This window comes from Phyllobates terribilis, unplaced genomic scaffold, assembly GCF_046119375.1.
Source record: "Phyllobates terribilis strain yellow unplaced genomic scaffold, ASM4611937v1 Scaffold_71__1_contigs__length_7168151, whole genome shotgun sequence".
NCBI classification, from domain to species: domain Eukaryota; kingdom Metazoa; phylum Chordata; class Amphibia; order Anura; family Dendrobatidae; genus Phyllobates; species Phyllobates terribilis.
The window spans coordinates 2,990,906-3,135,084 of NW_027362831.1; the positions used below are offsets into that span (position 1 = coordinate 2,990,906).

Genomic DNA, 144,179 nt, shown 5'->3' on the forward strand with positions numbered 1-144,179 from the left:
ATGTTCATTTTGCTTCTTGTAGGCTTTTTTTTATTAGATGGAAGTGATTACCGTTAGATGAAAGTTGTTGTTGTTATTAGATGGAAGAAGTTTCTGCCATTACATGGAAGTTGTTATTGTTGCCGTTAGTATGAAGTTGTTGTTGCCATTAGATGGAAGCTTCTGTTGTCGTTAGATGGAAACTGTTGTTGCTGTTAGATGGACATTGTTGATGTTCTTGCCGTGAGATGGAAGTTGTTGTTGCCGTTAGATGGACGTTGTTGATGTCGTCAGTTGGAAGTTGTTGCCGTTAGATGGACGTTGTTGTTGCCGTTAGATGGAAATTATTGTAGCCATTAGATGGAAGTTGTTCTTGCCGTTAGGTGGAAGTTGTTGCCGTTAGATGGACATTGTTGATGTTATTGCCGTGAGATGGAAGTTGCTGATGTCGTTAGTTGGAAGTTGTTGCCGATAGATGGATGTTGTTGTTGCCGTTAGATGGAAGTTGTTGTAGCCATTAGATGGAAGTTGTTCTTGCCGTTAGATGGAAGTTGTTCTTGCCGTTACATGGAAGTTGTTGTTGTTGCCGTTAGATGGAATTTGTTGTTGTTGCAGTTAGATGGAAGTTGTTGTTGCCTTTAGATGGAAATTTTTGTTGCCTTTAGATGGACATTGTTGATGTTATTGCCATTAGATAGAAGTTGTTGTTGTTGCAGTTAGATGGAAGTTGTTGTTGCAGTTAGATGGAAATTGTTGTTGCCACTAGATGGAAGTTGTCGATGTTGCCATTAGATAGAAATTGTAGCTATTGTTGCCCTTAGAAGGAAATTGCCATTGTTGTTCCCATTAGATGTAAGCTGTTGTTGTTGCCGTTGTTGCTGCCGTTAGACGGAAGCTGCCATTGTTGTTTCCATTACATGGAAATTGCTGTTGTTGTTGAAGTTAACCCCATAAGGTTCAATGACGGACACAGCATGTCATTAGCGTGTGTTAGTTCCTGCTCTTTGCCGTGCAGTATTGGTCATGCATTTAAACTGTCACTGCCTGTAAGCAGGCAGTGACAGTTTCGTGCCGACAGCTGTCACAGACAGCTGATCGGTACGGGGTGCGGTGCAGGGACCCATGCCGGCGGTCTGCGCACCCATAGCGCTGCGATCGGTCAGTCAATGTGACTGACCGATCACAGCACGATCGCTCAGGAGGTGCTGAAATATCAGCATCTCCTGCACGATCAGAGCAGCAGCTCGGCGCTGTCAGTGGCATAGCTGCTGCTGTGAGAGCCGGGGGCGGTGCTGCTGTGGATAAAGGGGAATTACCTGTACCTATTCAGGATTTTTGGAACGTTTTTTCTGAGGAGGAGTCGCAAATTTTGCCTCCCCATAGAGACTATGATTGTACCATGAATTTGTCCCTGGAGCGACTCTTCCTAAAAGTCGTTTATTTAATCTTACTATTCCTGAGAGAAAGGCTTTGGAGGAATACATACAGACGAGCTTGGCCGCCGGTCATATCAGACCCTCTAAGTCACCTGTGGCTGTTGGATTTTTCTTTTGTTAAAAAAAAGGACGGCGGTTTACGTCCTTGTCTGGACTTTCGCGAGATTAATAAAATTACTGTACGCAATCCCTACCCACTGCCATTGATTCCTGATTTGTTTAACCAGTTAGTGGGGGCCAAGTGGTTCTCTAAAATTGATCTCCGGGGGGCATACAATTTGTTGCGCATGAAGGAGGGTGATGAATGGAAGACTGCTTTTAAACACTCCTGTGGGTCATTTTGAGAATCTGGTTATGCCTTTTGGTCTTACCAATGCACCAGCATTTTTTCAGAATCTTATTAATGACATCCTTAGACCTTTGATCGGCAAAAATGTGGTTGTGTATTTGGATGACATTTTGATTTATTCGCCTGATTTGGAGTCTCATTGGCGGAGCGTATGTGAAGTATTACAGTTATTAATTGACAATTCGCTTTTTGCTAAGCTAGAGAAATGTGAGTTTGCTGTACAGAGAATTAGTTTTTTGGGCTACATTATCTCCAGCGAGGGCTTTGAGATGGACCCGGTGAAAGTTCAAGCTGTGCAGGAATGGCCTAGGCCTATTGGTTTGAAATCGATACAGAGGTTTTTGGGTTTCACCAATTATTACAGAAAATTCATTAAAAATTTTTATATTATTGTTAAACCACTGACCGATCTCACCAGGAAAGGTGCTAATATGGTTCAGTGGACTACTGAGGCCATTGAAGCTTTTGTGTTTCTAAAGGAGAGGTTCAGCTCTGCCCCCATCCTTATGCAGCCTGATGTGACTAAGTCGTTTTTGGTTGAGGTTGATGCTTCTTCTGTGGGGGTCGGTGCGGGGTCGGTGCGGTGTTGTCTCAGGAAAAACAAGGATGGAGTACATCCCTGTGCCTTTTTTTTCAAAAAAATTTTCTGAGACTGAACTTAATTACGATATTGGTAATCAGGAATTGCTGGCTATTAAACTCGCATTTGAACACTGGCGTCATCTCTTGGAAGGTGCTGAATTTCCCATTCAGGTTTTCACTGATCATAAAAATCTGATCTATCTTGATGCTGCCAAGCGCTTGAATGCCCGTCAGGCTAGGTGGGCACTTTTTTTTTCGCGGTTTAATTTTTCCGTTACTTACATCCCGGGTACCAAGAATGTTAAAGCTGATGCGTTGTCTCGCAGCTTTTCTCCCATGGTTGGTGCTGAGGAGGAGGAGAGCATTTTACAAGAAGGTGTTGTGATTGCTGCATTGGACTCCGTTTTGGAAGATGAGATTCTCAAAGCACAGGAGAATGCCCCATCTAACACTCCCCATGGGAGGTTGTTTGTGCCTAGGACCTTTAGGAGTGTCATGAGTCTTGGTTGGCAGGTCATCCAGGAATTTCTGAGACCAAGAGACTTGTGGGTCACAGTTTTTGGTGGCCTGGATGGCAGAAGGAAGTCATTAAGTCTTCACATACTCCTGCTGCGGGGTTGCTTTGCCCTCTGGAGGTTCCTAGTGCACCTTGGACACATCTGGCTATGGACTTTATTACTGACCTTCCCCCCTCTGAGGGTTTCACGGTCATCTGGGTGGTCGTGGACCGTTTTAGCAAGATGTGTCACTTGGTTCCCTTCATCAAACTGCCCTGCGCTAAGACACTCGATAAGGCCTTTGTCAAGGAAATTGTCAGACTCCATGGTGTTCCTACTGACATTGTTTCTGATAGGGGACCTCAGTTCGTGGCTCGTTTTTGGCGTGCCTTTTGTGACAGGTTGGGAGTTCATTTGTCGTTTTCATCTGGATATCATCCTGAGTCTAATGGCCAGACAGAAAGGAAGAATCAGGATGTTGAGCAGTTCTTGCGTTGTTTTGTGGCAGACAATCAAGAGGGGTGGTCTGAGTTTCTGCCGCTTGCTGAATTTGCTCTTAACAACCATACATCCTCTTCTGCTGGGTGTTCGCCTTTTTTTTTGTTGTTCTGGGAGACATCCGTCTTTTGGGTCATTCTCCAAATTGGTATCGGCTGTGCCTGAGGAGGAGAGTTTTTCCGGTGATTTGGAGAGAGTTTGGACGGATGTGCGTGGTAATCTTCAGGAGGCTAACAAAAAATCTAAAAGGTACTTTGACAGGAAACGTCAAGAGGTTTTGTTTACGGTTGGTGACATGGTTTGGTTGTCCTCTAAAAATCTGCGATTGAGGATTCCTTCTAAAAAATTGGGTCCCAAGTTTGTAGGGCCCTTTAAGGTGCTTCAGGTAGTTAACCAATCTGCTGTTAGGTTGGAGGTTCCTACCTCCTGGAAGATTAATCCGGTGTTTCATGTTTCTCTGTTGAAAAAAGCTGATGTATCAGATAGAGACGCCACTGCCACTGTTCCTCCGGTGGTGGAGGACGGGGAATATGAAATTTCCCGCATCCTTAATTCTAGACGGTATAGGGGGAGTTTGCAGTATCTCGTCGCGTGGAAGGGTTTCGGTCCCGAGGATAACTCATGGGTGAGGGCGGATGATGTTTCTGCTTCCAGACTTGTCAGAGCATTTCACAAGAGGTTTCCTGAGAAGCCTGGGCATAGGGGATCCGGAGGATCCTCATAGAAGAGGGGGTACTGTTAGAACTCTCCTGTTAGGTTTTTTCTATTTTGCTGGTCACTTGACCTTTTTTGCCTATTTAATCCTGCTCCGCCCTTCTGGCCATGCTGGACTTCATTGTAATTTCTACTCTTAAGATAACCAGGTGCTTTGTAACCTTTCTCAGTCAGTTTAGCTAGGTCTTTTGACCTCTATGTTCTATGTTGTTTGTTTGTCTTTTTACTGCTACAATTTCTGCTAGGAGGTGTCCATCTTTCTCCCAGTCCCTAGTTCTTGTAGGGATCCCTCCCTCACATCTATAGGTCTTCGTTCTGACTAGCTGAGGACTTTAGCGGGTCTGATCGCAGGATCAGGTTCCCCGTTACATCGTAGGGATCTAGCTTAGTTCTATTGTAGGGACAGATCTCCTGTCTTCCCTTAGTGCTTGTAGCAGATCACAACAAAGTGTTGTCACGTTTGCCTGTGGTATTTCAATTATAAATACAATACTGTGTGCATGCCTTTTTACCCAGGACTCTGCAGCACAATACTCCTATCAGGAGAAGGTCTGCTAGAGTCAAAGACATTGTCAAGAGGATGAGCTCGTTCTAGACCCACACTCCAACATCATCACTGACCTACACACATATATATATACTGAAATGGCTGCACACATGTATACGGCAGATGAGGCTTACGCCATGATCTGTTCGGATACAGACAGCGCCAGTGAGACAGACGAGCAATTTTTGTAGATGTCCTCGTAAACTAGTTCTAGCGATGACGAGACTCAGCAACAGCGCAGTTGTCGAGAACATGCTCGCTCTACTGCCGCTGTAAATGACTGGGTGCCCACCGAATCCTATACTCCGTGCGTGCCAGAATTCATTTCTGCCACGGGCATCCATGTGAACACTGCTGAATTTAGGGAGGTGGATTTTTTTTTAAATTTTCTTCAGTGAAGAATGAATAAATTGAATGATTGAGCAGACCAGTTCTTATGCTGCCGAGTTCCTTGACGGCCACCCCACATCCTATTACTCCAAAAGTAATAACTGGAGTCCTATTGATGTGGCGGATGTTTTCAAAATTTGTGCCCTTTTTCTCAATATGGGTCTGATAAAAAAAAAAAAAACATGATAAGATCATATTGGTCAACTGATGTCCTGTTTGACACCTCTATGTACAGAGAGGTAATGCCCCGGTGACAATTCCTAAGTATTCTGCGATTTCTACATTTCACAGAAAATGCAAATTGCCCCCCTCCCAGTGACCCCAGCTATGACCGACTCTACAAAGTCAAGCCCCTAATAAATTATTTTAATAATAAATTTTCCCAGACGTATACCCCCGAAAAAAACATCTGTGTGGACGAGTCTCTGGTCCTTTTCAAGGACAGGCTGCACTTCAAGGAGTACTTGCCGGATAAAAGGTCCCGATTCGGACTAAAAATATATAAGCTGTGTGAAAGCGACACTGGCTAAAAACACAAATTCCGGCTGTATGAGGGGAAAGATAGCCAGATTGTTCCTCCTGAATGCCCACCCTCCCTAAACATAGCTGGGAAAATTGTTTGGGACCTGGTCCATCCCCTTTTAGATAAGGGGTACAACTTGTACGTAGATAACTTCTATACGAGTGTACCCCTGTTGAGGTGCCTGTCTGCCAAAAAAAACGTGGCCTGTGGAACCATACACCGGAACCAAAGAGCGCTGCCCAAGACTCTTGTCACCCAAAAATTAAAGGCAGGTGAAATAAAGGCACTCTGTAATGCAGAAATGCAGCTTGTCAAATTTTGTGACAAAAAAGATGTCCTCATGCTGTCATCTATACATGCTGACAGAAGCATCCAGGTCTCTGTACGCAGGGCAAGTTCTACTGTCTGGAAGCAAGTCTGCATACAGGACTACAACGAGTTCATGGGTGGTGTGGACCTTGCGGACCAGATGCTGCAGCCTTACAGTGCCATTCACAAGTCTCACGTATGGTATAAAAAAACTTGCCGTACACCTTATCCTAGTGGCCCTATACAATTCCTTTGTTCTATACCAGAAAACTGGGGAACCAAGGAACATATCTTGAGTTCCAGGAAAAAGTCATAAAACACTTAATATTTGGAGACCAAGGGAGGGTGGGGGTTGAATCATCTAGCGCGGCCAGCAGTTTTGTCCCCGGGCAGCATTTTCCATCACAAGTGCCACCGACAGCCAAAAAAGGTCGACCCCAAAAGAGATGCAGGGTGTGTTATAAAGGTGGAGTTAGAAGGGAGACCATTTACCAGTGTGACACTTGTCCTGATAAGCCGGGCCTCTGCATTAGGGAATGTTTCCGTCCCTACCACACATCCCTAGAATAAGTGGATTTATTTTTTTCATTTTTACCCTTGCGACCTGCTACCATTTTCTGTTTATTCTTTTTATTTCTTCGTCCATTAATAAATTGGAGTCCAAAAAAACAACTAAATTTAAAAGTTAATGTTCACTATACCCCTAGATGAATACTGTAAGGGGAATTTACTGAAATAGCATACATTTTATTTTTTTTCGCCAGATTGACTATGCCGTGCCATCTAAAGAAGTCATTATAAACCTTTCTACTGTTTGGCGTTATAGAAATGGCGGATTTTCATGGAGGATACCTAGTACACGAGCTGTTTCTGGTCAATAAAGAATGGGCTTTCTTATTGTTTTATTTGGCTATTATAAAGCCCGTTATACCTGCAAAAACTGCCCTCATGTACTGTGGCATACTGTCTCTTTATGTATTCTGTAAAAGGATGGGTTGTTCTGCGCTCATGGCATTTCCTACCTTGCCGGGCAGGGACCTGCTATAGTGTGCCAGCGTCACTTGGCACATCCGTCCCTCATATAGGGATTGATTGCGCTATAGAGAAGTTGTACAACTAGTCCCTTTTTTCCCGAGAGTGGCAGTAGATCCGGATGTTCTTTTATCCTGTGAACATGCTCAGCTTTGCAACATTGTTACACTCCATTTTGAAACATGTTGCCTTTCATTTCAATGCAATTTTTTCCAGCACTAATGAAATAACTTGTGGTATGCTCTGTGAGCAAGGTATAGTCGTATTTACTGCCAAATGTGATGCTGGGGACATTGTACCCTATATATATGAATTTATGACCTAAAAAGACAGGGTGCTCCATCCATTTTGGGTCCGGTCATTCAGTCAAACTTTGCTAATGGCGTTACGTTTGCGCACAAGAGGAATCTGAATTTTGGAGTCCACTTCCTCACCTCTCACTATTATGTATTGAAAATTTGTCCTAAATATTACGCTTTGTGAAAAAAAAGAATTTTTTTTTTTTTCACACTCATTTTGAAGTAAATCCTCTAACAAAACGTGGATTCAAAAGACTCATTACACCCATAAATTAATTCATTAGGCGATGCAGTTTAGAAAATGGGGTCAATTGTGGCGTTTCTGCTGTTTTGGCATGTCACGAACTCTATTTCAGCCAAATCTGTGTTGTAAAATTCAAATAGTGCTTCTTCCGCTCCGAGCCTTGCCATTTGTCCAAACAGTGTTTTTTGACCACATGTGGAATATTGCTACACTCAGAAGAAAGTGGGTAACAAACTGAGTGGTCCATTTTTTCATGTTACCTCTTGCAAAAGGGAAAAAATTGGGGCTAACACAACAGTTTTGTGAAAAAATTGAAATGTTTCTATATGACGATCTAATGTTATCACATTGTGTAGTACCTGTGGGTTCAAAATCCTCACTATACCCCGGGATAAAATCTTCAATGGGTGTAGTTTTCAAAATGGTATCACTTGTGGGGAGTTTCCACTATTTAGGCACATCAGGGGCTCTCCAAACATGACATGGCGTCCATTGCAAAAGTCGAATGGGGCTCTTTTCCTTCCGAGCCCCCAAACAGTAGTTTTCCCCACATATGGGGTATCAGCGTATTCAGGAGAAATTGCACAATAAATGGTATGGTGCATTTTCTCTTTTTACTATTCTGAAAATGCTAAATTTGGGCATAAAACAGAAGTTTTGTGGTAAAAATAAGATTTTTTATTTTTTCGGCTCAACGTCATAAACTTCTGTGAAGCACCTGTGGGTTCAAGGTGCTCACCACATATGTTGATAAATTCCTTGAGGTGTCTAGTTTCCAAAATGGGGTCACTTGTAGGGGGTTTCCACTGTTTAGGCACATCAGGGGCTCTTGAAATGCAACATGGCGTCCGCTACCGACTCCAGCCAATTTTTTGTTGCAAAAGTCGAATGGTGATCCTTTCCTTCCGAGCTCTGTCGTGACCCCAAACACTAGTTTTCCACCACATATGGGATACCAGCGTATTCAGGAGTAATTGCACAACAAATTGCATGGTCTATTTTCTCATGTTAGATTTGTGAAAATGCAAAATTTTGGACAAAAGTAAAATTTTTGTGGGAAAAAATAAAATGTTCATTTTTTTCCATTCACATTCCTGTGAAGCACCTGAAGGGCTAATAAACTTCATGAATGTTGTTTTGAGCACCTTGAGGCGTTCAGGTTTTAGAATGGTGTCACTTTTGGTATTTTCTGTCATATAGACCCCTCAAAGTCGCTTCAAATGTGATGTGGTCCCTAAAAAAATGGTTTTGTAAATTTTGTTGGAAAAATGAAAAATAGCTGGTCAACTTTTAACCCTTATAGCTACCTAATAAAAAAAAATTTTGGTTCCAAAATTGTGCTGAAATAAAGTAGATATGTTTGACATGTGGAAAATGTTATTTATTAACTATTTTTTGTGAAATATCTCTCTGATTTAAAGGCATAGGAATTCAAAGTATGAAAATTGTGACATTTTAGAAATTTTCCATATTTTTTTTCACAAATAAACGCAAGTCATGTCAAAGAAATTTTGCCAATGTTGTGAAGTACAACATGTCACAAAAAAAAAACAGTCTCAGAATCAGGGGGATCCGTTTGAAGCATTCCAGAGTTATTACCTCATAAAGTGACAATGGTCAGAATTGAAAAAAAATGGCCTGGTCACTAACCTACAAAGTGGCTCGGTGCTTAAGGGGTTAAACGAAGTATAATTATTATTATTTATTATTATAGTGCCACTAATTCCTTGGTGCTTTACATGTGTAAAAGGGTATACATAGCAAACAATGAGTACATTAATTTCAACAAAAATTAGTCACCGACTGGTACAGGCGGAGAGAGAACCCTGCCGGCGAGGGCTCACAATCTACAAGGGATGGGTGAGTACAGTAGGTGAGTAAATATTTGACACGTTCCCTAAAAATTTCTGGATTAGTACCGCAGTAATATCTGATATGTATGACGACCACGGTTTTAGGTACTGACCTTGTAGTATGGTATTGGTCAGCGACCAAGTGTGAATAGTTTGGAACAACACACAACTGCCAGACTTTAAATGGAGTATAAAGAACGCCTTGTAAACACCACAACACACGGCTCCACTTCGTACACCTCGTACACGCACGGCTCCGCTCCGTACACCTTGTACACGTAAAGCTCTACTACGTACGCCTTGTACACGCACGGCTATGCACACCTCGTACAAGCACGGCTCTGTTTCGTACCCCTTGTACATGCTGTGATGGATCAGCTATTGAGTAGGCGCAGTTTCACACAGGAATGCAGCCTGCAGGTTCAAAAACAAAGTGATGGTTTATTAAATGTCCATAAACCAACCAGGAAAACAAAACATAACAGCATTTTTCTGGCACAAAAAGGTATAACAGAACAAAACTCAAAATAACCAGTCCATATGCAGCACGACTTCAGCCGTTTAAATGTGTTTTTCTCTGCCTCCAGCAGACTCTGAGCAGCACATGCAAGGTCTGCTCACCTTGCACAACCCACAGCACACTGAGACAGGCGCAGCTGTCTTAAATCAGGCCTTCCAAGACCTGAACTGGAGGTAAGTGAGCAGCTGATCCCCTCCCCCAGCTTTTTCAGCTGCTTGTAAAACCTGGCCCTTTAATCCGGGCCCATTAACTCCCTCTCAGCACTATGTGTGCTGGAGCCTGCTTCTTCGGGTCCTACATCACCGAAGCTTGGTACTTCGGGGACACATACCTCCCGTCCACGACCTGTCCGGTAGCAACCTTACAAACCCCCATTCTGCCCAAAGCGGGGGCCTTGGCACCTTCTGCCACCATACAACAGACCCTTGACAGGGCATCAGCATTCCCATGTTGTTTCTCAGGCCTATGCTCTACCTGGAAACTAAAATCTTGTAGGGCTAGGAACCATCTAGTTACTCGGGCATTGTTCCCCTTCTTTTCTCGCATTCACCGCAGTGGGGCATGGTCCGACACTAACCTGCACCTTCTACCTAACAGGCAATATCTCAGAGTGTCCAACGCCCACTTGATGGCTAAACATTCTTTTTCCACTATAGAGTAGTTCTTCTCGCATGTGGACAGTTTTCGACTGAGGTACATTAGAGGGTGTTCGTCTCTGTTAATCTCCTGGGACAAGACTGCTCCCAGCCCGACATCCGATGCATGCATCTGGACCACAAACTCTTTGGAGAAGTTGTGCGCCACCAAGACTGGCTGTTTACAGAGGGCCAGTTTCAATTCCTGGAAGGCCACTTCAGCTTCCGTGGACCACTTGGCCATAGCTGACTTCGTCCCTTTCAGCAGATCCATCTGCTATCAGGGCAAAGTTAGGGACAAATCTTCGATAGTAGCCCACGATGCCTAGAAATGCCCTGACCTGCTTCTTCGAGAGGGGCTGTGGCCAGTTCAGGATCGCCTCGACCTTATTTATTTGTGGTTTTATTTCCCCTCTACCATCCACGTAGCCCTGATACTTTGCTTCCTCAATCTCCATGGCACATTTCTTCGGGTTGATGGTAAAGCCCGCCTTCCTTAGGGCGTCAAGTATGGCTTGAACTTTCCAAGAATACGTTCCCAGTCCTGGCTGAATATGATGATGTCATCTATGTAGGCCGCTGCATACTTTTTGCGGGGTGCTAAGATCCGGTTCATGGCTCTCTGGAAGGTGGCCGGAGCTCCCTGCAACCCAAACGCCATCCTGATGTATTGATAACATCCGTCTGGCATCGAGAAGGCCATCTTCTCTCTGGCCTCTTTGGACAGGGAAATTTGCCAATATTCTTTGGTGAGGTCCAGGGTGGTGATGTACCGAGCGGGTCCTAGCCTTTCAATAAGCTCATCTAACCTAGGTATTGGGTAGGCGTCAAACTTCAAGACCTCGTTCAGCTTCCTATAGTCGTTGCAAAACCGTGATTCTCCATCTGGTTTCGGCACAAAGACTATAGGACTGGACCAGCCACTCTTGGACTCCTCAATGACTCCCAGGTTCAGGATCCGCTTCACCTCTTTCGAGATCACCTCTCTGCAGGCCTCTGGGTCCGATATGGTTTTAGGTTGACACGAACATGAGGCTCTGTGAGTACTTCATGCTCTATGGCCTGATTGAGTCCTGGCAACTCCGAAAACGGGTCTTTATTTCAATGTAGCAACTCTTTGCACTGTTGCTTTTGGGCACGTGACAGTGACTCTGCCACCTTGACCTCTTTCACATAAGCGTCAGGCTCAGCCAATAAACACGAAGCTTCCACGGGTTCCCTATCTCACTATGGCTTAATCAAGTTGACGTGGTACACCTGGTAGGGCTTCCTTCTCTCTGGCTGGTGGAGTTTATAGTTGACCTCACCAACCTTTTCAACTATTTCGTAGGGGCCCTGCCACTTCGCTAAGAATTTGCTCTCCGCTGTAGGTACCAGTACCCGATCCCTAGGATTGAAGTGTCTCACTTGTGCTGATCTATTGTTCACCCTAGATTGCGCCTCTTGTGCTTGGAGGAGGTGCTCTTTCACGATGGGCATCACCCTGGCAATTCTCTCTTGCATTTGAGCCACGTGTTCGATTACACTCCTGCAGGGTATAGACTCCGCCTCCCAGGTCTCCTTTGCCATATCCAGGAGTCCTTGGGGGTGTCAGCCATCCAACAGTTCAAAAGGGGAGAATCCAGTACAGGACTGTGGTACCTCTCTGATGGAGAAGAGAAGGTACGGAAGTAGGCAGTCCCAGTCTTGGACTTCCTCTCTACGACCTTCTTTAACATTGCCTTCAAGGTTTTTCCAAACCTTTACACCAAGCCATCCGTCTGTGGGTGGTAGACTGAGGTCCGTATTTGTGTGATTTGCAGAGTTTTGCACTACTCTCTCATCACCTTTGACATAAATGGGGTCCCTTGATCCGTTAGGATCTCCTTAGGTAACCCCGTTCTAGAAAAAAAATGAACCAACTCCCGAGCTATATACTTGGAGGAGGAGTTACGTAGCGGCACAGCCTTCGGATACCATGTCGCATAGTCGAGTACCACTAGGATACACTGATGTCATCTGGTGGACTTTACCAGGGGCCCCACCAGATCCAGTGCTATGCGATCAAAGGGCACCTCGATGATAGGTAACGGCACCGGAGGCGTGTCAACGGAGTGGTCAGCTGGCAGGTGGGACAGGACCTACAATAATTTGCAATTTCTCGGTGACAACCGGGTCAATAGAACCTCTGGAGGATTCGTTCCTGTGTTTTTTCTACCTCCAGGCAACCACCTAACACATGTGCATGGGCCATGTCTTAATACCTTACGACTGTATGTTCCCGGCACCAGCAACTGCTCGACAAGCTCCCCTTTCACCTTGGTGACTCAGTCCCCATTGACGGCAAAGTATGGGTATCTGGTGTCACCCCCGGCTCTTGAGCAACAACGTGAAGTATAGACACATTATCAAATGTCCCTTTAAGAGTTAAATCCCTGAGTTGGGCAGTTCCAAAGTTTCCCTTGGACACCTCCAGCTCAGGGATGTTGGCGTCAGGTGATGCTGCCCCATCCTCATCGCCCACAAACACACATGGGAAACTCTTCGGTTACGGCCTACGGCGAGGTTTCTTCAGGGGTGTTCTGGCTGTCATCTAAGCAACCAGATGTCACCACTTTCCCCCTCATGTCCCAGAATAATGCACAATCCCGTCCGATTATTATCAGGTGCAACAAGTCTTTAACGACCCCCACTTCCTGAGCTGTGGTGCCACAGTCCGTGTTTACATCCACCCGGGCAACAGGACATTTTTTAGCGTCCCCATGGATACACCGGACACCCACCACCTTCCCAAGAACCAGCCAATGAGGGAGTTTGGCGCTTATCAGGGTTACCAAACTTCCTGAGTCCAGCAGTCCAGACACTTGCATCCCGTTCACGGACACTGAGCACGCCAGAGGGCTCTCGCCGTGTTGATGAACCGCACTAGAGGCAGGGTAGGCAAAGTAGAAGCAATGCCGGCCTATGCTGCAGTCCATTGGCTCAGAGTTCCTGGGCCACCGAGCAGCTATATGGCTAGGGGCATGACAACTCCAACAGAGGATGGATTGGGACTGATTCCCCAGCTGCGATTCATCTGCCTCTTGGACTTTGGACGAACGCCCAGTGAAGATTTAGTCCCCTTCTTTTGGGAGCCCCAGAAAGGTGACCTAACCACTGCTAGACCACCCAGGGAGCCCTCTACCACCCGGTACCTCTCTACTAGGCCCACCAGGTTGTCTGCATTTTGGGGATCTCCCTGGGCAACACAGGACTGAAGCGGCTTCGGCAGAGAGTGGATAAACCGATCCACGATCCATGACCACTCTCTCTACCATCTGGCTGGGGAACAAGTCTCTGGCTGCAGCGACTTCTGTACCAGGTGCAGAAGATCAAACATTTGTGACCAAGGAGTTTTGTCCCTGTGGAAGTCCCAGAGGTGGACTCGTACTCTGACTGCCAGGGTTATGCCCAGCCGCCCCAGGATCTCAGCCTTAAACTTGCTATACTCCTTAGAGTCCTGCAGTGCCAGATCAAAATACGACTTCTGTGGTTCCCCGATCAGATATGGCGCCCACTGCTCTGGTAGTAGTCTCTCATGGTCCGCCACCCTCTCAAACACGGCCAGGAACGCCTTGACGTCAACCCCCCGGAGTCATCTTTTGCAACGCCCCTCTCACGGTTTTCCTCACCTGGGTCTCATAGCTGTGGCCTGGAGGTGGTGCGGCTTCTCCGATACGGAGGGCCTCCGCCAGGAGCGTCATCTGTTCCTGCTGCTGTCAAAGCTGCATCTATTGCTGTTGAAGCTGGAACTGTTGTACTAACAATTTGTTGGTCTGCTGAGCTTGCTGCTGAGGCATATTCGCCTGCACCAGTTGCTTTATCAGCTCCTCCATGTTGCCGGACGAACCTTGCTGGCTGGCGGCCTTCACCCAGGACATATACGTTTTCCTGTAGCAGTCACACTGCCCCTTGGGATTTGTGCCCGCATTCTCCACCAATCTGTGACAGATTAGCTCTCGGGCCGGCGCAGGTTCACACAGGAATGCAGTCCGCAGGTTCAAAAACAAACTGGTGGTTTATAAAATGTCCATAAACCAACCAGGAAAACAAAACATAACAGCCTTTTTCTGGCACAAAAGGTATAACAGAACAAAACTCAAAATAACCCGTCCATATGCAGCACGGCTTCAGCCGTTTAAATGTAGTGCTTCTCTCCGCCTCCAGCAGACTGAGCAGCACATGCAAGGTCTGCTCACCTTGCACAACACACAGCACACTGAGACAGGTGCACCTGTCTTAAATCAGGCCTTCCAAGACCTGGACTGGAGGTAAGTGAGCAGCTGACCCCCCCCCACCCCCAGCTCTTTCAGCTGCTCGTAAAACCCGGCCCTTTAACTCCCTCTCAGCACTATGTGTGCTGGAGCCTGCTTCTCCGGGTCCTACATCACCGAAGGTTGGTACTTCGGGGACACATACCTCCCATCCATGACCTGTCCGGAAGCCACCTTACAGCGCACAGATACGCACACTTCGTACACGCGCGGCTCTGCTCCGTACATCTCGTACACACGTGGCTCCACTCCGTACACCTCGTACACACGCGGCTCCGCTCCGTACACCTCGTACACGCGCGGCTCCGCTCCGTACACCTCGTACACGCGCGGCTCCGCTCTGTACACCTCGTACACGTGCAGCTCCGACCGTACACCTCGTACCAGCGCGGCTCCGCTCCGTACACCTCGTACATGCGCGGCTCCGCTCCGTACACCTCGTACATGCGCTGCTCCGCTCCGTACACCTCGTACATGCGCGGCTCCGCTCCGTACACCTCGTACACGCGCGGCTCCGCTCTGTACACCTCGTACACGTGCAGCTCCGACCGTACACCTCGTACACGCGCGGCTCCGCTCCGTACACCTCATACACACGCGGCTCCGCTCCGTACACCTCGTACACGCGCGGCTCCGCTCCGTACACCTCGTACACACGCGGCTCTGCTCCGTACACCTCGTACACACACGGCTCTGCTCCGTACACCTCGTACACACACGGCTCCGCTCCGTACACACGGCTCTGCTCCGTACACCTCGTACACACGCGGCTCCGCTCCGTACACCTCGTACACACACGGCTCTGCTCCGTACACCTCGTACACACACGGCTCTGCTACATCCACACTGTAAACCCCTCCTGACCCCACACATAAACTTCAGCTCATCCAGCACCATGACAACCAGCACAGCAGAGTCCTGCATCCACTGAGGCCCCTGATCATGTGACCCCTGACTCCTCCCCTCCTGTGACCTCATCACAGCTCCTGTGTGCACAGAGCAGCCATATATGTGGTGGCGGCTCTGCAGGTGGAGGTATGTGGAGACCCCATTACTGGGCGCAGGGGGCATTAACCCCTTCAGCACGGAGACTCTTTTGGGGTCTTGTGTTGCCCCTTTATAAGAATCGTAAGGTTTTTGTTCTGTTTCCTGTAATAGATACATACGACCCAACTATGGAGACAGGAAGTGAGGAAACGTATTGTTCTCATAGTACAGGACCCCTTTACTGGCCCCACAATGTAATGCCCCCATTATGCCCCTTATGCAGAATGTATGATGCCCCCACACAGTGTAATGCCCCATTATGCCCCTTATGCAGGATGTATGATGCCCCACACAGTGTAATGCCCCCATTATGCCCCTTATGCAGGATGTATGATGCCCCCATTATGCCCCTTATACAGTATGTATGATGCCCCACACAGTGTAATGCCCCCATTATGCCCCTATGCAGGATGTATGATGCTCCCACAGTATAATGCCCCCATTATGCCCCTTATGCAGGATGTATGATGCCCCCACACAGTGTAATGGCCCCATTATGCCCCTTATGCAGGATGTATGATGCCCCCACACAGTGTAATGCTCCCCATTATGCCCCTTATGCAGTATGTATGATGCCCCACACACAGTGTAATGCCCCCATTATGCCCCTTATACAGGATGTATGATGCCCCCACAGTATAATGCCCCCATTATGCCCCTTATGCAGTATGTATGATGCCCCACACAGTGTAATGCCCCCATTATGCCCCTTATACAGTATGTATGACGCCCCCCACACAGTGTAATGCCCCCATTATGCCCCTTATACAGGATGTATGATGCCCCCACAGTATAATGCCCCCATTATGCCCCTTATGCAGTATGTATGATGCCCCACACAGTGTAATGCCCCCATTATGCCCCTTATACAGTATGTATGACGCCCCCCACACAGTATAATGCCCCCATTATGCCCCTTATGCAGTATGTATGATGCCCCACACAGTGTAATGCCCCCATTATGCCCCTTATGTAGTATGTATGATGCCCCCCACACAGTGTAATGCCCCCATTATGCCCCTTATGCAGTATGTACAGTGGTGGCCAAAAGTATTGGCACCCCTGCAATTCTGTCAGATAATACTCAGTTTCTTCCTGAAAATGATTGCAATCACAAATTCTTTGGTATTATTATCTTCATTTAATTTGTCTTCAATGAAAAAACAAAAAGAGAATGAAGCAAAAATCAAATCATTGATCATTTCACACAAAACTCCAAAAATGGGCCAGACAAAAGTATTGGCACCCTCAGCCTAATACTTGGTTGCACAACCTTTAGCCAAAATAACTGCAAACAACCGCTTCCGGTAAGCATCAATGAGTTTCTTACAATGCTCTGCTGGAATTGTAGACCATTCTTCTTTGGCAAACTGCTCCAGGTCCCTGAAATTTTGAAGGGTGCCTTCTCCAAACTGCCATTTTGAGATCTCTCCACAGGTGTTCTATGGGATTCAGGTCTGGACTCATTGCTGGCCACCTTAGAAGTCTCCAGTGCTTTCTCTCAAACCATTTTATAGTGCTTTTGGAAGTGTGTTTTGGGTCATTGTCCTGCTGGAAGACCCATGACCTCTGAGGGAGACCCATGACCTCTGAGGGTGACCCAGCTTTCTCACACTGGGCCCTACATTATGCTGCAAAATTTGTTGGTAGTCTTCAGACTTTATAATGCCATGCACACGGTCAAGCAACCCCAAAACATCAGGGAACCTCCTCCATGTTTGACTGTAGGGACCGTGTTCTTTTCTTTGAATGCCTCTTTTTTTTCCCTGTACACTCTATGTTGATGCTTTTTCCCAAAAAGCTCTACTTTTGTCTCATCTGACCAGAGAACATTCTTCCAAAACGTTTTAGGCTTTCTCAGGTAAGTTTTGGCAAACTCCAGCCTGGCTTTTTTATGTCTCGGGGTAAGAAGTGGGGTCTTCCTGGGTATCCTACCATACAGTCCCTTTTCATTCAGACGCCGACGGATAGTACGGGTTGATATTGTTGTACCCTCGAACTGCAGGGCAGCTTGAACTTGTTTGGATGTTAGTCGAGGTTCTTTATCCACCATCCACACAATCTTGCGTTGAAATCTCTCGTCAATTTTTCTTTTCTGTCCACATCTAGGGAGGTTAGCTACAGTACCATGGGCTTTAAACTTCTTGAAGACACTGTTAACGGAAGACACAGGAACATTCAGGTCTTTGGAGATGGACTTGTAGCCTTGAGATTGCTCATGCTTCCTCACAATTTGGTTTCTCAAGTCCTCAGACAGTTCTTTGGTCTTCTTTCTTTTCTCCATGCTCAATGTGGTACACACAAGGACACAGGACAGAGGTTGAGTCAACTTTAATCCATGTTAACTGGCTGATTTAGTTATTGCCAACACCTGTTAGGTGCCACAGGTAAGTTACAGGTGCTGTTAATTACACGAATTAGAGAAGCATCACATGATTTTTCAAACAGTGCCAATATTTTGTCCACCCCCTTTTTTAGGTTTGGTGTGGAATTATATCCAATTTGGCTTTAGGACAATTCTTTTTAGTATTTTTTCATTGAAGACAAAATAAATGAAGATAATAATACCAAAGAATTTGTGATTGCAATCATTTTCAGAAAGAAACTGAGTATTATCTGACAGAATTGCAGGGGTGCCAATACTTTTGGCCACCACTGTATGATGCCCCACACAGTGTAATACCTCCATTATGCCCCTTATGCAGTATTTTTGATGCCCCACAAAGTATAATGCCCCCGTTATGCCCTTATGCAGTATGTATGATGCCCCCACACAGTGTAATGCCCCCATTATGCCCCTTATGCAGTATGTATGATGCCCCCACACGGTGTAATGCCCCCATTATGCCCCTTATGCAGTATGTATGATGCCCCCACACGGTGTAATGCCCCCATTATGCCCCTTATGCAGTATGTATGATGCCCCCACACGGTGTAATGCCCCCATTATGCCCCTTATGCAGTATGTATGATGCCCCCACACGGTGTAATGCCCCCATTATGCCCCTTATGCAGTATGTATGATGCCCCCACACAGTGTAATGCCCCCATTATGCCCCTTATGCAGTATGGATGATGCCCCCACACAGTATAATGTTCCCACAGTACCGCCTGAGGTCCTGCAGTTGGAATAAGTCCTGAGGTTTTACAGTTGGAATAATCCCTCTGGAGTTGGTTTTCCCTCTGCCTGCTCCCCTACATATACCCTCGAGCATGTATACATGCATGTAGGGGAGCAGGCCTTACTAGATATCGAGGCTTTGTACAGTAATATATCGCATGAGGATGGTATCAGTGGAGTAAGATGTTTATTGAAATCGATATCAATAGAGTGTAGTAGACATAATGACTTCATGGAGGATCTTCTGAAATTCATTCTTACTCATAACGTCTTACTTTTTGACAGGAAGTACTTAAACGAGCTCAGGGGTACTGCGATGGGGAGCCCCTGTACCCCCTCATCTGCTAATCTATTCCTGGGCTGGTGGGAGGAAACCAAAATACTCAGTGATGATTATAAGTGGTGGCAACCATATATTGGGGTATGATATAGATATATTGACAACATTTTTATCATCTGGTCAAGGACGAGTGAACAATTTCTTTAATTTGTCAGGGAACTCAATATCCATAGAGTGGCCCTTAGATTTATATCAGAGTTTAATTATTACCAGTTGCCTTTCCTTGATGTACCAATCAAGAAAGTACGGGATGGGAGCCAGGGCTGTGCAGTCGGTAAGCCAAACCTTTGACTCCTACTCCTAAATTTCCATGACACCGTCTCCGACTTCATGACTCCGACTCCCTCATACATGGCTCATGTTTAAGTGATTTACAGTAGGACACATTTTATTCGTTCTCCCATGACCGCACCACGAGAGAGAGGATCTGCCCATCAAGGACAGGAAACCTACAGGTTAAAAAGGGCGGCGCCTCTCTCTCGCCTCAGTTTAGGTTTCCTGTCCATGATGGGAGACCTCGCAGGCTTACCTGCAGAAGATGGTCTCTTTCCCCAGAGGGAGCCACAGGGTGCTGGATGGAGCTGTCTGTCCTGGGCCTCTGGAGACGTCACGGCAAGGCTCATTGGGGCACCTCCGTGTGCGTTGCGGCAGGCAGTACAAGGCAGGAGATCCGGGGCACGTGACAGGCGCGGCCCTGTGACGTATTTCCGGTGCGTCGGGGATGTCACCGGAAGTGGGCGGAGCTCTCGCGCGCAACCAGGAAGTGCGCGCGAGCATGAGGACGCCGAAGCCACGAGGAGAACAACGTCAGCTGGGCAGGCGGCGGTGAGCCCACCTGGGGAGGGGGGGGGGGAACCACGTGGGAACAATTAACTCCCTCCTGGGTTCGAAAAAAGAAAAAAACCCACACATGGTACCTGGTATGGCCAGTATAAAAGAGTCCTGGCAACATACAGAGGTGCTTCCCAGCCCATTGTTACCTTGGTAGACATGGGAGATTCATAGGAGCAGCTTTCACCTCAGCAAGAGCAACTGCTGCAGGAGCAGCCCTCTGGGGAGCCCTCACAACTGGTGGTGCAACGTCATTCCCGGTCTGGGTCTAGTCGTTCAGCTAGGAAGTTCACCACTAAGAGCAGAAAAAATAGTCCGGTTCAGCGTGATTCCCCGCCGGTTATGATGGATTCTTCTGCTTCTACGGTACCAGATATTCTGTGGGGTAAGTGGAATCTTCGTGGAAGTTCTACTAATAGTTTCCTTCTCCTTTTTTCTTTCTATAAACTCCTCTTTAAGAGCAAGAAATGTTGAGCTAAAATGAAACATAAAGAATGGGCCTTATGCAGCAATCCGCTCCCAGATGCATATAATAAGAAATTGTGCCAGCTGTGTATTAACAAAGTAATGGCGGAGGAAACCCCGGGGTTTTCCCTGGACCTAAAGACTTTAATTAGAGAGGAAATAGGCAAGGCTTTGCAAGGCTCAGAATCTACTCATATTTCTCGGGAACCTGAGCCGGGTTCAGACTCTGACATATCTGACATTTCCTCCTCCGCTCTCTCTTCTTCTGATAGTGAATCGGATAGACAGTGTTTTCCTCTGCAGGAGGTTGATTCCTTGGTAAAAGCTGTCCGGTCTACCATGGGCATTGTAGACATGAGGGCAGAAAAGTCTGTGGAGGACGTAATGTTTGGTGGATTAGGTCAGAAAAAGAGAAAACGTTTTCCCGTGAATACAAGAGTAAAAGACCTCAATGATAGAGAGTGGAAAAAACCCGACAGGAAGGGCAGTGTTCCTCCATCTTTCAAGAGGAGGTACCCATTTGAGGATGCCATATGTTCCTCTTGGTCAAAAGCACCAAAGCTGGACGTTGCTGTCGCTAAAGCGGCAAAAAAGACTTCCCTCCCGTTTGATGACATGGGAGCATTAAAAGACCCCCTGGACAGACGAGCCGATACCTTCTTAAAAGGTGCATGGGAGACAGCTGCAGGAGCACTGAGACCAGCAGTAGCAGCCACCTGCACATCTAGAGCCCTGATGGTTTGGCTGGAACAGTTAAACAGTCAGCTAAGGGATGGTGTCTCTAGGAAGGAGATTATTTCTTCCCTTCCACTGGTTCAGGGTGCAGCGGCCTTTCTTGCTGATGCGTCTGCGGACTTAGTCAGATTGGCAGCAAAGTCATCAGCTCTGTCAAATGCGGCTCGACGAGCGCTATGGATTAAATGCTGGCCTGGGGATGTACAGACAAAGTCCAGGCTGTGTACAATCCCTTGCGAAGGGGAATATCTCTTTGGCCAGACTATGGACGAATTATTGGAGAAGGCCGGAGATCCTAAGAAGTGTTTTCCATCAGTACCTCTACCCTCCTTTAAGAGATCGTTTCGGAAAAGAAAATTCATCCGAAGAAGATTCTTCAGGGAACCGGACAAGTCCGAAGAAAGAGGTCGAAAAGGTAGAGGCCTTCTCTTTGGTTCATCTCCAAAAAATGAGCAGAAGCCAGGGAATGCACAATCAGCCCAGGTGGGAGGGAGATTGTCATTATTTTTCCCAGCTTGGGAACAGATTTCTCATAGTAATTGGATTTTGAGCCTGATTAAATATGGTCTAAAATTTCAATTTCAAGCTTTTCCTCACAAGAGATTCATGATTGTTCCCTCTAGTTCCTCCCCAGAACGCCAGACTGCCCTCGTATCGGAAATTCAAGTCTTAATAAGGAAAAACGTTCTGATTGAGGTTCCGGATTCAGAAAAGGGTCTCGGATTCTACTCCCCGCTCTTCTTGGTCCCAAAACCGGATGGGAGTTTCAGGACAATTATAAATCTAAAATCCTTAAATAGCTTCCTTAAAGTAGACACTTTCAAAATGGAATCCTTGAAAACAGTAATAAAGTTGCTTTTTCCCCACTGTTATATGGTAGTTCTCGATCTCAAGGATGCGTATTACCATATTCCCATTCATAGTTACTATCAGAAATACCTGAGGCTGGCCATTGAAATTGAGGGGGTGGTTAAACACTTTCAGTACACTGCACTTCCCTTTGGGTTAGCAATAGCCGCGCGAATTTTCACCAAATTAATGGCAGAGGTTACGGCCCATATAAGAGAAAGAGACATTCTAATAATCCCTTACCTAGATGATCTCCTGATAGTGGGAAACTCTTTTGTTCAATGCGAGGCCCACCTTCGGGTGACCATGTCTGTCTTGGAGGGCTTGGGGTGGTTTCTAAATTTGGAAAAATCTAGATTAACTCCACTCAAAGCTCAGCAGTATCTGGAGGGTCATGTTAGATTCTAAAAAACAGTTATGTTATTTATCTGAAGAAAAAATCACAAGAATCCAGGGTTTGGTAAGACAGTGTATGGATAAACCCTCTATGTCACTCCGTAAAGCCATGTCGCTATTAGGGACCTTAACCTCGAGTTTTTCCGCAGTTCGTTGGTCACAATTTCATTCAAGGGCTCTTCAGTGGGATGTATTGTATAACAACTCAGTCCTAGAGGGACATTTAGACCGTGAGTTTACCCTGTGTCCTCGGGCCATACATTCCCTTCATTGGTGGTTATGACACGATAATCTTTCTAGGGGGGTCCCCTGGGAGTGTAAGCCGACGGCAGTCTTAACTACAGATGCGAGTGCTGCAGGTTGGGGAGCTCACTTCAATGGGAACTTAGTTCAGGGGACCTGGTCAAGGAGTGAGATACAGTTGTCATCAAATGTTAAGGAGCTTTTGGTGGTGGATTATGCGTTCAACAAGTTCCTTACAGGGCCAGCATGTCCGTATACTCTCGGACAATCAAGTCTCAGTAGCTTATATAAATCACCAAGGGGGAACCCGCTCAAGAGACTTAAAGAGGGTAGCGGACAGACTTCTTCAGAAGGCAGAAGATCATTGTCTCTCCCTTTCGGCTATTCATCTAAAAGGGAAAGAAAACGTCACAGCGGATTTCCTAAGCCGTATTTCCATAAAAGAGGGAGAATGGTCCTTGAATCCTCAAATCTTCTCCAGAATTGTGGCAATGTGGGGTCTTCCGACAGTGGACTTATTTGCGACAAAATCCAACCGGAAGGTGACAACATTCTGTTCCCTAGACCCCAGAGAAGAACCCCTGACAGTGGACGCCTTTATGGTTCCCTGGAAATTCCCTCTGGCATATGCATTTCCTCCCATGATCCTGCTTCCAGCAGTTATAAGGAAGATCAGGGCAGACAGGGCCAGAGTAATACTCATATGCCCCTTTTGGCCAAAAAGACCGTGGTTCCCTTGTCTCCGAAAAATGTCCATATCAGATCCCTGGATCCTTCCGGAGATTCCGGACCTTCTCACTCAGGGTCCGGTTTCCCATCCTCCAGCCTCGAGTCTCCATTTGACGGCGTGGAATTTGAGAGGGTGCTGTTAACCAACAAGGGATTCCCCGCAAATGTAGTAAATACTCTCTTGTCTAGCAGAAAACCCGTTACCACCCGCATTTATGCTAGGACCTGGAGGAAGTTTTTATCATTTACTGAATTTAAATCAGAGGAGGGGCCCCCTATTGGGAAAATACTAGAGTTTCTGCAGCGGGGCTTAGAATTGGGGCTTACCACTAGTACCTTAAAAGTACAGGTGTCGGCTTTGGGAGCTTTGTTTTCTTCCGATATTGCAGCTAATTATTGGATAGCACGATTTATAAAAGCTTCCTTTAGGTGTAGACCCATTATCAAAGCAAAATCCTCTCCCTGGGATTTGAATTTGGTCCTAGAGGCCTTAACTAATCCTCTCTTCGAGCCCCTAGATTTAGCCTCCCCAAAAATTATTCTCCTAAAAACAGCCCTGTTAGTGGCCCTGACTTCAGCCAGAAGAGTGAGTGACATACAGGCTCTTTACATATGTCCGCCATTTACTCAGATTCTGGATGATAGGATTGTATTAAAACCTGACCCAGCCTTTCTTCCAAAAGTAGTCACTCGGTTCCATAGAACTCAGGAGGTAGTTCTCCCAACCTTTTGCTTTCCCCCCAAAAATCAAAAAGAGGAGAGGCTACACACTTTAGACGTGAGGAGGTGCGTACTCAAATACCTACAGATTTCACGCAGTTTTAGGAAGGATAATTCCCTATTTATATGCCATCAGGGGGCTAGAAAGGGTTGTAAGGCCTCCTTTGTTTTGTGCACCTTTGGGAGAAGTTGGTGAAAGTAATGTACTTAATGTAATGATGTGTTTATTGTAACTAACCTTGGCGGTCCTCTCATGCGCTGTTAACTAAACTGAGGCGAGAGAGAGGTGCCGCCCTTTTTAACCTGTAGGTTTCCTGTCCTTGATGGGCGGATCCTCTCTCTCGTGGTGCTGTCATGGGCTCCGAAAAATCCCGTTACCGGTAAGTAACTAAGGCTTTTTCTCAGCTAAAAGTCTAGACTCTTAGATCAGGAATAGGCAAGACATTTATAGGACATTTCATAACTTTCTCAAATTCTTATGAAAAAATATTCCTCACAAACTGCATTGAACTACTGTACCCAATTTATTATATATTTTAGGCGTCGGAGTGGGTCCATTTTATACCGAATCCACCAAAATGGGCACCGACTCCGACTCCACAGCCCTGGTTTGAACCCTAGGGACACTCATCTACCATAAACTATTAAAGTGGGATAGCCACCACTGCATCCTACTAAAAAAAAAAATATATATCCAAGGGCCAATGTTTTACAGTTGAGAAGAAACTGCTCTAATGTCACAGATATTAATATACAGGCAATAGACATGAACACCAGATTCAGGGAAAAAGGTATCCACAGTACATTTTGGATTCCGCACGATTGTTTGCTGAAGAACAGGAGAGAGAGACACTTCTACATACCTAACCAAGACGCCAAGAAAAATATGGGATAACACAAGTAATAGGAACTTGTGACCATATCTTTAATATCCTCAGAAAACACTAGGATGTACTTGTGGCCGACCTGGACCTGAGGGTGCTTTGTGATCTGCTCCCACAATAACTTTCAGAAAGGGTTAGTCAATTAGGGACCGTTTAGTGCATAGTTTCTAAAAAAAACTGCACCCAATGGGACATGGCTGGATAGAAGAATCTGGTTTCTTTAGATGTGTAGAAAGTTGTACATGTAATTGGATGAGACCATGTAAGTCTTTCTCGAGTTCCTCTACAGGTGAAACCTTTTTCCAGAGGGATTATTCCAACTGTAAAACTTTAGGACTTGTATATGTGGCCACATGCACCTACCTCCTAGGTTATGTAAGCACGACCAAGAAGCAGTCTAAGAGGAGTGTCGGGGGGGGGGGGGGCATTTGGGCGAAATACGCCATGGTTGGGTGTCACGGGTGTGTCAGAGGTGACAGACAGTCGCCCTGCAGGGGTTTGCAGGAGATCTCCACGTTTGGCTATGCAGACAGCTGCCTAGATGAGAGGCTGTGTTTAGGACCCAGATTCTACCTCCATTTAGTCTGGGTGTATATATCCCTGGTGTGTCTATGTTGGCGTCGCCGGGTATACTCATTTCTACTTGGAACTTGGCTGAAGCAGTATCACGTCCTCTTTGGAGTCTTGAGGCCGTGTGCCCTGTTGGAGTTTCTTCTAAAGCGAAGTTTTAATTCCCCTGTGTTGTCTTTCCCTTTTGTCTTTAGAGTGCTAGCGGAGGTTGACTAGTGCTCATCTCCTTCCACCCCCAGCTATAGCCTTACGACAGGGATAGTTGGGCGAGGCATGTGATGGGCGACAGCTGCGGAGGCTGTATAGAGACGTTAGGGGGAGACAGGGTGATGCTAGTCCAGATTAGGAGGTCACCTCTTCCCCCTTTTCCATAGTGTCTGGGCTCCCTTTCCCTTTCTCCTCTGTGTTGCACTCACGCCTGGCGTGATTCTTTGTGTTACACTCACACCTGGCGTGACATTGGGACACCCCATTAGTGAGACACATGAACAGTGCACATTGAGGTGAAACAAGAGACATCTCCTTTTGCATCATTGAGGTGGTTAAACCCAATGTGAGAGGTGGTGATCTTAATAGATGTATCCTCAAAAAAGAAAGTGAATGTATTTCCAGACTGGATTCACTAGGCCCTAAGGGACTGAATGAGCAAATTTCCTATGCCTGTTTTGTATGAATACAGGCCCATTCTGGATTACATTTTAGGATTTTATACTCTACCCATTGCTACTCAGTTCCCTGTGAACGAGGTTCACATATTGTTTTACTTCATCAAGAGATCTGAGCTTCTATATCAGAATTATTTCTTATCAGTTATATCCCAATTATACTATTTAGTAACTAACAAGTGTGGTGTTCCTTGTATATCTCTAATTATGCAATAGGGGTCAAATATGACCATTTAGGAGTATACTGTGGGCCACCATCCCATATATTTTGTAGTGATAAAGTAGATCCACATGCCGATTGCATGATGGGAGGATGTGCAATACTTGTTTTTAGTCTCCCATGATACTGATCTCAGAGAGAGGATTTTTCTGTTTGTGGAATGCAATCCAATACCATATGCGCTCCGGTGTGGAACGCAGACATATGGGCATGCACATTTGTGGACAATGATCCTAGATGGAATGATGACTACGGGCATGCGCAGTCACAGGTACGAGTTTCACGGCAGCAATCAGTTTATCTGGTGTTTCAGCATAAAGCACGTCACTTCCGGACATGCACACTAGGTGATGGACATTATCGAACCTCTAGCTCATGAGAAGTAGCGTAGGTGCAGTATATTATTGTAGACAGACTCTATTCTGTATATCCTGTGACAATTCACCTCTAGGAATGGGAATGAGCCTCATAGTCTGGGAGGGGTTTTGGATGAAGTGGGATATTTAAACATGGACACCTGGCTATTAGGCACATGTTGAACATCATGAATTATCATCCCTCTATCAAGCCTCCTAATGAACCTGTTGGGAAAATGCATTGAGGCGGATTATTGAAACATTCTCTGAGTACCATACCCTTTCCTTTATACATATTGTAGGGGTTTTACTCACTGGGGCACTATAGGAGGAAAACAGGAGGCATGTTCTTAAATTTCATGTGGGTTTATTACTTCATAAACCCAGAAGCCAAACAGAAAAGCAAATAGCCTTTAGATCAGGCAAACAAAGCAAATGTCCTTAGCAGGTCTCTACTCAGCCAGGCCTGTGTGGCACACAAGCTGGAGTAGCGTCCAGTGTCTTGGCTTGGTCTGAAGACAAACATACACAGTAGGCCTTCTACCTCCAAACACACAGACTATGTGCCAAACAACTGCCTTCATTTTATAGGCTGTTAACCACACCCAGAGATGAGGTATGTGGGTAGCTGGACCCGCCCATTCTCTCCTAGCTACCTGTAACCCGGCTCCCAGGTGCACCAAACGATCCTCTTAGTGCTTATGTGCTCTAGAGAAACACTCCGGGTTACATCACACAGACCAGCCATCTCTGTGACACATACCTCCCATCGACTACGCGACCATTAGCCACCTTACATACCCCCCCCCCGCCTAAACCTGTGGGCTTGACACCTTTTACTACCAGACAGGGGATTCTCGAGAGAGCATCGGCATTACCATGTAGCTTCCCTGCTCTATGTTCTACAGGGAAGTAGGAGTCCTGTAGGGCTAAAAACCCGAGGGTGACTCTGGCATTTTTTCACTTGTTTCCCTCATCCATCTGAGTGGAGCATAGTCGGATAATAATCTAAATTTTCGACCTAACAGTACGGTAAGGTGTCCACCGCACACTTTATAGCCGAGCGTTCCTTCTCTATGACCAAATAATTTTTCTCGCAGGAGAACAGCTTTCTACTCAGGTAGAGGACAGGGTGCTCCTCCCCGTGTATCTCCTGGGAAAGGACTGCTGCTAACACGACATCTGGGGCATCTGTCTGGAGTATAAACTCTTTCTTGAAGTCCGGGGCAACCAGGACCGGTTGCCTACACAGAGCCAGTTTCATCTTTTGAAAGGACGTCTCCGCCTCTGCTGTCCACTTGGCCTTGGCTGATTTTGTCCCTTTAAGGAGGTCAGTCAGGGGTGCGGCCATCATGGCGAAGTTTGGGATGAATTTTCCTGTAGTATCCCACGATTCCCAGGAAGGCTCTGACTTGCTTTTTCGACACCGGTCTCAGCCAATTTTGGATTGCTTCTACTTTAATATTTTTGGGTTTTATCTTGACTCTACCCACTACATATCCGAAGTACTTGGCTTCTTATTTCCCCATGCCATATTTCTTCGCGTTTATTGAAAACCCCACCTTCCTCAGAGCATCAAACACAGCCTGAATCTTTTCCAGATGACTCTCCCAGTCTGGACTGAAGATAATAATATTGTTCAGGTATGTTGCAGCATATTTCTTATGGGATGCAAGGATGCAATCCATAGCTCTCTGGAATTTTGCAGGGGCCCCCTACAGTCCAAACGGCATCCGGGCATACTGGAAGCATCCGTCCAGCGTAGAAAACGCAGTCTTCTCTTTGGCTACCTGTGCCATGGGGATCTGCCAATATCCCTTCGTCAGATCCAAGGTGGTTATGTGCCTTGCTGGCCCAAGCCTCTTGATCAGCTCGACGACGCGTGGCATGGGATATGCATCAAATTGGAAACCTCATTCAACTTCCGATAGTCGTTGCAGAATCTCCACTCACCATTGGGATTTGGGACCAAGACAATCAGGCTCGACCAACTGCTCTTGGATTCTTCAATGACACTGAGCTTCAGCATACAAGCTACCTCTTTGGATATCAACTCTTGTCGGGCCTCAGGTATCTGATAGGGCTTCAAGTTCACCCACACATGTGGCTCCGTCAGAACCTTGTGTTCTATGACCCTTGTGCAGCCCGACAATTCCGAGAACAGATCCCTATTCTTCTGCATCAACTCCCAACACTGCTGTTTCTTGGCCTTCGTTAGCGTTTCCGCTATTGCGACTCCTCCAACGTCACCTTCTAGCTTGCCCAGCAAGCATGGAGCTTCCACAGCCTCTCTGTCTTGCCACGGCTTGATGAGGTTGATGTGGTATATCTGGTACGGCTTACGTCGTCCCGGTTGATGAACCTTGTAGTTCGCTTCACCCATTTTTTCCACCCTTGCCACATGGCCAAGAACTTACTTTCCACCATAGTAATTAGCATGAGGATTCCGGTCTCCCGGATTGAATTGCCTCACTCTGGCTGACTGGTTGTAGACTCTGGCATGAGCTTCTTGTGCCTGGAGGAGATGTTCTTTTACAATGGGCATCACCTTCACAATCCTCTCCTGCATCAGAGCAACCATGCTCGATGACGCTCCTATGGGGCGTGAATTCGGCTTCCCAGATTTCCTTTGTGACATCCAGAAGACCCCGCGAATGTCGGCCATACAGAAGTTCGAATGGCGAGAACCCTGTAGAGGCCTGTGAAACCTTTCGGTTGGAGAACAACAGATACGGTAGGAGACAGTCCCAGTCTCTTCTGTCCCTTTCTATGTCCTTCCTCAGTATACTCTTCAGAGTCTTGTTAAACCTTTCGACTAGGCTATCCGTCTGAGGATGGTATACTGAAGTCCTCAGTTGGGAGATTTGGAGGGCTTTGCATAACTCCCTCATCACCTTACTCATAGAGGGAATTCCCTGGTCAGTGAGTATCTCCCTTTGGTAAGCCTGTTGGGGGAAAAACATGGACCAACTCACGGGATATATTCTTTGCGGAGGAGTTTCTCAGTGGAATCACTTCAGGATAGCGTGTGGCATAGTCCAGGATAACCAATATAAATTGATGCCCACAAGCAGATTCAACAAGGGGACTGACCAATTCTCTCGAACGGCACTTCAATAATGGGCAATGGCACGAGGGGACTTCAAAAGTGAGAGGTGGGGTCGGTTAACTGGCACGTAGTGCAAGACCTGCAATACTTAAATATTTCCCGGTGACATCTGGGCCTATAGAACCTTTGTAAAAGATAATGCCTTACCAACAACAGATGCAGCAAGCCTCCATGATAAAGGCGGGGCTAGCACATGTGCAAAATACTGATGCAGACAGCCACTAACCTACCAATTCATGGAGGGGGGTGGCTGTCTAGTATTATATATGCACACCGATGGAGTCTGCATAGGGCGCCAGTCACACAGATAAGTGTGGTGCACAGTTTCTGGCTTGCAGCTTGTTGATGACGCCCATACTATTAGATCAGGCCGGCTGCCCAGCACTATATACGTGCACCCCCACAAGACAGACGCCCCAATTCACCCAGCCAACACTAAAGAGGCCTGGCCTCATCCTGCAAAAAAATGTGCAAAAAAGATGAAAAATAGCGTAGAAGATAAATACACCACATGAGGTGTTGGTCGATATTTTGGCCAAAATACACAAGCTCGCAACCCAAACGTCAAGGGTCCTCATACTTGCGAGTCCTAACACTAAACATTAAAAATGGTGAACATTGGACATAATTTCAAAAAACATCACAGTAAGGCTGTATGCCCACTATGCGTTTTTTAAGCGTTTCCGCAGCGGCAATTCTGCTGCAGAAACGCTTAAACGCTTGGTAGAAGGTCTGTCATGTTCCCCAATGATAATCCCATGTGCTGTGCACATGCTGCGGAAATTTCCGCTGCGGATTATCATTGCGGAAAAATCCACAGCACTACCAATTATTTTGCGGAAGCGCGGCATGTTCGCCGCCATTGACTTACATTGGAACGCATGGAATCCGCATCATTGCATCTGCAGATGCGGAATCCATGCGTTTCAATGTGCGGATGGTACCTGGGTTTGGAGAAGAGGAGACTCTCCTCCGGACCCGGGTACCATAGAACCTGTAAAAAAAAGAATAAAATAAAAAATATACATTATACTTACCTTCTGATGGCCCCCGGTGTCCTTAGCGATGCGTCTTGGCTTGCTGGCAGCTCACGATGGTCTGAAAAGGACCTGCCATGACGTCAAATAGTCATGTGACGGGTCACGCGACCGCTGACGTTGGCAGGTCCTTTAGTCTACCGCGAGCTGCCGGCAAGCCAGGACGCATCGGATAAAGACACCAGGGGCCATCAGAAGGTAAGTATATATTTATTTTTTACCATTCTTTCGGTCACACTATATAAATCCATGCCGGTTGCATGGATTTATATAGTGTGACCAAGTTATATAGTGTGACCAAGTTGTCAAGCACTTTCCAAGTGATGTTAAAATCGCTTGGAAAGCGCTTGACAACCCGCATGCGGAAATGCTTGTGAAGAACGCTTCACTTCCGTACAATCCGCATGCGTTTTTTCTGCCAAGGAGATGCAGAAACGCTGAGGAAAAAATCCAGAGCATTTCTGCATCGTGGGCACATAGCCTAAAAGATAATGCCTTACCAACACCAGGTCAGATTACCAATGCACTGCAGGATGCAGTAAGCCTCAATGATAAAGGCGGGGCCAGCACATGTGCCAAATACTGATGCAGACAGCCACTCACTAACCTACAATTTCATGGAGGGAGTGGCTGTGTAGTATTATACATGCACACCGATGGGAGTCTGCATAGGGCGCCAGTCACAGATATGTGTGATGCACATTGTCTGGCTTGCAGCCTATTGATGACGCCCATACTATTAGGCTGTGTGCCCACAATGCGTTTTTAATGCGTTTTTGCAGTTGCGGAAATGCATTAAAAATGCATGTAGAAGGGCAGCAATGTTCCCCAATGATAATCCGCAAATTTAATTTCCGGTGCGGATTATCATTGCGGAAAAAACGCAGCACTACCAATTATTTTGCGGAAGCGCTGCGTTTTCGCCGCAATTGACTTGCATTAGTACGCGCCAATTCCGAAAGACTGCATCTATACTTGCGTAATTGGCACGTTCTAATGTGCGGATGGTACCCAGGTGTGGAGGACAGGAGACTCTCCTCCACACCCAGGTACCATTAAAAAAGCTGTAAAAAAGAAGAATAAAATAAAAAATAAATATATACTTACCTTCTGGTGGCCCGCAGTGCACTCCTCCTTGCTTCACGGCACTTAGCGATGGAATGAAGGACCTGCTCTGACGTCAGAGTCATGTGACGGGTCACACGACACTGACGTTGGCAGGTCCTTCAGTCTACCACTGCCGGCAGCCGGGACCGAGCGAAGCAAGACAGCGCAGGCCATCGGAGGGTAAGTATAGATTTATTTTTTTACATTCTCTCAGGTCACACTATATAAATCCATGCTGGTTGCATGGATTTATATAGTGTGACCAAGTTGACAAGCACTTTCCAAGTGATACTAAAATCGCTTGGAAAGCGCTTGTCAACCCGCATGCGGAAACGCAAGTGAAGAACGCTTCACTTCCGCATGTCCCTGGCAGGAAAAAGACATGTACAATCCGCATTCATTTTTTTCTGCCAGGGAGATGCAGAAACGCTCAGGAAAAAATCCTGAGCATTTCTGCATCGTGGGCACATAGCCTTAGATCAGACGGGCTGCCAAGCACTATATACATGCAAGCACACAAGACATATACCCCAATTCACCCAGCCAACACTAAAGAGGCCTGGTGGGGTATTTATCATGTGGTGTATTTATCTTATACACTATTTTTAGTCTTTTTTGCACATTTTTTTGCACTATGCATCACACATATCTGCGTGACTGGCGCCCGCCCTATGCAGACTCCATCGGTGTGCATGTATAATACTACACAGTCACCCCCTCCATGAATTTGGTAGGTTAGTGAGTGGCCGTCTGCTTCAGTATTTTGCACATGTGCTGGCCCTGCCTTTATGATGCAGGCTTGCTGCATCCTGCAGTGCATTGGCAATCTGACCTGGTGTGGGTAAGGTATTATCTTTTACTGTGATGTTTTTTGAAATTTTGTCTAATGTTCACCAATAGAACCTTTGCACGATCCGTTCCTGCGTTTTAACCACTCCCAGATGTCCCCCCAAGACATGTGAATGGGCCATGTCCAACACCTTCCGTCTAAAGGGGCCCGGCACTATTAACTGCTCCACACTCTCCTCCCTCACTTTCTTGACCCACTACAACAACTCCTTACTCAGCATAAAATGGGGAAACCTTGTGTCAGTCCCTGACTACTGTGCAACCCCATTTATAATAGTGACATTATTAAAGGCTTCCTTCAGAGTTAGGTCCCTATGTTGGGCAGACCCAAAATTCTCGCTGGTCACCCCTAACTCTGGAATTGCAGACTCAGGGGGCACTACCTCCTCATCCCCCACAAGGACACAAAAAGGAAACCTGTCTGACTCTGGGTGTGGTGATACCTCATTAAGGTTAATTTTTTTCTTATCTGAGCCAGCGAACTCAGAACCCTTCCTCCACAGATCCCAAAACAAGCAAAAGTCCCAGCCTATAATAATAGGGTGCAGCAAGTCCTGAACGACGCCGACCTCGTGGGACTCTGTACCGTGGGCCATTTCAATGTCCACTCTGGCCCGTAGGGTAGTCTTTAGCATCACCATGAATGCGCTGAATGCCGACTTTTTTCCCCGGGATAATTTGGAGAGGGTCACCAGGCTCCCGGAGTCTAGCAGTGCCTTTACTTCCCATCTGTTCACCTTCATGTGACATGCTTGTGGCCTCTCGCTGGATGGACAGTTCACACTGCAGGCCGGATAAGCATAATATGAACAACGTTGTCCTATGCTGCAGTCCATCGGCTCAAGGGTCAGGGGACAACGGGCGGCTATATGGCCTGGGCCGTGGCACCGCCAGCAAACAACATCACCTGTATGGACCTTGGGCACCACCTCCCTCGTCCATTTGGACCTTGGAAGTCCCAACACCTTTTGGGCCTGCACCCCCTGTTGGGAACTCCAGCATGTAGTGGGCTGCCTTCCCAAGGAACCTTCAACCCCCTGGTATCTCTCGATCAGTCCGACCAGTTCATCCGCATACCGGGGATCACCCTGGGCAACCCAAGGCTGTATGGGCCTCGGCATGGAGTGCACAAACCGGTCCATCACCACCCACTCTACCATCTGCGCAGGCATTGAGGACTCTGGCTGCAGGCATTGAGGACTCTGGCTGCAGCCACTTCTGGACCAGGTGCAGCAGGTCAAACATTTGGGACGGAGGTGGTTTGTTCTGGTGATACGAACCCACTGTGCCCTGATAGTCATTGTCAACCCCAAGCGTGCGAGAATCTCACTTTTTAGCTTGCCATACTCTTTGGCATCCTGGAAAGCTAAATCATAGTACGCCTACTAGGCGTACTTCTGGGGCTCTCCAAGTCAAGTATGGCGACAGTACCTCTGCCCACTGCTCTTGTGGAAATTTCTTCCTCTCGGCCACCCTTTGAAACACCATCAGGAAGGTCTCAACGTCATCCCCCGGGGTCATTTTCTGCAAAGCCCATCATACCGCCTTCCGGACATGGGAGTCCTCAGTCGGACCTGGGGTTGGAGCGCTCATCCTGTCCTGGATGGCGGTTGCCAGAAGCTGCATCTGCTGACGTTGTTTCTGCTAGTGCTGCTGGATCTGCTGTAACTACAGCCTGTTGGTCTCCTGTTGATGCTGCTCCGACTGGACCAGGTGTTTCAGCAGGTCCTACATTTCGTCTGGCGATGCTTGCTGGCTTGCAACAGACTTCACCCAGGGCATGCAGTCCATCCTGTAGCAGTCACACGTCTCTGCTGGTAATACTACCCGCAAGTCTAACACTAATTGTGGAGGTTTTACTCACTTGGGTGTGACAGGAGGAAAACAGGAGGCATGTTCCTTTAAAAGTTCATGTGGGTTTATTGCTTCATAAACCCAGAAGCCAAACAGAAAAGCAAATAGCCTTTAGATCAGGCAAACAAAGTAAATGTCCTTAGCAGGTCTCTGGCCAGCCAGGCCTGTGTGGCACACAAGCTGGGGTAGCGTCCAGTGTCCTGGCTTGGTCTGAAGACAAACATACACAGGAGGCCTTCTCCCTCCAAACACACAGACATTTTATAGGCTGTTAACCACACCCAGAGGTGAGGTATGTGGGTAGCTGGACCCGCCCATTCCCTCCTAGCTACCCGTAACCCGGCTCCCAGGTGCACCAAACGATCCTCTTAGTGCTTATGTGCCCTAGAGAAACACTCCGGGTTACATCACACAGACCAGCCATCTCTGTGACACATGCCTCCCATTGACTACACAACCATTAACCACTTTAGAATACTTTGATACATATCTGGTTTTATGATTACCCCACGGCTGATTAAAGGGAATCTATCACCCCCTGGGACTTATCTGACCTCTAATATTGGCATACAGGTGATAGAAATGTGAATCTATACATACCTTTATGCCTCATATTAGAGGTCTGTTTGCTGAGAAATGGCTTTTTATTCAGTGAAGATTCTGATGCTTGCTGGCCGTGGGGAGTGGATTCCCTATAATAAATACTCACTTAGCCCCATTCTTCGTGCAGATACTAATAAATACAGGACCTATGAGATTTTTACCATATGATAGTTGGATAGTTAGGGGTGTATCATCCATAGCAGCAGCCCACAGGGCCACTATGGTGCCCGTGAAAAAACACAGAATTTGAGCTTGGTTTAAGTTGGTATCCATGCAGCACATAAATGCATGTTTACTATGGCCATAAATCAGAAAAAAAACCTTTAAGAAGAAAAATGATCATAAACCCTGCTGTAAATAAATAAATAAAAAGCAAAAGTGCATTTAAATAAAATAGGGTTCCTAGTAACACTGTTTTTGATCAAAAATAGCATGAAAGCTATCCCACCATGGTAAAATGAACCCATTCAGGATAGTCCTACTCTGCTTAATATTAAAAAACTTACCATGTATCAAAGCCTCAAACTTCTGTGTGTGAATCAGACATGAGAACTAACGTGATAGAAGATTACAGTCCGGGGAAGACGGGAAACATTCATATAGACGGCCGGTGGAGATGTAGTCAGTGAAGAACTCTGGCTAAATATGTTTGTAGAGCCGTAGTAGAAGATGAAGATGTCGTCGTCCTCCTCATGAAGTAGTTATTTCTCATGTCACGTGTAATGAATATCTCCTGCAGTATTGCTAATGCCGATTGCAGTGTCGGTAAATGAGACGAGAATTAGCTTTATGGAAGATGAGTCTTTGAGAAACGTATTCAGCTACAGACTCCAAGGAAGAAACTGCTTGTTGTCTGTGGCCTAAAATATATAGGTTTTATTACTAGATGTAAAGCAGAAAACGAAATACTGTAAAATAATATATCTCCTCATATGTTTCCCCTTATTATCTCCAGTAATTGTATTATTACACAATATCAGATCCTCTCAGTGAAGATCTTCTATTTAAGAGAATTTTCCTTATGGACCCATCAAAGATGGATATGGATAGAGACAAGATGGCAGAGAGGATATTACACCTCACCCTAGAGATCCTCTTCCGTCTTACTGGAGAGGTGAGAGATTCTGATGACATCACATTACATCATTCTTATCTATGGGAATAACAGATGAACAGAACTGGAGAGGTGAGGAGTCTGGAAATGTCTGTAGTGAGATTTATTTATATGTCTTTCCATAACCAGGATTACATATTAGTTAAGACCTCTAGTGAGCGCTGTCAGGACCCTGTGTCTGAGGGATGGGAAAGACCCCTGAGCCCAATCACAGGGCCTCCACCTCACCCCCTGATACATGAGGATATCAATGACCAGAAGATCGTAGAACTCACCTACGAGATGATTGAGCTGCTGACTGGAGAGGTGACACTACTTCGAATGCTGGGACTTTATACAGTAATGCTATGAAAGGATCGGGGGGATGACTGTATCATTGTATGTGTCAGGTTCCTATAAGATGTCAGGATGTCACTGTCTATTTCTCCATGGAGGAGTGGGAGTATTTAGAAGGACACAAAGATTTGTACAAAGACGTCATGATAGAGGTTCCTCAGCTCCTCACATCATCAGGTAATAGACAGGACTAAATACACACGGCCTATAATTATCTGTATGTAAAGAATAAATTCCGTCCCTGTATGTGTTTCTTCCAGAGCTATCCAGTAAGAGGACAACACCAGACAGATGTCCCCATCCTTTTCTTCCACAGGACTGTAAACAAGAAGATCCCAATGTTCCTCAGGATCATCAGGTAGATGGAGAGAAGGTGTCATGAGATCTCCCCTATGATGTGTAGACGGCTGTGAAGGTCTTGTGTTCAGTCTTGTTTTATCCACCAGTATTATGTGTTTTCTATTTGTGTAATGAGAACGGTGGAGATGGCAGGATTAGAGTTAATCATAGATGTGACTTCTCATCTGTTTGTGACTTATACAATATTTGTTTCAGGGTGAAGATCTCACCCATATTAATACTATAGAGGCATATGTGAGGGGTGATGAGTGGTGTAAAGAGGAGATTCCTACTTATGACTACCCAGGTGAGTAGTGACCACTAAATGCAGAGAAGTTACAGATTCTTCTCAGTCACCGGCTGTGGCTGCTTTATCGGTGGTGTAGTCCGGCCGTATCACAATCATATGATCACCATTTTGCCTCTAGACCACAACATTCTCTTCCACCCAAAACTTCAAATGATTTTGGGCATTGAAACCCTTTTCCATAGAACTTACAACCTGGAGGATCCACCTACTCACTGTGATTAGGAGACGTTACCTGCCCAGATCTGTAAACCACAAAGCCAGAAAATCACTTAAAAAAATATTATGATAGGCCTGTAAGAGAAAGTGGAGGGTAATGATGCTGTTGGCTTCCTAGAACCCTGATATCTTATTGGATGAATCTACCTTTCTCCCTTCTGTTTTGCTGAATCTGCTCATATGGTCCCTACAAGACCAGGTCCAGTCTTTCTGGCCAAACTTCACTTTTATGATCGACAACATTAAATGTGCAGTGAGGACCAAGTGTGAATTTCTGTACAATAACAACAAAGTTTCCCTTTATCCTGACTTTTCAATTTCTTTTAAAACCGACTAATTTCAAACCAAATTGTGATAAACTACACAAAAAAAACATTACACCTGTGACCCGGTGTATCTTTAAGCTAAATTTAAGACTCCTCATCTCTTCACTATTATAAAAAGTTCTCTTTAAATGTCAATATTTCTTGAAACTCATCTGACAGAAAATATTGTCCCTTACGATAGTTTAGATTGCCAAGAGCCACCGAGCCCTATACTCTAATTACCACAGAGAGGTTTCACCACTAGTTACTCACTACTTACTGATGAAGACTGTTGAGTTTGATCATTTCAGTAGATGTGTTATGGTCTATACTCACAGTTTTGACTATAGTAGTTAGTGCCCAAAATAGTCTGATTTCACCCCTTCCTGCAGCCAGTTTTGTGTTCCTATCTAGGCCCATTTTTCAAATCTGACGTGTGCCACTTTATATGGTGACTAGCTACTGAACTCGTTCTACGCCCGGGTGGTGAGCATTTTTATTGGTATATGGTCTCCCATGCTGGTATGTGTGGTATGTGCTGCCCCCCTCCTGGTATTTGTGCTGCCCCCATCCTGTCCCCACCATCTTATCCTGGTATGCATGGCACCCTCATCCCCAATCCAGGTATGCGTGGTACCCCATCCCTCATCCCCAATCGCGGTATGCGTGGCTCCCCATCCCCAATCACGGTATGCGTGGCTCCCCTCATCCCCAATCGCGGTATGCGTGGCTCCCCTCATCCCCAATCGCGGTATGCGTGGCTCCCCTCATCCCCAATCGCGGTATGCGTGGCTCCCCTCACCCCCAGTCGCGGTATGCTTGGCTCCCCTCACCCCCAATCCCGGTATGCATGGCTCCCCTCACCCCAATTCCCGGTATGCGTGGCTCCCCTCACCCCCATTCCCAATATGCGTGGCTCCCCTCACCCCCAATCCCGGTATACGTGGTACCCCTCACCCCACAATCCTGGTATATGCATGGTCCCCTCACCCCACAATCCTGATATGTGTGGCCCCCTCATCCCTTCCACACTGTACACACAAACAAAAAAAATAAACAGTTATACTCACCTTTCTTCTCTGCACTCCAGCGCTGCAGCGTCCTGTTCTGCCGTAGGCCGGGGGAGGAGAGTGGCGCCATTTTGCTGAAGACACACTGTAAATGTGTCTTCAGTAAAATGGCGAAGGATAGCGCTATGTGCACGCGCCGATCCGACGCCTCACTCCGCCCCCGGTCTCCGGCCAGAAGAGAGGCGCCGCGGCAACGCTCCTCCTGGTCAGGTAAGTATGCAAGTATGGCGCCGGAGATCGCGGTATGCGTTCAGTGTCTACACATACCGCGATCTCCGGCGCCATACACCTCCTCTTACCTGTAACAGCTGGATGCCTGCTTCTGTCTGGAGCCAGACTGCGCGTCACGCATGCGCAGTCTATCGAGGCTTCGGACAGAGGGACTCTTAGCCGATTATATTATAGATAACTTTTGAATTCTTCACAAAGGATTATAGGAAACAAATGGACCTTACAATTAATATTCTAACTTCTCTTGAATCTGACAATACCCTGTATGCAATTGTACACTACTGTCTGGGCACATGGCAGGTTAAAAAGGGAAGGAGCGCAATTTAGCTATTTGAATGCAGATTTTGCTGGGATAGTGTGCAGACACAATGTATTGGGGGCACTGTTCGTTGTCACCTGGCAGCTCAAAAGATGGCTACCACAAACAGGCTTGGCGCTATCTACTCCATTTTCCAGATCCCAGGGTTTGCCTTGCTCATCATCCTTTAACCCCTCTACATGTATTTGGACTTAGACAGAGACCCCATAAGCTTGGGCCACAGTGTTAACTAATGTTCTGTGGTGTGAGATGGCAAGAAGAATAGTCAGATAGCCGGGTCAGAACATGGAGGTCAGAGAAAAGCCGGGAGCTGAGCACAGAGGACTGAACCAGAGGAGAACAAGGCTGGATCTGGCCGCTAACGGCAATATGCTTCCAGCTTTAGTAGGGTGCGGTGCTTTCCAGTTGGCTAAAGCAGGGAGCAGATTACTCCAGCTGGACAGCACACACACCCACACTGCCAGACTGGATGGTACTACAGGTCCCAGCAACCCTAATCTTAGTGGCTGGACAGAGCCTGCGCCGCCCAGAGCTTCTGGTTCTATCGTCTCCTCCATCACCAATGCCGCCTGCAGGATGAATAAGGAGGTGAGAGAAGCAGCCGTCTCAGGAGCAGATCCCAGAGGAGATGGCACACACCATTTGCGGAAGCCCTAATGTGACCAAATTGCAGAAAACCAGAGCAGTAGAAATCCCCATAAAGTGACTCCATTTTGGAAATTATAACCCTCAGTGAATTAATCTATAGGAGTAGTGACTATTTTGACTCCACAGGCACTTTCTGGAAGTTAGCACGCAGTGGATGTTGGAGAGTGAAAATTACAAATATATAATTTCATTACCCAACACATAGTGCCCAGATTGTGCTCCAGGAGACACACACCATCAATTAAGTGGGTTCTTCTCACTATAGTAATGTCAAATACATGGATGCTGAGTGTGGTTTGGGCGCACTGCAAGGCTCAGAAGCGAGGGGGAGATTTGACTTTGGGAGAGTGGATATTGCTGGATTGGTTTATGGAAGCCATGTTGCTTTTCAAAAGCCTTTGAGCCACTAATGATGTGGAAACCTCTGTTTTTCCACTGACAGATGATGGACCTGAGTGGGGACTTGGTTTTTGTGAGAGGAGTAGAAGTTATTATTGATATTATTTTTGCCTACATAACATTGTTTGGTGGCTTTTTATTCCATATTTGGGAGGCAGAATTAACAAACAGTTGGACACTACGATCCACTGGTTCATCCTATGAGGTTTTCTATTAGACTGTGAACTGTTATTGTCTTGGTGAATAATGACGGCTAACATAGGGCACAATTAAAAAAAAATCACAGAAAAAGATACAGCCTTACCAACACCAAATCATATAACAAATGTACTAGCAGGATGCCGCTGACCCCCATGATAAAGGTGGGGGCAGCGCAGGTGCAAAATACTGATGAAGCAACCACTCACAAACCTACCAATTCATGGAGGGGGTGGTTGCCTAGTATTAAAGATGCACACAGATGAAGCTTGTATAGGACGCCAGTCACACAGGTAGGTGTGATGCACAGTGTCTGGCTTAGGATAGTGATGATGCCCATACTATTACATCAGGAAGGCTGCCCAGCACTATATAAGTGCACCCCACATGGACAGACACCCCAGTACACCCAACCAACACTAAAATGCTAATGCATTTGTTATCTGATTTGGTGTTGGTAAGGCTGATTTTTCTCTTTCCCCATGACGGCACCACGGAGAGAGGGGATCCGCCCTTCAAGGACAGGAAACCTACAGATAAAAAGGCCGGCACCTCTCTCCCGCATCAGTTGGTTTCCTGTCCTTGACAGGGACCTACGGATGAAATCCTGAAGAAAGAAGATTTTACTTACCAGGCCCGACTGTTAGAACCTTGCTCTTAGGTTTTTTCCTTTGCTGGTCACATGACCTTGTTGGCCTATTTAATCCTGCTCCGCCCTTCTGGCTTTGCTGGACTTCATTGTATAACTACTTTCTAGCTAGCCTGTGCTCTGTATCTAACTCTGTTAGTTTGCTTGGTCTACGGACCTCTATGTTCTATATATTTTGTTTGTTCGTCTGTCTGCTACTATTTCTGTTAGGAGGTGTCCCATTTTCCTCCCAGTCCTTAGTACTTGTAGGGATTCCTTCCCCACATCTATAGGTCTCCGTACAGACTAGCTTAGGACTTTAGCAGGTCTGATCGCAGGATCAGGTCCCCTGTTACATCGTAGGGATTCAGCTGAGTTCTATCGTAGGGACAGATCTCCTCTCTTTCCTTAGCTCTGGTAGCAGAACATAACAGTAAGTCCAGCCTGCAAATTCTCTAAGGAAAGATTTTTCTGTTCCATCATGGTGTCGGTTCTGGATTTGGCTAAACGCCTGCAGGGACTCTCTCTGGAGGTGGCCGAGCTCCGTCAGCACGTGAGTAACTGTCCTGGAGCACATTTCTTGGAGCCTAAGGTATGTTTGCCGGATTTATTTTTTGGTGAACACCAAGAATTTTTTTCATTTAAAAATGCTTGCTTATTGTATTTTCGTTTGAGACCCAAGTCCTCTGGGGATGAATCCCAGCGCATAGGGTTCATAATGTCACTTTTGCGCAAAGAGCCTCAGGAGTGGGCCTTTTCTTTGCAACCTAGTGATACATGCTTCAGATCAGTGGATAGTTTTTTTTCTGCTTTGGGACTATTATATGATGATCCTGACCGTGTCGCATCAGCTGAGACTGAGTTGAGACGTTTGAAACAGGGATCAGGTAATGTGGAAAAATATTGTACTCATTTCCGTCGTTGGTCTACTCAAACAGGGTGGAACGATTCTGCTCTGAAAAGTCTATTTCTTGCTGGGCTCAATGAAAGGGTTAAAGATCTGCTAATTGCTTATCCTACACCTGAAGATTTGCAACAGGCTATGCAATTAGCTATACGGGTGGATAGGAGACTGCGTGCAAGGGTTAATGAGAGAAAATCCTCTGCTATGTCAGTTTCTGGTTATGAGAATGTGTGTACTAACAGTGGTGAACCGATGGAGATTGGATCGGTGGCACCTCGCTCTCAAGAAAAAGACCGTAGATTTTCTGAAGGCTTGTGTTTCTATTGCGGAAAATCTGGTCATTTGATTAAAGGCTGTGAGCTTCGTATGAAGAAAGAAAAAAAAATGGTCAGTCATGCCCGTATTGCCTGTTTAAATTCCAAGGGTGTATTTTTAGCTGCTTCCACGATTGCTCAGGAAAAATTAATGGAATTTCGGGTGTTTGTTGATTGTGGGTCTACTCTGAATGTAATTGATGGGGGATTCTTGGAAAGACTCAATTTAAAACCCGAACCTTTATCATCCCCCATTGCTGTGGTTTCTGTGGATGGTTCCCCTTTGAAGAATATTACTCTCAAGGTCTGTGAATTTCCTCTCACTATTAATGGTGTTCACCATGAGAAATTGGATTTGGTAGTTTTGAATAACTTGCCTTCTCCAGTAATATTGGGATTGCCCTGGTTAAAATTTCACAATCCTGTACTGGATTGGTCTACCAGTGAAATTAAATCCTGGAGCCATAAATGTTATGACAAGTGTTGTAACGGGCGTATTGCAGCTTTGGATAGGGGAGAATTGCCTGTTCCTATTCAGGATTTTTGGAGAGTTTTTTCTGAGAAGGAATCGCAGGTTTTGCCTCCCCATAGAGACTATGATTGTTCTATTGAATTTGTCCCTGGAGCGACTCTTCCTAAAAGTCGTTTATTTAACCTTACTATTCCTGAGAGGAAGGCTTTGGAGGAATACATACAGACAAGTTTGGCCGCCGGTCACATTAGGCCCTCTAAGTCTCCTGTGGCGGTTGGATTTTTCTTTGTAAAAAAAAAGGACGGCGGTTTACGTCCTTGTCTGGATTTTCGTGAGATTAACAAAATTACTGTACGCAATCCTTACCCACTGCCATTGATTCCTGATCTGTTTAACCAGTTAATGGGGGCCAAGTGGTTCTCTAAAATTGACCTTAAGGGGGCATACAATCTGTTGCGCATGAAGGAGGGTGACGAATGGAAGACTGCTTTTAACACTCCTGTGGGTCATTTTGAGAATCTGGTTATGCCTTTTGGTCTTACTAATGCTCCTGCATTTTTCCAGAATCTTATTAATGACATCCTTAGACCTTTGATCGGCAAAAATGTGGTTGTGTATTTGGATGACATTTTGATTTATTCGCCGGATCTGGAGTCTCATTGGCGGAGCGTACGTGAGGTATTACAGTTATTAATGGACAATTCGCTTTTTGCTAAGCTGGAGAAATGTGAGTTCGCTGTACAGAGAATTAGTTTTTTGGGTTACATTATCTCCAGCGAAGGTTTTGAGATGGACCCGGTTAAAGTTCAAGCTGTACAGGAATGGCCTAGGCCTATTGGTTTGAAATCGATACAGAGGTTTTTAGGTTTCGCCAATTATTACAGAAAATTCATAAAAAATTTTTCTAGTATTGTCAAACCTCTGACCGATCTCACCAGGAAAGGTGCTGATGCGGTTCAGTTGTCTTCTGAGGCCATTGAAGCTTTTGTGTATCTCAAGGAGAGGTTCACCTCTGCTCCCATCCTTATGCAGCCTGATGTGACTAAGCCGTTTTTGGTTGAGGTTGATGCTTCCTCTGTGGGGGTTGGCGCAGTATTGTCTCAGGATAACGGGGATGGATTACATCCCTGTGCCTTTTTTTCAAAAAAATTTTCGGAGACTGAACTGAATTACGATATTGGTAATCGGGAATTATTGGCTATTAAACTCGCATTTGAACACTGGCGCCACTTCTTGGAAGGTGCGGAATTTCCCGTTCAGGTTCTTACGGATCATAAAAATCTGATATATCTTGATGCTGCCAAGCGCCTGAATGCCCGTCAGGCTAGGTGGGCACTGTTTTTCTCGCGGTTTAATTTCTCCGTTACTTACATCCCTGGTACTAAGAATGTTAAGGCGGATGCCTTGTCTCGCAGTTTTTCTCCCATAGTCGGTGCTGAGAAAGAGGAGAACATTTTACAAGAAGGTGTTGTGATAGCTGCTTTGGACTCCGTTTTGGAAGATGAGATTCTTAAAGCACAGGAGAATGCCCCATCTAACACTCCTCATGGGAGGTTGTTTGTGCCTGGGACCTTTAGGAGAGATTTGTTTGTTGAGTGTCACAAATCTCGGTTGGCAGGTCATCCCGGAATCTCTGAGACCAAGAGACTGGTGGGTCGCAGTTTTTGGTGGCCTGGATGGCAGAAGGAAGTCATTAAGTGGGTGCGTCAATGTACTATATGTGCTAGATCTAAGTCCTCACATACTCCTGCTGCGGGGTTGCTTTGTCCTTTGGAGGTTCCCAGTGCTCCTTGGACACATTTGGCTATGGACTTTATAACTGACCTTCCCTCCTCTGAGGGTTTTACTGTCATCTGGGTGGTCGTGGACCGTTTTAGCAAGATGTGTCACTTGGTTCCCTTCGTCAAACTGCCCTGCGCTAAAACTCTCGCTAAGGCCTTTGTCAAGGAAATTGTCAGACTTCATGGCGTTCCTACTGACATTGTTTCTGATAGGGGTCCTCAGTTCGTGGCTCGTTTTTTGGCGTGCCTATTGTGACAGGTTGGGAGTTCATTTGTCGTTCTCGTCCGGATATCATCCTGAATCTAATGGCCAGACAGAAAGGAAAAACCAGGATGTTGAGCAGTTCTTGCGTTGTTTTGTGGCAGACAATCAAGAGGGGTGGTCTGAGTTTCTGCCACTTGCTGAATTTGCTCTGAACAATCATACATCTTCTTCTGCTGGTTGTTCGCCTTTTTTTTGTTGTTCTGGGAGACATCCGTCGTTTGGGTCGTTCTCCAAGTTGGGATCTGCCGTGCCTGAGGAGGAGAATTTTTCCAGTGATTTGGAGAGAGTTTGGACGGATGTGCGTGGTAATCTTCAGGAGGCCAACAGAAAATCTAAAGACTACTTTGATAGGAAACGACAGGAGGTTTTGTTCGCTGTTGGTGACATGGTTTGGTTGTCCTCTAGGAATCTGCGGTTGAGGATTCCTTCTAAGAAATTGGGTCCCAAGTTTGTAAGGCCCTTTAAGGTGCTTCAGGTTGTCAACCAATCTGCTGTTAGGTTGGAGGTTCCTACCTCCTGGAGAATTAATCCGGTATTTCATGTCTCTCTGTTAAGAAAAGCTGTTGTGTCGGATGGTGACGCCTCTGCCTCTGTTCCTCCGGTGGTGGAGGATGGGGAATATGAAATTTCTCGCATCCTTAACTCTAGACGGTATAGAGGTAGTTTGCAGTATCTTGTGGCCTGGAAAGGTTTCGGACCCGAGGATAACTCTTGGGTGAGGTCAGATGATGTTTCCGCGTCCAGACTTATCAGAGCGTTTCACAGGAGATTTCCTGATAAGCCTGGTCCTAGGGGATCCGGAGGATCCTCTTAGAAGGGGGGGTACTGTTAGAACCTTGCTCTTAGGTTTTTTCCTTTGCTGGTCACATGACCTTGTTGGCCTATTTAATCCTGCTCCGCCCTTCTGGCTTTGCTGGACTTCATTGTATAACTACTTTCTAGCTAGCCTGTGCTCTGTATCTAACTCTGTTAGTTTGCTTGGTCTACGGACCTCTATGTTCTATATATTTTGTTTGTTCGTCTGTCTGCTACTATTTCTGTTAGGAGGTGTCCCATTTTCCTCCCAGTCCTTAGTACTTGTAGGGATTCCTTCCCCCACATCTATAGGTCTCCGTACAGACTAGCTTAGGACTTTAGCAGGTCTGATCGCAGGATCAGGTCCCCTGTTACATCGTAGGGATTCAGCTGAGTTCTATCGTAGGGACAGATCTCCTCTCTTTCCTTAGCTCTGGTATCAGAACATAACACCGACCAGTCCGGCTCAGGCAGCGGGGGTTCCCTGCCTCTGCTGGTGCGGTGTCCTGAAGCGCCACAGCTGGGGTCAGCGGGCCTCTAGGGTGGCTTGGGAGACGCGAAGCAAGCCGCGGTCTCCTGTGGCGTCGGGCCCAGGCGGTAAGTATAGAAGGCTCAGGGCTCGGGTTGGCCTGAGCCCTGGGTCAGGGTCTGGGCCTTGTGCAGCGCGCGCCCCGCATGCTTGCCGGATAGCGATTCGGCGTTTGGGCGGGTGCGTGCGCTCACCGACGCTCCCCCTCGTGCGCGCGCCGGAAGTGACGCGGGAGGCGCCCGGAAGTGACGCGGCCGCAGGAGCGGCGAATTCAAACGCGCGCGCGGGAAAGGCCTAACATGGAGGACACAGCGGTGTCCTGGCCAGAGGGGGGCGCACCCCACAGCGGTGTTGGAGGGGGAGGGGGCGGTCACCTGCATAGCTTAAATTGCCAGGGAAGCAAAAGGAAAATGCTTCCTGTCATACGTGAAAATCAGCAGTATGAGTGACCAGGAGCCCCAGGAGGTGCAGTCCCTGCGCCCCCACTCACCATCTCCATCACCATCGCCTCAGAGGAAACGCACGAAAGGACCCTCCAGCGGCCCTCCGCGTCAACATAATCAAGGTGACGGAGGAAGCGGTCGGTCCAGCAGGTCTTCTCAGCGTGGCAAAGATTCCGGCACAGCATCAGCCTCGGCGAAAGACCCAGCTACCAGAGCAGGTTCCTCTTCGAATGCGGTATTCCCTCTCTCTCTTTCGTATAGGCGGTAAGTGATCTTCGTGAAAGTTCACTTGTAATTTGGACCCTCCCCCCTCTCTTTTCTTCTTAGGGAAGGAAGAGCACGGGGAAGTTTAAAAACAGGGCCTGCGCACTTTGCGCAGCAGATCTACCCACCACATGGCAAAAGAGACTATGTAGCTCATGCATCGAGCAAACCATCTGTGAGGAGACCCCTAAGTTTGCTACCGAGCTCAGATCCCTGATAAAATCGCAAGTCGAAGATACCTTCAAATCCCTCCAAAAGGGGGGGAAGAAGCATAAAAAAACTAGGCACCTTTCCCCGGAGTCAGAGTCTAGTAAATCAGATGAGGAAGTTGCGGGGTCTGAATCATCCTGTTCATCATCTGCTTCCTCATCTTCAGAGGACGGTGGTCGTAACGGTTTCCCTATAGACGGAACAGGGCACAGGGACTACCAGAAATTCCTGAGGGTAGCCATACCAATAAGGGGCACAATCAGACACTTCCAGTATGGGGCCCTTCCCTTCGGATTAGCAATAGCCCCCAGAGTCTTCACGAAAGTGATGTCGGAAGTCATGGCTCATCTGAGGGAGAGGAACATCCTGATAGTCCCATACCTGGACGATCTACTGGTTATAGGCAACTCGTTCAGCCACTGCAAAGACCAGCTAGCAGTAGTTATGGATTCTTTGACAAGTTTGGGATGGCTTCTAAACCTAAAAAAATCCAGAGTGGAGCCAGTTCAGCTACAGGAATACTTAGGTATCCTGTTAGATTCAAGAAGTCAGGAATGCCATCTTCCGGAAGAGAAAGTCCAAAATATGATAGCCCGTGTGTCCTATGTGAGGAAGCATCCGGTTATGACACTAAGGGGAGCAATGTCCCTCCTCGGTTCTATGACTGCCTGCATCCCGGGTGTCCGCTGGGCTCAGTTGCACACCAGGGTCTTACAATGGGAGATTTTGAGGGCGGAAAAATCTCTAAGAGGGCACTTAGAAGGGCGACTGACCTTATCCTCAAAAACTTTACTTTCCCTAACATGGTGGACAAAGAAAGAAAATCTAGGCAGGGGCGTCCCATGGACAATACCGTCACCCCAGATTCTGATGACAGATGCAAGCCCCAGGGGGTGGGGGGCTCATCTAGACCAGGGTTCCCCAACTCCAGTCCTCAAGGCCCACCAACAGGTCATGTTTGCAGGATTTCCTTAGTATTGCACAGGTGATGTAATTATCACCTGTGCAATACTAAGGAAATCCTGAAAACATGACCTGTTGGTGGGCCTTGAGGACTGGAGTTGGGAAACCCTGATCTAGACGACCGAGTGGCTCAGGGAGTCTGGGCAAAGGGGGTGGAAGGTTCTTCCTCCAACATGAAAGAACTTCTGGCGGTGAAGTATGGCCTCTTGGAATTTCTAAACGTGTTAAAGGGTTACCACGTGAGAGTGTTCTCGGACAACCAAGTAGTGGTGGCATATCTAAATCACCAGGGGGGTACCCGGTCCATCTCCCTTCTTCAGGCGTCAAGCTCCATCCTCCACGTAGCAGAGAGGAATCTAGAGTCCTTATCAGCTCTGCACATAAAAGGGTCAATGAACGTCACGGCGGACTTCCTAAGCCGTACCCAGTTGAGACAGGGCGAATGGGAGTTGAACCAGCTAGTGTTCAAAAAAATCACGAGGGCTTGGGGAATCCCATGTATAGACCTATTCGCCAACTGGAAAAACAAAAAGGTGGACACGTTTTGCTCGATCGACCCCAGGGGGAACCCAGTAGCACTAGACGCTTTTTTGATTCCATGGGGCCACCAGCTAGTATATGCCTTTCCTCCGATTGCTCTCATTCCGGCAGTTCTGAGGAAGATCAGGGAAGACGAGGCGAATGCGATCCTGATCGCCCCTTTCTGGCCAAGAAGGCCTTGGTTTTCCTGGCTGAGGATCATGTCTGTCTCCGACCCCTGGGTCCTTCCGGAAGTTCCGGACCTGCTGTCTCAGGGTCCAGTACTACACCCGCAGGTAACAAACCTGCACTTGACAGCTTGGAATTTGAGAGGTCACTCTTGAGGGATAAAGGGTTTTCCCCCAATCTAATCTCTACCTTGCTGCAGAGTAGGAAACCTGTAACTACTAGGCTCTACAGGAAAACTTGGAAGAAATTCCTTTCCTTTGCAGGTACGGATATAGTAGGGGAGGCCCCCGTGGTTACCATCCTGGAGTTCCTTCAGAAGGGGTTGGAACTGGGGTTGGCCACGAGCACGCTGAAGGTTCAGGTGGCAGCTATGGGAGCCCTGTATAACTGCAACCTGGCAAGGGATAGATGGGTCTCCAGGTTCATCAGAGCATCTCATAGATCCAGGCCCATCCCCTCCCGGAAGGCTCCTCCGTGGGATTTAAATCTTGTTCTTTCAGCCCTGACCAGAGGCCCCTTTGAACCTCTAGGGGAAGCGTCCCTTAAAATCTTGTCCCTTAAGACGTCCCTTCTGGTAGCCCTCACCTCGGCTCGCCGCATTAGTGATATCCAAGCACTATCCGCAGGACCCCCTTTTACACAAATACTAGACGACAGAGTGACGCTTAGGACCGACCCTGCGTACCTTCCTAAGGTGGGATCCCTTTTTCACAGGTCACAGGAGGTTACCCTCCCTTCCTTCTGCGCAGCCCCAAAAAACAAGGGGGAAGAGGCCCTTCACACCTTGGACGTCAGGAGGTGCATTATGCAATATTTAGAGGCCACACGGGAGTGTAGGAAGGACAGGGCTCTTTTTGTGTGCTTCCAGGGATCTCGGAAGGGACAGAAAGCTTCCAAAGGAACCCTGGCAAGGTGGATAAGGGAAGCCATTTCCCTGGCTTATTCCTCAAGCGGGGAAACAGCGCCGGTGGGCTTAAGGGCGCACTCGACAAGGGCAGTGGCAGCCTCCTGGGCGGAGAAGGCCAGAGCTTCAATCGAACAGATATGTAGAGCGGCGACCTGGTCTTCTCCCTCCACGTTCTTTAAACACTACCGGCTGGATCTAACATCGTCTTCAGATCTTACCTTTGGCAGAAGGGTTCTGGAAGCGGTGGTCCCTCCCTAATCTTCACTGCTCTGCAATCTCTCCGTGGTGCCGTCATGGGGAAAGAGAAAGAGTAGTTACTTACCGGTAACGAAATTTCTCGGAACCCATGACGGCACCCGTACATTCCCTCCCCTTTTTTCTTACACATGGGTGTGCACAATCGTTACTACCTGTTGTTTAGTCACAGGGTGTGTCTGAAAAAAAAAAATATATATACATATATAGTATATATAATAAAAATGCCATATTTGGTGTTACTAACCTGGCGGTGCTCTGTAAACCAACTGATGCGGGAGAGAGGTGCCTCCCTTTTTATCTGCAGGTTTCCTGTCCTTGAAGGGCGGATCCCCTCTCTCCGTGGTGCCGTCATGGGTTCCGAGAAATTTCGTTACCGGTAAGTAACTACTCTTTTTCTGTGATGTTTTCTTGGTAGATAATGATACTATTACGTAAAGTACATTTTTACGGAGAGTTTAAGTAGAAATATTCAACAATATAAATTTTAAGGATATGTTATTCATAAATAATAATTGGTTTTCTTCTTGGCAGATGACTGTACCAGGAGATCAGAGGGACAGCTGACATCTTCAATTTTTAAATCAGATGATCTTGAGATCCCACAGGACACAATTGAAGTGAATGTCATTACTCCAGATATACCATCATCCCTTCACAGCAAAGATCTGTCATCTGATCATTTGAAACAGGTCCTGTCTTCTGATTCATTATCGACTACTAAGGAAAATCAAAGTCACAAAATAGGCATTAAAAAACGAATTGCTCCTAAAGCAAAGAAATCATTTTCATGTTCAGAATATGGAAATAGTTTTTCCCTCGAAAAGTCTTTTCTTAAACATCAAAGCATTCACACAGCAGAGAATAGATTTTTTTGTTTCAAGTGTGGGAATTTTTTTTAACCAGAAATCAAATTTTGTTAATCACCAGAGAAGTCACACAGAGGAGAAGCCATTTTCCTGTTCAGAAAGTGGAAAATGTTTTACAGAGAAATCAAGTTTAATCAAATATCAGAGAACTCACACAGGGGAGAAGCCTTTTTCCTGTTCAGAATGTGGGAAATGTTTTAGCCGGAAATCTCTGGTGCTTAACCAAACCTGAACTCACACAGTGGAGAAGCCTTTTTTCTGTTCAGACATGAGACCTAACGTGATGGAAGATTACAGTCCGGGGAAGATGGGAAACATTCATATAGACGGCCGGTGGAGATGTAATCAGTGAAGAAATCTGGCTAAATATGTTTCTGGAGCTGTAGTAGAAGATGAAGATGTCGTCCTCATCATGAAGTAGTTATTTCTCATGTCACATGTAATGAATATCTCCTGCAGTATTGCTAATGCCGATTGCAGTATCGGTAAATGAGACGAGAATTAGCTTTATGGAAGATGAGTCTTTGAGAAACGTATTCAGCTACAGACTCCAAGGAAGAAACTGCTTGTTGTCTGTGGCCTAAAATATATAGGTTTTATTACTAGATGTAAAGAAGAAAACTAAATACTGTAAAATAATAAATCTCCTCATATGTTTCCCCTTATTATCTCCAGTAATTGTATTATAACGCAGGATTTTTATGATGTTACATCGACTCATCTTCTTCTCATTCAGGTCTCTACAATATCGGATCCTCTCAGTGAAGATCTTCTATTTAAGAGAATTTTCCTTATGGACCCATCAAAGATGGATATGGACAGAGACAAGATGGCGGAGAGGATATTCCACCTCACCCTAGAGATCCTCTTCCGGCTTACTGGAGAGGTGAGAGATTCCAATGACGTCACATTGCATCATTCTTATCTATGGGAATAACAGATGGACAGAACTGGAGAGGTGAGGACTCTGGAAATGTCTGGAGTGAGATTGATTTATATGTCTTTCCATAACCAGGATTACATATTAGTGAAGACCTCTAGTGAGCGCTGTGAGGACCCTGTGTCTGAGGGATGGGAAAGACCCCTGAGCCCAATCACAGGGCATCCATCTCACCCCTTCATACATGAGGACATCAATGACCAGAAGATCGTAGAACTCACCTACAAAATGATTGAGCTGCTGACTGGAGAGGTGACACTGCTGGGAATGCTGGGACATTATACAGTAACGCTATGAAAGGATCGGGGGATGACGGTATCATTGTATGTGTCAGGTTCCTATAAGATGTCAGGATGTCACTGTCTATTTCTCCATGGAGGAGTGGGAGTATTTAGAAGGACACAAAGATCTGTACAAGGACGTCATGATGGAGGTTCCCCAGCCCCTCACATCACCAGGTAATAGACAGGACTAAACACACACTGCCTATAAATATCTGTATGTAAAGAATGAATTCAGTCCTGTATGTGTTTCCTCCAGATCTATCCAGTAAGAGGAGAACACCAGAGAGATGTCCCCGTCCTCTTCTTCCTCAGGACTGTAAACAAGAAGATACCAATGTTCCTCAGGATCATCAGGTAGATGGAGAGAAGGTGTCATGAGATCTCCCCTATGATGTGTAGACGGCTGTGAAGGTCTTGTGTTCAGTCTTGTTTTATCCACCAGTATTATATGGTTTATACTTGTGTAAAGAGAATGGTGGAGATGGCAGGATTAGAGCCGATCATAGATGGGACTTCTCCATCTGTCTGTGACTTTTACAATATTTGTTTCAGGGTGAAGATCTGCCCCATATTAATACTACAGAGACATATGTGAGGGGTGATGAGCGGTGTAAAGAGGAGATTCCTACATATGACTACCCAGGTGAGTAGTAACCACTAAATGCAGAGAAGTCACAGATTCTTCTCAGTCACCGGCTGTGGCTGCTTTATCGGTGGTGTAGTCCGGCCGTATTACAATTGTGTGATCACCATTTTTCCTCTAGACCACAGCATTCTCTTCCACCCAAAACTGTTCAAATGATTTTGGGCATTGAAACCCTTTTCCATAGAACTTACAACCTGGAGGATCCACCTACTCCCTGGGATTAGGAGACGCTGACCGTTACCTGCCCAGATCTGTAAACTGCAAAGCCAGAAAATCACTTGAAGAAAAATATTATGATAGGCCTGTAAGGGAAAGTGGAGGGTAATGATGCTGTTGGCTTCCTAGATCCCTGATATCTTATTGGATGAATCTACCTTCTCTCCCTTCTGTGCTGCTGAATGTGCTGATATGGTCCCTACAAGACCAGGTCCAGTCTTTCTGGCCAAACTTCACTTTTATGATCTACAACATTAAATGTGTAGTGAGGGCCAATTGTGAATTTCTGTACAATAACAGCAGAGTTTCCCTTTATCCTGACTTTTCAGTTTCTTTTAAAACCGACTAACTTCAAACCAGATTGTGATAAACTAAAAAAAAAAACATTACACCTGCGCCATGATATATCTCTAAGCTAAATTTAAGACGTCTCAGCTCTGTAGTATTATAAAAAGTTCTCTTTGAATGTCTGATATTTCTTCTTGAAACTCATCTGACAGAAAATATTGTCCCTTATGATAGTTTAGATTCCCAAGAGCCACCGAGCCCCATACTCCAATTACCGCAGAGAGGTTTCACCACTAGTTACTCATTACTTACTGATGGAGACTGTTGAGTTTGGTCATTTCAGTAGATGAGTTATTGTCTATACTCACAGTTTTGACTATAGTAGTTAGTGCCCAAAATACTCTGATTTAACCTCTTCCTGCAGCCAGTTTTGTGTTCCTATCAGGGCCCATTTTTCAAATCTGACATGTGTCACTTTATATGGTGATAACTTTGGAATTCTTCACAAAGGATAAAAGGAAACAAATGGACCTTACAAATAATATTCCATCTTCTCTTGAATCTGACAATCCCCTATATACGGTTGTACACTACTGTCTGGGCACATGGCAGGTTAAGAAGGGAAGGAGCGACATTTAGCTATTTGAATGCAGATCTTGCTGGGATAGTTTGCAGACACAATGTATTGGGGACACTGTTCATGGTCACTTGGCAGCTCAAAAGATGGCTACCACAAACAGGCTTGGCGTTATCTACTCCATTTTCCAGATCCCAGGCTTTGCCTTCCTCAACATCCTTTAACCCCTCTACGTGGATTTGGACTTAGACAGAGACCCCCTAAGCTTGGGCCACAGTGTTACGTAATGTTCTGTGGTGTGAGATGGCAAGAAGAATAGTCAGGTAGCCGGGTCAGAACATGGAGGTCAGAGAAAATACGAAACCACACAAAAGTAGTCAGTAAACGGGCCGAGGTCACAACAGAAACAAATACACAAGTCGGGACCTGAGCACAGAGGACTGAACCAGAGGAGAACAAGGCTGTATCTGGCAGCTTCCAGCAATATGCTTCCAGCTTTAGTAGGGTGCGGTGCTTTCCAAATGGCTGAAGCAGGGAGCAGATTACTCCAGCTGGACAGCACACACCCCCATACTGCCAGACTGGATGGTACTACTGGTCCCAGCAACCCTAATCTTAGTGGCTGGACAGAGCCTGCGCCGCTGAGAGCTTCAGGTTCTGACGTCTCCTCCATCACCAGCGCCGCCTGCAGGATGAATAAGGCGGCGCCTGGTGACAGAAGCAGACATTACAGGAGCAGATCCCAGAGGAGATGGGACCCACCATTTACAGAAGCCCTAATATGACATAATAACAGAAAACCAGAGCAGTAGAAATCCCCATAAAGTGACTCCATTTTGGAAATTATAACTCTCAGTGAATTAATGTATAGGAGTAGTGACTATTTTGACTCCACAGGCACTTTCCGGAAATTAGCACACAGTGGATGATGGAGAGTGAAAATTACAAATATATAATTTCATTACCCAACACATAGTGCCCAGATTGTGCTCCAGGAGACACACACCATCAATTAAGTGGGTTCTTCTCACTATAGTAATGTCAAATACATGGATGCTAAATGTGGTTTGGGCGCACTGCAAGGCTCAGAAGTGAGGGGGAGATCTGACTTTGGGGGAGCAGATATTGCTGGATTGGTTTATGGAAGCCATGTTGCTTTTCAAAAGCCTTTGAGCCACTAATAATGTGGAAACCTCTGTTTTTCCATTGACAGATGATGGACCTGAGTGGGGACTTGTTTTTTATGAGATGAGCAGAAGTTTTTATTGGTATTATTTTTGCCTACATAACATTGTTTGGCTGCTTTTTATTCCATATTTGGGAGGCAGAATTAACAAACAGTTGGACACTACGATCCACTGGTTCATCCTATGAGGTTTTCTATTAGACTGTGAACTGTTATTGTCTTGGTGAATAATGACGGATAACATAGGGCACAATTAAAAAAAAATCACAGAAAAAGATACAGCCTTACTAACACCAAATCATATAAGAAATGCACTAGCAGGATGCCGCTGACCCCCATGATAATGGTGGGGGCAGCACAGGTGCAAAATACTGATGAAGCAACCACTCACAATCATACCAATTCATGGAGGGTGTGGTTGCCTAGTATTAAAGATGCACACAGAGGAAGCTTGCATAGGACGCCAGTCACACAGGTAGGTTTGATGCACAGTGTCTGGCTTAGCCTAATGATGCCCATACTATTACATCAGGAAGGTTGCCCAGCACTATATCAGTGCACCCCACATGGACAGACACCCCAGTACACCCAACCAACACTAAAATGCTAATGCATTTGTTATCTGATTTGGTGTTGGTAAGGCTGATTTTTTTCTGTGATGTTTTCTTGCTAAATAATGATACTTTTACACAAAGTTCATTTTTACAGAGAGTTTAAGTAGAAATGTTCAACAGTATAAATTTTAAGGATATGTTATTCATAAATAATAATTGGTTTTATTCTCGGCAGATGACTGTACCAGGAGATCAGAGGGACAGATGACATCTTCAATTTTTAAATCAGATGATCTTGAGATCACACAAGATACAATTGAAATGAATGCCATTACTCCAGATATACCATCATCCCTTCACAGCAAAGATCTGTCATCTGATCATTTGAAACAGGTCCTGTCTTCTGATTCATTACAGACTACTAAGGAAAATCAAAGTCACAAAATAAGCATTAAAAAACAAATTGCACCGAAAGCAAAGAAGCCATTTTCATGTTCAGAATATGGTAATAGTTTTTCCCTCGAAAAGTCTTTGCTTAAACATCAAAGCATTCACACAGCAGAGAATAGATTTTTTTGTTTCAAGTGTGGGAAATTTTTTAACCAGAAATCAGATCTTGTTAATCACCAGAGAAGTCACATAGAGGAGAAGCCATTTTCTTTTTCAGAAAGTGGAAAATGTTTTACAGAGAAATCAGGTTTAATCAAATATCAGAGAAATCACACAGGGGAGAAGCCTTATTCATGTTCAGAATGTGGGAAGTGTTTTAGCCGGAAATCAGATTTGGTTGAGCATAAGAGAACTCACACAGGGGAGAAGCCTTTTTCCTGTTCAGAATGTGGAAAATGTTTTAGCCGGAAATCAGATTTGGTTGAGCATAAGAGAACTCACACAGGGGAGAAGCCTTTTTCCTGTTCAGAATGTGGAAAATGTTTTAGATTGAAATCAAGTTTTATCAGACATCAGAGAACTCACACAGGGGAGAAGCCTTTTTCATGTTCAGAATGTGGGAAATGTTTTAGCCGGAAATCAGATTTGGTTGAGCATAAGAGAACTCACACAGGGGAGAAGCCTTTTTCCTGTTCAGAATGTGGAAAATGTTTTAGCCGGAAATCAGATTTGGTTGAGCATAAGAGAACTCACACAGGGGAGAATCCTTTTTCCTGTTCAGAATGTGGAAAATGTTTTGGATTGAAATCAAGTTTTATCAGACATCAGAGAACTCACACAGGGGAGAAGCCTTTTTCATGTTCCATATGTGGAAAATGTTTTAGATTGAAATCAAGTTTTATCAGCCATCAGAGAATTCACACAGGGGAGAAGCCTTTTTCCTGTACAGAATGTGGAAAATGTTTTAGATTGAAATCAAGTTTTAGCAGACATCAGAGAACTCACACAGGGGAGAAGCCTTTTTCCTGTTCAGAATGTGGAAAATGTTTTAGATTGAAATCAAGTTTTATCAGCCATCAGAGAATTCACACAGGGGAGAAGCCTTTTTCCTGTTCAGAATGTGGAAAATGTTTTAGATTGAAATCAAGTTTTATCAGACATCAGAGAATTCACACAGGGGAGAAGCCTTTTTCCTGTTCAGAATGTGGAAAATGTTTTAGATTGAAATCAAGTTTTATCAGCCATCAGAGAATTCACACAGGGGAGAAGCCTTTTTCCTGTTCAGAATGTGGAAAATGTTTTAGCCGGAAATCAGATTTGGTTGAGCATAAGAGAACTCACACAGGGGAGAAGCCTTTTTCCTGTTCAGATTGTGGAAAATGTTTTAGCCGGAAATCAGATTTGGTTGAGCATAAGAGAACTCACACAGGGGAGAAGCCTTTTTCATGTTCAGAATGTGGGAAATGTTTTAGATTGAAATCAAGTTTTATCAGACATCAGAGAACTCACACAGGGGAGAAGCCTTTTTCATGTTCAGAATGTGGGAAATGTTTTACAGTGAAATCAAGTTTTATCAGCCATCAGAGAATTCACACAGGGGAGAAGCCTTTTTCCTGTTCAGAATGTGGAAAATGTTTTATCCGGAAATCAGATTTGGTTGAGCACCAGAGAACTCACACAGGGGAGAAGCCTTTTTCCTGTTCAGAATGTGGGAAATGTTTTAGCTGGAAATCAGTTTTGGTTACGCACAAGAGAAATCACACACGGGAGAAGCCTTTTTCCTGTTCAGAATGTGGGAAATGTTTTATCCAGAAATCAGTTTTGGTTAAGCACCAGAGAATTCACACAGGGGAGAAGCCTTTTTCCTGTTCAGAATGTGGGAAATGTTTTAGCTGGAAATCAGTTTTGGTTACGCACAAGAGAAAGCACACAGGGGAGAAGCCTTTTTCCTGTTCAGAATGTGGGAAATGTTTTAGCTGGAAATCAGTTTTGGTTACGCACAAGAAAAATCACACACGGGAGAAGCCTTTTTCCTGTTCAGAATGTGGGAAATGTTTTAGCTGGAAATCAGTTTTGGTTAAGCACCAGAGAACTCACACAGGGGAGAAGCCTTTTTCCTGTTCATAATGTGGGAAATGTTTTAAAGATAAATCAGATTTGGTTAAGCACCAGAGAACTCACACAGGGGAGAAACCTTTTTCCTGTTCAGAATGTGGGAAATGTTTTGTGAAGAAATCATCACTTCTTAGTCACCAGAGAACTCACACAGACGAGAAGCCATTTTCATGTTCTTAATGCGGGAAATGTTTTACACGGAGATCAACTCTTAACAAACTTCATAGACGTCACACAGGGGAGAAGCCTTTTTCATTTTTAACTGAAAATTATATCTTCATAAAGGGGTTGTCCACTACTAGACCAACTCCTTCTCATTCCTCATGTTTGGCCTTTTTAAAATAAAAACACTCATACCCACTTCCTGTTCTGGCGCCGTTCCATTGGTGTCACAACTCGCGTTTCCTTAAGGATGTTACATCACACAAGATTGTTACATCACACAATCCTGCTCCCAATCAACGCCACCTTTAGACGTATTGTACATCAACAGGAAGGACATGGCCTGGACACAGCATCAAGGGAACGCACACACTGAGAGCACTCTCTTCAGACCGTGTTCCTGGGGGAATTATAAGCAATTTACAGCCTCAAACATGACGTTCGATATGGGAAAGAAAGAAGAGATCGGAGGTTAATCTGAGGTCCTCCACCTCTGTCAGCATGTCTGGTATGCAGCGTTTCTTATGGAAGGTCTTATCTTCCTGCTCCGGAGCCATTACTGCCTCACCTCAGCATGGAAAAAGAAGCAGCCTTAACCCTCATGATGCCAGACAGCTCCAGGCTGTAAGTCCTGCACCAACTTCTCTCTTAATGTAGGCCTCACAAGAAAACAGCTCCACAAATCTCCTTGTACTCTCACCAAAGCCCACATACTGAGCAGCGCATGCTTCACAGGGACATTTACCCCCCAGACACAGGGAATTCTGATATGGAGAACAACATAACTTATTTGTATATCAGATTACGTCTATCCCGACTAAAGAAGACATGGAGCAATATATTCAGAGGCTGGAGACCACATACAATACTGAAATACGTCCCCTCACTTCTATCCTGTCACAGCTTACTGACAAGATACAGAGATTAGAGGATAATGTCGTCCAAGTTAGAGGCCATCATAATGCTCAGAAACTAACACTGGATCTTCACAGCCAGTAAATAAACCATCTGTTTAATATGGTTGATGATCAAGAAAATCACAATAATATCTGGATAAGGGGTATACCTGAAAGCATCATTGCACAAGTGATTATGCCAACACTGCGATCATTATTCAATAATATCCTTGGTGATCCTATTGATAAGGAGGTGGAGATTTTAAAGGCGCACCGTACAATAGGCAATCATGCCCAGATCCTGAGCGTTCAAGGGACATTATGTGTCGCATACATATTTTCAATGTAAAAGAGGCCATTGTGAGGAAAGCAGAGGAGTTTGATCCTGGTGATTTCAATGGAAAACGCATATAATTGCTCACATATCTATCCTGAATGACACTTGCTAAAAGAAGGGTATTGAAACCACTACTTGATGCCATCCGGGAAAATGGCCTGATGTACTCCTGGGGGTACCCATTCCAGCTGTATATTTTCAAAGATCCAATCAACATGAGACCTTTCTGTGATGCCCTGGACATTCCCTATATCTGACTGGCCACCTGCTCCACCATTGCCACAGAGAGTTCCAGCACGTCGCAGAAGGTGTTAAGTGGATCAGGAACTTGATGGTGATGCAGCCAGATGGGAGAGGAACCTGCCAATCATATGAGCTCCTGAAATGAATCTTGCCTTCCCTGATGAGAGACAGTTTGCAGATGCTTACTTATTTCTTTAAGCATATAATTAGATATATCTAAATAGAGCATTAGGTGCCACTCTTCCACTATATAGAATGTCTAAGTTCATATAAGATCTTAGACCGGCATATAAGTTGAGTTCACATGATACTACTGTAATATCAGGCTGTATTACTTTACTTGCTTTATATTCCATGGTTCCACCTAATAGGAATCCTAGAACTGAAAGTTTGACTTGCGCCTGTAAAGACAACCCCCAGTTAGGGACTTGCATTGGGATCTGCTTGTTTCGCAATTTCCTACTGTTTTGATATATTCATAATCTATACTTCTTAGACACTGAGAGGTAGATGTTACTATCTACCGTCTATACGTCATCTTTTCTTTTAATCTTTCTCTCTTCCCCCTCCTCCTTTTTTTCATATAATATGGCACAACTCAAAACTTGTTCATTGAATGTCAGAGGACTTAATGTTCCAGAGAAAGGAGCTCAAGTGTTTTATCGTAGGCATAAACAGCACGTACATTTTCTCTTTCTTCAGGAGTCACACTTTAGAGGCGATCATATACTATACCTCAGATTACTAATAGATATTATTCATCTTGGCGTCCCAGAAAAATGCAGTTTTGAAGTCTAAGGTGCTGAGTATAGGCCGCCACAGATCACTGCTGCATACTATTGTAGAAACACTGTCTGACACGGAGAGGAGGTATGCGTTTGTTAAGATCTCCATCTACTCCAAAATTTTGACTTTGGAAAAGTTCTATCTCCCTAATTGTGACCAAATTAAGACATACCGTCATAACTTAAACAAACTAAAATATTTTGCGGCGGACCTTATCATCATTGGAGGTGACTTTAATTTTGTCTTGGATCCTTCTTTAGATGCGTCCCTGGGCTGGAGCCACCAATCTAAAACACAAACAAAAGCTTTGCTAATTGTGCTTTGGTCTCAACCGGGCGATGTATGTAGGATACTACATCCAGACGTAAAGAATTATACCTATTATTCTCCTTTACACAATATGCATAGCAGTATAGTCCTTTTCTTAATTAGCCGTCACTTGCCTACATGGCAACCTACATCTCAGGTAGGAACTGCTGTATGGTGAGATCATGCTCCTGTATATTGTAATCTGACTATACGTGACTCCACCAAGGCTTCAGATGTTGGAACTTAAATGATAATCTGCTGAAAGACTCACTCTGTGTCCCAGACCTTCTTGAGACTATAGACTGCTTCAAATATATGAGCATGATGAAATGCCTTACCATTTAAATGGGAAGCACTCACATGCGTCCTCAGAGGGATAATAATAAAAAATACAGTACAGACCAAAAGTTTGGACACACCTTCTCATTTAAAGGTTTTCCTGTATTTTCATGACTATGAAAATTGTACATTCACAATGAAGGCATCAAAACTATGAATTAACACATGTGGAATTATATACTTAACAAAAAAGTGTGAAACAACTGAAAATATCTCTTATATTCTAGGATCTTCAAAGTAGCCACCTTTTGCTTTAATGACTGCTTTGCACACTCTTGGCATTCTCTTGATGAGCTTCAAGAGGTAGTCACCGGAAATGGTTTTCACTTCACATGTGTGCCCTGTCAGGTTTAATAAGTGGGATTTCTTGGGGTTGGGACCATCAGTTGTGTTGTGCAGAAGTCTGGTGGATACACAGCTGATAGTCCTACTGAATAGACTGTTAGAATTTGTATTATGGCAAGAAAAAAGCAGCTAAGTAAAGAAAAACGAGTGGCCATCATTACTTAAAGAAATGAAGGTCAGTCAGTCCGAAAAATTGGGCAAACTTTGCAAGTGTCCCCAAGTGCAGTTGCAAAAACCATCAAGCGCTACAAAGAAACTGGCTCACATGAGGACCGCCCCAGGAAAGGAAGACCAAGAGTCACCTCTGCTTCTGAGGATAAGTTTATCCAAGTCACCAGCCTCAGAAATCTCAGGTTAACAGCAGCTCAGATTGGAGACCAGGTCAATGCCACACAGAGTTCTAGCAGCAAACACATCTCTTTAGCAACTGTTAAGAGGAGACTTTGTGCAGCAGGCCTTCATGGTAAAATAGCTGTTAGGAAACCACTGCTAAGGACAGGCAACAAGCAGAAGAGACTTGTTAGGGCTAAAGAACACAAGGAATGGACATTAGACCGGTGGAAATCTGTGCTTTGGTCTGATGAGTCCAAATGTAAGATCTTTGGTTCCAACCACCGTGTCTTTGTACGACGCAGAAAAGGTGAACGGATGGACTCTACATGCCTGGTTTCCTCCGTGAAGCATGGAGGAGGAGGTGTGATGGTGTGGGGGTGCTTTGCTGGTGACACTGTTGGGGATTTATTCAAAATTGAAGGCATACTGAACCAGCATGGCTACCACAGCATCTTGCAGCAGCATGCTGTTCCATCCGGTTTGCGTTTAGTTGGACCATCATTTATTTTTCAACAAGACAATGACCCCAAACACACCTCCAGGCTGTATAAGGGCAATTTGACCAAGAAGGAGAGTGATGGGGTGCTACGCCAGATGACCTGGCCTCCACAGTCACCAGACCTGAACCCAATCGAGATGGTTTGGGGTGAGCTGGACCGCAGAGTGAAGGCAAAAGGGCCAACAAGTGCTAAGCATCTCTGGGAACTCCTTCAAGATTGTCGGAAGACCGTTTCCAGTGAGTACCTCTTGAAGCTCATCAAGAGAATGCCAAGAGTGTGCAAAGCAGTCATCAAAGCAAAAGGTGGCTACTTTGAAGAACCTGGAATATAAGACATATTTTCAGTTGTTTCACACTTTTTTGTTAAGTATATAATTCCACATGTGTTAATTCATAGTTTTGATGCCTTCAGTGTGAATGTACAATTTTCATAGTCATGAAAATACAGAAATTTCTTTAAATGGGAAGGTGTGTCCAAACTTTTGGTCTGTACTGTAGATAAAGGCTAAAAAAAGGAGAGAACAGCTAAAGTCTCCCATTTGCTTGAACAGATTGATCTGCTTCCCTCCAGGTATACGCAGACCTGCTTAACGCTAGAAGGGAGCTAAAGTAGTTTTATGGATGGGGTACTCGCAAATATTGTGTAATTTCAGGGCACCTACTTATGGAAGGAACCAAGTGGAAACTTCCATTCTCGGTACTAGATATGGGGCCTCCTCGAGAAAATTGCTTAAAATGTTGTACACTAAAGTTAATATATAAGGCGTGGGATAGGGGTAAAATTTTTCTGGGGATTGGAAAGTACTCAAACTATACCCCTTTATGGCACAACTATAACTTACCAGAGCTACATAAACTAAAAAATGTTATCGAGTGGGAGGATAGGGGTATATGTTTGGTGTCACAACTCTTGAGGGATGGATTATTCAAGATGTTTGAACAAATAAAGTCAGATTTTAACCTTCCACATAGGGTGTTTTATCAATATCTGCAAATACATCTTGCATATAGTAGAATAAACGCCATACTGATTGACATCACCCAATAGATACCATTACTACATCGATGGATACAAAAGGTCTAATATCCCTTTTTTATAGGCAGTTACTGGCCCTACATTTGGATAAATATCCTTTGATAGTTAAGACAAAATGGGAGGAGGATGTGGGTCCCTTATCTGAGGAGCATTGGGGGAAATACTGGATTTGACACCGAAACTTTCATTGTCGGAGTCACAAAGATTGTCCCGAATTCTTCTAATTCATGGGATATATAGATCCCCAAGTATTTTATTTAAAATTTAAATACAAACGGATGACACATGTCCTAGATGTGGTCAAAAGGACGACCACCTGGTGCATATGATGTGGGAATGTGTAAATATTAGCGACTACTGGAACATGGTGATCGCTCTTGTACTATCTGTATTTGGGATACAACTTCAGTTGGAACCTAAAATCTGTATCCTAGGACTCCTGGGAGAGGACGTAGACCCAGACTCCCATATGGCAATAGTTAGCTCAAGAATATTATTCCAAGCCAGAAACTTGTTGGCACTACATTGGATAGACAATTCTCCCCCAACGATAACAGAACTAAAACCCAGTATAAATAACACTCTACGCTTGGAAAGTGGAGCTTATATAAAAAGGAACGCTCTCAAGAAATTCATACACATATGGGAGCAGTGGTTAAATACTCCAGGTATTTCTTCAGAAATACTCTACTGGACCATTTGTACATGTCCCTGCTGTAAACCAGGAATTTATATCCTTATATGTAAATAATAATTGTCTCAGTCCACACAATTGCCCATTCTTAGATATATTCTTTTTCTTTTGACGTCGCAATAGGGAAAAAAAAGCCGCCAGGAAGTATTCAGATATTTATGTACAAATGTATAATTACTGTTCCAAAACCTTGTACTATAGAACAATATTGGGTTTTATTTCACTGTAAACCGGTTCTTGTATTTACTGTTTTTTCTTTATTTTTATTTTTTTTGTCACAGAGTTTATATGACAAAAACAAAATGTTGGTCTTTCTTTTGTTAAATAAAAATGATCTGATTGAAAAAAAGAAAGGAGCGAAGGTCTTTACTAGATCAAACGTATACAAAATATCAAGATCGCATGTGAAGGTACTCTTATGAATTCACAGATAAATGTGGTCTCTCATTGACAAGGAGGTTACATCCACGAGTTTCCAAAACAAAAGGGGCACCCGGCTATAAATTCATAACCCCACTGACATAGCGGAAGCATTTCATTGCTGTTATAGCTCACTACATAGTATTCATGGAAAATACCATGACATGCCACCTTATAGTATTAAAACAAAAATTGACAAATATATTAAGGACACTGCCGTTCCTTCCTTACAGACCCCTGAGCAGGAGATACTAGACAAAGCTTTCACTGAACAAGAGATAGGAGAGGCCAATAAATCATTCCCTATCGGGAAGAGCTCTGGGCCAGATGGATTCAATAATAGATTTTATAACATGTTTGCACCTCTGTTATTACCATTAGTGTTCAATAATATCTCAGAAGACTCCCCTTTGCCCCCCAATCACTTGAGGCTCACATAACAGTTGTATCAAAGCCTGGAAAAGAACTAAATGCCTGCCCTAATGTTCATCCAATTTCATTAATATATACATCAAAATATTCTCTAATATAATTGCACCATGGCTCTCCCACTACCTACCCTCAATTGTTAGCAATGATCAGGTTGGCTTTGTTAAGGGTAGAGAAGTGCGTGATAATACCAATAAAACGTTGTTAGTTTCACGTGCAAAAAAAACAGGGGATCCCAATGTGCCTTGTTTCTGTGGACGCTGAAAAAGTGTTTGACAGAATGAACTGGACTTTCTTGAAGAGCACCTTACGAAAAATTGGGTTGGACTCTTGTTATCTAAAATTCTATCCTTCTACACTGACCCTAAAGCGATAGGGTAAACGCCTTCTATATCACACATTTTCTATTAAAAATGAGACAAAGCAAGATTGTCCCTTATCACCTCTGCTATACACATTGGTGATGGAACATTTCGCGGTAGCATTACAAAAAAATCCAGATATTAGTGGAGTTACTATAGGCTCACATCACTATAAACTAGCTCTATACGCAGATGACCTGTTGCTCTATTTTCAAACCCAATTATCTCATTTCCTTCTATACTAAAGGAATTCGAAGAATTTGGCCAAGTAAGCGATTTTAAAGTCAACTACTCTAAATCAGAAGCAATAACATAAGACAACAGCTAATTTTTAACTTTCCCTTTAAGTGGCAGAAAGACACATCTAAAAACCTCGGTATACAAATTGCAGGGAACATGGATGATCTGTATAGTTTAAATTATATCACTGTCCTTGAACAAACTCTTCAAAATGTAATGAATTATAAATTCAAACCCTTGTCCTGGTTTGGTTGTATTTATGTGATAAAATGGACATTTTGCCAAAACTTCTTTATATATTCCAGACCGTTCCTGTCTGCGTTCCTCAGACCTTTTTCTCCCATCTCGACAACGCTATTAGGTAGTATGGGGAACGTCGAGGTCTAGAATACGTTTTAAAATATTGTGCTGTTCCAAAAATAAAGGGGGTACTAGTATGCCTGATCTAAAAAAATTACCATCAATCTTTGATTCTTATGAGAGCACTGGACTGGTTCACATGTGTGGAACATAAGCAATGGGTGAAACTGGAAGAGGACCTCTATCCGTGGATACTCACATCTCTACCTTGGATTGACTAAATACATGTACAAACTAAACAATTACCAATACCCATTCAACACATTTTGAAAACATGGGATCAAGTCTTAATCTCTTCATTTATACCACGTAGGTTGGGTCCATTAACGCCCTTGTTTGGCAACCCAGATTTTCCCTCTGCTTCAGGTACGGACTCATTTCTAATCTGGGACTGATCTGATGGGGTTAGATTGAGACACGTTCTCATGGGATCAGGCTCTTTTCCTTCCTTTATAGAACTTCGTGGCTCCTTTCTAATTAGGAGTCTATCCTGCCTGGCTTATTTCCAGCTCATTTATAAATTCTCACATGTTACTAGTATAAAGGATGAACTCACTCCGTTTGAACCCATAATCACTCAAGTAGGTCTTTGTACTAAACTTCTATCTTGCATATGTAGCACCCTGAGGACTCGGCTGCTACAGGGGTATTACACCTCAAGCCAGAGGTGTGGTATTCCACTCCCGGGTAAGGATGGAGTGTGGAACTGAGCTAGTAGGCTGCATGCACTACATACATCCCATTTCCGGGGGACAGATCGACGGTACTCCCACCAGTTTATGTGCAGGTACGACAGTGTCTGTCCCTGGCTGGAGTGGGAGGGGGGTGGAACATCCCAGTAGTGTAGGGGCAGATAGGGGGGAGCAGTCTGGGTAAGGCTAGGAGCTCATTGGGTGCTGGTCACCTGAGCTCACACACAGAGGGAGTATATAAGGTGGGCACCATCTTAGGACAGGGTCTTTTGTAGAGTGGGTCAGTCTGTCAGAGTTGAGTCAGAGGAGCAGAGCAGAGAAGCTCAGCCAGAAGGGCTGACAGGGAGTTGTGGTTCCGGCTGGGCCCAGCTCCAAGGCCAAGACTGAGAGAGACAGAGAGGAGTCAGAAGGACCCAGAGAGAGAAGAAGAAGGAACCCCAAGACCCCAGAATACAAGCAGCAGGGTGAAGGGTTGGCACCCAGGGTACCGGATCCCAAGCTGGCAGAGGACAAAGCACACCTTAGCCAGAGACCGGAGGTCGTGGGCAGGATCTGCCACGACCCTCACTAAATCCACTAGGAAGGCATACCAGGTATAGGGTCAGGGAACCCAGAAGGGGTGTACCCACCAAGAGACCTGAGGGAGCCGGACATAGGTGGATCCCTGGTGAGAACGGCCAGAAGAGAGGGAAAGTCAGACAGGAGCTCAGGACCACGCTCCAGAATTACTTGGGGGTTGGCCGAGTCCAGGACCTGGTGGACGCAGCACGGCTCGGGTGGTCGCTTCAGGCCAGAAGTGACCATAAGAACACCCGTAAGTAAAAACCCCTGAACTGCACAGCCCGACTCTGAGTCTTCTTGCTGATTCATCCTGCACCTTCACAACCACCATCCTCTACCCCTGACCCCCTGAGGCTATACCCCTCCCGTTGGGGGTTATACTATCACAGCTGCACACACACCACCAGCCTCAGCGGACCCTTCTGCAGCGGCGGCCTTTTGACCGCAAATCAACGGGTGGCGTAGTCGACACTAAGGACCTTTAACAACATCTGTAAAGACTGCCACACACTGAGTTTGACACCCTGGGCACGGACCGGGTCGCCGCCACTCGGAGACTACAACCCCCATCTGATCCGGCTCCGGGTAATCCCCAAACAGCACTGGCCCAGGGGGCGCGTCAACTTTGGCGTAGTCGGCAGGATTTCGTGCCCACAACCACCGGGTACTGCGTGCCTGAAGAGAAGTTCAAATTTACCTTAAGAAGAAGTCTCCCGCCGGTTCCAGAGGGTCCCCGCCATGGGACGCCATCACGGATCGTTTCCCGCCGGTTGCCCGCCATCTGCAGCTTTTTCCCGCCATCCACGGAGTTTCCCGCCACTGGGAGGCGATTCCCGCCATTTCCAGAAGATTTCCCGCCTTGGAAGAGCGGACGCCATTATGGGCGTGCCAGAGGGTGGCAAGAGGTCACCTCCCATCGTGGGCCAGGTCAAGGAATGGCGCCAAAAGCGGAAACCGCCCCCACCAACAGAGACTGTGATGCTAGAGATGTCCATCAGCGTGAGAGAACTGCCCCTGGAACTGACAATCACAAAGTTGCCCCGGGACCACCTTCAATGTGGGAGGAGACAGAACAAAAGAACGAAGATGGGTGCAGCCTGGAGGAGTCTGGAGAGAGCGCACCCGGAGACAAGAAGTCTGGAGAGGACTCCGGAGAAGTCGTACCCGGAGATGGAAGGAGAGTCAGGCAGCACCGACCCAGTGGTCAGGAGCCTGCTGCAAGCAACAACCCCACTAGGCTTAGTGGAAATCCTGGCACAGCTCCCCCGAGACCGGGAGTGTGCGCAGACCGAGCTGGAGCGCCTCGCACGGAGGATGGCCCAGGTGCAGCGAGAGACGCTGACGGAGTGGAGCCGAGAGATGGCCCTGCAGGCAAGAACCCACCAGCGAAGCACGCCACCCGAGACGAGGAGACAGACCGCCTCTGAGGATGGTGCAGGAGGAGTGAAGGCCGGAGACGGCGCCGAGGAGGGAGCTGAACAGACGGAGGCAGGTAAAGGGGACGTCACTACCCCGAGCCGAGAAACCGTGAGCCTGCCCCAGCTCCCCGTCGCAGAGCCCGAAATTCCCCCTGCCGTGCCCGTCGCTGCATCGTCACCGCTCCAGACAAGGCCTCAAGCAGAAGCCGCGGCCGCGACCCCTGTGACGTCACACGCCTCAACCCTGAGCGCGGCAAAGCAGGAAACACCACCGGCCTGGTCGCAAGGTCTAGTACCCCCGGGCGCCGCAGTTCCCACAGCGCCCTCTACCTCCACTGAGCCACCGGCCTGGTCGCTGGGCCAAGTAACCCCGGGCGCCGCCGTCTTCACGGTGCCCTTTACGTTCAGGGTACCCCAGGCCTGGTCGCAAGGCCTGGCGAACCCGGGCGCCGCTTCCACCACCGCGCCCTCAACATCTAGAGTGCCGCACCTGGGTGAAGACTTGTTTGCCCAGCACACGTGCCCGGATGGGCAGCCCTTTGTGTGGCCACCGGAGTTCCACCATCCCCGACTCCGGAAAGAAAGACCCCTAGATGAGCCCCTGATTCCGGTTCCGAAGCCCGTTAAGATCACCCCCACTCTCATTGGAGGAAGCGCAGTTTGCGTGGGACCCCACCGGAGGAGACCTCATGGGATTCACCCAAGAGACTCGGGCAGCCGCAGCTGAGCGTGCGGAGTGCTGCCGGCAGCAGTTAGAGGTCTTTGACCGGGAGCGAAGAGAGAGGCGGGTCCGAGAGCAGCGGCTGCAGGAACAGAGTGCAGAGCAGAAGAGCCGGACCAGGAGGAACCCCCGTGCAGCCCACGGTCCCCGTGCCACCGGGACTGTAATTAAATTCCAGCTGCAGCACGGTTGGGGTTTCATCAGGGATCATCACACCCCCGGCGACGTCTTTGTCACCCGCAGAGACGTGGAGTCCCATCTGCCGGAGGGACACAGAGGTCGTGACCTATATGTAGGGGACGAGGTCACGTTCACCCGGCACAAGTGTGCCAAAGGACCCTACGCCCTCCATGTACACCGGCTGACGGAGGAGGAGCTACGGTGTGAAGAGGAGCAAGAGGATCTGGACGGGTCTGAAGGAGGAGCAGGAGTACGCCGTCATTAAAGTACGGTAAAGAGACTGTACATAGTTACCCGTCAGGGTATAAGAACTGTTACTGCTGCTAGTTAAAATATAGTCCCCGTTGGGACCAGCAAATTGAACTGAAACCCGTGTGTCCCTATTCCCACTGACCGAGGACTGAGAGCGGTCATTCCTTCCTGATACCTGGCCGAGGACTGAGAGCGGCCATACCTTCCCTTGTATATAGTTGCGCTTTCTAAGGCGCCCCCTACCGGTTTTATAGGAAACTGTTGTCTTTACTACAAGAGACTGTCGCACTTTACCCGGTCACAAGTTGCACCGTGGCCGGAGGAACAAGAGTGTTATTTATGAAAAGCTTTATATGAAAAGTTTATGCTGATAATATATGATGTTTTATATGTTTATGTTTTATGAAAAAAAAATGTATGTTTGTGGATGTTTTTATTCTTTTACAGCCCGAGGACGTGCTGTGATTTACCAGGGGGGAATGTAGCACCCTGAGGACTCGGCTGCTACAGGGGTATTACACCTCAAGCCAGAGGTGTGGTATTCCACTCCCGGGTAAGGATGGAGTGTGGAACTGAGCTAGTAGGCTGCATGCACTACATACATCCCATTTCCGGGGGACAGATCGACGGTACTCCCACCAGTTTATGTGCAGGTACGACAGTGTCTGTCCCTGGCTGGAGTGGGAGGGGGGTGGAACATCCCAGTAGTGTAGGGGCAGATAGGGGGGAGCAGTCTGGGTAAGGCTAGGAGCTCATTGGGTGCTGGTCACCTGAGCTCACACATAGAGGGAGTATATAAGGTGGGCACCATCTTAGGACAGGGTCTTTTGTAGAGTGGGTCAGTCTGTCAGAGTTGAGTCAGAGGAGCAGAGCAGAGAAGCTCAGCCAGAAGGGCTGACAGGGAGTTGTGGTTCCGGCTGGGCCCAGCTCCAAGGCCAAGACTGAGAGAGACAGAGAGGAGTCAGAAGGACCCAGAGAGAGAAGAAGAAGGAACCCCAAGACCCCAGAATACAAGCAGCAGGGTGAAGGGTTGGCACCCAGGGTACCGGATCCCAAGCTGGCAGAGGACAAAGCACACCTTAGCCAGAGACCGGAGGTCGTGGGCAGGATCTGCCACGACCCTCACTAAATCCACTAGGAAGGCATACCAGGTATAGGGTCAGGGAACCCAGAAGGGGTGTACCCACCAAGAGACCCGAGGGAGCCGGACATAGGTGGATCCCTGGTGAGAACGGCCAGAAGAGAGGCAAAGTCAGACAGGAGCTCAGGACCACGCTCCAGAATTACTTGAGGGTTGGCCGAGTCCAGGACCTGGTGGACGCAGCACGGCTCGGGTGGTCGCTTCAGGCCAGAAGTGACCATAAGAACACCCGTAAGTAAAAACCCCTGAACTGCACAGCCCGACTCTGAGTCTTCTTGCTGATTCATCCTGCACCTTCACAACCACCATCCTCTACCCCTGAGGCTATACCCCTCCCATTGGGGGTTATACTATCACAGCTGCACACACACCACCAGCCTCAGCGGACCCTTCTGCAGCGGCGGCCTTTTGACCGCAAATCAACGGGTGGCGTAGTCGACACTAAGGACCTTTAACAACATCTGTAAAGACTGCCACACACTGAGTTTGACACCCTGGGCACGGACCGGGTCGCCGCCACTCGGAGACTACAACCCCCATCTGATCCGGCTCCGGGTAATCCCCAAACAGCACTGGCCCAGGGGGCGCGTCACATACACAAAGCAACACAAATGGACACCAGCAATGACCCTCTACCCTTTACTGGGGTTGGGAGAAGGAATTGGGTAGTCAAATTTCAGAGATGGATAGGAAAAAACATTCATACTCTCCCACAAATTATCTAATACTTGCCGTGCCTAGGAGAAAAACGATAAGATTCTATCTAGATGGCACCATTGTCACATTATGCTAAGTAGCATCTTCGGACTTGTGCTGGCGGTGTGGTGCAGACGGGTCTGTGTTACATATATGGTGAGAATGCCCATCATCGTCGGATTCGGTGGACTACGCTGGACCTGAATGCTTTTTTTGGGGGGGTGGGGTTGATTTAATGAAAAAAAAGTGTTGGGGAGTGTTTATTCAAATTAAGTATTTTTTCGTGGGTGTTTTTATTTTTGATTACTAGGTCAGTAATGGGTTTGTCTGATAGACACCTCTCCATTACTATCACCAGGGTTTGATGCCAGCTGTGATTTTTGACAAACCACAGCTGACATTAACCCCAAGATACTTTATGTAGCACCCCGAGGGTTCGGTTGCTACAGAGGTATTGCATCTCACCCAGATGTGCGATATCTCACTTCCAGGTAAGGATGGAGTGTGGCTCAGGACCCTAACACCCACATGCACTACACCACATTTCCGGGGGACAGCTCGACGGTGCTCCCATTAGTTATGCAGGCACGAGTGAGCATGTCCCTGGCTGGAGTGGGGGGAGGGAACACCTAGAGAAGGGAACCCGGTAGTGTGTGCGTGGGGGAAGTAGATCCTGGGTGCACTCTGTACAGGAGTATAAAGGGAGGCACCATCTTGGAAAGGGAGGGAGTTGAGAGAGGAGAAGACAGGGAGCAGAGCTGCTTTATGGGCTCTGCTCCACAGGCAGGCCCTGTCAGGAGGCCTGAGCCTGGAGGAGGGAAGAAGGAGGAAGAGGAGCAGACTGGGCTCCAGGAAGGACAGAGGGGACCCCAGGGGTGTGGACTGGCTGGTAGCCACCACACGCCCGCCGCTACCTGAGTAGGGGGGTCAGGTCAAGAAGATGGGAACCGGATCCCAAATTAGTGGAGGAGAGAAACTACCCTCAACTAAGAACCGGAGGCTGCGACATTACATGTGGAGCAGCCCCTCACCACACCCGCTAGAAAGGCACCACATAGGACCTGGGAAACGCAGGCCAACGTTTGCCCACCAAGAAGGTCCGAGGCAGCTGGACATAAGCGTGGTCACTAGTGGGGTTGAAGACCAGAGACAGGGGACATAAAAGGGGGTCCTGCAAAGCACTCCAGAAAGACCTGGGAGTTAACCGAGCCCCTCACCTGGTGAGCACAGCGCGACACAGGCGGCCACCTCTGCAGCGGTGGCCTGGAGCAGTAACCGAGTAACCGTGAGTAAAGACCCTGAACTGCACCACCAAGACTCCGAGTTGTCTTTGTTGCGCTCGTGTACCACCATCACCCCCATCATCTATCCCTGCTGCCCTGAGGCCATACCCCTCCCGTTGGGGGTTATACCACCACGCTGCACATCCTCATACACCTGGCGTCAGTGGACTGTTCTGCAGCGGCGGCTTCAAAGCCGCACTCAACGGGTGGCGTAGTCGATCAAGTTAACATCTACTGCCATAGACTGCCACTTAGTCTGACTCCCTGGGCACGGACCGGATCACCGCCACGAGACTACAACCCTAAAGAGATCCGGCTCCGGGTAAGCTCCCGCGTGCGCAACGCAGCGCGACACAGGCCCAGGGGCGCGTCACTTTACACCAATTGTCAATGCATCTGGGCAATTGGGAAGAGCAAAGGCAAAAAGCCATAATTGGTGCATCTCATGTGATGCGCCACTTCTGAGGTGGCTACGAGCTGATATTTTTAGGCTGGGGAGGGCCCCATAACAAGGGACCTTCCCAACTTGATAACATCAGCTCTCAGCTGTCTGCTTTACCTTTGCTGGTTACAAAAAAAAATAGGGGGACCCCATGTCGTTTTTTTGCAATTATTTATTAGGTTAAACAAGGCTCAACACCCTTTAGTTCCACATAAAAGACTCTAAAGGGCGCAGATTTATAACATATAGGAGGTTGTGAAATTATATATCTGCAGGACATCTATCTATTCTCTATCATATCTCTATAACTTCTTTCTATCGATATCTGTATATAAGATTGTTTTCTTCATTTTGTAAACCAGCTTTAAGTTACATAGAGGATTATAGTAAGTAAAAGACGATGTTAAAACGCACTGTATATGGATGCAGGCGAGAATGAGATCTCACACTCGCATGACACTCGTCCAATTATTCGAGATGAACATCGGAGCAATTTATAATCCGGTGATGTTAACGAACCCTAAGCCGGACTCTGAATATATCAAGGCCTCCCTCCCTGGAAGGGGTTAAACATGAGATTTCTGCATTTTGCTCCTGGTAGGAAGTGGATAGCACAATCATATGCCATCATATAGTAGACGTCCGGTAACTGGTAATAATCACCTCATGTGTCGTCTATTTGTCTCCAAGCAGGAAAATCCCACGTTACATCCTCACATAAAACTGTAGAAAAGGCGGCGCGGGGTAATTGTGCCAGTAGTGAGGGGCAAATAATGCCGGAAATGTCACTGACTGCGGAGACGTCTCCATGTAGCGTCTTCACTCCGGATATCACTGTACAGGAGCCGCACTGTTCACACTGTGCATTCACTGAGGCCCCTGATCATGTGACCCCTGACTCCTCCCCTCCTGTGACCTCATCACAGCTCCTGTGCGCACAGAGCAGCCATATATGTGGTGGCGGCTCCGCAGGTGGAGGTATGTGGAGATCTCCCATTACTGGGCGCAGGGGGCATTAACCCCTTCAGCACTGAGACTCTTTTGGGGTCTCTGTGTGATGTGAACAGTGAGGTAACAGCTGTGGACAGAATGCGGCTTAGCTGGTTCCCGTCCACATTAGATCCATTCAGACGACTGCAGGATGAAGGACAGAAGCCCAGAGAAGTCCTCACACAACGCCATTATTCCTCTCCTAGCTCCAGCGCAGTAATGTAGATAGTAGTGATAACCGTCCACACATAGAGGACGATCCAGGACCTCAAATAACATAAAACTTTTATTCCTTCATTTTATAACCTTATGTCACAATAATGATGGGACGTCATCAGAACATTGGAGGAAAGAATCCAGAGAGATAAGGTGGAGGTGACGCGTTTCGGAGTGATACTTCTTACCCAGAACCGAAGGTAAGAATGAAACCCGAGCAGGATATAAATGTCTCCGGAGCAGCCGCTCCTGTGCACAGGATGAATGGCGGCATTAATAGATGTAATAGATGTGATACAAAGAAAGACAAGAAACACAATCATCTTACAGTCATCACAATATGGCCCCTTCACTTGTCTGGTAATGTAAGATCAGATCCTCCTTCTCTTTATACCCTCCGGTACGATGGATTTACCCTCAGTGTCCAGGAAGCTTCACGGTTCAGCAATGCCCCTCCGCCATCTCCCCTCCACCTGAACGATTTACCCTTTCACTGCCACAAAACTGAAAGTTCTTTCAGTCCCCATTGTGTTCTCTTAGGAAATGTGTGGAAACGTTGGAGGGGTTAATGGCCGCGGGATTAGTGGGGTCTCCTATGTGCTCATTAATTCTCTGCCTTATTTACGGGAGGAGCAGCCGACATATCTGACATTACATCCCAGACACTGAATACAATATATTACAAATTCACGTGTAATGAAATGTTTTATTTAATGTGATTAAATCTATTTCTTGTGTTCGGCATATTTACATGGTGGACATTTATCAATGCCGCATTTGAGAAAACCCAGAGGTGTAAGCCAGGTTCTCGTTATGTGTTTCTCTTACGATTAAACCAGGAGACAGGAGTTGTGAAAGGGTCGGGCCAAGAACAAACAACCATCTCATAATAACCATCAGATAACCATCTTGTGAGAAAGTATTCAGCTGCAGACTCCAAGGAAGAAACTGCTTGTTGTCTGTGGCCAAAACTATATATATTTTATTAGTAGATGTAAAGAAGAAAACTAAATACTGTAAAATAATAAATCTCATCTGTTTCCCTTATTATCTCCAGAAATTGTATTATTACACAGGATTTTTATGATGTTACATCGGCTCATCTTCTCATTGAGGTCTCTAAAATATCAGATCCTCTCAGTGAAGATCTTCTATATAAGAGAATTTTCCTTATGGACCCATCAAAGATGGATATGGAAAGAGACAAGATGGTGGAGAGGATATTACACCTCACCCTAGAGATCCTCTTCCGGCTTACTGGAGAGGTGAGAGATTCTGATGACGTCACATTACATCATTCTTATCTATGGGAATAACAGATGGACAGAACTGGAGAGGTGAGGACTCTGGAAATGTCTGTAGTGAGATTTATTAATGTGTCTCTCCATAACCAGGATTACACAGTAGTGAAGAAGACCTCTAGAGAGCGCTGTCAGGACCCTGTGTCTGAGGGATGGGGAAGACCCCTGAGCCCAATCACAGGGCCTCCACCTCACCCCCTGATACATGAGGACATCAATGACCAGAAGATCCTAGAACTCACCTACAAGATGATTGAGCTGCTGGCTGGAGAGGTGACACTGCTGGGAATGCTGGGACATTACACAGTAACACTATAAAGGGATCAGGAGGATGACGGTATCATTGTATGTGTCAGGTTCCTATAAGGTGTCAGGATGTCGCTGTCTATTTCTCCATGGAGGAGTGGGAGTATTTAGAAGGACACAAAGATCTGTACAAGGACGTCATGATGGAGGTTCCCCAGCCCCTCACATCTCCAGGTAATAGACAGGACTAAATACACACTGCCTATAACTATCTGTATGTAAAGAATGAATTCAGTCCCTGTTTGTGTTTCCTCCAGATCTATCCAGTAAGAGGACAACACCAGAGAGATGTCCCCGTCCTCTTCTTCCACAGGACTGTAAACAAGAAGACCCCAATGTTCCTCAGGATCATCAGGTAGATGGAGAGAAGGTATCATGAGATCTCCCCTATGATGTGTAGACGGCTATGAAGGTCTTGTGCTCAGTCTTGTTTTATCCACCAGTATTATATGTTTTATACTTGTGTAATGAGAATGGTGGAGATGGCAGGATTAGAGCTGATCATAGATGGGACTTCTCCATCTGTCTGTGACTTTTACAATATTTGTTTCAGGGTGAAGATCTGACCCATATTAATACTACGGAGACATATGTGAGGGGTGATGAGCGGTGTAAAGAGGAGATTCCTACATATGACTACCCAGGTGAGTAGTGACCACTAAATGAAGAGAAGTCACAGATTCTTCTCTGTCACCGGCTGTGGTTGCTTTATCAATGGTTTAGTCCGGCAGTATCACAATCGTGTGATCATCATTTTGCCTCTAGATCAAAACATTCTCCTCTTCCAAAAACAAAACTGTTCAAATGACTTTGGGCATTGAAAGTACTTTCTGTGCTGCTGAATGTCCTCATATGGTCCCTACAAGACCAGGTCCTGTCTTTCTGGCCAAACTTCACTTTTATGATCGACCACATTAAATGTGCAGTGAGGGCCAAGTGTGAATTTCTGTACAATAACAGCACAGTTTCCCTTTATTCTGACTGTTCAATTTCTCTTAAAACCAACTAACTTCAAAAAACAGGATTGTGATAAACTATACAGAAAACATTACACCTGTGCCATGATATATCTCTAAGCTAAATTTAAGACACCTCAGCTCTGCACTATTATAAAAAGTTATCTTTGAACGTCTAATATTTCTTCTTGAAACTCATCTGACAGAAAATATTGGCCCTTACGATAGTTTAGATTCCCAAGAGCCACCGAGCTCCATACTCCAATTACCCCAGAGAGGTTTCATCACTAGTTACTCATTTATTACTGATGAAGACTGTTGAGTTTGATCATTTCAGTAGATGTGTTATGGTCTATACTCACAGCTTTTGACTACAGTGGTTAGTTCCCAAAATACTCTGATTAATCCACTTCCCACAGCCAGTTTTGTGTTCATATCAGGGCCCATTTTTTAAATCTGACGTGTGTCACATTATATGGTGATATCCTTTGTGAAGAATTCCAAAGTTAATAGGAAACAAATGGACCTTACAAATTATTTTCCACCTTTTCTTGAATCCAACAATTCCCTATATACGGTTGTATCCTACTATCTGGGCACATGGCAGGTTAAGAAGGGAAGGAGCGACCTTTAGCTATTTGAATGCAGATCTTGCTGGAATAGTTTGCAGACACAATGTATTGGGGACACTGTTCATGATCACCTGGCTGCTCAAAAGATGGTCACCATGAACCGGCTTAGCACTATCTACTCCATTTTCTCTGTATCTGGACTTACACAGAGACCCCTAGGCTTGGGCCACGGTGTTACCTGATGTTCTGTGGTGTGAGATGTGAAGAATAGTCAGGTAGCCGGGCCAGAACCAGGAGAGCAGAGAAAATGCTAAATCAGAAGACACAAAAGTAGTCAGTAAACGGGCCGGGGTCACAACAGGAAACAAATACACAAGCCGGGAGCTGAGCACAGAGGACTGAACCAGAGGAGAACAAGGCTGTATCTGGCAGCTTCCGGCAATATGCTTCCAGCTTTAGTAGGGTGCGGTGATTTCCAGTTGGCTGAAGCAGGGAGCAGATTACTCCAGCTGGACAGCACACACACCCATACTGCCAGACTGGATGGTACTACAGGTCCCAGGCACCCTAATATTAGTGGCTGGACAGAGCCTGCGCGGCCCAGAGCTTCTGGTTCTGACGTCTCCTCCATCACCAGCGCTGCCTGAAGAATGAATAAGGCGGCTCCTGGTGACAGAAGGAGACATCGGGGGAGCAGATCCCAGAGGAGATGGGACACACCATTTGCAGAAGCCCTTAATATGACAAAAGGCAGAAAACTAGAGCTGTAGAAATCCCCATAAAGTGACTCCATTTTGGAAATTATAACCCTGAATGAATTAATCTTAAGAAGTAGGGAATATTTTGACTCTACAGGTACTTTTCGGAAATTAGCACTCAGTAGATGTTGGAGAGTGAAAATTGTGCATTTGCCATTTTGTTACCCAACACATAGTGCCCAGATTGTCCTCCAGGAGACACTCACACCGTAAGTCAAGTGGGTTCCTCTCACTATAGTAATGTCAAATACATGGATGCTAAATGTGGTTTGGACACACTGCAAGGCTCAGAAGTGAGGGGGAGATTTGACTTTGGGAGAGCGGATATTGCTGGATTGGTTTATGGAAGCCATGTTGCTCTTCAAGAGCCTTTGAGACACTAATAATGTGGAAACCTCCATTTTTCCACTGACAGATGATGGGCCTGAGTGGGGGCTTGATCTTTGCGGAATGAGTAGAAGTTTTTATTGGTATTATTTTCCCCAACATAACAGGTTCATCCTATGAGGTTTTCTATTAGACTGTGAGCTGTCATTGTCTTGCTGAATAATTCATATTTTTACAGAGAGTTTAAGTAGAAATATTAAAAAATATAAAATTCAAGGATATTTTATTAAAAAATAATAATTGATTTTTATCATAGCAGATGACTGTACCAGGAGATCAGAGGGACAGCTGACATCTTCAATTTTTAAATCAGACGATCTTGAGATCCCACAGGATACAATTGAAGTGAATGTCATTACTCCAGATATACCATCATCCCTTCACAGCAAAGATCTGTCATCTGATCCTTTGAAACACGTCCTGTCTTCTGATTCATTACCGATTACTAAGGAAAATCATAGTCACAAAATAAGCACTAAAAAACGAACTGCTCCTAAAGCAAAGACGCCATTTTCACGTTAAGAATGTGGTAATAGTTTTCCCCACGAAAAGTCTTTTCCTATATATCAAAATATTCATACGGCAGACAACAGATTTTCTTGTTCCAAGTGTGGGAAATATTTTAGCAGGAAATAAAATCTTGTTATTCACCAGAGAACTCACACAGGGGAGAAGCCATTCTCATGTTCAGAATGTGGAAAATGTTTTACACACATGACTAGTTTTATCAGACATCAGAGAATTCACACAGGGGAGAAGCTTTTTTCATGTTCAGAATGTGGGAAATGTTTTAACCAGAAATCAGCTGTTGTTATACACCAGAGAACTCACACAAGGGAGAAGCCTTTTTCATGTTCAGAATGTGGAAAATGTTTTACACACATGACTAGTTTTATCAGACATCAGAGAATTCACACAGGGGAGAAGCCTTTTTCATGTTCAGAATGTGGGAAATGTTTTAACCAGAAATCAGCTGTTGTTATACACCAGAGAACTCACACAATGGAGAAGCCTTTTTCATGTTCAGAAAGTGGGAAATGTTTTGTGAAGAAATCATCTCTTCTTAGTCACCAGAGCAGTCACACAGGGTAGAAGCCTTTTTTATATTCTTAATGTGGGAAATGTTTTCCTTGAAAATAAACTCTTAATAAACTTTAGAGAAGTAACACAGGGGAGAAGCCTTTTCCATGTTCAGAATGTGGGAAATGTTTTAACCAGAAATCAGCTGTTGTTATACACCAGAGAACTCACACAGGGGAGAAGCCTTTTTCATGTTCAGAAAGTGGGAAATGTTTTGTGAAGAAATCATCTCTTCTTAGTCACCAGAGCAGTCACACAGGTTAGAAGCCTTTTTTATATTCTTAATGTGGGAAATGTTTTCCTTGAAAATAAACTCTTAATAAACTTTAGAGAAGTCACACAGGGGAGAAGTCTTTTCCATGTCCAGAATGTTGGAAATGTTTTAACTGAAAATTGTACAATCTTAAAGGGGTTGTTCACTACTAGGAAAACCTGTGTCATTCCTCATGTTTGGCCTAGTTAAAATAAAAACACTCATACTCAGCTCCCATGCCAGCGCCGTTCCAGCGGTGCCGGGACTCATATTCCCGGGGTTGTTACATCACATGAGCCCTGCGCCCAGTCAATGCTGACTTCACTGTCCCAACCTTTGGACATATTGAACATCAACTGGAAGCCAGGGCTGCAGCTGCTCTCAGATTTCCTCATGATGTTCGATTTTTCTGAAGGTGGATACAGTGATTCCAGCAGTTACTGGGCTCACACGACGTAACAATCTCACATGAGCCCCAGGAACGCACGTGCCGACACCGCTGGAATGGCGCCAGCATCGGAGGTTTGATACAAATCTTACAGACTGTTTCATACAGAAAATATAACATATAATAAAACATCACATTTACAGGATTTAAAAAAACACCCCAACCGTCCCCACCAGAACCCCCCCTTTTCATCCCTTACCCATCTGATTTTGCATAAGACTATCATCCCTCCTTGACGTACAAATACCAAATGTATCATGAATTGCACAACATTCTATCCATCCTATTATGTTGCTATTAAAGAACTAGCATATCAAATATTATGTCTCTGACCAACTCATCCAACGCCACACTTGAGCATTTAACCCATTCTCCCCCACTGTTTCCCAAATTTAGCTGTGGTCCCTTTTCATATAGACCCATTTTTCCATTAGAATAGTACTGTTTAAAGCTCCCACTACTTCTTCTATTAAAGGAGCATTGTTCGCCAACCAATGCCTACTTATAGCCTTTCTAGTATGATATAGAATCTTGGCTATTGGCAATTGTATACAAAGATCTGTACAAGGACGTCATGATGGAAGTTCCCCAGTCCCTCACATCACCAGGTAATAGACAGGACTAAATACACACTGTCTATAACTATCTGTATGTAAAGAATGAATTCAGTCCCTGTTTGTGTTTCCTCCAGATCTATCCAGTAAGAGGACAACACCAGAGAGATGTCCCCGTCCTCTTCTTCCTCAGGACTGTAAACAAGAAGACCCCAATGTTCCTCAGGATCATCAGGTAGATGGAGAGAAGGTATCATGAGATCTCCCCTATGATGTGTAGACGGCTGTGAAGGTCTTGTGCTCAGTCTTGTTTTATCCACCTGTATTATATGTTTTATACTTGTGTATTGAGAACGGTGGAGATGGCAGGATTAGAGCTGATCATAGATGGGACTTCTCCATCTGTCTGTGACTTTTATAATATTTGTTTCAGGGTGAAGATCTGACCCATATTAATACTACAGAGACATATGTGAGGGGTGATGAGCGGTGTAAAGAGGAGATTCCTACATATGACTACCCAGGTGAGTAGTGACCACTAAATGAAGAGAAGTCACAGATTCTTCTCTGTCACCGGCTGTGGTTGCTTTATCAATGGTTTAGTCCGGCTGTATCACAATCGTGTGATCATCATTTTGCCTCTAGATCAAAACATTCTCCTCTTCCAAAAACAAAACTGTTCAAATGACTTTGGGCATTGAAAGTACTTTCTGTGCTGCTGAATGTCCTCATATGGTCCCTACAAGACCAGGTCCTGTCTTTCTTGCCAAACTTCACTTTTATGATCGACCACATTAAATGTGCAGTGAGGGCCAAGTGTGAATTTCTGTACAATAACAGCAGAGTTTCCCTTTATTCTGACTGTTCAATTTCTCTCAAAACCAACTAACTTCAAACAGGATCGTGATAAACTATACAGAAAACATTACACCTGTGCCATGATATATCTCTAAGCTAAATTTAAGACTAGTGTTGAGCGAACATGCTCGACACTGCTCGGTACTCGCCCGAGCATCACGCTACTCGGGATGTTCGGCGAGCACCGAGCATTTCCGGGTTAGTCGGGCGGGAGCTCGGGTCTCCGCCCTGCATGTTTGGCGCTCTTTACAGAGCCAATGAACATGCAGGGATTGCCAGCCAGTCACTGTAATGCCGCAGCCATGCTGTTTGTGGGCATTACAGTGATTGGCTGGCCGCGCAGCGTCACCTCGAGTATTTAAAACCGGGCGCCGCCATCTTGGACACAGTCGCTCCGGATCAGACAGTGTAGGGACAGCGCTGCTGATTTAGGGAGAGATATATCCTGCAAAATAGTTAGTGTAGGGTCTGTAAAAGCTGCCAGATCAAACAAACAGTCCTTCTCAGGACTAATATCCATCCCAGGTATATCAGGCAGGCCGGCAGGCAGGCTGTATAGGAGACGCAGTGGTTATACCAGCAAACGCTGCATTACAGTCCTGTGTGCTGCTCCTGTTGCTGAAATTGCTGGACTTAGCTCCAGGTCCCGGGGGCCAGGAAAAATCCTTTTTTTTTTAATCTAAATCCTCTTTTTTTTCCCTCCTTCACAATGTACAAATACCCATCTTATTAACCTTTTGGTGCCCCTCCCCCCCCCCAAAAAAAAAGTGTGCCTCTGATTTTTCAGACACAAATATATCTGTTGAAAATAGTCTGGTGGAGGCCAGAGAAATAGAAGTGTGGTTTTGCAGTTCTATGGGCCATTTGTATCTAAAAAAAACAGTTTGAGTGTGTCGCTCACTGTTCAGCCGCAAATATATATATATTTTAAAAAGCCTGGTATACACCAGTAAATTATTACTGTGGTTTTGATGTTCCACGGTAAAACATCTCTATTATCCTGTTTTTGGCATTTTTTGCTGTATAAAAATAATAATAGTGTCTCCCTGATTTTTCAGACACAAATATATCTGTTGAAAATAGTCTGGTGTAGGCCAGAGAGACAGAAGTGTGCTTTTGCTGTTCCACGGTAAAAAATCTCTATTATCCTGCTTTTTGCATTTTTTGCTGTAAAAAAAAAAAAAAATAGTGTCTCCCTGATTTTTCAGACACAAATATATCTGTTGAAAATAGTCTGGTGTAGGCCCGAGAAATACAAGTGTGGTTTTGCAGTTCAACGGTACAAACCTCTGTATTATCCACTTTTGGGCCATTTGTATCTAAAAAAAACTGTTTGAGTGTGTCGCTCACTGTTCAGCCGCAAATATATATATATATTTTAAAAAACCTGGTATACACCAGTAAATTATTACTGTGGTTTTGATGTTCCACGGTAAAACATCTCTATTATCCTGTTTTTGGCATTTTTTGCTGTATAAAAATAGTAATAGTGTCTCCCTGATTTTTCAGACACAAATATATCTGTTGAAAATAGTCTGGTGTAGGCCAGAGAGACAGAAGTGTGCTTTTGCTGTTCCACGGTAAAAAATCTCTATTATCCTGCTTTTTGCATTTTTTGCTGTAAAAAAAAAAAATAGTGTCTCCCTGATTTTTCAGACACAAATATATCTGTTGAAAATAGTCTGGTGTAAGCCCGAGAAATACAAGTGTGTTTTTGCAGTTCCACGGTACAAACCTCTGTATTATCCACTTTTGGGCCATTTGTATCTAAAAAAAACAGTTTCAGTGTGTCGCTCACTGTTCAGCCGCAAATATATATATATTTTAAAAAGCCTGGTATACGCCAGTAAATTATTACTGTGGTTTTGATGTTCCACGGTAAAACATCTCTATTATCCTGTTTTTGGCATTTTTTGCTGTATAAAAATAATAATAGTGTCTCCCTGATTTTTCAGACACAAATATATCTGTTGAAAATAGTCTGGTGTAGGCCAGAGAGACAGAAGTGTGCTTTTGCTGTTCCACGGTAAAAAATCTCTATTATCCTGCTTTTTGCATTTTTTGCTGTAAAAAAAAAAAAAATAGTGTCTCCCTGATTTTTCAGACACAAATATATCTGTTGAAACTAGTCTGGTGTAGGCCCGAGAAATACAAGTGTGGTTTTCCAGTTCCACGGTACAAACCTCTGTATTATCCACTTTTGGGCCATTTGTATCTAAAAAAAACAGTTTGAGTGTGTCGCTCACTGTTCAGCCGCAAATATATATATATTTTAAAAAGCCTGGTATACACCAGTAAATTATTACTGTGGTTTTGATGTTCCACGGTAAAACATCTCTATTATCCTGTTTTGGGCATTTTTTGCTGTATAAAAATAATAATAGTGTCTCCCTGATTTTTCAGACACAAATATATCTGTTGAAAATAGTCTGGTGTAGGCCAGAGAGACAGAAGTGTGCTTTTGCTGTTCCACGGTAAAAAATCTCTATTATCCTGCTTTTTGCATTTTTTGCTGCAAAAAAAAAAAATAGTGTCTCCCTAATTTTTCAGACACAAATATATCTGTTGAAAATAGTCTGGTGTAGGCCCGAGAAATACAAGTGTGGTTTTGCAGTTCCACGGTACAAACCTCTGTATTATCCACTTTTGGGCCATTTGTATCTAAAAAAAACAGTTTGAGTGTGTCGCTCACTGTTCAGCCGCAAATATATATATATTTTAAAAAGCCTGGTATACACCAGTAAATTATTACTGTGGTTTTGATGTTCCACGGTAAAACATCTCTATTATCCTGTTTTTGGCATTTTTTGCTGTATAAAAATAATAATAGTGTCTCCCTGATTTTTCAGACACAAATATATCTGTTGAAAATAGTCTGGTGTAGGCCAGAGAGACAGAAGTGTGCTTTTGCTGATCCACGGTAAAAAAATCTCTATTATCCTGCTCTTTGCATTTTTTGCTGTTAAAAAATAGTGTCTCCCTGATTTTTCAGACACAAATATATCTGTTGAAAATAGTCTGGTGTAGGCCCGAGAAATACAAGTGTGGTTTTGCAGTTCCACGGTACAAACCTCTGTATTATCCACTTTTGGGCCATTTGTATCTAAAAAAAACAGTTTGAGTGTGTCGCTCACTGTTCAGCCGCAAATATATATATATTTTAAAAAGCCTGGTATACACCAGTAAATTATTACTGTGGTTTTGATGTTCCACGGTAAAACATCTCTATTATCCTGTTTTTGGCATTTTTTGCTGTATAAAAATAATAATAGTGTCTGCCTGATTTTTCAGACACGAATATATCTGTTGAAAATAGTCTGGTGTAGGCCAGAGAGACAGAAGTGTGCTTTTGCTGTTCCACGGTAAAAGATCTCTATTATCCTGCTTTTTGCATTTTTTGCTGTAAAAAAAAAAAATAGTGTCTCCCTGATTTTTCAGACACAAATATATCTGTTGAAAATAGTCTGGTGTAAGCCCGAGAAATACAAGTGTGGTTTTGCAGTTCCACGGTACAAACCTCTGTATTATCCACTTTTGGGCCATTTGTATCTAAAAAAAACAGTTTCAGTGTGTCGCTCACTGTTCAGCCGCAAATATATATATATTTTAAAAAGCCTGGTATACACCAGTAAATTATTACTGTGGTTTTGATGTTCCACGGTAAAACATCTCTATTATCCTGTTTTTGGCATTTTTTGCTGTATAAAAATAATAATAGTGTCTCCCTGATTTTTCAGACACAAATATATCTGTTGAAAATAGTCTGGTGTAGGCCAGAGAGACAGAAGTGTGCTTTTTCTGTTCCACGGTAAAAAATCTCTATTATCCTGCTTTTTGCATTTTTTGCTGTAAAAAAAATAGTGTCTCCCTGATTTTTCAGACACAAATATATCTGTTGAAAATAGTCTGGTGTAGGCCCGAGAAATACAAGTGTGGTTTTGCAGTTCCACGGTACAAACCTCTGTATTATCCACTTTTGGGCCATTTGTATCTAAAAAAAACAGTTTGAGTGTGTCGCTCACTGTTCAGCCGCAAATATATATATATTTTAAAAAGCCTGGTATACACCAGTAAATTATTACTGTGGTTTTGATGTTCCACGGTAAAACATCTCTATTATCCTGTTTTGGGCATTTTTTGCTGTATAAAAATAATAATAGTGTCTCCCTGATTTTTCAGACACAAATATATCTGTTGAAAATAGTCTGGTGTAGGCCAGAGAGACAGAAGTGTGCTTTTGCTGTTCCACGGTAAAAAATCTCTATTATCCTGCTTTTTGCATTTTTTGCTGCAAAAAAAAAAATAGTGTCTCCCTAATTTTTCAGACACAAATATATCTGTTGAAAATAGTCTGGTGTAGGCCCGAGAAATACAAGTGTGGTTTTGCAGTTCCACGGTACAAACCTCTGTATTATCCACTTTTGGGCCATTTGTATCTAAAAAAAACAGTTTCAGTGTGTCGCTCACTGTTCAGCCGCAAATATATATATATTTTAAAAAGCCTGGCATACACCAGTAAATTATTACTGTGGTTTTGATGTTCCACGGTAAAACATCTCTATTATTCTGTTTTTGGCATTTTTTGCTGTATAAAAATAATAATAGTGTCTCCCTGATTTTTCAGACACAAATATATCTGTTGAAAATAGTCTGGTGTAGGCCTGAGAAATACAAGTGTGGTTTTGCAGTTCCACGGTACAAACCTCTGTATTATCCACTTTTGGGCCATTTGTATCTAAAAAAAACAGTTTGAGTGTGTCGCTCACTGTTCAGCCGCAAATATATATATATTTTAAAAAGCCTGGTATACACCAGTAAATTATAACTGTGGTTTTGCTGTTCCACGGTAAAAAAATCTCTATTATTCAGGTTTTGGTAGTTTTTTCCGTAAAGAAAAACAGTAGTGTCTCCTGACTGTTGTGACACAAAAATATATCTGTTGAAAATAGTCTTGTGTAGGCCCGACATCCCAGTGTGGTTTCGCAGTTCCATGGGTCAAATCGCTGTACTATCCAGTTTTGGGCCTTTGGTATCTAAAAAAAAAAGCAATTTGAGTGTGTCGCTCACTGTTCAGCCGCAAATATCTCTATTTAAAAAAGTGTGGTATACCCCAGTAAACAATAACTGTGGTTTTCCTCTTCCACGTTCTAATCTACTCTTTATTACCCTTTTTCCATTGATAGTGCAAGTGTAAGCTATTTTATTTCATTTACAATGGGCAAGGCGCGTGGCAAGGGACGTGGAAGTGGACGTTCTGGTGATGGTTCGTGCAGAGGACGGGGCCGTGGCCAAGGTGAAAATGTGCCACAACCAACAGCCACATCTTCTCGCTCCCACTTCTTGACCGAATTACTAGGGAAGCACAGAACAACACCAGTATTGAGAACTGATCAGTGTGAACAGGTTATTAATTGGATAGCAGACAATACTTCCAGTTACCTGGGCACCACCACCTCCGGTCTGTCTTCCACACGGTCAACTCTTAGTAGCCGTGAGTCTCGACCGCATACTCCTCCTCACCCTGATGCTCCTTCCTCCCACCATGCCGAGTGTCGTCAGACAGCAAGTGATCCCACACTTGGACACTCTGAAGAGCTCTTCACTGGTCCATTTCCATATTTTGGCCCCTCGCCTGATACGCTTGAAGTGGTGGAAGAGGAGATCCCATGTTGCGATGCCCAAGTATTTGAACAGCCACGGCCACAGGAAGTCGACGTTGGCAATCTGTCACAAGAGGTGGACGATGACGAGACACAATTGCCAGGAAGTGAGGAGGAAGATCGTGGTGCGCAAGTGGAAGAGGAGGAGGTGGTGGATGATCTAGTAACTGACCCAACGTGGAAGGAGGACATGCAGAGTGAGGCCAGCAGCACACAGGGGGAGGGAGGCAGAGTACCCCAACAGGCAGGAAGAAGCAGTGTGGTGGCCGCAGACAGAAGGCAGGCAACCGTTCCCCGTAACACCAACATGAGGGACGTTGCCAGTACAAGCGGTAGGTCTTCCAGAGTCTGGAATTTTTTTAAAGACTCTGCTGATAACCCCAAAAAGGCCATATGTTCCACCTGCCATGCCAGCATCAGCAGGGGTGACAAAACTACCAGCCTGACCACCACCAGCATGATCAGGCACATGGCAGCAAAGCACCCGACTTTGTGGGGCGAAACCCAGGGTCCACGACCAGTGTCAGCGGGTGTCACCACTGCTTCTTCCACTGTTGTGCGTGCAATAGAACCCCCTGTTGTGTGTGCAAGGCAATCCCCTGTCCATACTGCATGTAAAGATGCCCCCTCCTCTCAGTCTTCACTTGTTATGGCAGTTTCTCAAGAAACAGCATCAACGTCCACGTCCACGTCCCACCGCAGCGTTCAATTGTCCATATCCCAGACCTTTGAACGAAAGCGGAAATTCGCAGCTAACGCCCCACAGGCCACAGTCCTAAATTCGCACATTTCACGACTGCTTGCATTGGAAATGCTGCCTTTTAGGCTGGTGGAGACGGAATCCTTCCGCAATCTTATGGCGGTGGCCGTCCCTCGGTACTCGGTCCCCAGCCGACACTATTTTGCCCGGTGTGCCATCCCCGCACTACACAAGCACGTGTCCCAAAGCATCTGCCGTGCCCTCAACAACGCAGTTACTGGGAGAGTCCACCTGACAACAGACACGTGGACAAGTGCTTGTGGCCAGGGATGGTACATCTCTCTGACGGCACACTGGGTAAACATAGTGGAAGCCGGGACCCAGTCGGACCTTGGGACGGAACACATCCTCCCCACACCGAGGATTGCGGGCCCTATGTCAGTCAGAGTTGCCCCCACAGTGTACAGCTCCTGCGCATCCTCCTCCTCCTCATGTTCAGCCTCCATCTCAGATATCACCACATCAGTTACAAGCTGGAAGCATTGCAGTACAGCCTCCGCCAAGCGGCAACAGGCAGATCTGTGGCTGAGACCGCTGAACCTACATCCCGGCATGGTCGTGTGTGACAATGGCCGTAACCTGGTGGCGGCTCTGAGGCGAGGTGAGATCACACACGTACCATGCCTGGCTCATGTGCTTAACCTCGTGGTTCAGCGGTTTCTTAAATCGTACCCCGAGTTGCCAGATCTGCTCGTGAAAGTACGCCGCCTGTCAGCTCATTTTCGCAAGTCGGCTACAGCTTCCGCCGCCCTTGCTGTGTTGCAGCAGCGTTTGCAGCTTCCGGCACACCGACTGGTGTGTGATGTCCCCACACGTTGGAACTCTACCCTCCACATGTTGCAAAGGATTTGTGAGCAGAAGAGAGCAGTTGTGGAGTACCAGCTGCAACAAGGCCGTCGATATTCAGGTCAGACTCCACACATAAGACCTCAGGAGTGGACCTGGATGTCTGACCTATGTACCGTCCTGACAAACTTTGAGGAGGCCACCAAGATGGTGAGTGGTGATGACGCCATCATTAGTGTCAGCATCCCACTTGTCTGTCTTTTGCAACCCTCTCTGCAGAGAATTAAAGAGGAGTCATTGCAGCCAGAGTATGATGAGATGGATCAAGAAGCCGTAGCGGGCGATTACACACAGCCCAGCCTCATCTCATCCCAACGTGCATTGGGGGACAATGAGGGAGAGGAGGAGGAGGAGGAGGAGGAAGAACAGGAGCTGCTATCATACGTTGTAGACGGTAGTACCTGTACAAGTGTCATACCGTCGGTTCAGCGTGGGTGGCCTGAGGACACGGGGGAGGAGGAAGAGGTGGAGGAGGAGGAGAGCATGGTCAGTCGTCATCTTGGTGAGGACACGGAAATCTTGCCCGTTACCAGTCTGGCACGCATGGCTGACTTTATGTTACGCTGCCTTAACCATGACCCTCGCGTTGTCAAAATGTTGGGTGACAGTCATTACTGGTTGGTGACACTTGTAGACCCCCGCTACAAGGAGAACTTTCACTCTCTTATTCCTGAGGTGGAGAGGTCTACAAAAATGGGGCAATACCAGAAGGCCCTTGCTGCAGAACTCTTAAAAAAATTCCCATCTGAACACGCTAGCGGCAGAGGTCACAGTTCATTGCCCAACCAAGGTGTACAGGCGAGAGAGATGCAACTCCAATCCAGCAGAGGCAGAGGAACACTGTCAACGTTCTGGGACAGTTTTCTGACACCCGCCCAGCTTACAGGCCCTGAGGCGCGGGGTACTCTCACAAGGAGTGGAAAGTTTCAAAAGATGGTGAGGGAGTACCTTGCCGATCGTACCAGCGTCCTCCGTGATTCCTCTGTGCCTTTTAATTATTGGGTATCCAAGCTGGACACTTGGAATGAACTCGCTCTGTATGCCTTGGACGTCCTGGCCTGCCCTGCCGCTAGCGTGTTATCGGAGTGTGTTTTTAGTGCCGCTGGGGGAATTATAACTGATAAGCGCACTCGCCTGTCAACTGACAATGCTGACAAGCTGACCCTTATCAAAATGAACAAGGGCTGGATTGGGCCAGACTTCTCATCACCACCAAATGACAGCAGAGTAACATAAAGTCAAATCCACTGTTTTATTTCGGGAGGTGTATTCACATGCACCGCTTCACACCCACACATGGGTATACGCTTCCCCGTTTCGGCTGTTTAATCTTCTTCTCCTTATCCTCAGCCTCCACCACCACTATACCACCAGGGTGCCAGCATTGCAAGTTCCTCCGTCCTAATTTTTGGCAGCTTTTGCTGGGAAAGCATAAGCAAATACTATGGGAGACCCACTCCCCAATAATGGGACTTATGTTTGTAATATGCTGTACTGCATGGCTCTTGTAAGGGGCATTGCAAGTTGCTCCGTCCTAATTTTTGGCAGCTTTTGCTGGGAAAGCATAAGCAAATACTATGGGAGACCCACTCCCCAATAATGGGACTTATGTTTGTAATATGCTGTACTGCATGGCTCTTGTAAGGGGCATTGCAAGTTGCTCCGTCCTAATTTTTGGCAGCTTTTGCTGGGAAAGCATAAGCAAATACTATGGGAGACCCACTCCCCAATAATGGGACTTATGTTTGTAATATGCTGTACTGCATAGCTCTTGTAAGGGGCATTGCAAGTTGCTCCGTCCTAATTTTTGGCAGCTTTTGCTTGCAAGGCATAAGCAAATACTATGGGACACCCACTCCCCAATAATGGGACTTATGTTTGTAATATGCTGTACTGCATGTGACGCGCCCCCTGGGCCGTGTGTACACGTGTGTGGGATACCCGGTGCCGGGTCTCTGGGGTCTGTAGTCTCCGTGGCGGTGACCCGGTCCCGTGGCTCAGGCTGGTCAAACCAGTGGCAATCTTTCTTAGGTTTTGAGGTTAATTGTCCGACTGCGCAACCCGTGGATTGCGGTCAGGGAGTACCACCGCTGCGAGGCAGACCGCTGAGGCTGGTGTTGTGTGCGCAGCATAAAATGGGATAACTCCCCTCGGGAGGAGTATAGCCTCAGGGCAGTGAGTGTGGATGATGGGGGTGATGGTGCACGAGCGCAGCAGGAATGACTCAGAGTCTTTGCAGTGCAGTTCAGGGTCTTTACTGATGATTATAAGGTAGACCCTCCTGGGAGTACTGGCTAGCATAAGAGGCCTGGTCAGTCTGTGAGCAAGCAGGAGTTCCCCTGGCCAGGTGGAGTTGTAGGCCTCCCCGTCTGTCTGCACTCTTCCTGGCTACCTTGCTGTAAGAGGGTAGAAGTAGCCCATGTCCCTGAGTGTACAGTGTAGTGCTCACCCGTATGGCTGGTGACTTGGGGCCTTCTGTTAGCCTCCGCTCCACGACGGCGGTGCTGGTCCCTTGCTTGTGACTGAGCCTCCGGGCTTCTATGGCCAGAGGACCTGAAATCCCCTGCCGGCTGGTTTCTGCTGCTCGATATATAAGTCCTCACAGCTTCGGACTCCTGTGTCCGGTTCCTATTGTCTTCTGCCAGGGCGAGCTCTGCTCAGCTTCCAGCCCCTCGTCTTTGGCTCCTAGCTCCTACAGAGCTCCTTGCTGTTACTTTCCCTTGCTCTCACTCTGACTCTGACTGTTCTCTGACTCACTCAACCCCACCCCATATCCAGTTTATAAGGGCAGAATTCTCCCCTCCCAGGACTGGGGCAGGAGGATGTTGCATGTTTAAGGGATCCTGACCAGGAAACCTCCCACTTGCTCTCCGACGTAATCTCTATTACTGTGGTGACCAGACCCCTGGGGTGCCACACATGGCTCTTGTAAGGGGCATTGCAGTACCTGATAATTTTTGGAAAGCATTCCATTCACTGCTTAGGCCAACAGTGCACAGGAGACCCAGTTGCTATAAATGGAAAAAAAGGTTTAGTTAACGCCCTCTGACCTCCATGTCATTTCCAAGGGGCATTGGAGTGCCTCGAAATTTTTGGTAAGCATTGCACTCACTGTATGCCCTATAACTGTGTAGCCGAACCGCTCCTTTTGTTACAGAAACATATCCTACAAGACATATCTGGTTGACTGGCCTGATATTGATGTGAATGGTCCCTGTTCCTCCTGCTCTTTCTCCTTTGCCACTACCTCATCCATCATTTATCACCTGAAGCTTTGTTTTAACGGGAGTCATAGAACTTGGATAGTAGCAGGAAAACATCCAGCAATCCTTGGAGGAGGTAGGATATGCGCCAAAACGCTGACCTCCTCAGGCCTAGCCGCTACTACATACATGCGCTTGCATTACAACAAAACAAAGCAGATGCTAACTTCTATCATCCTCATCATGCTCCTCACCTTGGCACTCTCAACTCCCCTGATGGAGAAGCCAGGGCCCACCGGAGGAGTCAGATAGTCCGGTGGGCTCGGCCAATGCTGCCCTAAAGCAGGCCAGGCTAAGAAAAGTGTGGGAAAGGTTACCGGTACAAATAGGGGTGGCTGGGGACCGAGTATGGACATCCGGCCACCCCCTGGAGGCTGGGGAGCAAGCGGGGACACCCGGCCACCAGGCGGCTGGGGACTGAGTATGGATACCAGGCCACCGACACAGCCATGGCGTGGTGGCCAGATTCCGCCTCCACATGCCTAAAAGGCCCAATTTAAAGTGCAAGCAAGCAAGCAGTATGGTATTGCAGCCTGGGGGTGGGTGGGTGGCAGGCTGCATACTTGCGCTTGCATTGCAAGAAATGGGAGAGGTACAATTGAACACTGCCCTGGGACAAGGACTTGAATGGGGATAGTTGCAAGTCTGCAACGACAGGTGCAAGTTGGGAGGCATCTTCGCATGTACCATGAACAGGGGTTTGGCATGCACACACTACAGCGGAATAGGCTCTCCTTCCCACTAAATGCACTGGGGAGGGCACAGGTAATGTTTTGGTATACGCGCTTAATCTTATGTATAAGGCACACCAGGACAAATAGGGGCGGCTGGGGACTGAGTATGGATACCTCGCTGCCGAAGCAGCCATGAGGTAGTGGCCAGCTTCGGCCTCCTCTAAACTAAAAGGCCCCATTTCAAGTGCAAGCTAGCAGTATGAATTGCAGTCTGGGGGTGGGTGGGTGGCAGGCTGCACACTTACACTTGCATTAAAAGAAAGCATCTGCTATGTTAACTTCTGTCATCATCATCATGCTCCTCACCTTGGCACTCTCAACTCCACCGATGGAGAAGTCAGGGCCCACCGGAGGAGTCTGGTTCTCTGGTGGGCTCGTCCAATGCTGCCTAAAGCAGGCCGGGCTAAGAAAAGTGTGTGGGGGGATGTTCCAAGGAGAAATGGGGGCGGCTGGGGACTGTTTATGGACACCCGACTGACCCCAGGCGGCTGGGGACCGTGTGGACACTCAGCCGCGGGGCGGCTGGGGACTGAGTATGGAAACCCGGCCGCCGGGCGGCTAGGGACTGAGTATGGATTCCAGGCCGCCAACACAGCCATGACGTGGTGGCCAGATTCCGCCTCCACATGCCTAAAAGGCCCAATTTCAAGTTCAAGAAAGCAAGCAGTATGGTATTGCAGCCTGGGGGTGGGTGGGTGGCAGGCTGCATACTTGCGCTTGTATTGCAAGGAATGGGGGAGGTACAATTGAACACTGCCCTGGGACTAGAACTTGCATGGGGATAGTTGCAAGTCTGCATCTTCTGATGCTGCAAGGATCACTTATGATGGGCACACTTTTAGACAGTGACCTGGGAGTCAGAGATGCTTCCAGGGGTCTTCCCCATGCTGTTCCCATGTCTTTTCAGCACTTTATGCATGTGTCACACAGCACATGGCCAGATAAGGTTGTAAAATGTTAAAATGACATTTCCCGTTGAATGCATTTGTCATAGTTGAAAGCAATACAAAAGTGCAAAGACGCATAAAAAATGCTACTTGTGAACATAGCCGAAGGTGTGGAGGAGTATTTTTGTTTTTGCTCATTTATTTTAACTTATACACAAGTCTTTTCCCTGGAAAGGATGTTCCTTAACATATTTCACAGGAAAAAAGTTTCACTTTCGTTTTATTGTGAGCCTGTAAAAGTGGCTTAATACCTCTGACCACGTTGTTGACAGCAGTGACCTGGGGGTCAGAAATGCTTCCTGGGGCGATCCCCATGCTGTCCCCATGTCATTTGAGCACTGTCACTATCGTTTTGGGCACTTGTTAGGCTTTTAAAAGACTGCCGGGGGTGCCACCGCAAAAATGCTCGAGTCTCCCATAGACTAACATTGGGCTCGTTGCTCGGGTCGAGCACCCGAGTATCACGGCGAGCTCGGCCCGAGCTTCGAGCACCCGAGCATTTTAGTGCTCGCTCAACACTAGTAATAACCTGTCTTGGTATTGCAGACCCCCCAGTCCTCTAATAACCTTGGTCGCTCTTCTCTGCACCCGCTCTAGTTCAGCTATGTCTTTCTTATACACCGGAGACCAGAACTGTACACAGTATTCTAAGTGTGGTCGCACTAATGACTTGTATAGAGGTAAAATTATGTTCTCCTCATGAGCATCTATGCCTCTTTTAATGCATCCCATTATTTTATTTGCCTTTGTAGCAGCAGCCTGACACTGGCCACTAAACGTGAGCTTGTCGTCCACCAATACACCCAAGGTCTTTTTCAGTTACAGTTTTGCCCAGTGTTTTACAATTAAGCATATAATTATACATTTTATTTCCTCTGCCCAAGTGCATTACATTACATTTATCCCCATTAAAGCTCATTTGCCATTTATCAGCCCAAGCTTCTAGTTTACATAGATCCTCCTGTAATATAAAATTGTCCTCCTCTGTATTGATTACCCTGCAGAGTTTAGTGTCATCTGCAAATATTGAAATAATACTCTGTATGCCCCCTACAAGGTCATTAATAAATATGTTAAAAAGAAGGGGGCCCAATACTGACCCCTGTGGTACCCCACTGTTAACTGAGACCCAGTCTGAGTGTTTTCCATTAATAACCACCCTTTGTTTCTTATCACTGAGCCAATTCTTAACACACATACATATATTTTCCCCTATCCCCATTGTTCTCATTTTATGTATCAACCTTTTGTTTGGAACCATATCAAAAGCTTTTGAAAAGTCCATATACACAACATCCACTGCATTTCCTTGGTCCAGTCCAGAACTTGCCTCCTCATAAAAACTGATCAGATTAGTTTGACAGGAACGGTCCCTCGTAAACCCATGTTGATATTGTGTCATGAGGTTATTCTTCTTCAGATACTCTAGTATAGCATCTCTTAGGAAACCCTCCAGGATTTTACCCACAGTAGAGGTTAAGCTTACCGGCCTATAATTTCCAAGTTCAGTTTTTGCCCCCTTTTTGAATATTGGCACCACATTTGCTATACGCCAGTCCTGTGGTACAGACCCTGTTATTATGGAATCTTTAAAGTTTAAAAATAATGGTCTATCTATGACGTTACTTAATTCCTGCAGTACTCGCGGGTGTATCCCATCCGGGCCCGGGGATTTGTCAACTTTAGTGATTTTTAGACGCCGCCGTACTTCCTGCTGGGTTAAGCAAGTGACATTTAATGGAGAATTTTTGTTATCACTAATCATGTTTTCTGTCATGCGATTTTCTTGTGTAAATACGGTTGAAAAAAAATCATTTAGCATATTGGCTTTTTCCTCATCCTCATCCACCATTTCACCCAGACTATTTTTAAGGGGGCCAACACTATCATTTTTTAGTTTTTTACTATTTATGTAGTTAAAGAATATTTTGGGGTTATTTTTACTGGCAATGATTCTCTCTGCCTCAATCTTTGCTGCCTTGATTTGGTTTTTACAGAATTTATTTAATTTTCTATATTTATTTAATGCCTCATCACTACCTACTTGCTTTAGTTCTCTAAATGCTTTCTTTTTGTCACATATTGCAACCCTTACAGCTCTATTTAGCCATAGTGGTTTCCTCCTATTTCTAGCATGTTTATTCCCATAGGGTATATATTGTGCACAGGTCCTATTCAGGATGTTAATAAATGTCTCCCATTTGCTTTGTGCAGCTTTGTCTCAGGATATCGTCCCAGTTTATTGCACTAAGATCATCTCTCAACCGTTGGAAATTTGCCTTCCTGAAGTTTAGTGTCCTTGTAACCCCTCTACTACACATCTTATTAAAGGTTACATGAAAACGTATTATTTTGTGATCACTATTACCTAAGTGACCCCCAACTCGTATATTTGATATGCGGTCTGGCCTATTGGTTAATATTAGGTCTAGCAGTGCACCCCTTCTTGTTGGGTCCTGAACCAGTTGTGAAAGGTAATTGTCTCTCATAGTTGTCAAAAACCTATTACCTTTGCTTGAACTACATGTTTCTGCCCCCCAATGTATTTCAGGGTAGTTGAAGTCTCCCATAATAATGACTTCTCCTTGAGTCGCTGCTTCATCTATTTGCTTTTATGAGGATATTCTCCGCTACTTCCATTATTTTTGGAGACTTATAACAAACCCCTATCAGTAATTTATTATTTTTTCCCCCTCCCCTTATCTCCACCCACAGGGACTCTACATTTTCATTAGATTCACCTATATCCTCCCGCAAGACGGGTTTTAAGGATGATTTTACATATAAACACACACACCCCCCTCGCTTGTTTGTACGGTCATTTCTGAACAGACTATAGCCCTGTAAATTAACTGCCCAGTCATGGCTCTCGTCCAGCCACGTCTCAGATATCCCTACCATGTCATAATTATTTTCCAACAAAATTAATTCTAATTCCTCCATTTTGTTGGTGAGGCTTCTGGCATTAGTGTACATGCATTTTATGTATCTCTCTGTACCTCTATTCCTTCTTACTTTATAGACTGTTCTAACCCCACCCCCAATTTCTTTATTTGTGCCCAGGTCACGATCTGCACTATCTTCCCCACCTATAAAATTAATACCCTCCCCCCAATCCCTAGTTTAAACACTCCTCCAACCTTCTAGCCAATATCTCCCCCAGCACAGCTGCACCCTCCCCATTGAGGTGCAGCCGGTCCCTAGCGTAGAGTCTGTAGCCAACTGAGAAGTCGGCCCAGTTCTCCAGGAACCCAAATCCCTCCTTCCTACACCAGTACATGAGCCACTTATTTATCTCCCTAATCTCCCGTTGCCTCTCTGGCGTGGCACGTGGTACCGGTAGTATTTCAGAGAATACCACCTTGGAGGTCCTTGCTTTCAGCTTGCAGCCTAATTCCCTGAAATCATCTTTAAGGACCTTCCACCTACCTCTAACTTTGTCATTTGTGCCAATGTGCACCATGACCGCTGGGTCCTCACCAGCCCCTCCCAGTAATCTGTCAACCCGATCAGCGATGTGCCGGACTAGGCAGGTAGGCAGCACACTGTTCGACGATCCCTGTCTTTGTGACAGATTGCCCTATCTGTTCCCCTAATAATTGAGTCCCCCACTACCAGCACCTGCCTGGCCTGCCATGCTCTCCTATTTCCCTCTTTACTGGAGCTGACACTCCTCCGGCTTTCAGGGGACATGCCTTGCTGCAGCAGTGCTACCCCTGTACCGTCACTCCCCTCATCTGCCAACTTTGCAAACTTATTGGGGTGTGACAGATCAGGACTAGCCTCCCTGGCACTCTTCCCTCTACCCCCCCTTCTAACTGTCACCCAACTAACGGCCTCACTGTCCTGCAGCTCCCGACTACCACCCTCCCCCACATCTACCCCAGTGAGCTGCTGCTCAGTGAGCAGCAGACTTCTTTCCATATTGTCAATGGATCTCAGTGTTGCCAGATGCTCATTTAGATCCAGTACCTGGGCTTCCAAACGCACAACGTGCACACATCTCGCACAGCAGTATGCAACCCCGACCGGCTGTTCAAGGATTGCATACATGTGGCAAGATGTACACTGGATAGCATTGTCAATAATGGAGCTCATTTCCTAATGGGGATTGCAATAGACAGAATGTTAAGTAAAAAGAAAAGTAAAGAATGAATAAAATACAGACAGCAATTAAGTCCAAAGTCCTCCCTTCCAAACTCCCTGAATCCAAAGTCACTGAAAAGCAAGTCACACACTTACTTTCATTCGCACTTACGCTCCGGTCACACTCAGCTCGTTCACACTCGCAAACTAAGAGATTTAAAGAGCTTCCCCCCCCCCCTTTTCCAGCAATGCACCCAATGCACCCTCGTGTCTCCACACTATCTATTTATTTCAAAATGTTTATGAATTTCTCTATAAAATGCTCTATGACAATGATTATATAATGTACATTGTGGACCATTCAGCCTCAGATGCAGAGTGTGAACATTGCCAAAAACCTTTATTGTACATTTAACTGAAATAAATGATACAATTCATCAGAAATGTTAACCATTTAGACGGTTTTCCAAAGTTCCTGATATATATGAACAAAATGTAAATGTTGATTGATAAGCCATGAATTCAGCGGGTCGGTCCTGAGGGAACTTACATCCCATGTAGGAATTCAGGGGATCTGGGAAGGGATTTCACACCATATGAACAACACCGGATGGAATGGGACAGATAACCCGGCACCCAGACTGGAAAAGATCCATACGCTGGTTTTCTTCGATGCCGATATGAAAGAAATAAAAACAAATATTTTCTAACATGTTTCTATTTTTTTTTATAAATATTTGATATTAACCCCATTATCACCTTGGGTTTCTCCATTTTTGCATTTTCGTTTCTCGCTCCCCTTTTTCCCAGAGCCGTAAAGTTTTTTTATTTTTCCGTCAATATGGCCATGTGAGGGCTTGTTTTTTTGCGGGACGAGTTTTACTATTGAACGACACCATTGGTTTTACCATACTGTGTACTGGAAAATGGGAAAAAAAGTTCACATTTTCCAAGACCCGGAGCGTCTTCATTTTTCGCTCTCTGGGGCCGGGTGAAGGCTTATTTTTTGCATGTCGAGCTGATGTTTTTACTGATACCATTTTGGGGGTAGATATGTTGTTTTGATCGCCCATTATTGCATTTTATTACAATGTTGATACCAAATATGTGTATGTGATTTTTTTGTTATTGTTTTATTTTGAATGGGGCAAAAGGGGGGGATTTAAACGTTTATATTTTTTAATATTTTTATAAACATTTTTTTTTTTACTTTTCACTTGCTTCAATAATCTCCATGGGAAACTAAAAGCTGCGATCATCAGATCACCTGTGTGTAGCAGAAATGCTCACTGGCTATGAGAGCCGACCGCTGGGCTCATAGCAATCTGGCAATGACAACCGCAGGGGTCTCCTGGAAACCCCGGGTTATCATGCCAACCCATCGGCGATCCGCAGTCATGTGATATGGGTGGTGATGAGTGGGACTTATGACGTCCTTCCGCCGTGGCCATGTTAAAGAGATTGACAGAAGCATTTAACGTGTTAGCAGCTGAGGGTGGATTGCGATTTTTCTCAGGAGTGGAAGCCAAAACCAGGTGAGGAACAATCAGAGAAAAGGTATAATAGAAACAAGTCACCAATTCTGCATTTATCACCCACTCCTGGTTTTGGCTCCCACCCCTGAGAAAATACTGACCAAATACTGATAGTGGGTCTGTGGCCTTTTGTAGACTTCTGAAGATAAAGCATCTTCAGCCTCGGCTCTTTACTTCCTACAGACAAAGTGGTGGGAAAACGAAACACTTTTTATAATCAGTTATTTTTTATTACAGTTTTATTTAAAATGAAATTACAGTAAAATGTCCCCAATCCCTTTTCCTCCATCTCCCAATCCATAATGCTGGGGTAAGATTATCTCTACAGAGACCCCTGTACAGGAATATTAGGGCTCCAGCGACATCACATCTATTATACAGAGAATAGCGCTATCTCCATAGCTCTGTACACAAGGACATAGAGATCAGACAAGGTCCTCATATTCAGGCAGCTTCTATTTTACTCCAACCCTCTTTATAAGAACAAGATCAGAGTCTCATTATACCGAGCAGAGAAGCTCCAGGGACAAAGACCCTGTCTGCTCCTAACACGCCGGGGGTCCGGAGTATCCAGCCACGGGGCCCGGATTCTCTCATTTGTGGCCCCAGCGTTTCTTGTAGAATAAATCCCTTTCTCATCCAGTCCTGTAGTAATGACTTTGTTATCAGGTTTTGTAGGAGGGTTCGTCTGACTCCATCTTATGTTATCAATATCTGTGCGAGAAACAGGAGACGTCCGAGCGCAGTTTTACTGAGGGTCCAGTGTCAGATAAAGAGCCGCGGTGTCTGCGACCGAACCTGGGAGTATACAGCTGTATACAGTGTACACACACGGCTCCGTACACCTCGTACACACATGGCTCCGCTCCGTACACCTCATACACGCGCGGCTCCGCTCCGTACACCACGTACACGCGCGGCTCCTCTCCGTACACCTCGTACACACATGGCTCCGCTCCGTACGCCTCGTACACGCGCGGCTCCGCTCCGTACACCACGTACACGCGCGGCTCCGCTCCGTACACCTCGTACACACACGGCTCCGCTCCGTACACCTCGTACACACGTGGCTCTGCTCCGTACACCTCGTACACACGCGGCTCCGCTCCGTACACCTCGTACACACGAGGCTCCGCTCCGTACACCACGTACACACGAGGCTCCGCTCCGTACACCTCGTACACACACGGCTCTGCTCCGTACACCTCGTACACATGAGGCTCCGCTCCGTACACCTCGTACACATGAGGCTCCGCTCCGTACACCTCGTACACACACGGCTCCGCTCCGTACACCTCGTACACACGTGGTTCTGCTCCGTACACCTCGTACACACGCGGCTCCGCTCCGTACACCTCGTACACACACGGCTCTGCTCCGTACACCTCGTACACACGCGGCACCGCTCCGTACACCTCGTACACACGCGGCTCTGCTCCGTACACCTCATACACACGCGGCTCTGCTCCGTACACCTCGTACACACGCGGCACCGCTCCGTACACCTCGTACACACGCGGCTCTGCTCCGTACACCTCGTACACACGCGACTCTGCTCCGTACACCTCGTACACACGCGGCTCCGCTCCGTACACCTCGTACACACGCGGCTCTGCTCCGTACACCTCGTACACGCGCGGCTCTGCTCCGTACACCTCGTACACACACGGCTCCGCTCCGTACACCTCGTACACACGCGGCTCTGCTCCGTACACCTTGTACACACGCGGCTCTGCTCCGTACGCCTCGTACACACGGCTCCGCTCCGTACGCCTCGTACACACGCGGCTCAGCTCCGTACACCTCGTACACACACGGCTCTGCTACATCCACACTGTAAACCCCTCCTGACCCCACACATAAACTTCAGCTCATCCAGCACCATGACAACCAGCACAGCAGAGTCCTGCATCCACTGAGGCCCCTGATCATGTGACCCCTGACTCCTCCCCTCCTGTGACCTCATCACAGCTCCTGTGCGCACAGAGCAGCCATATATGTGGTGGCGGCTCTGCAGGTGGAGGTATGTGGAGACCCCATTACTGGGCGCAGGGGGTATTAACCCCTTCAGCACGGAGACTCTTTTGGGGTCTTGTGTTGCCCCTTTATAAGAATCATAAGGTTTTTGTTCTGTTTCCTGTAATAGATACATACGAGCCAACTATGGAGACAGGAAGGGAGGAAACGTATTGTTCTCATAGTACAGGACCCCTTTAATGGCCCCACAGTGTAATGCCCCCATTATACCCCTTATGCAGGATGTATGATGCCCCCACACAGTGTAATGCCCCCATTATGCCCCTTATGCAGGATGTATGATGCCCCCACACAGTGTAATGCCCCCATTATGCCCCTTATACAGTATGTATGATGCCCCCACACAGTGTAATGACCCCATTATGCCCCTTATACAGGATGTATGATGCCCCACAGTGTAATGCCCCTTATGCAGGATGTATGATGCCCCCCACAGTGTTATGCCCCCATTATGCCCCTTATGCAGTATGTATGATGCCCCCGCACAGTGTAATGCCCCCATTATGCCTCTTATACAGTATGTATGATGCCCCCCACAGTGTAATGCCCCCATTATGCCCCTTATGCAGGATGTATGATGTCACCACACAGTGTAATGCCCCCATTATGCCCCTTATGCAGGATGTATGTTGCCCCACACAGTGTAATGCCCCCATTATGCCCCTTATGCAGTATGTATGATGCCCCCATTATGCCCCTTATGCAGTATGTATGATGCCCCCCACACAGTGTAATGCCCCCATTATGCCCCTTATGCAGTATGTATGATGCCCCCATTATGCCCCTTATGCAGTATGTATGATGCCCCCCACACAGTGTAATGCCCCCATTATTCCCCTTATGCGGTATGTATGATGCCCCCACACAGTGTAATGCCCCCATTATGCCCCTCATACGGTATGTATGATGCCCCCACACAGTGTAATCCCCCTATTATGCCCCTTATGCGGTATGTATGATACCCCCCACACAGTGTAATGCCCCCATTATGCCCCTTATGCGGTATGTATGATGCCCCCACACAGTGTAATGCCCCCATTATGCCCCTTATGCAGGATGTATGATGCCCCCACACAGTGTAATGCCCCCATTATGCCCCTTATACAGTATGTATGATGCCTCCACACAGTGTAATGCCCCCATTATGCCCCTCATGCAGTATGTACGATACCCCCACACAGTGTAATGCCCCGTTATGCCCCTTATACAGTATGTATGATGCCCCCACACAGTGTAATGCCCCCATTATGCCCCTTATGCAGGATGTATGATGCCCCACAGTGTAATGCCCCTTATGCAGGATGTATGATGCCCCCCACAGTGTAATGCCCCCATTATGCCCCTTATGCAGTATGTATGATGCCCCCATTATGCCCCTTATGCAGTATGTATGATGCCCCCGCACAGTGTAATGCCCCCATTATGCCTCTTATACAGTATGTATGATGCCCCCCACAGTGTAATGCCCCCATTATGCCCCTTATGCAGGATGTATGATGTCCCCACACAGTGTAATGCCCCCATTATGCCCCTTATGCAGGATGTATGTTGCCCCACACAGTGTAATGCCCCCATTATGCCCCTTATGCAGTATGTATGATGCCCCCACACAGTGTAATGCCCCCATTATGCCCCTTATGCAGTATGTATGATGCCCCCCACACAGTGTAATGCCCCCATTATGCCCCTTATGCAGGATGTATGTGCCCCCACACAGTGTAATGCCCCCATTATTCCCCTTATGCGGTATGTATGATGCCCCCACACAGTGTAATGCCCCCATTATGCCCCTCATACGGTATGTATGATGCCCCCACACAGTGTAATGCCCCCATTATGCCCCTTATGCGGTATGTATGATGCCCCCACACAGTGTAATGCCCCCATTATGCCCCTTATGCGGTATGTATGATGCCCCCACACAGTGTAATGCCCCCATTATGCCCCTCATACGGTATGTATGATGCCCCCACACAGTGCAATCCCCCTATTATGCCCCTTATGCGGTATGTATGATACCCCCCACACAGTGTAATGCCCCTTATGCAGGATGTATGATGCCCTCTACAGTGTAATGCCTCCATTATGCCCCTTATGCAGGATGTATGATGCCCCTCACACAGTGTAATGCCCCCATTATGGCCATTATACAGTATGTATGATGCCCCCACACAGTGTAATGCCCCCATTATGCCCCTTATGCAGTATGTATGACCCCCCCCACACAGTGTAATGCCCCCATTATGCCCCTTATGCAGTATGTATGATGCCCCCATTATGCCCCTTATGCAGTATGTATGATGCCCCTACACAGTATAATGTTCCCCCAGTACCACCTGAGGTCCTGCACTTGGAATAATCCCTCTGGAATTGGTTTTCCCTTTGCCTGCTCCCCTACATGTAGACCCTCGAGCATGTATACATTCATGTAGGGGAGCAGGCCTTACTAGATATCGAGGCTTTGTACAGTAATATACTGCATGAGGATGATACCAGAGGAGTAAGACATTTCTTGAAATCGAGATCAATAGAGTGTAGCAGACATAATGACTTCATGTTGGATTTTCTAAAATTCACTCTCAGGCTATGTGCCCACAATGCGGATTTAATGCGTTTCCTCAGTGGAAAAAAATGCTTGTTAAATTGTCTGCCATGTTTCCCAATGATAATCCGCATGTGCTGTGCACATGCTGCGGAAATTTCCTCTGCGGATTATCATTGCGGAAAATTCCACAGCACAACCATTAATTGTGCATAATCGGCGCCATTGACTTGCATTGGACCGCATAACATCCGCATGACTACATGTGCACATGTGTATATTATGCGATTCAATGCACGGATGGTACCCGGGTTTGGAGAAGAGGAGACTCTCCTCCAGACCCGGGTACCATAGTACCTGTAGTTAAAAAAGAATTTAAAATAAAAATATTATACTCACCTTCTGATGGCCCCCTGTCTGCTCCCTGCGGCGCTGCTGGCTCTTCGGCTTCTTGCTGTGGTGTAAAAGGACCTTCCATGACGTCATTTAGTCATGTGACAGGTCACATGACCGCTGACGTCGGTGGTCGTGTGACCTGTCACATGACTAAATGACGTCATGGAAGGTTCTTTTACACCACCGCGAGCAGCCAAAGACACCGGACGCACCGTAGAGGAGATCGGGGGCCATCGGAAGGTGAGGATAATGTTTTTTTGTTTTTTTTTCAACATTTTTATTCATTTTTTTTTTACTATTGATGCTGCATTTTCAGCATCGTAACTTGGTCACACAACATAAATCCATGCCGGTTACATGGATTTATATAGTGTGACCAAGTTGTCAAGCACTTTTTGTAGTGATGCTAAAATCGCTTGGAAAAGCGCTTGACAACCCGCATGCGAAAACGTGTGTTCAAAACCCTTCTCAAACGCTTCTACCTGGCAGAAAAGATGCATGTAAAATCCACATGCGTTTTTTCTGCCCGGGAGATGCAGAAACGCTCAGGAAAATCCGGAGCATTTCTGCAACGTGGGCACTTAGCCTTACTCATAACTTCTTTCTTTTTGACAGGAAGTACTTCCACCAGCTCAGGGGTACTGCGATGGGGAGCCCCTTTGCCCCCTTGTATGCTAACCTATTCCTGGGATAGTGGGAGGAAACCACAATATTCAGGGATGATCATAAGTGGTGGCATCCATATATTGGGGTATGGTATAGATATATTGACAACATTTTTATCATCTGGTCGGGGACGAGTGAACAATTTCTTGAATTTGTCAGGGAACTCAACATCAATAGAGTGGGGCCTTAGATTTACATCAGAGTTTAATTATAACCAGTTGCCTTTCCTGGATGTACTTATCAATAAAGAATGGGATTGGACCCTAGGGACACTCATCTACCATAAACCTACAAGCACTAATAAACTATTGAAGTGGGATAGCCACCATCCCATCCCCCTAAACAAACGAATACCCAAGGGCCAAATTTTATGGTTGAGAAGGAACTGTTCTAATGTCACAGATTTTAATATACAGGCAATAGACATGACCAGCAGATTCAGGAAAAAAGAGTACCCACAGTACATTTTGGATTCTGCACGATCATTTGCAGAAAAATGGGAGAGACAGACAATCTTCCATTCCAAGAGACCAAGAAAATGATGGGATAACACAAGTAACAGGAACTTACGACAATCAGAGTTACCATATCTTTAACCCCTTAAGCCCCGCGGGTGGTTTGCACGTTAATGACCGGGCCAATTTTTACAATTCTGACCACTGTCACTTTATGAGGTAATTACTCTGGAACGCTTCAACGGATCCCCCTGATTCTGAAATTGTTTTTTCGTGACATATTGTACTTCATGATTGTGGAAAAATTTCTTCGATATCACTTGCGTTTATTTGTGAAAAAAACGGAAATTTGGTGAAAATTTTGAAAATTTTGCAATTTTCAAAATTTGAATTTTTAAGCCCTGAAATCAGAGCGATATGTCACACAAAAGAGTTAATAAATAACATTTCCCACATGTCTACTTTACATCAGCACAATTTTGGAACCAAAATTTTTTTTTGTTAGGGAGCTATAAGGGTTAAAAGTTGACCAGCGATTTCTCATTTTTCCAACAAAATTTACAAAACCATTTTTTTAGGGACCACATCACATTTGAAGTCACTTTGAGAGGTCTTTATGACAGAAAATACCCAAAAGTGACACCATTCTAAAAACTGCACCCCTCAAGGTGCTCAAAACCACATTCAAGAACTTTATTAACCCTTCAGGTGCTTCACAGGAATTTTTTGAATGTGGAAGAAAAAAATGAACATTTAACTTTTTTCACAAAAATGTTACTTTAGACCCAATTTTTTTTATTTTCACAGGGGTAACAAGAAAAAATGGACCCCAAAATTTGTTGTGCAATTTCCCCTGGGCACGCAGATACCCAATATTTGGGGAAAAAATACTGTTTGGGCGCACGGCAGGGCTCGGAAGGGAAGGAGCGCCATTTGACTTTTTGATTGTAAAATTTGCTTGAATAATTAGCGGACGCCATGTTGTGTTTGGAGAGCCCATGTGTGCCCAAACTTTGGAGCTCCCCCACAAGTGACCCCATTTTGGAAACTAGACCCCCCAAGGCACCTTTCTAGATGCATAGTGAGCACTTGGAACCCCCAGGTGCTTCACAAATTGATTCGTAACAATGAAAAAGTGAAAAAAAAAAAACACTTTTTCATTTTTATGAATCAATTTGTGAAGCACCTGAGGGTTCCAAGTGCTCACAATGCATCTAGATAGGTGCCTTGGGTGGTCTAGTTTCCAAAATGGGGTCACTTGTGGGGGAGCTCCAATATTTGGGCACACAGCGGCTCTCTAAATGCAACATGGTGCCCGCTAACAATTTGAGCCGATTTTCCGTTAAATTTGTTAGAGGACACCATGTTGCATTTAGAGAGTCCCTGTGTGCCCAAACATTGGAGCTCCCCCACAAGTGACCCCATTTTGGAAACTAGACCCCCCAAGGCACCTATCTAGATGCATAGTGAGCACTTGGAACCCCCAGGTGCTTCACAAATTGATTCGGAACAATGAAAAAGTGAAAAAAAAAAAACACTTTTTCATTTTTATGAATCAATTTGTGAAGCACCTGAGGGTTCCAAGTGCTCACAATGCATCTAGATAGGTGCCTTGGGTGGTCTAGTTTCCAAAATGGGGTCACTTGTGGGGGAGCTCCAATATTTGGGCACACAGCGGCTCTCTAAATGCAACATGGTGCCCGCTAACAAATTTAACGCAAAATTGGCTCAAATTGTTAGCGACACCATGTTGCGTTTGGAGAGCCCCTGTGTGCCCAAACATTGGAGCTCCCCCACAAGTGACCCCATTTTGGAAACTAGACCCCCCAAGGCACCTATCTAGATGCATAGTGAGCACTTGGAACCCCCAGGTGCTTCACAAATTGATTCGTAACAATGAAAAAGTGAAAAAAAAAACACTTTTTCATTTTTATGAATCAATTTGTGAAGCACCTGGGGGTTCCAACTGCTCACTATGCATCTAGATAGGTGCCTTGGGGGTCTAGTTTCCAAAATGGGGTCACTTGTGGGGGAGCTCCAATGTTTGGGCACACAGGGACTCTCTAAATGCAACATGGTATCCGCTAACAAATTGAATGGAAAATCGGCTCAAATTGTTAGCGGACGCCACATTGCGTTTGGAGAGCCCCTCTGTGCCCAAACTTTGGAGCTCCCCCACAAGTGACCCCATTTTGGAAACTAGACCCCCCAAGGCACCTTTCTAGATGCATAGTGAGCACTTGGAACCCCCAGGTGCTTCACAAATTGATTCATAATAATGAAAAAGTGAAAAAAAAAACACTCTTTCATTTTTACGAATTAATTTGTGAAGCACCTAGGGGTTCCAAGTGCTCACTATGCATCTAGATAGGTGCCTTGGGGGGTCTAGTTTCCAAAATGGGGTCACTTGTGGGGGAGCTCCAATGTTTGGGCACACAGGGACTCTCCAAATGCAACATGATATCCGCTAACAATTTGAGCCGACAATTTGTTAGCGGATATCATGTTGCATTTGGAGAGTCCCTGTGTGCCCAAACATTGGAGCTCCCCCACAAGTGACCCCATTTTGGAAACTAGACCCCCAAGGCACCTATCTAGATTCATAGTGAGCACTTGGAACCCCAGGTGCTTCACAAATTGATTCATAAAAATGAAAAAGTGTTTTATTTTCACTTTTTCATTTTTACGAATCAATTTGTGAAGCACCTGGGGGTTCCAAGTGCTCACTATGCATCTAGAAAGGTGCCTTGGGGGGTCTAGTTTCCAAAATGGGGTCACTTGTGGGGGAGCTCCAAAGTTTGGGCACAGAGGGGCTCTCCAAACGCAATGTGGTGTCCGCTAACAATTTGAGCCGATTTTCCATTCAATTTGTTAGCGGACACCATGTCGCGTTTGGAGATCCCGTGATGTGCCTAAACAGTGGAGCTCCCCCACAAGTGTCCCCATTTTGGAAACTATACCCCTCAAAGATTTTATTAAGGTGTATAGTGAACATTTTGAACCCAGAGGTACGGCACATTATTTGTTTACATTAGGTCATCATATTGAATAAGTTGTCATTATTCTTGAGCGCAAGTGCTCGCTACTTGAGTTTGCATCGGGTACTCAGGTATGCACCATGTACAGCGTGTGCTCGAGTGACATGCTCGAGTCCCTGCTCCGCATGTTTCACGGTTATTATACACCCAAAAAAAAACATGCGGGGATCGCTCGTGCATGGCAGGCAATCCCCGTAAAGTTTTTTGGCCGCGAAGCATATGGGGCAGAGACTCGAGCATGTCACTCAAATACCCACGATACTAAATGCATACCAGAGCACCCGATGCAAACTCAAGTAGCGAGCACTTGCTCTCAACACTAGTCGCCATATCGTCATCTTTTTTTCTTACTTTTGAATAAAATCCCAACCCCAGCACAACCCTAGCCCCAAACCCAGCCCTAACCCTAGCCCAATCCTAACTCAAGAGTTTATTTTTGACGCCGTTCCTTGTGCGGTATAAGTGATTAGACGACTTTATTCTTCGGGTCGGTGTGATTACAGCAATGCCAGAATCATATGGGGTTTTTATGACTGACAGCTGTCACACACTAAAAGACGCATTTTTTGTAAAATCTAGTTTTTGCATCGCCATATTTTGAGAGCTATAATTTTTCCAGATTTTGGCAGACAGTCATGTGACGGCTCGTTTTTTGCGGGATGACTTGACGTTGTTATTGGTGCCATTTTCAGGCACGTGACATTTTTTGATCGCTTTCTATTCCGATTTTTGGGAGGCAGAATAAACAAAAACCAACAATTCAGGAATTGTTTTTTTTTTTTTTTTTTTTTTATTCTGTTCCGCGTGTGGTAAAATTGATGAGGCAGCTTTACTCTTCGGGTCAGTACGTTTACAGCGGTACCACATATGTATCATTTTTCTATGTTTTGGCGCTTATACACAATAAAAGCTATTTTATAGAAAAAAATATTTTTTAGTATCGCTTTATTCTGAGAGCTATAACTTTTTTATTTTTCGGCTGATGGAGCTATATGGCGGCTTGTTTTTTGCGGGACGAGATGACGTTTTCAGAGGTATCATTTTTATTTATATGCGTCTTTTTGATCGCGTGTTATTCCACTTTTTGTTTGGCGGTATGGTGATAAAGCATTGTTTTTTGCTTGTTTTTTTTTTTTTTTTTTTTTTTTTACCGTGTTCACTGAAGGGGTTAACTAGTGGGACAGTTTTATAGGTCAGGTTGTTCCGGACGCGGCGATACCAAATATGTGTACTTTTATTGTTTTTTTTTATTTTTTTTATAATATTTATTGATGGGTACATTATATTTTTATTTTTGGTGTATTATTTTTTTTTATTTTTTTATAATATTTTTGCACATTTTTTTTTTTTTTTTTTCCACTTTCACACAGTTTATTCACTTTATTACTTTGTCCCACTCTGGGACTTTCACTTTTTTTTTTCTGATCGCCTGCATGGCACAGGAATGGAGCACCATCCCTATGCCATGAAGGCTGTCAGAAGTGCACAGTGTGAAGATTGCTTGGAGATGCACTGCGCATGTCCAAGCAATCTTCCTGCTCTCTGGTGACCCGGATGTTGTCATGACGACATCGGGTCGTCATGGCAACACCCGGGAAGCCTTTGCAGACTGCGCTGGAAGCCGGAAGAGGAGGTGAGTATCGCCGATCACCTCCCCTTGCCCCCGCAATGCCGCGATCGACTTCGATCGACTTCGATCGCAGCATCGCGGGGGTTAATGTGCTGGGAGCGGTGCGTGACCGCTCCCTGCACATAGTACCGGGTGTCAGCTGTGACAATCAGCTGACACCCGGCGGCGATCGCGCCCGCACAGCCTGTGTGCGCGCGCGATCGCGATGACGTACTAATACGGGTCTGGCTCTTAAGTCCCAGGGCACAGACGCGTATTAGTACGTCAGATGTTATTAAGGGGTTAATATCCTCAGAAAACACTGGTATATACTTGTGGTCGATTTGGACCTTTCAGAGTGATGTGGGATCTACTCCCACATTAACTTTCAGAAAGAGTCGTTAAATTAGGGACTGTTTAGTGAATAGTTTCTATAAAAAACCTGCACCCAAGGGGACTTGGCTAGACAGAAGAATCTGTGGTTTCTTTAGATGTGGAGAACGTTTTACATTTACTTGAATGAGAGCATGTGAATCGAGTTCCTCAATGGGTAAAACCTTTTATCCTGAGGGATTATTCCAACTGTAAAACCTCAGGACTTGTAATGTAGGCAAAACCAAGAGGGAGTTTAGGAGGAGGATGGGGGACAGTTTAGGTGATATACGCCATAGTTGGGACACCCCATTAGCAAGACACACGAACAGTGTACATTGAGGAGAAACTGGAGACATCTCCTCTTGTATCATTGAGATGGTTAAACCCAATGTGAGAGGAGGGGATCACAATAGAAGTATCCTCAAAAAGGAAAATGAATGGATTGTTAGACTTGATTCACGAGCCCATAAGGGAGTCAATGACAAATTTCCTATGCCTTTTGTATGGATACAGCCCCATTCTGGATTACATTTTAGGATTTTATACTCTACCCATTGCTACTCAGTTCCCTGTGAATGGGGTTCACATATTGTTGTACTTCATCGAGATATCTGAGCTTCTATATCAGAATTATTTCTGATCAAGTTATTTCCCACATATACTATTTAGTAATTAACAAGTGTGGTGATCGTTGTGTGTCTCTAATTATGCATTATGGGTCAAATTTCATAGAATCATAGAATGTTAGACTTAAAAGGGACCTCCAAGGTCATCTGGTCCAACCCCCTACTCAATGCAGGATTCACTAAACCATCTCAGACAGATATCTGTCCAGCCTCTGTTTGAAGACTTCCATTGAAGGGGAACTCACCACCTCTCGTGGCAGCCTGTTCCACTCATTGATCACCCTCACTGTCAAAAAGTTTTTTCTAATATCTAATCTGTATCTTCTCCCATTCAGTTTCCTTCCATTGCTTCTCGTGTTTCCATGTGCAAATGTGAATAAAGCTGACAGATATTAAGTCTCCTCTCAAACTTCTCTTTTGCAAGCTAAACATTCCCAGAACCTTTAACCGTTAGAAGATTGTTTTTAGACCATTCTGCTATCTCTTCTCTGAACTTGCTCCAGTTTCTTCATGTTGTTTTTAAGATTTGGTGCCCAGAACTGGACACAGTATTCCAGATGAGGTCTGACCAAAGAGGAGTAGAGGGGGATTATTACTTCACGTGATCTAGAATATATGCTTCTGTTAACCCCTTGGCAACCCTGGGATTTTCCGTTTTTTGCTCCCCTTGTTCCCAGAGCCATAGCGTTTTTATTTTTTGGTCAATATGGCCGTGTGAGGGCTTATTTTTTTCGAGACAAGTTATACTTTTTAACGCCATTACTAGTTTTACCATATCATGTACGGGAAAACGGGAAAAAAATTCCAAGTGCGGGGAAATTGCAAAAAAAGTGCAATACCACAGATGTTTTTTTTAAAAATTTTTTACCACGTTCACTGAATGCTAAAACTGACCTGCCGTTATTATTCTCCAGGTCATTACAAGTTCGTAGATACCAAACATGTATAGGTTCTTTTTTATTTAAGTGGTGAAAAAAAAATTCCAAAGTTTGCTAAAAAAAAAAGAAAATGGCGCCATTTTCCAAGACCTGTAGTGTCTCCATTTTTTGGGATCTGGGGCCGGGTGAGGGCTTATTTTTGGGCGCCGAGCTGAAGTTTTTATTGATACCATTTTGGGGTAAATCCGATGTTTTGATCGCCCGTTATTGCATTTTATTGCAATGTTGCGGCAACCAAAAAACGTAATTCTGGTGTTTTAAATTTTTTTTCTTGTTATGCCGTTTACCGATCGGATTAATTATTTTTTTATATTGGTAGACCGGGTGATTCTGAACGCGGCGATACCAAATATGTGTATGTGTTTTTTTTAAATTATTATTTTATTTTGAATGGGGCGAAAGGGGGGTGATTTAAACTTTTATATTTTTTTAATTTTTTAAAATTATTTTTAAAAACATTTTTTTTCACTTTTTGCTTGCTTCTATAATCTCCATAGGAGACTAGAAGCAGCACTTGTCTGATCGCCTCTGCTACATAGAGGTGATCAGCAGATCACCTCTATGTAGCAGAAATGCTCCTGTGAAGCACTGGGTGGTGCTCATAGCGAGCAGCACATGACAACCACTGAGGTCTGCTGCAGATCCAGGGTTGTTATGCCCACACATCGGTAACCCGCGATCACGTGACAGGGTCACTGATGGGCAGGGTAAGTGACGCGCTTCTGGCGCGACGCTGTTAAATGCCGCTGTCAGAGATTGACAGCGGCATTTAACTGGTTAACAGCCGCGGGTGGATCGCGATTCCACCCGCGGCTGTTGCGGGCACATGTCCGCTGTAATAATCAGCTGACATGTGCTCGGTTCAGTGAGGGCTCAGCGCCGGAGCCCTCATTGAACCGGGGGTTACAGCCTTGTACGTACCAATACGGCACAGGCTGTAAAGGGGTTAATGCAACCCAGAATTGTGTTTACCTTTTTTGGCTGCTGCATTAGCTCATGGTCAGTCTGTGAGCTACTAGTATACCTAAGTCTTTTTCACACGTGCTTAGCCCTATTCTTCCCATTGTGTATTTGCTTTTTTTTTTTTTTTTCATTTTTCTTGCCCAGATGTACTACTTTGCATTTCTCCTAGTTAAAAACCATTCTTTTAGTTGCTGCCCATAGTTGCAATTTTTTAATTCTCTTTCTTTCTCTCTCTCTCTCTCTCTCTCTCTCTCTCTCTCTCTCTCTCTCTCTCTCTCTCTCTCTCTCTCTCTCTCTCTCTCTCTCTCTCTCTCTCTCTCTCTCTCTCTCTCTCTCTCTCTCTCTCTCTCTCGTATTAGCTATCTCTCCTAGATTTGTGTCATCAGCGAATTCAATCAGTTTACCCTCAATTCCTTCATCTACAGTCATGGCCAAAAGTATTGAGAATGAGACAAATAGTAATTTTTCCAAAGTTTACTGCTTAATTTTTTGTAATGGCAATTTGCATATACTCCTGAATGTCAAAGAGTGATCAGCTTAACAGCAATTACTGTACTTGCAAAGTCAATATTTGCCCAGAAAATGAACTTTAACCCCCAAAACACATTTCAACATCATTGCAGTCCTGCCTTAAAAGGAGCAGCTAACATCGTTTTAGTGATTGATCCATTAACACAGGTGTGGGTGTTGATGAGGACAGGGCTGGCGATCAGTCAGTCATGATTAAGTAAGAATGACATCACTGGACACTTTAAAAGGAGGCTGGTTCTTGGTATCATTGTTTCTCTTCAGTTAACCATGGTTATCTCTAAAGAAACACGTGCAGCCATCATTGCACTGCACAAAAATGGCCTAACAGGGAAGAGTATCGCAGCTACAAAGATTGCACCTCAGTCAACAATCTATCGCATCATCAAGAACTTCAAGGAGAGAGCTTCCATTGCTGTCAAAAAGGCTCCAGGGCGCCCAAGAAAGACCAGCAAGCGGCAGGACCGTATCTTAAAACTGTTTCAGCTGCGGGATCGGACTAACAGCAGTGCCGAGCTTGCTCAGGAATGGCAGCAGGCTGTTGTGAGTGCTTCTGCACGCACTGTGAGGCGGAGACTTTTTGAGCAAGGGCTGGTTTCAAGGAGGGCAGCAAAGAAGCCACTTCTCTCCAGAAAAAACATCAGGGACCGACTGATATTCTGCAAAAAGTACAGGGAGTGGACTGCTGAGGACTGGGGCAAAGTCATTTTCTCTGATGAATCCCCTTTTCGATTGTTTGGGACATCTGGAAAACAGCTTATTCGGAGAAGAAGAGGTGAGCGCTACCACCAGTCTTGTCTCATGCCAACTGTAAAGCATCCTGAAACCATTCATGTGTGGGGTTGCTTATCAGCCAAGGGAATCGGCTCACTCACAGTCTTGCTTAAAAACACAGCCATGAATAAAGAATGGTACCAGAATGTCCTCCAAGAGCAACTTCTCCCAACCGTCCAAGAGCAGTTTGGCGCCCAACAATGCCTTTTCCAGCATGAAGGAGCACCTTGCCATAAAGCAAAGGTGATAACTAAATGGCTCATGGAACAAAACATAGAGATTTTGGGTCCATGGCCTGGAAACTCCCCAGATCTTAATCCCATTGAGAACTTGTGGTCAATCATCAAGAGATGGGTGGACAAACAAAAACCAACAAATTCTGGCAAAATGCAAGCATTGATTATGCAAGAATGGACTGCTATCAGTCAGGATTTGGTCCAAAAGTTGATTGAGAGCATGCCAGGGAGAATTACAGAGGTCTTGAAGAAGAAGGGGCAACACTGCAAATATTGACTTGCTGCATTAACTCATTCTAACTGTCAATATAACCTATTGGTACTCATAATATGATTGCAATTATATTTCTGTATGTGATATAAACATCAGACAAACACTAATAAAAACCAGAGGCCAGCAGATCATGTGAAAATATAATTTTGGTGTCATTCTCAAAACTTTTGGCCATGACTGTAAATCATTGATAAAGATGTTGTTGAACAACACAGGGCCCAGTACATTGCCTTTTGGTACCTTACTTGAGACATTCTTCTAACTGGATGTGCAACCATTTATGACCACTCTTTGGGTCTGATCACTAAGCCTGTTATGAATCCACCTAACAGTTGCCTTTTCCATTTCATAGTTGGTCATTTTTTCAATAAGGATGGTGTGAGATACTTTTGTCAAATGCTTTTCTGAAGTCAAGATATACTATATCTACTGTGTTTCCCTGATACACCCAGTCAGTGATTCAGTAGATTTACATGCCTATTGCATGATGAGAGGCTGTGCAATACTTATTTTTAGTCTCCCATGACGCTGATCTCAGAGATGGGACTTTTCTACATTGGTGGGATACAATAATAATAATAATTATTATTAATTATTTATATAGCGCCAACATATTCAGCAGCACTTTACAAATAAGCGGAGATGTGTACATACAATAAATTCAATAAAAGGTAAGACAGTTTAAACAGTTACATTAGGAGTGAGGTCCCTGCTCGCAAGCTTACAATCTACAAGGAAATGGGGTGACACAGTAGGTGAAAAGTGCTTATTTCAGGTCAGGCAATTATAATAAATAGGGATTTTCATATAAGGCTGCATGAACCGGTCATCAGTCCGTTTGTTTAAGTGCAATAATCAAGTAACGAGTGCAGTTATCGTGTGCATGGAGGGTGTGGAGACAGATGAATAGTAGGGAACAGATTCTGAATAATATTTAGAAGGAGGGAACAGGGGAAAGTTAGTTTACTAAGTTGAAGTGGTAGGCTTGTTTAACCCCTTTCTGACGTGTGACCTAATAGTACGTCATGGTGACCTGGACCGATTGGACCAGTGACGTATTATTAGGTCATATGGCGATCGCACCTGCACACGTGCCTGATAATCACAGCTGACACCTGGTGCTATGTGCAGGGAGCGGTCCCGCACCGCTCCCGGCACATTAACTGCCGCAATGCTGCAATCGAAGTCGATCGCAGCATTGCGGTGGCAAGGTGAGGTGATCGCAATACTCACCTCCTCTCCCGGCCTCCAGCGCTGTCTGCCGCAGCTTCCTGGATGTTGCCATGACGACCCGATGTCGTCATGACAACATCCGGGTCACCAAACAGCAGGAAGATATTTTGGTCATGCGCAGTGCATGGCCAAAGTATCTTCTACATCTGCAGGACTGACAGCCTGTATAGCACAGGGATGGTGCTCCATCCCTGTGCTATACAGGCGATCAGAATAAAAGAAGTGAAAGTCCCATATTGGGACACAGAATAAAAGTCCAAAAAGTGTTAAAAAATCCACCAGAAATAAAAATATAATGTACCTATCAATAAATATTATTATGAAAAAAAAACCAATAAAAGTACACATATTTTGTATCGCCGCGTCCGAAACGACCTGACCTATAAAACTGTTCCGCTAGTTAACCCCTTTAAAGAACACGGTAAAAAAAAAACAACTAAGCTAAACACAATTCTTTATCATCATACCGCAAAACAAAAAATGGAATAACACGCTATCAAAAAGACAAATATAAATAAAAATGGCACCGCTGAAAACGTCATCTTGTCCTGCAAAAAACAAGCCACCATACAGCTCCATCAGCCAAAAAATAAAAAAGTTATAGCTCTCAGAATAAAGCGATGCAAAAAAATATTTTTTTATATAAAATAGCTTTTATTGTGTAAAAGCGCCAAAACATAGAAAAACTATATAAATGTGGTACTGCTGTAAATGTACTGACCCGAAGAATAAAGCTACCTTATCAATTTTACCACACGCGGAACAGCATAAAAAAAAAACCCATACAAACAATTCCGGAATTGCTGTTTTTTGTTTATTCTGCCTCTTAAAAATCGGAATAGAAAGCGTTCAAAAAATGTCATGTGTCATAAATTGGTACCAATAAAAACGTCAACTCATTCCGCAAAAAACAAGCCCTCACATGACTCTGTCGGCCAAAATATGGAAAAATTATAGCTCTCAAAATATGGCGATGCAAAAACTAGATTTTACAAAAAAAATGCGTCTTTTAGTGAGTGACAGTTGTTAATCATAAAAACCCGATATAATTCTGGTATCTCTGTAATCGCACCGACCCGAAGAATAAAGTCGTCTAATCACTTATACCGCACGAGAAATGGCGTAAAAAATAAACTCTAGGGTTAAGGTTGTGTTAGGATTAGGGTTGGGGTTGGGGTTAGGGTTGAGCTAGGGTTAGGATTTTTTTCAAAAGTAAAAAAAAAAAAGATGACGATATGGCGACTAGTGTTGAGCGCAAGTGCTCGCTACTTGAGTTTGTATTGGGTGCTCGGGTATGCACTGAGTATCGCGGGTGCTGGAGTGACATGCTTGAGTCTCCGCCCCATATGCTTCGTGGCCAAAAAAACCCATGCACAAGCGATCCCCGCATGTTTTTTTTGGGGTGTCTAATAACGATGAAACATGCGAGCGGGGACTCAAGCATGTCACTCAAGCATGCGCGATACATGGTGCATACCCGAGTACCCGATGCAAACTCAAGTAGCGAGCACTTGTGCTCAAGACTAATGACAACTTATCCAATATGATGACCTAATGTTATCACATTCTGTGTCGTACCTCTGGGTTCAAAATGTTCACTATACCCCTTGATAAAATCCTTGAGGGGTGTAGTTTCCAAAATGGGGTCACTTGTGGGGGGTTCCCACTATTTAGGCACATCAGGGGCTCTCCAAACACGACATGGCATCCGCTCTCAATTCCAGCCAGTTTTGCGTTCAAAAAGTTGCACAGTGCTCCTTCCCTTCTGAACTCTGCAGTGCGCCCAAACACTATATTTTCCCCACATATAGGGTATTGGCGTACTCAAGAGAAATTGCACAACAGTTTTTGGGGTCCATTTTCTCCTCTTACCCTTGTGAAAATAAAAAATTGGGGCTAAAATATAATTTTTGTGGAAAAAATTTGATTTTTTTATTTTCACGGCTCCATGTTATAAACTTCTGTAAAGCACTTGGGGGTTCACACATCTAGATAAGTTCCCTGAGGGGTCTAGTTTCCAAAATGGTGTCACTTGTGGGGGTTTTCCACAGGGGTACATCTGCTAAGTATTCAAGCAAATTTTACATTCAAAGTCAAATGACGCTCCTTCCCTTCCGAATCCTGCCGTGCGCCCAAACAGTGTTTTTTCCCCACGTATGGGGTATCTGCATGCTCAGGGGAAATTGCACAACAAATTTTGGGGTCAATTTTTTTCCTGTTACCCCTGCGAAAATAAAAAAAAATTGGGTCTAAAGTAACATTTTTTTTTCTTCCACATTCCAAAAATTCCTGTGAAGCACCTGAAGGGTTAATAAAGTTCTTGAATGTTGAAGGGTTAATAAAGTTCTTGAATGTTGTTTTGAGGGGTGCAGTTTTTAGAATGGTGTCACTTTTGGATATTTTCTGTCATAAAGACTCCTCAAAGTGACTTGAAATGTGATGTGGTCCCTAAAAAAATGGTATTGTAAATTTTGTTGGAAAAATTAGAAATCGCTGGTCCTCTTTTAACCCTTATAGCTCCCTAAAAAAAAAATATATATTGGTTCCAAAATTGTGCTGATGTAAAGTAGGCATGTGGGAAATGTTATTTATTAACTATTTTGTGTGACATATCTCTCTGATTTAAGGGCATAAAAATAAAAATTTTGAAAATTGCTAAATTTTCTAAATTTTCACCAAATTTCCATTTTTTTCACAAATAAACGCAAGTGATATCGAAGAAATTTTACCACAATCATGAAGTACAATATGTCACGAAAAAACATACTCAGAATCAGGGGGATCCATTGGAGCGTTCCAGAGTAATTATCTCATAAAGTGACAGTGGTCAGAATTATAAAACTTGGCCCAGTCATTCACGTGCAAACCACCCTCGGGGATAAAGGGTTTTAAAGAGAGAGGTTTTTAATGCGCGCTTGAAGACGTGGGGGCTAGGCATCAGTCAGATCGTCTGGGGTAGAGCATTCCAGAGAACTGGTGCAGCAGGAGAGAAGTCTTGGAGACGGAGGTGCGAGGTTCGGATTATGGGGGATGTTAGTCTTTGGTCATTTGTAGAACAGAGGGCACGTGTAGGCGATAGACAGAGATGAGAGAGAAGATATAAAGCAGTGCAGAACTGTGGAGAGCTTTGTGGGTGAGAGCGATGAGTTTATATTGGACCCTGTAGCGAATGGGTAACTTGTATAATGATAATGACTGGCACAAGATGGAGGCATCGGTGAAGCGGCTGGACAGAAATACGACCCTGGCTGCCACATTCAGGATGGATCGGAGAGGAGAAAGTTTGGTAAGAGAGACCGATCAGAAGAGAGTTGCAGTAGTACAAACGAGCGTGAATAAGAGCAACAGTAAGAGTTTTAGCAGTTTCAAAGGTGAGAAAAGGTCGGATTCTGGAGAGGTTTTTAAGATGCAGGTGACAAGAGCGGGTGAGTGATCGGATATAGGGAGTAAAGGAAAGTTTAGTGTCGAATATGACCCCAAGGCAGCGGGCTTGCTGCTTGGGAGTTATGGTTGAACCCTCCAAGGTAATTTCAATGTTAGGTATGTAGGGATTGTAGTCACTCAGGTGCGATGAGAGGCAAAAAGGAGGCATGTTTCTTTAAATATCCATAGCGGTTTATTGGCTTCATAAACTGTCAAAAGAAAAATGCAAACAAACAGCCTTCTGTCCAGGCAAAAGAGAAAGCAAAACAGTCCTTTTAGCAAAATTTCTGGTAAACTGGATCTGTGGTCACACAGGCTGGTAAGCATCCAGCACACCGCTCAGTCTGGAGACAACACACAGGAGATCTTCTCCCTCCAAACACAGACCATGTATCAAACAACAGCCTCCATTATATATGCTGTTATCCACACTCAGAGGTGCGGTATGTGGGTAATAGACCAGCCCAACTCTTCACAGCTACCCATAACCTGGTCCCAGGTGCACCAATTGGGCCTCTTAGTGTGTTCGTGCACTAGAGAAAATACTCCGGGCTACATCACAGAGACCAGCCATCTCTGTGATACATACCCCCCTCTGCCTAAAGCCGTGGGGCTTGGCACCTTCTACTACCAGACAGGGGATTCTCGAAAGGGCATCGGCATTGCCATGTAGCTTCCTTGCTCTATGTTCTACATGGAAGTTAAAATCCTGTAGGGCTAAAAGCCAGGCCTGGCATTTTTTCCCTTTGTTTCCCTCATCCTTCTGAATGGGGCATGGTCGGATACTAATCTCAAATTTTCGACCTAAGAGGTAATACCGTAATGTGTCCACCGCCCATGTTATAGCCAAGCACTCCTTCTCTTTGACCGAATAATTTTTCTCGCAGGACAGCTTTCTACTCAGGTAGAGAACTGTGTGCTCCTCTCCGTGTGTCTCCTATGAAAGGACTGCTCCCAAACCAACATCTTAGGCGTCTGTTTGGAGTATAATCTCTTTCTTAAAGTCGGGGGCAACCAGGACAGGTTGCTTACACAGCACCACCTTAATTTCTTGAAAGGCCGACTCCGCCTCTGCAGTTCACTTGGCCATAGCTGATTTCGTCCCTTTAAGGAGGTCAGTCAGGGGTGCAGCCATCATGGCAAAGTTTGGGATGAACCTCCTGTAGTATCCCACGATCTCCAGGAAGGCTGTAACCTGCTTTTCTGACAGCGGTCTCTGCCAGGTTTGGATTGCCTCCACTTTACTGATTTGGGGTTTTATCTCGCCTCTACCAACTACATAACCCAGGTATTTGGCTTCTTCTTTCCCCATGGAACATTTCTTTGGGTTTATTGAAAACCCCGCCTTCCTTAGAGCATCAAACACCATCTGGATCTTTTCCAGATGACTCTCCCAGTCTGGGCTGAAGATAACAATATCATTCATGTATGCTGCGGCGTATTGCTTATGGGGAGCAAGAATTCGATCCGTAGCGCTCTGTAAGGTGGCAGGGGTCCCATGCAGTCCAAACAGAATCCGGACTTACAGGAAGCATTCGTCCGGCGTAGAAACCGCAGTCTTCTCTTTGGCTCACTGTGCTATTAGGGATCCGCCAATAACCCTTCGTCAGATCCAAGGTGGTTATGTTCCTTGCTGGCCCAAGTCGCTCGATCAGCTCATCGACGCGTGGCATGCGATATGCATCGAACTTGGAGACCTCATTCAACTTCCGATAGTTGTTGCAGAACCTCCATTCCCCATCGGGCTTTGGGACCAGGACAATCGGGCTCGACCACCCGCTCTTGGATTCCTCAATGACCCCGAGCTTCAGCATACAAGCCACCTTTTTGGAGATCATCTCTTGTCGAGCCTCGGGTATCCGATAGGACTTAAAGTTCGCTCATACATGTGGCACCATCAGAATCTCGTGTTCTATGACCCCTGTGCAGCCCAGCAATTCCGAAAACAGATCCTGGCTCTTCTGTAGCAACTCCCCACACGGCTCTTCGTTAGAGTTTCCATTATTGCGACTCCTCCAACGTCACCTTCTGGCTTGCCCAGCAAGCATGAAGCTTCCACAGCCTCTCTGTCTTGCCAGGGCTTGATGAAGTTGACGTGGTATATCTGGTACGGCTTAAGTCGCCCTGGTTGATGAACCTTGTAGTTCACGTCACCAATTTTTTCCACCACCTCATATGGCCCTTGCTATTTGGCGGCCAAGAACTTATTCTCCACTGTAGAAATTAGCAAAAGGACTTGGTCTCCCGGATTGAATTGCCTCACCCTGGCTGACCGGTTGTAGACCCTGGCCTGAGCTTCTTTTGCCTGGAGGAGATGTTCTTTTACAATGGGCATCACCTTCACAATCCTCTCCTGCATCAGAGCAAGGTGCTCGATGGCGCTTCTGTGGGGCGTGACCTCGGCTTCCCAGGTTTCCTTTGCGACATCCAGGAGACCTTGCAGATGTCAGCCATACAGGAGTTCGAATGGCGAGAACCCGTAGAAGCCTGTGGAACCTTTCGGATGGAGAACAATAAATATCGTAGGAGACAGTCCCTGTCTCTACCGTCCTTTTCTATGGCCTTCCTGAGCATACTCTTCAGAGTCTTGTTAAACTTTCCCGCAAGGCCATCTGTCTGAGGATGGTATACTGAAGTCCTCAGTTGGGAGATTTGCAGGATTTTGCATAGCTCTCTCATCACCTTACTCATAAAGGGAGTTCCCTGGTCAGTCAGGATCTCCTTTGGTAAGCCTGTTCAAGAAAAAACGTGGACCAACTCGGGGGCTATACTCTTTGCGGAGGAATTTCTCAGTGGAATCGCCTCAGGATAGCGTGTGGCATAGTCCAGGATAACGAATATATATTGATGCCTGCAAGCAGATTTAACTAGGGGACCAACCAAGTCCATAGCAATTCTCTCAAACGGCACTTCAATAATGGGCAATGACACGAGGGACTTCGAACAGTGAGAGGTGGGGGCGGTTAACTGGCACATAGGGCAAGACCTGCAATACTTCAATATTTCCCGGTGAAACCTGGGCCAATAGAACCTTTGCGCCATCTGTTCCTGCGTTTTTTTTCACTCCCGGATGCTCCCCCCATGTGATGGGCCATGTCCAACACCTTTCGTCTATAGGGGCTCGGCACTATTACCTGCTCCACACGCTCCTCCCTCACTTTCATTACAACAACTCCCCACTCATCATAAAATGGGGAAACCTTGTGTCAGCCCCCGGCTCCTTGTCAACCCCATTTATGACAATGACATTATTAAAGGCTTCCTTCAGAGGTAGGTCCCTATGTTGGGCAGACCCAAAATTCTCGCTGGTCACCCTTTAACTCTGGAATGTCAGGCTCAGGGGACACTACCTCCTCATCCCGCACAAGAACACAAAAGGGAAACCAATTTGAGAAACCAGGTAATCCTGAAGAGGTATCACCACAACCAGTGTCAACCGCGCCATCTAACGCTGAACCTTTCCCCCACAGATCCCAAAATAAACAAAAGTCTCGGCTTATAATGATACCGTTCAACAAGTCATGAATGACACCGACCTCGTGGGACTCGATACCGTTGGCTGTTTCAATGTCCTCTCTGGCCATAGGATAGTCCTTAGCATTGCCATGAATGCACCGTACGCCTGATTTTTTTCCCGGTATCAGTTGGAGGGGTAGAGTGGCCCTCACAAGGGTCACCAGACTCCCGGAGTCTGGCAGCAATGTTATCTGCCGCCCGTTCACATTCACGGGACGCGCATGTGGCCCCTCACTGGGTGGACAGTTGACCCTGCAGGCCGAATACGCGTAATATGAACAGCGGCATCCTATGCTGCAGTCCATCTGTTCGGGGATCCTTTTGCATGGATTTATATAGTGTGACCAAGTTGACAAGCACTTTCTAAGTGATACTAAAAACGCTTGTAAAGCGCTTGTCAACAGACATGCGGAAATGCATGTGAAGAATGCTTCACAACCGCATGTGTTTGGCAGGAAAAACGCATGTACAATCTGCATGCGTTTTTTCTGCCAGGGAGATGCAGAAACGCTGCAGAAATTTTCTGCTTCAATTCTGCATCGTGGGCACATAGCCTAACATCAATTGTAAGGATTGTACTCACTCAGGTGCAATGAGAGGCAAAAAGGAGGCATGTTTCTTTAAATGTCTATAGCGGTCTATTGGTTTCATAAACCGTCAAAAGAAAAATGCAAACAAACAGCCTTTAGTCCAGGCAAAAGCAAAAGTAAAACAGTCCTTTTAGCAAAGTCTCTGGTAAACCGGACTTGTGGTCACACAGGCTGGTAAGCATCCAGCACACCGCTCAGTCTGGAGACAACACACAGGAGATCTTCTCCCTCCAAACACAGACCATGTGCCAAACAGCCTTCATTATATAGGCTGTTAACCACACCCAGAGGTGAGGCATGTTGGTAGCTAGACCCACCCAAATCTTCACAGCTACCCGTAACCAGGTCACAGGTGCACCAATTAGTCCTCTTAGTGCGTGCACTAGAGAAAATACTCCGGGTTACAACACAGACACCAGCCATCTCTGTGATACATGCCTCCCATCGACTATGCGGCCATTAGCCACCTTACAGGTAGAGTTAGGTTAGTAGAGGGAGAAACACAAGAAGTTCACTTTTGGAGATATTCAGTTTAAGATAGAGGGAGGACATGATGTTAGAGACAGTGGACAGACAATCATTGGTATTTTGAATTAGGGTAGGGTTGATTTCAGGGGAACAAGTGTATAATCCAAATCCATTATGTGCTTTGGCATGGAGCGCATGCTTGCAGCCATTCGCAGTCGCAGATAGGAGACTTCGATGCTCTCCAGCGTGGAACGCACACGTCTGGTTATGCGCAATCGCGGACAATGACACATAATGCACTCCAGTGTGGAACGCATAACTACGGGCATGCACAGTCACGGGTACGAGTGGCGCGACAGCAATCAAACAGCAGTATCACTGCTTGATTTGCCAGCAAACTCGCCTGACCTTAACATCATAGAGAATCTATGGGGTATTGTCAAGAGGAAGATGAGAGACACCAGACCCAAAAAATGCAGACGAGCTGAAGGTTGCTATCAAAGCAACCTGGGCTTCCATAACACCTCAGCAGTGCCACAGGCTGATCGCCTCTATGTCACTCCACATTGATGCAGTAATGGATGCAAAAGGAGCCCTGACCAAGTATTGAGTGCATTTACTGAACAGACATTTCTGTAGGCCAACATTTCGATTTTAAAAATCATTTTTAAGCTGGTGTTATAAAGTATTCTAATTTAATGAGATAATGACTTTTGTGTTTTCATTGGCTGTAAGCCATAATCATCAACATTAACAGAAATAAACACTTGAAATAGATCACTCTGTTTGTAATGACTCTACATAATACAGTGGGTACGGAAAGTATTCAGACCCCTTTTCTCATTAAAGTACTCTCTGCACCCCATTTTGACTGAAAAAAATAGAAATGTAGAAATTTTTGCAAATTTATTAAAAAAGAAAAACTGAAATATCACATGGTCATAAGTATTCAGACCCTTTGCTTAGTATTGAGTAGAAGCACCCATTTGAGCTAGTACAGCCATGAGTCTTCTTGGGAATGATGCAACAAGTTTTTCACACCTGGATTTGGGGATCCTCTGCCATTCTTCCTTGCAGATCCTCTCCAGTTCCGTCAGGTTGGATGGTGAGCGTTGGTGGACAGCCATTTTCAGGTCTCTCCTGAGATGCTCAATTGGGTTTAGGTCAGGGCTCTGGCTGGGCCAGTCAAGAATGGTCACAGAGTTGTCCTGAAGCCACTCCTTTGTTATTTTAGCTGTGTCCTTAGGATCATTGTCTTGTTGGAAGGTGAACCTTCAGCCAAGTCTGAGGTCCAGAGCACTCTGGAAGAGGTTTTCATCCAGGATATTTTTGTACTTGGCCGCATTCGTGTTTCCTTCAATTGCAACCAGTCGTCCTGTCCCTGCAGCTGAAAAACACTCCCATAGCATGATGCTGCCACCACCATGTTTCACTGGTGGGATTGTATTGGGCAGGTGATGAGCAGTGCCTGGTTTTCTCCACACATATTGCTTAGAATTATCACCAAAAAGTTCTATCAATGTCTCCTCAGACCAGAGAATCTTATTTCTCATAGTCTGGGAGTCCTTCATGTGTTTTTTGAGCAAACTCTATGCGGGCTTTCATATGTCTTGCACTGAGAAGAGGTTTCCGTCAGGCCACTCTGCCATAAAGGCCCGACTGGTGGAGGGCTGCAGTAATAGTTGACTTTGTGGAACTTTCTCCCATCTCCCTACTGCATTTTTGGAGCTCAGCCACAGTGATCTTGGGATTCTTCTTTACCTCTCTCACCAAGACTCTTCTCCCACGATTGCTCAGTTTGGCTGGACGGCCAGATCAAGGAAGACTTCTGGTGGTCCCAAACGTCCTCCATTTAAGGATTATGGAGGCCACTGTGCTCTTAGGAACCGTGAGTACTGCAGAAATTCTTTTGTAACCTTGGCCAGACCTGTGCTTTGCCACAATTCTGTCTCTGAGCTCCTTGGGCAGTTCCTTTTGAGCTCATGATTCTCATTTGGTCTGACATGCACTGTGAGCTGTGAGGTATTATATGGACAGGTGTGTGCCTTTCCAAATCAAGTCCTATCAGTTTAATTAAACACAGCTGGACTCCAATGAAGGAGTAGAACCATCTCAAGGAGGATCACAAGGAAATGGACAGCATGTGACTTAAATATGAGTGTCTGAGCAAAGGGTCTGAATACTTATGACCATGTGATATTTTAGTCTTTCTTTTTTAATAAATTTGCAAAAATTTCTACATTTCTGTTTTTTTCAGTCAAGATGGGGTGCAGAGTGTACTTTAATGAGAAAAAAAATGAACTTTTTATAATTTACCAAATTGCTGCAATGAAACAGAGTGAAAAATTTAAAGGGCTCTGAATACTTTCCGTACCCACTGTATATGAGTTTCACTTTTTATATTGGCAAACTGAAATAAACTTTTTGATGATATTTTAATTTTGTGAGAAGCGCCTGTATATAGAACACCTCAATTTTTATATTACATAGGATTTTGTTCAAGTTTTTTTTTTTGTCCTAGATGCAACTTACTCAGCAGACATGCTTCATATGATATGGAATTGTCCTATCTTAGTGTCCTTTTGAACAGAAGTTCTAGCAGTCAATAGCAGGGTTTATACAATGCAGAACTTTCACCATTACTATGTGTACTAAGGTATGTTGAAGATCTGACTATCGATGAGCATCGTAAAATAGCGGTGGCACGTATGTTATATATGGCAAGGAAATTAATAGCCTAAAAATGGATAGCAGATCAGGAACCTGTGATGTCAGAATTTATAGACAAAGTTGATTGGCTAGTAAACTTGGAAAAAGGCATATACCTAACATCTCTTTTTATCTCTAAATATGATAAGTTATGGAGTTTATGGATTGATGGCTCCGGTTTGGCGTCCAGGAAATTGCAGAGATTTCGCTACATCTATGTTCTGGTGTCCTATAGAGTTAATTTTTTTAAACAAATGTTTAACATGTTAAAAAATAACAATCTGTCTTATGCTTTTTGCATGTTTTTTTCTTATTACAAGACTTGTTGGCGCCAATTTTCTTTTGAAACTTTTTAATATCTGCTTTTTTCTGGTGTTTTTATTGTAATATAGGAAAGCCTAAGGCCAGAAATAAACCCCATAAACACTGTATATGTAGACTTAGGTGTCAAGTAATTTCTGTCCATGGTGTTTGTGCAAACAAAAAAGCTTTTATAAAAGCCTGAAATTTCTGTGTGTGAATCAGAGATGAGATGTAATGTGATAGAAGATTAAAGTCCGGGGGAGACGGGAAACATTCATATAGACGGCCGGTGGTGATGTAGTCAGTGACGGACTCTGGCCAAATATGTTTCTAAAGCCGTAGTAGACGATGAAGATGTCATCCTCATCATGAAGTAGTTATTTCTCATTTCACGTGTAATGAATATTTCCGCAGTATTGCTAATGCTGATTCCAGTGACTATAAATGAGATGTGAATTAGCGTTATGGATGATGGGTATGTGAGAAATGTATTCAGCTGCAGATTCCGAGGAAGAAACTGCTTGTTGTCTGTGACCTAAAATATATAGGTTTTATTAGTAGATGTAAAGAAGAAAACTACTGTAAAATAATATATCTCCTCATATGTTTCCCTTATCTCCAGTAATTGTATTATTGCACAGGACTCTTTATGATGTTACATCGGCTCCTCTTCTTCTCATTCAGGTCTCGACAATATCGGATGCTTTCAGAGAAGATCTTCTATATAAGAAAATTTTCCTGATTTACCCATCAAAGATGGATATGGACAGAGACAAGATGGCGGAGAGGATATTACACCTCACCCTAGAGATCCTCTTCCGGCTTACTGGAGAGGTGAGAGATTCTGATGACGTCACATTACATCATTCTTATCTATGGGAATAACAGATGGACAGAACTGGAGAGGTGAGGACTCTGGAAATGTCTGTAGTGAGATTTATTAATGTGTCTCTCCATAACCAGGATTACACAGTAGTGAAGAAGACCTCTAGTGAGCGCTGTCAGGACCCTGTGTCTGAGGGATGGGGAAGACCCCTGAGCCCAATCACGGGGCCTCCACCTCACCCCCTGATACATGAGGACATCAATGACCAGAAGATCCTAGAACTCACCTACAAGATGATTGAGCTGCTGACTGGAGAGGTGACACTGCTGTGAATGCTGGGACATTATACAGTAACGTAAGGGATCAGTGGGATAACTGTATCATTGTTTGTGTCAGGTTCCTTTAAGGTGTCAGGATGTCGCTGTCTATTTCTCCATGGAGGAGTGGGAGTTTTTAGAAGGACACAAAGATCTGTACAAGGACGTCATGATGGAGGTTCCCCAGCCCCTCACATCACCAGGTAATAGACAGGACTGAATACACACGGCCTATAATTGTCTATATGTAAATAATGAATTCAGTCCCTGTATGTGTTTCCTCCAGATCTATCCAGTAAGAGAACAACACCAGAGAGATGTCCCCGTCCTCTTCTTCCACAGGACTGTAAACAAGAAGATCCCAATGTTCCTCAGGATCATCAGGTAGATGGAGAGAAGGTATCATGAGATCTCCCCTATGATGTGTAGACGGCTGTGAAGGTCTTGTGCTCAGTCTTGATTTATCCACCATTATTATATGTTTATACTAGTGTAATGAGACTGGTGGAGATGGAAGGATTAGCGCTCTTCTTAAATGTGACCCCTCCATCTGTCTGTGACTTTTACAATATTTGTTTCAGGGTGAAGATCTGACCCATATTAATACCACAGAGACATATGTGAGGGGTGATGAGAAGTGTAAAGAGGAGATTCCTACATATAACTACCCAGGTGAGTAGTAACCACTAAATGTAGAGAAGTCACAGATTCTTCTCAGTCACCGGCTGTGGCTACTTTATTGGTCGTGTAGCCCGGCCGTATCATAATCGTGTGATCACCATTTTTGCCTCTAGACCACAACATTCTCCTCCACCCAAAACTGTTCAAATGACTTTGTGTATTTGTCAGGGACGTCAATGACGACACCGGGGAGATCATATAATATCCCACCGCTGCCAACCATTTTGTCAGGGACGACTCCGGGGAGATCACACAATATCCCATTGCTAGCCGTCACTTTGTCAGGATTGAGCAGGGATTCGCGCACACACGATCCCGATTACTAAGTAGGTATCGGCAAGCGCGCAGTGAGCGTTTGGCGTACACACCTCCGGAGTCCAACGCATGGAATATATGTATACGGCCCAGTACGGTCACTGCCAGCTTCACGGTAACCCACTTATTATTATTCGCTGCCACCACCGACCAGCTATTAAAATACAATACAGACCTGATCAGACGCCTGCTTTCTGGTAACCTATGGCTTCGGGGGAGGGAACGATTACATAGCAAAAGAAACAGAATTATTACATTTTATATATAATCCAAAAGGGAGACAGTGTTTATGAAAAATATACAAAGATTTTACAAATGGAGACAATACAGTACAGAATATACAGTTACACAAAATAAAAAGGATTAATAGAAGACTTACTCGACAGATCGCAGAGACGATTCAGTCCAGCTGGAGAGGGGGGGTGCTCCACTTGATTTGACCATTATCGAACGGGACCCCTTACTTATAGCATCTATACCCCCCCCCCCCCTGCAATGAGTACTGACCCATTTTCGGTGGGGTCTTTTATGCCAAAGGGGGAGACCTGCCCACATACCCCCTGTAATGACATCACGTGGGCTGGTCTCCAGCCTTCATATTTTTATTAAAATATCTGGCTTCTGTGATAACTTATCGCTGGTTGATCGCAGAAGCCCGAAAGTGATACCATATATTTCCATTATGAATTTACCTTTCTTTAGAGACCACACATGACATAGCTGTGGTCTGTTATTTTGTACTTTTGCATTACCGCTCTCCGGAGTGGCATACAGCTATGGAAAATTATGCATATTATTCCTTAGCTGACCCTGCAACTAAAAATATGGGTCCCATTATTATCAGAGGAATAGAACTTTAGATATTTCATATTTCGCGTCGGTGCCGGACAGACTGAAGATTGTTGTTCAGCAAAAGGGGGAGGCCCTGGGGGGTGAGAGAGAATTCTTTTGAAGCCCGGGAGTACGTGCTTCTCACCTAGGTGTAAATTTATCGCAGGTCTCTGTTAATTGGGTTTGCCACCTCTCATGTGTGCTGCGATTTACATGGAGAGCTTCTTGTATTGACAAATGGTCAGTAAGGGAGGGGTAAAGAGCTGCTTGGGGAGAGCGACATTTTCTTAATATTTTCTAGGACCTCTCCCTCTCTTTGAGGTAGCATAGGGGCCGATTTACAGATCGCCCCTTAAAGGAGTATTCCCATCTCCAAGATTCTATCCCATTATATAGTAGGTGTAATAATAATAATATTATCAAATACCTCCAATTAGAAATGTAGTATAGTATTTTTGATTCGCCATCTCTCTTACCTCCTGTGCAGGCACTGCAGAACCTTAGTTATCCACGGTTACGTCCACTGATAAAGTCACAGTTAGTTAGATAGATGCTAGTGGTCGTAACCGTGAATACCTAAGGTCCTGTGGTGCCTGCACATGAGGAAAGAGATAGCGAATCAATAATACTATACTACATTTCAAATTGGAGATATTTGCTAATATTATTATTATTACACCAACTACATATTGGGATAGGATCTTGGAGATGGGAATACCTCTTTAAGCCTACCTCCTCAGTATCTCCTTGACTGTACAACCCGTCGGCGTTACCACATTCACTACCCTTCTTGTGCTGAATGGTAAAATCGGAATGCTGTAGAGCCAAGCTCCACCGCAGTAGTTTAGCGTTGTTACCAGACAACCGGTGCAGCCAGCTGAGGGGGTTGTGGTCAGTTACTATGGTGAAGTTGCGCACCGTATAGATAGGGCTGAAGCTTCCGCAGGGCCCACACTATAGCGAGGCATTCCTTCTCCACAGTGGCGTATACCACGTCCCGAAAACATCACCAGATGCTCTTCCCCCTGTCCGTTTACCTGGCTGAGCACAGCACTCAGGCCAAACACACTGGCATCCGTTTGGACTACAAATGGCCGGGTGAAGTCCGGGGCCTGCAGAACTGGGGAGCTGGCCAAGGCTGCTTTTAGCGCCGCGAAGGACTGCCCACAGTCAGCTGTCCACCTGACTGTCAGCGGTAGCTTCTTTTTCGTGAGATCCATCAGAGGCTTAGAAGGGCACAATAGTTGGGAACAAACTTCCTATAGTACCCTGCTGTATCCAAGAAGGACATCACCTGCTTCTTGGTTTTGGGGGAAGGCCAGGAGATGATGGTATCAACCTTCCCGGGCTCTGGCTTCAGAGTTCCGCCACCCACTCAGTTGACTAATCGCTGGAAAGTGGCAGGTGCATTCTTCAAGCCAGAGGGCATGACGAGGGATTTATACAGCCCAAATGGTGTAATGAAGGCGGACCTCTCCTGGGCCTCCTGTGACAGAGGAATCTGCCAGTATCCTCGACTCGGGTCCATAATTGTCCGGGCCCCAGCTAAGCGATCCAGCAGCTCATTGATGCGTGGCATTGGGTACGCATCAGTAGCTGTGATGGCATTTAGCCTCCTTTAGTCCACAGAGAACCGGGTGGTCCGGTCCTTTTTCGGAACCAGGACTACAGGCGAGGCCCACACAATCTTTGACCTTTTGGATCACTCCCAGTCGCAACATCTCACCTATCTCCGCCTTCATGTCTTTCTGCACCTCTAGAGAGACACGGTAAGCGGATCGATGGACTGGGGGGTGGCTCCCTATGTCCTCCTGATGGACAGCTAGCTGCGTCCTCCATTGTACACCCGTGAAGAGGCTCAGGTAAGTCAGGAACACCTCCCGCAGCTGGGACTTCTGGTCTGTGGATAGCTGCAGGTTGAATTCACCGTCCTCAATAGACCCTTTGTCTTGGGCTGTGGCCAGTAAGTCCACCGAGACTTCTGACTCGCCTTCTTCGGGGACGATACACATAGGAAGGGTACAGGCTTCCCTTTCATGATGAGCTTTCATCATTTTGACGTGGAAGACCTTCTGCCTCTTCCTGGCATGGTCAATGGTGACCACGTAGTTTACATCATTGAGGCGCTGGCATATGGGGTATGGGCCTTCCCAGGCCGCCTGAAGCTTGTTTTGGGACTAGGACCCACACCTTCTGACCACTTCAGGTCGTACCACAGCTTCTGGCTGGCCTGGGCCTGCACCATATTCTCATGCACCAGCTGCGTCATTGCCTGCATTTTGTCATGGAACCGCATGACCTACTCTATGACGGACATTTTGGGTGAGTTCAGTTCCACTTCCCAGGATTCTCTTACCAGACCAAGGGGCCCCCAGACTCGTCTGCCATACAGGAGCTCGAAGGGGGAGAACCCCATTGAGGCCTGTGGTACCTCTCTGTAAGCAAAGAGCAGGTGTGGGAGGTACCGCTCCCAGTCACGCCCATGGGACTCAACCAGCATCTTAAGCATCTGCTTAAGGGTACCGTTGAATCGTTCACACAAACCATTAGTCTGTGGGTGATACGAACTTGATACCAGGTGCTGCACCTGCATTTTCTTACAGACAAATTCCTTTAGACGAGACATGAACTGAGTCCCCTGGTCTATAAGCATCTCTCTGGGAAATCCTACTCTCGAAAAAATGGCCAGTAGTGCATCTGCCACCTTATCAGCCCGAATGGAGGACAGAGCTACTGCCTCTGGTTACCGGGTAGCATAATCTACCACAGTAAGGATGAACTGTTTTCCAGAGCTTCTGGGGATGGCCAGTGGTCCAATGATGTCCACAGCAATCCTCTGGAATGGCTCCTCTATCACTGGCAAAGGGATCAGGGGAGCCTTGGGTGCTCGCCCCGACTTCCCCACCCTTTGACACGTGATACAGGAGTGGCAGTAGTTGGCAACATCTGTCCCCATTTGGGGCAATAGAAGTGGTGTGATAGCCAGGCCTTGGTTTTGCAGACCCCCAAGTGTCCAGCTAGTGAAATCTCATGGGGAACCCACAACAACTACTCCCTAAATTGATAGGACACGACCAGCTGTCTTTCTCTCATCCACTCCTGTTGGGGGTTACATGGGACCGTTTCCCAGTACAACCTCCCCTGATCCCAGAATACCCTCTACTTATTGGATTCGGAGATGGGCTTCTCTGCAAGGTCCCTTAACGTCTCTAGACTGGCATCTGTGCACAGAGTTGCCTGGAACACCTGGCTGGAGGTAACCAGAAGCGACGTTAAGGCCCCAACCTCATTGGAACCGTCTAGTACCGGCTCTGGGTCCACAGCCAGTTCTGTTGTCCCACCAGGTGATGAGGGCCCAGAAGGCAGCGCATCGCGTGCGTTCTGGGCACTCATACTTTGAGTGACAGCGGCTATGTAGGCCGTCTCCCCGGAGGACAACAACCCTTTACCATCAGCCTGACAGGCTGGGGGCACCATCTACCCATCAACCCCCAATACCTCAGGAGCCGTGCCAATAATGGGACAGTTACGACCTGCCAAGTCACAGTCCGTCGTGACACTGGTCGGCGGCACGGGACCGCTGGCTTCAAAGTCTCCTTGCCTGCTCCCTTTGTCACCCTTAGCACTCACGCTGGCTTCGTTTTGGGGGTCCTCAGCAACATCACCCCACAGGGCGACATGGTTGAGCACTCCTTTACTACAAGACATATTATCATTATGCATCATATTTTTCCCCTTCTCCCATGACAGCACCACCTGAGAGAGGGTATCCGCCCACCAAGGACAGGAACCTACTGAATAAAAAGGCGGTACCTCTCCTCCGCATCAGTTTTGGTTCCTGTCCCTGATGGGAGCCTCACCAGGTGGTACCTCACGTACCTGGATTATGGACGGTGCGGCCTGGAGGCCGTGGAAGCAGCAGATGGTCCCTGTTCCCAGCCCGTCTGGCTGCTGCCCGGGTCTGCGTGTGGGGAGGAGGTGCTGTTTCTGGATTCCTCCCCGCGTGCGCCGGGGCCTGCGGCCGGGTCTGCGCCTCGCAAAGATGAACTGAGCGCGCCGGCCGGCAGGTCTTCCGGGCTGCGCACGTGGGGGTCGCGTCGCACCCTGTGGCGGAGCGCGCCGGAAGTCCGGGCTGCGCACGCGCGGGGTGCTGACGCGCCCTATCACGGAGTGCGCCGGAAACCGGGTCTGCGCATGCGCGGGTGGGAAGCTGTCATCCCGCTGCAAGCGCGCCGGGTGCCGCTGGGCTGCGCACGCGCAGAGGCAGGTGGATCTGCGGGTAGCGCGCCAGCTGGCTAAAATTAAAAAAAAAAAAAGAGAGATGAGCACACTGCCGGAAAGGGAGGAGCCTAAAGGAGGTGGAGCCCTACTGCTTTTAAGGATGGGGAGCAATCAGGATGGCGGTGTCTGCATCCCCGCCATGATGGATGAGGAACCGCAGTCACCTGGGCAGCAGCTGTCACCGCCACAGGAAGTACAGCAGCAGCCACAGCCATCAAAGCAGCGCAAGCAACTCAAACAAATGGAACGGGAATCTTCCCATCGACAAAGTCACAGCAGTGAGGGGCGTACGAGTTCCGACAAGACTGGTCAGAAAAGACTTCGTCAGTCCACCTCCGCCAGATGGGAGCCCTCATGTGAACGGCAACCACCGCCTCCGGTACCCTAGTCTGAACGGCAGTGTGGTGAGTGATCTTCGTGAAAGTCTCACCTTGAATAATGTGCTCTTCTCTCTCTCTCTTTTCCTCCTTCTTCTCCTTTTATTTCTTGGGGCAGGAGGCGAAGAAGTGTAGTGCTAAAAGTAAAAACAGGGAGTGTGCTTTATGCAAAATCGGTCTTCCCACCTCCTATGCCAAAAACCTATGCTCGGACTGTATTCAGAAAACCATTGCAGAGGAGTCCCCCAGGTTTTCTTTAGAATTAAAGGATCTAATCCAGACAGAGGTCAGAGAGTCCTTAAGAGGCTTAACCTCACTCAAAAAGAAGAAGCGAAAACTAGTTTCTTCAGAATCAGAGGAATCAGTGGAGTCCCGTTTTACGAGAGAACTGCCTTCCTCCTCTAATCACTCCTCATCGTCATCGGAGTCTTCGGATGATGATGGGGGGGGCAGACCTTGTTTTTCGGTTGAGAATACTGAGAGACTAGTTAAAGCCGTCAGAGGGACTATGGGTATTACCGATACCAAAGTGCCCAGAACAGTCCAGGATGTTATGTTCAGGGGCTTAGACCAAAGGAGGAGACGCTCATTCGCGGTCAATGACAGGATTAAATCTCTGATAGAAAGGGAATGGAAGAAACCGGAGAGGAAGGGTCAGCTGCCGTCATCCTCCAAGCGGAGGTACCCCTTTGAGGATGAGGATGCGGCTAAATGGGACAAAACCCCTAAGATTGACGTGGCCATTTCAAAATCTTCAAAAAAAAAAAAAATCCACTCTGCCCTTTGAGGATTTAGGAGCCTTAAAAGACCCACTGGATAAAAAAGCGGAGTCCTTCCTTAAGCAAACCTGGGAGTCGTCAGCAGGGGCCCTTAAACCGGCAGTAGCAGCGACCTGCACTGCTAGATCTATGATGATCTGGCTTCAACAATTGGAAGACCAGATCAGGGGGAATGTGTCCAGGGAGAAAATTCTATCAGACCTTCCTCTTGTGCAGGGAGCGGCTGCATTCCTGGCAGATGCATCGGCAGATTCAGTTAGGCTGGCTGCCCGGTCTGCAAACCTCTCTAATGCAGCCCGTAGGGCGCTATGGCTCAAGAGCTGGCCAGAAGATGTGCAGTCACAGTCTAAACTGTGCTCAATCCCTTGTGAGGGGGACTTCTTGTTCGGCAAAGGTCTAGATGACATCCTAGATAAAGTTCCCGATTTAACAGTTTCTTTCGGAAGAGAAAATACAGCCGCAGTAAAGCTCCCAGAGACCAAGGTAGCTGGAAAGACCGAAAGCCGTATAGCAGAGGCTTCATGTTTGGGGGTCCCTCCTCCGAGAATAAGAAAGCCCCTAAGTGACAGTTCCCCCCGGGTGGGAGGAAGATTGTCCCACTTCCTGCCTGCCTGGAAGGAAATTTCATCCAATTCTTGGATCTTAGGGATAATCAGGAGGGGGCTCACATTAGAGTTCAAAAGCAGGCCCAAGAACACTGTCAAAATATCAGCCCCAGAGGTTTAGCGGAACAGATAGCCTTACAGCAGGAAGTTCTCTCTCTGCTCATGAAAGGAGTTCTGGTGGAAACACCTGCACCCGAGCAAGGAAGAGGATTCTATTCGACTCTCTTCCTAATAAAGAAGCCGGACGGCTCCTTCAGGACCATTGCGAACTTAAAGAGACTGAACGACCATTTAATCTACAGGCCTTTCAAGATGGAAACAATAAAATCAGCCATAAAGATGTTATTTCCGGACTGTTTTATGTGCGTCCTCGATCTGAAGGACGCCTACTACCACGTCCCGATTTTGCCAGATCATCAACAGTTTCTAAGAGTAGCTGTACAATTCGGCAGGCACGTAAGGCATTTTCAGTTCGCAGCTCTTCCCTTTGGCATTTCCATGGCGCCGAGAGTCTTCACAAAAATCATTCTGGAGGTCACAGCGCACTTGAGGGAAAGAGACATTTTGGTCATCCCTTATCTGGACGACTTCTTAGTAGTGGGCAGATCAAGTCAACTCTGTGCTCTAGCCCTGGCGGACGTCATGGCCAGTCTAAGACGCCTAGGTTGGCTGTTAAATCTGGAGAAGTCAAGGCTGGAACCAAAGAGGGTTCAGTCTTTCCTGGGTCTCATTCTGGACTCAGAAAACCAAACCTGTCTTCTGCCAGAGGAAAAGAAACTGAAGATCAGATCCCTAACATCTCAGGTTGTCAGCAATCCGACCATGACCCTGAGGAGTGCAATGTCTCTGTTGGGTACAATGACGTCTTGCATCCCGGCGGTTCAGTGGGCCCAGCACCATTCCAGATGTCTTCAACAGGAGATTCTGGCAGCGGACAGGCGGCTCAAAGGTCGCCTGAATGGGAAAATATCTCTTCCAGATGTTGTGATCAACTCCCTGGACTGGTGGACATCTCCGGTCAACCTATCTTTGGGGGTTCCTTGGACCTTCCAGGTGTCGGATACAATTACAACAGACGCAAGTGCGGAAGGTTGGGGAGCTCACCTAAGGGATCGTTCTGTACAAGGCCTCTGGTCGGACAGCGAGACAAGTCTCTCTTCCAACATGAAAGAGCTGTTGGCAGCCAGAAACGCGCTAAAAGAATTCAGTTCTGTTCTTCAGGGTCCTCACGTCAGGATAATGTCAGACAACAGATCAACAGTCGCCTACATCAATCATCAGGGGGGTACCAGATCTCTCCCTCTGATGTTAATAGCGGATCAGATCTTCAGGTTTGCCGAGAGTCGGCTGGTTACGCTCTCGGCACTGCATATAAAAGGGGAAGAGAACATAAAGGCCGATTTCTTGAGTCGTCACATCTTGAAACAAGGAGAGTGGGAGTTGAATCCAGCCGTTTTTCAGCAGATTGTGGATCGGTGGGGACAGCCCCAGATAGATCTGTTTGCAAACAGACACAATCGGAAGACCGAAACCTTTTGCTCCCTGAATCCAAAAGAGGGGGCGTTTGCGGTGGACGCGCTGCAGATTCAGTGGGATTTCACTCTAGCTTATGCCTTTCCCCCTTTAGTACTGATCCCTACTATCCTGAGGAAGATCCGAGAGGAACGGGCGAGGGTTATATTGATCGCCCCGTTCTGGCCCAAGAGACCATGGTTCACTTGGATGAAGAGAATGTCCCAAGCAGATCCATGGGTTCTTCCGGACATCCCGGATCTCCTCAGGCAGGGCCCAGTCTGTCATCCCCAAAGAGCGGGCCTGCATTTGACGGCTTGGATTTTGAGAGGTCGCTATTGACGCAAAGGGGGGCACTGTATAATTATGACTTGGCAGCAAATAGATGGATCATTAGATTTATTAAAGCCTGTCATAGATCCAGACCTATTCCTGTTCCAAGAATGCCTCCTTGGGACCTTAATTTAGTTCTGGAAGCATTAACCAAACCTCCCTTCGAGCCCTTAGAGAAGGTTTCAGAAAAAATCTTAACTTTAAAGACTGTGCTATTGGTGGTCCTGACATCAGCTCGTAGAGTCAGTGACTTACACGCACTATCCGTTAACCATCCATTCACTCAAGTATGTATGGATAGAGTAATCTTAAGACCAGACCCGGCCTATCTTCCAAAGGTAGCCTCCAAGTTCCATAGGACGCAAGTAATCACTCTCCCTTCCTTCTATCCTAATCCTAGGGATTCTGAGGAACATAAGCTTCACACCTTAGGTGTTAAGAGGGTGTTAGTCCAGTATTTGGAAGTGACAAAAGCCTGGAGAAAGAGTGACGCTTTATTTATATCCTTTCAGGGGGCTAGGAAAGGACTTAAGGTTACAAGGGGGACCATAGCTAGATGGGTCAGGGATACTATTACCTTAGCCTACTCTTCTAAGCAATCTGCCGGTTCCTGAGAACCTGAAGGCCCATTCCACCAGAGCGGTAGCTGCTTCCTGGGCTGAGAAGGCGGATGTGCCCATCGACATTATATGTAAGGCGGCAACTTGGTCATCCCCTGCTACATTTTACAAACATTACCGTCTTGACCTTTCCTCTTCTACTGATCTGTCCTTTGGTAGAAGGGTGTTGCAAGCGGTGATCCCTCCCTCTGGTATTTGATCTCTATAAATCTCTCAGGTGGTGCTGTCATGGGAGAAGGGGAAAAGATCCTAGTTACTTACCGGTAACGGGATTTTACAGAGCCCATGACAGCACCCTATTAATTCCCTCCCCTTTATCACTGTGGTGTGCACTTTTTTTAAGGTGTTTAGTACATATGTTGAGGTGGTGGTTATGTATTAACCTGTCTTCGGAGGCCCTCTCATGCTCTGAAACAAAACTGATGCGGAGGAGAGGTACCGCCTTTTTATTCAGTAGGTTCCTGTCCTTGGTGGGCGGATACCCTCTCTCAGGTGGTGCTGTCATGGGCTCTGTAAAATCCCGTTACCGGTAAGTAACTAGGATCTATCGTCCATATAATGCAGTATTTTCCTCACAGACGATATTAGATCAGGGAGGGTTGTCAGGAATATATTGGGCAATCAACCGTCCCAGATCAGTCCCCATAAGCACATTTGTCGGGAGGTTCTCGGAGACACCCCCTTTTTCCCGCAACCTCCTCCCCGCACCCAAGTCTAGGAAAACCCTGGCCATTGGCAAAGGACGGTGAGCACACCCAATCCCGGTGACAGTCAGGGTTTTCCCAGGGATAAGGTCTTCAGGGGACACCAACTCAGAGCGGATGAGGGTCCATTCGGCTCCGGTGTCCTTGAGCCGCATAGTGACTTTATCACCCACAGTGACTGATTGTAAGTTGTCACAGACCCCCTAGCTTCCCCACCCACAAAGAGAACCGCTGCAGTAGGCCCCTGGTCCTTGGGTGTAGGGCTCTTCTTCTGCCTCTACAAGCAGGTGAGGCTGATGTGACCAGTCCTGTCACAGGTATAGCACTGGCGTGAGTCAGATGCAGGCCAGGTGCTGGAAGATGGGGCAGTACCCGCTGAGGGCCGGCTGGCTGGAACACTGGCTGTGGTTGTCGGCTTACTCCCTTTCCATCTGGCGGCGGCTGACTTCCGCACCTCTAGTGTGCGGTTGGCCTCATAAGCATCTGCGATCTGGGCTGCTGTGGCGGCTTCCTTTGGCTCCCGGTCCATCACAACTGTTTCACTTCCGCAAGGCAAAGATGAAGAAACTGGTCCTTCACCATCAGATCCTTCAGGTCCTCGAAGGTACTGCTCAAAGTTGGTCCTGAGCCCATCAACCACGTCACCGTAGCTACCATGTAGTCCACACTGGAGGGCTCGGAACTTTTGCTGGTAAATCTCTGGAGTCGGCTTGTACTTTTTTTTATCAGGGCCTGCTTGACGGCCTCATAGTCTCCATCTTGGTCTCAAGGGAGAGAAGAAAACACCTCCAGAGCTTTTCCTCTGAGCCCTGGGGTTAAATACCTGGCCCACTGGGCTTCAGGCAGCTGGTACTGCCTGCAGACTTTTTCAAATCCCTGCAGAAATAGCTCCAAGTCCCCATCCTTTTCCATTACCGGAAAATTCTCAGGACGGGGTTTAAAGCTGTTGGTGTTGCCTGGCTCACAGCCCGATGGGGCAGATCTCAGCAGCTGGATTCGGGCTAACTCCAGCTGGTACCACTGCTCATCTTGCTACTTTCGCTCAGCAGCCACTCTGTCAGCTTGGGCCTGTCGCTCAGCAGCCTCTTCAAACAAGATTGCGATAAACTATACAGAAAACATTACACCTGTGCCATGATATATCTCTAAGCTGTGCATGGCTGATGGCTGTAATATACGTTTATTCACGCCTGCAGAAGATGTGTTGGCATGGCTCGAGCTCTGGTTTCATTGAATCACTCCACTTAATAAATTCCATTATGTTTTCCCCTCACCCATGACAGCACACCTTGAGAGAGGGATCCACCCCACCAAGGACAGGAAAACGTCTGAAATAAAAGGGCGGTACCTCTCCCTCGCTTCAGTTGGTTTCCTGTCCTTAATGGGAACCTGTTGAAGATGTCCATACTTACCTGGGCCTGTTCTGGTGTGGAAGAGCGGGCAGCAGCCAGTGCACCGGGTTCCAGGTTCCAGAAGCACCATCCGCGGTTCCCTGGAGCCGTGTCCGAGCGTGCGCAGGCGGTGAGGAGGGCTCCGGCTCCCCGCAGACCGCTGCGCTGTCCTCACCCTGCCGCAAGCTCCTGGCTGGCCGCACGCCGGGAGCGGCGTCTTCCGGGTGTGACGCGCCTGACGGCGCGGCGCACGCTTGGAGAGGCGTGCCCGATGACGTCGGAGGGCGGCACCCGGATCCAACATGGCAGCGCCCTGTAAGCGTTTGCCGGCCGGAGGTTCCGGATGTGCTCTATTTTGGAGGGGTTGTCCTGGTCAAATGCTGCCTTGTGGTATAGCAGCTATGGCAGACCAGGACAGCCAGGAACAGCAGCAGCTGACCCCTCCATCTCAACAACGCCAGCGGAAGAAGCAGTCGGACGCCTCTCACGCGGACAGCCGCTCCAGCAACCGTAGCTTCAGCAGAAGTAAGGTGTTGGACACTTCAGGGCCATCCAGAAGGGATTCATCTTATGTCCCGCCACAGCCTCCAAATCCGGTACCCTTTTGTGACTTCAGGGGTGAGTGATCTTTGTGAATGTCACTTAATAGTAACGCGGGTTACTAGGTGCGCGTGTGCTCCTAGTAACCCGATGTTTACCATGGTTACCAGCCTGCTCCTGCTTCAGCAGGCTGGTAACCAGGAGCAGGACATCGTGGAAAGATTCTTTCCACGATGTCACTGCTCCCCTGATCGTTGGTGAGCCTGCCTGTTTGACAGCTCACCAGCGACCACATAGCGACGCAGCAACGATCCCTGACAGGTCGTATCGTTGTCGGGATCGCTGCAGCGTCGCTAAGTGTGACGGGGCCTTTAAGGACCATTATCAACCTCAAAAGTCTAATTCAGCTGATAGAGAACCAGACTTTCAAGATGGAATCAGTGAACTCAGCAGTAAAACTCCTACACCACAATTGTTTCATGGCAGTTATCAACCTAAAAGATGCCTACTTATCACGTCCCAATCCATCCAGACTACCAGAAGTACCTAAGGGTAGCCCTATTCATCCAAGGGGAATTGAGACATTTCCAATTTACTGCCCTACCTTTTGGACTCTCAATAGCACCGAGAGTGTGTACAAAGGTTATAGCTTAGGTGACAGCCTTTTTCCAAATCAAAAAACGTGATGATTGTTCCCTACTTGGACGACTTTTCGGTAATAGGGAAATCGGAGGACCACTGTTCCTCTCAACCTTTAGAGGTCAGGACAGCCTTACACCAGCTAGGATGGTTGATAAATATTCAAAAATCAAAACTATCCCACTCAAGGACTCAGATCTTTCTGGGCTTGAACCTAAACTCCCAACTCCAAGTCTGCTTCCTCCCGGAAGACAAGGTTTGCAAAATAATCAGCTTGGTCTCAAGGGCCATAAAGTCTCCTGTCATGTCCCTGAGAGGAGTGATGTCCCTACTGGGCTCCTTGACGTCCTGTCTCCCGGCTGTCAAATGGGCCCAAGGTCATATGAGGCTTCTTCAGTGGGAGGTCCTGTCAGCCCAAAAATCCTTCAACGGACATTTCGAAAAAAGACTGTCTGTCTCTTTCCTTGCAGGCGGTGTAGACTCCCTCTCATGGTGGACAAACAGGGAGGATCTGATCTCAGGCTTGCAGTGGTCCAGACCAGTCGACCATACAATTACAACAGATGCAAGTGGCTCCAGCTGGAGGGGTCATCTAGCAGATCTCTCGGTTCAGCGGCTCTGGCTACATCACGAGATAGGGGCATCATCGAACCTAAAAGAGCTGTTGGCATTGGAGAAATCCCTGATACACTTCCTTCCCCACATACAGGGTCGCCATGTCCAGATCAGGTCTGACAATCGGACGACAGTAGCTTATATAAATCACCAGGGAGGAACAAGATCACGTTCCCTGATGGTAGTGGCAAACAGAATCCTGCAACTAGCAGAACAGCATCCCCCATCCCTCAGTGCTCTTTACATCCGGGGGGTAGAAAATTCAAAAGCGGATTTCCTCAGTCGCCACACTTTAAGACAGGGAGAGTGGACTCTAAACCCGATAGTCTTCCAACAAGTTATCCAGCTATGGGGGTCACCGGACATAGATTTGTTCGCCACCAGGGCAAACAGGAAGGTGGAGAGATTCTGTTCACTAGATCCGACAGAGAATCCCTATGCTGTAGACGCTCTCCACATACCCTGGAAGTTCACGAAGGCCTACGCTTTTCCACCGATGGTAATGATCCCTGCAGTTGTGAGGAAAATTCAGGAGGAGGGGGCAAGGATAATTATGATAGCCCCCTTTTGGCCAAAAAGACCCTGGTTCTGCCTGCTTCGCCAAATGTTGGTCTCAAATCCCTGGGTTCTGCCGGACAGGCCGGACCTTCTCATCCAGGGGCTAATGTTCCATGCACAAGCCAAAGGTTTTTCCATCTGGTGTCTTAGAATTTGAGAGGATGTTACTGAGAAATAGGGGGTTTTCTCCAGGCCTAGTTTCCACCCTATTGGGTAGTAGGAAGCCCATAACAACTAAGATCTATAGCAGAATCTGGGGAAAATTCCTGGTTTTTATAGACTCCCGTTGTCGGATAAACCTCCAATTAAAGATGTCCTAGAGTTTTTACAGAAGGGACGTGACCTGGGGTTAGCTATGGGAACACTTAAAGGTCAGGTGTCCGCCCTAGGGGCGCTCTATAATTGCAACCTGACAGGGAACATGTGGGTCTCTGTTCCAGAGCTAAGCCAGTT

The 144,179-nt window shown here is 45.9% G+C and overlaps 1 protein-coding gene and 1 pseudogene across 2 annotated transcripts in view; both read left to right on the top strand.

Annotated features, from left to right (window-relative positions):
- Positions 1–15,665: 15,665 nt before the first annotated feature.
- LOC141194422 (uncharacterized) lies at positions 15,666–80,518 on the top strand (annotated as a pseudogene).
- Positions 80,519–128,469: 47,951 nt separating this feature from the next.
- LOC141194437 (uncharacterized) overlaps positions 128,470–144,179 on the top strand; it is a 20,042-nt gene continuing 4,332 nt past the window's right edge. For both annotated transcript variants that reach the window (XM_073662349.1, XM_073662350.1), the window contains exons 1-5: positions 128,470–128,636; positions 128,766–128,945; positions 129,025–129,148; positions 129,232–129,329; positions 129,527–129,617. In XM_073662349.1, coding sequence (XP_073518450.1) covers positions 128,559–128,636; positions 128,766–128,945; positions 129,025–129,148; positions 129,232–129,329; positions 129,527–129,617 — 571 coding nt within the window. In that variant the 5' untranslated portion in view covers positions 128,470–128,558. The remainder of the gene's footprint in view (positions 128,637–128,765; positions 128,946–129,024; positions 129,149–129,231; positions 129,330–129,526; positions 129,618–144,179) is intronic.